This window comes from Castor canadensis, chromosome 1 (assembly GCF_047511655.1).
Source record: "Castor canadensis chromosome 1, mCasCan1.hap1v2, whole genome shotgun sequence".
Lineage (NCBI taxonomy): Eukaryota > Metazoa > Chordata > Mammalia > Rodentia > Castoridae > Castor > Castor canadensis.
The window spans coordinates 197,275,935-197,420,113 of NC_133386.1; the positions used below are offsets into that span (position 1 = coordinate 197,275,935).

Consider the following 144,179-nt stretch of genomic DNA (forward strand, 5'->3'; position numbering starts at 1 on the left):
TTACTATTAAAATAAAAGGATGAATAAAGCAAGATTAATGAGAGCATTAGAAACTTGCTGCTCAGTTTTATTCCAATTGAAATTGCATCCTTCATTAGCACTCCCTTGATAAGTTTGCTCTCTATCTTCACTTAACTGGCCTATTATCCAGACAACATTTATCCAACTACTTTTCAGAGAAAAATTTGTTTTGTCAAATTTATTTTTCAAAATTAGAATGTGCATATGGTCACTTCCTGATTTGCTAACTTAATAACACAGAAAATAGAGATGAGTTATACATTTCTTCCTTTTGCAACCCGCTTATTGGCTCCTTGTAACTTTTTGCCTTATTAATATGAAAAATCATAGCAAATTTTGTACTCTTTTTTATTTTATTTTATTGTGCTGGATAGGGGTACATTGTGGCATTTCCAAAGGTTACAATATGTCAAATATACCATTCTTGAATTCACCCCCTGCACCATTCTTCTTTAACTCCCCTCTCCCTATTTGAGAAATGGCTTCAACAGGTATCGTTTTTCGGTTTACATTTATGTGTACACAATACAAACAAGATATAAGCTCTTCAAATTATCATTTGCTTCACTATTTATAACCCACAGGGTATATTCAGCTAGTACATTTCCTCTACTTAAAATGTGTTCTAGATTTTCCCCTTTTGTCTGTTGTAGACTATCCAAATCCTGTGTTGCTTGATGAGTTCAAGTTTGGGGGCCATTTTGGTTTCAACTTCCTACTCCTCCCACTTCGACCCAGAATTTTTTACCACTCTGATGACTGGATACCCATTTGTAGGAGCCCTGTGTGTAAGTAGTACAGGATATCTAAGAGGGGACATGCTTTATAAATGCTAACAGGGTACTTAGTCATGGAGTGACCCAATCTCCTACAGGAAGGGAGACAGTAGAATGGCAAGACCTCAGTTTCCTCTGTTTTCATCTTATATCATGTCTCTCACTTTGAAGAAGACCAGCAGAGCAGTTGAATCTATCCTTCTGAGCAGGTATCCTGAGAGGTGACCATCTGGGAAAGGAGGCAAGAGAAGAATTCAATGTCTTACCTGGCCTTACAGCATCCTGCTGGAAAAGTAGAAGTTTTCATTTCCTTTCCTAGGGCTTCAAGAGGCCATTGTATTCCCTCAGTTTAAAGAATAATTCACTTGTCAGGTAGAGAATGACAAGGCCAATTTTAAATAATGAAAGGAGACTGATAGTGGATGTCATAGGTTCACAGTCAGTTACCTTAGCCAGGATAAGACTCATGGAAAACAGAGGCATTCTTGTTGTGTTTAGAGATAATCCTGAAAAATGTTGAAAGCTCTTTTTGCTGCCTGTCATCTAATAGCTCATGAACAAGGGCCCAAGGGATCTTTTATCGGAATAATTAGAGCATAACCAACTAGGATCTTTTCTGTTTATTATCCTGTACAAAGAAGAAAAAGGCACACATTGTAGGCAGGTGGATTACATTAAGGGAGCACTTCTGCATGAATGTAGTACCTCTGTGGGCACAAACTATGCAGTCATGCAAGAAGGCCCTGCTCTTGCTCCTAAAGCATAATTTGTCCTTGACTTCTCTACCTCACCAGTGGTCATAGCCTCCACATTTCCTTAGAGGAGCTTGAGCAGTCTGTGACTACTCAATATCCAAGACACAAACTTAACCAATGTTTTAGCTTTCTGAATGTCCTCCCTGTAGTAGCTAGATCCTTAACTCCATTGGGATTAAATACTGGATCCTGGGGTTTATAATGAAAATTTCACATCTGATCCTGTCCTCCAAATTCCCTCAACTCCAAGTCTTACTGAGGCTACCTATACTAACAGCTTTATGTCCATACTTACCTGAACCTTGCCACATCAGACGCTCCTTCCTAAGTGCTTCTGTTGGCTACTCGCATCTCTCCTTCAAGTCTCTGATCTGCCTCAATCTCTTCTCTTTCAATCTGTAGGTACATAATGTTTTCTGTTCTCCAGCCCTCTTCAGCTCCTAGTGCTTTCACTAAAATAAAGTTAACCCTTTTGAGCATCTACCTATTCTTTAAAATCAATGAAAGCACCCTGAAAAAGATATTGGGCCTTCCTATCGATATGGACCCACACTGTTACTGCAGCATTATCTCCCTAGAAGTTTTCCAATATTGTTTTCTTTATTGAGTGACTAGAAGTAACATAATGGTCACATATTTCAAGACAACTGAATTAATCATTTTTCTCTTTTCTGAGCAGTTTGCTGTTAGCGGATTACTGTCAATTATCTCTGGAAAAATATCAGCCAAGCCCTTTGTAAGTATGAAGGCCATCAAGTTACAGCTGGTTGGAACTGAATGAACCTCAGAATTAATTCTTCTAATTAATTCCATTTTGTCATTTTGGGAAATGAAACTCAGAACAAGTTAAGGAGCTCTGGTTGGCCCATTGGCAGAACCAAAAGTAGAGTCCAAGTTGTCCTTTGTGTATTTGAGGGAAGCCACTTCTGAGATCAGCTTGTTTGATTTCCACATTTTATAAATGAGAAAACTGAAGCCCAGATTAGGAAGAAACTTGTTCAAGCACAGACACGAATACTAACAGAGCTATGCAGGAGTTTACATTCCCCAATTCTAACTCCTGAACTTTGATTCCAACCCAATGCTGTGAACTCTTCAAAGTTCTACTCCTGGGTTTAGACTGCACATGACAGTCTCCTACACCACCCATATGTTTTCATCCATGGCTAACCAGACCCTGTGTCTTCTAGAGTCAGGGTGTGACTTTGTCTTAAGTTACCTTTGTGGTTGAGTGGCAATAGTAACAAAGGTTACTATTGGCAGAAGCAAAGGCTTTGGCTGCTTCCTCCTATGTCTCCAAGGTTTGTGAGGGAAATAGTTACTGACTGATCACTGTTTTGTTTGTGAATGGGTAGAGAGAGGACCACAGGGACTAAGCCCACAGACCTCTGCCTCTTTCGCTTAAACTGAGGGAAGTTTAAGGTGTGTGCTTATTATATTAAACAACCATTGCTTATTAACTAGAGGTAAACTGCATGTCATTTGAAAGTTTATGTTATATTAAATAGGCCCAAGCATACTCAAGTGTATGTAACTTTCTGGTTTGCTTCCACCTATTCTTTAAAGCTGTTCTTCTATGTAAGGCAATCTTACACACTGGGCTCTCCAGAGGGGACCAAAGGCAATATTCTAGGAGCTCTTGAAGCAATGTAATGATTCTAAGGCTGTTGGGGAAGTCAAGAGAGATATTGGCAGTGGCCTGAGCACTGTCTCTGTGTTCAGTGTTACAGAGAGTCAATAGAAAGAAGCCAGAACCCCTCTCCTCAAGGGGAATAACTCATATATTCTTTCATTTGACAAGCATTTACTAATTATATTATATGATAAATTACATAGTTGAGAGGAATACAAAGATGAATAAGATACAACTTATGTCCAATTGGAGTATACAAATTAGAGGAGAAAACAAATCCAAGAAAGTGCCATACCAGCACAACAGACAGAGGGAAAATAGTATAGTGTATTGATTCTGTGGTGGCAGACGAATGCGAAATTTCTCTTGCAGGCCATGAGCAGTCTTACTTCAAGTGCAGTGAGTTCTGCTGTTGCTGGAGCAGGCTTCTTCTTCCTTGCTTGCACTCTGGTAGCCCTGGGGACTACTCCTCGAAACTGTAGTTCAGAAAAGGAGGATCTATCTTCCTTGCCTTATTTGGAGTACTACTATTCAATATATGAAGACAAGGACTGTCTCCGGGCTGGTGTCAGTATAACAGTAAGTAGTTTCAGACTAAATATCCTGTCATGTGAAATCTCATTGTCTCCTGTTCACATAATTTCTGCTTTTTCAGCAGTCTCTTGTCCTATTGGTCTGATGTCTAAAGCAAATAGAAAAAAACATAATTGAAAGAGGCCTGTTAGCAGACTGTGTGATGTGGGGGATGAATTGTAAACAGCCAAAAAAGGGAAATCAAGAAAGGACAATGGAGTATCTGCCCCTTTGGTGGACTTCCTTAAGTAACAAGTACTCCAGCCTTAATAGTTTAACTCTCAAAGTGCCCCCTTTGTTGAGCAAGTAATATTTTTTTCAACATAGGCAGAAATAATTTTCTTTATTGGAATTACATTTGAATTTGAGATTATCTCTCTTAGGTCTCTTTTCTGGGTTTCAAGCACTTACCTCTTAAAGATACGTATCTTCTAATCATTGGTGAATTTAAGACTACAAGAAGTAGGCTAAGGATATAACTCAGTGATACAGCAGTTCGCTACCATGTATGGGTTTGATCACTAGTACCACGTTAAAAAAAAAAAGACTAAGAAAAGTCACACAGTGTTTATTTTCTTCATGTGTATGCCTCTGTATGATACGTTATTAGGAACAAAATTTGAACCTTAAACCCAAATACACAATCACTATATTTTAACCCAGCAGGACTGGCAAAGAGGGAGATGGGAGCCAGCTTACCAATATTATATAAACTTGTGGTCCCTTAAGGGTAGAGATTGCTTACCTTATAAATTCTAGTAAGAGCAAAGGGAGACCAAGCCAGTATCTTTATTCACTTGCATTCATCTGTCTCACAAAACTCAGAGAATTTTTGCACTCACAGCTTCCTGTGAGTCTTTCCATGCAACCAGCAAATGTTCAAAGCAATTACTTTGATTCAGGAGCTTGAGTAAACGAAAGAGCACAGAGACCCATCTGGTTAGAAATCAGCACAAGAAACTCAAGGAGCTAATATAAACATGATGCAGGATAGATAACAGGTGAAACAATGAGAGTGGGGAGGCATAATGTGGGATACTGGAAGGTTATTTTAATGAGAACTAATCTCATTATATCAAGACACTAAGACAACCACAGCCAAAAAGATCTTCCTGCAATAACAATGAAGTTGCAACATGGCAGACTGACCCCACCCCAAAGGGTCACTCCTTAACAAAGCAATAACATGGACAAATGTAACAAATTTTAAAACATTAATATGTATCCAAGATGGGAAGAAGAAAGGGAGGGTGGAAGAAAGGAAGAAATCAAGAAAGAAAGATGGGCCTGGCATGGTGGCCATGTCAGTAATCCCAGCACTAGGGAGGCCAAGGAAGGAGGATCACAAGTTTTAAGGTCATCTTGGTCAACACAGTGAGACTGTCTCAATAATAAAATAGGAAAAAATGTCCTAGGTTCCAGAACCCAAAAAGAATTTTAAAGCAAATACGTTAAATTAGAGCAGAAACTAGAAAACCAGTGAAGTCAGCACAAGAATATTGGTGTTAGAGGCCTAGTGACCAATTTCATAATTACACATGAAATAGGGGAACTTAAAACAAAGGAATTGTTTCAGTCAGACTTTTTGTCACTATGACAAATACCTGACACACACGACAAAAGAGAGGAAAGATTTATTTTGCCTCATGGTTTCAGAGGTTTTATTCCTTGGCATTTTGGCTCCATCACTTTGGACCTGGGGTGAAGCAGAACATCAAAGCAAAAGGATGTAGAGGAACTAGAGAAAAGGTTAGATCAAGAAGAATTAACCTAGAAGGTAACATCAAGCACAGGAAATCAATGAGAGCCAACTCCCTGTATAGCTATATTTATCTCAGATAGCAAAAACCCTTGTTCCTTCCTATTATTCCTTATACTCTCTCTTCAACAAAATTAGCGATAAGGGCAAAATAGTTTCTGCCGGGTATTGAGGGGGTGGGGGGGAGAGGGAGGGGGTGAGGGTGGTAAGGAGGGGGAAGGGGGAGAAATGACCCAAACATTGTATGCACATATGAATAAAAAAATAAAAATAAAAATAAAAAGGATGTGGAGGAGGCAGCAATTCATCTTATGGCAGCCAGGAAGCAAACAGATGGGAAATAGGATAGAGCAAGAGAGAAGACATATCTTTCTAGTGACCCACATATCCCAACCCAGCCCCACCTTTTATAGTTCCACCACCTCCCAACAGTCTGTTCAAAGTTTGAACACATCCAGCGGATTAACTCACAGATGAAGATTCAATCTCTTCCTACCTCTAAACACTGCTTGCATCAATCAGGTCTTCAGTGCATGAGATTTTTAGGGGAACACCTCATATCCAAATCACAATAGGAATTGAGTTGAAGACTGCTTCTGGATCTGAGAAACGCTGAAAGTCCTGGCAGAATCTAACCTAAAGCTTCCACCCAGGGAGATGTCAATGAACCCAGCCAATAAGACTCTTACCCATCACAGAATTCTACCTCCACCTCGATGTAACTACTTAAATTATCTAACAATAACAATATTATGAAAAATATATATGAAAATAGCAGCAGATGGAGCAAAGATGCAAGTCAGTACCCTAAGAACTGGAGAGAATGTAATAATTTGAATATGGTGATAATAAAATATGTTAAATGATTAAAATTATATTTAAATGATCATTTCAAATGGTTTTAAAATACATTGAAAAATTTTAAATGATACATTTTAAAGGACTTAAAATTTATTTTAAATAAAACACAACTAAAATTAAAATGAAAGAACAGAACAATAAGAAAAAAGGACACATGAATTTGGGAAAGAAGTAAATAGCATGATCACAAATGAACATTATGGTCTTTGAAGTTAATAACTGAGCAGATTAGTTTAGATTCCATATACATCTAACCAAGTTCTTGTAGGAGAGTATGGGAGAGATGGGGTATGCAAAATAGAAATAACAAGAATTTTTTAGAATTAAAGAAAGGCATGAGATTTCAGATATAAGGAATGCACTGAGACCATGGCAGGATAAACAAAATCAAATCCACACCTAGAAATATTGTATGAATAAAAAACATCAAAGACAAATAGAAAAAATGAAAGCAACCAGAAATAAATGGCAGATTACACTTATCTGTTGTTATGTGAAATACCAAGGTTCTGAGATGAAACAGTCCCTACTTATTTCCCTTCCCTGTTAAGAAACCTGAAAGAAGAAACAGGTAAGAGGATTAAACAATTTTCTCTCTCACTTGTCATTTCCACTGGGAAGACTTCATCCCCAAGTCTCCTCTCAGTCAGGTACAAGGGTTAGTACCAGGTACCAACCATTTATATCTCAATTTGCAGGGCATTCTAGTGGTGATGCTTGTCTTCACAGTGCTGGAGATTTTGCTAGCTGTATATTCTTTTATCTTTTGGTGGGAACAGGTCTACTCCAACAGCCCTAAGGTGAGTATGCTGACATCTCACATGACATCTGATGTGTCCTAAGTCTGAACTATGATGATCCAGGCCCAAAATGTAGAACAAAGAAGAGTCAATAATTGGTCTTGAGATACATGTTAACATGTGACTTTTTAGATTGAAAAATGAGTTCAATGAGTAGGCTTCTACACAAGGATCCTCTGGTCTGGGAGCAGCTGGTGCTTATGAGGCAGTAGATCAGTTAGAGAATTGCAAGATATGAAGCTAGTTGCTTTTAGAAGTCACCTGACCCTACTCCTCATGAAATAACTAAAGCTTGGATGAATGACATGGAGAATGAACAACACAGACTAATGAGCTGAGAATGAGAACTTGTAGACCCTTGTTCTTATGGTGAACACAGCCAACTGCCTCCTAGAGTCTCCATACCAAATTCCCTTGCTAATGTGATTTTATAAGGATTTCTCTGTTCTGTATATGCTTTCCTGTGCTTTTCCTTACTTGTTCTTAGCTTTCAAAATAATTTTAAAATGTTCTTACTTCTCTTAAAATCTACAGCAAAAAAAGAAAAACTGTATAGGGTTTGTATGAATTAGGATTTAGCTAGATCCCATTAGAAAATAAAAAAATGATTACCAGGCTGGAGAATGGCATTTGCTTAAACTCATATTGCTATAATTATATATTATGGTAAAGTTGGAAGAGCTACTACTACACAGTATTTGGGAGAATATATTACAATTATTTAGAAAAAATCTCCCCCAAACCAAAGTTTAAAAGCTACTTTGCTAGTCACTTTTTCTTTGGTGTGACAAAATTCCTGCAAAAAGTCAACTAAAAGGAGAAAAGATTTATTTGGCTCATGGTTTCAGAGGTTTCAGTCCACATCTGGCTCTCTCTATTGCTTTCAGTCCTGTGTCAAGGCAGAAATATTATGGTGAAGGGCACAGCAGAGGAAAACTTCTCATCTCATAACACCCAAGGAGGACAGAGAGACCAAGGGAACAGAGACAAAATACACCCTTCAAAGGCACAGCCCCAGTGACCTAGTTCCTCCAACAGCCTCCCCTCCTGTTAGCCCATTCAGCTTTTAACTCTATCAACCCATTGATGAGGTTAGGTCCTCATTGTCCAATCACCTCTCAATGGTGCCACCAGCTGGGGACCAAGCTTTTAACACCTGAGCCTTTTTTCGGGGGGACACTTCATATCCAAACCATGCTAGCTACTAACAAATTTTATCATTTCTAGAGTGCGTTTTTCTTGCACCAGTCACAAGATCATGCCCAACATGTCAAAAAGAGTTCTCCAAAGTCATGGATATGAGCTATTGTTGGCACCAGTGGAAAAAGAAGAAGCCCCAATTCTCATGGCAAAGTGTAATTAGACTTTCCTAAAATTTATGCCATTTTAGACACTGAAATAAAGTTTTGGAAAGTTTCATTTTGTATTTTCAGTATGAGTAATTTTACCTCCCTTGAAAATAATTTCTCCAAACCCCACATCAGTAAAAGTTTGTTAGCCAGGGTTCAAAGTGCCCATAAATTTCTCCATGAAACTGAGCAGAAAGTGTTTTATGTATCTCTGTATTAGAAGAGAAATAACACACTCTTATGCTAATTATGTGGTTATGCAGGACTTATTTCTGTATTGTATTATTTTCACACTTGCACTGCTTAAACATCAGCTATTAGGGATTGCATGGGCAATTTTAAATCCTTTGAAAATATGACTCATTTCTGACTTATTTGATGACTTTAGGCTTAAATGTTTAGATGTGAAGAACATAATTAATCATATATGCTCCCTCATCTGAGTTCTAGACCAAATAAGAAATTAGTCATATAGAAATATCAACTTTATTACTGTATTGGAGAAACTAGCATAAACTGCCAAATAAAAGAGTCCCTGATATTGCTCCCTGCCTCCAAATGCCTGTAAACATAATAGACAAAAGCTAGTATATTCAGACAATAGAGTATTATACAGAAACACAGAAGGGCAAAGCACAATTGCATGCAGCCATATAGATCAGTCTCAGGAACATAATTTTGAGAGAAACTCCATGGAGAAAGGAATAAATGCTGCATAATTCTACATATACAAAATTCAAATGCAGGTAAAACTAATGTATGGTGTCAGAATCAGGGCAGTGGTTAATTCTGGGGGTAACCATTGGAAGGGGAGTGCATGAGAGCCTCTGTGTTCCTGGAAATATTCTTTTTCTTGATCCAGGTGTTGTACATTTATGATTTGTATTTTCTTGTTTCTGTGTTACAATCGAATAAAAACATTTTGAAAAAATGCAACTTTTGACCTCTTGTTCACTCCTTCTTCATAGTCAAATCCCTTTTTTAAAAAGTCATCTCCTGGGGGATTCCAAGATGGTGGCTAGAGGGAGGAAGCAGAAAGCGAGCCTCCTATAGTGAAATCTTGGAGAGACGCTGAAGACACACTTTGCAGGCATAATCACTGAGAAGAGGCATAACTTTGACCCCTCCACACCTCCAGCCAGCACAGAGAATCTCCACTTCACATTAAACAGAGAAACAAGGGGGGCCCCCAGGCCGCCAGTCGCCTGCGGCCAGATGGCTTGGGAAGACATGGACCAGGTGAGCTTTGTGGTACTGCGGTACTCCCACAGACAAGCCTGGGCCAGAGCAGCATAGCCCCCTGAACGGACTGACCTCCACCTGGGGAAAAAAGAGAAACTGAGTAATAAGCAATAAGAACAAATAAGACACGCAGGAAAGAGGGTGGGGCGCCCTGAGCGTATTGTTTTAGTTTCTGCTTATCATGGAAGACTTTTATTGCTCCATCTATTTTGAATGATAGTTTTGTTGGGTAGGGTATCCTGGGGTTGAAGTTATTTTCATTCAGTGCCCATGCTCTTCTTGCTTTTAATATTTCTGTTGAGAAGTCTGCTGTGATTTTGATGGGTTTACCTTTGTATGTTACTTGTTTTTTCTCTCTTACATCCTTCAATATTCTTTCCTTAGTTTCTGAACTTGTTGTTTTAATGATGATATGTTGTGGGGTAGTTCTATTTTGATCTGGTCTGTTTGGTGTCCTGGAGGCCTCTTGCATCTGTATGGGAATATCTTTGTCTAGATTTGTGAAATTTTCTGTTATTATTTTGTTGAATAGATTATGCATTCCCTTTGCTTGCACCTCTTCTCCTTCTTCAATGCCCATGATTCTCAAGTTTGGTCTTTTGATGGAGTCGGTGATTTCTTGCAATTTCTTTTCACAGGGTTTGAGTTGTTTAATTAATAGTTCTTCGGTTTTTCCTTTAATTACCATTTCATCTTCAAGTTCTGAGATTCTGTCTTCTGTTTGTTCTATTCTGCTGGATTGGCCTTCCGTTTTGTTTTGCAGTTCTGTTTCGTTCTTTTTTCTGAGTTTTTCCATATCCTGAGTGGTTTCCTCTTTAATGTTGTCTATTTTTGTCCTGAGTTCATTTATCCATTTATTCATTGTGTTCTCTCTTTCACTTTGGTGTTTATACAGTGCTTCTATGGTTTCCTTTATTTCTTCTTTTGCTTTTTCAAATTCTCTATTTTTGTTGTCTTGGAATTTCTTGAGTGTCTCCTGTACATTTTGGTTGACCCTATCCAGTATCATCTCTATAAAATTCTCATTGAGTACCTGTAGTATGTCTTCTTTTAAATTATTCTTGTAGGCTTCATTGGGGGAAGGGAATCCTTCCCGGGACTGTAAATAAACAAGGTGGGCCGGAGAGGCTCTGGTGGGAGCGGGGGCGGGGGCACGTGCCCAGCAACCAGTAGTGGGAAAGCTTATGAGAGTGGTGGAGGGAGGAAAACTCCACAGGAGAGGAGGGAAGACCCACTTCCCACGTGAACTGTAAACAAACATGGCAGCTGGCAGGAGCAGCAGCACCGCCCAGTAATCAGGAGCAAGAAAGCTTGTGAAAGTGGCAGTGGGAGGAAAACTCCACAGGAGGGGGGGAAGACCCACCTCCCACATGAACTGTAAATAAACACGCAGGCCTGACAACACGGGTGCAGTGTCACCTTTCCCAGTGCTTGGAAAAGGGAAAGCTTATAGCAGAGGCTCCCGCACAGGAGAACTCTTAACAAACAAAGCCTGCAGGGCCAGATGAATGCTAAGCTCACCCCAGAGATCTGCATAAATAACGCCTCCAGCAACAGCAGGCTGACAGCAGTGGGCAGGCAAGCCACAGCTGTGGATACCATTCTCAGAACTGTCTCCAACTCTTTTTTTTCTTTTTCTCCCTACCTTTGATGAGAGAACAACTAAATTACACCTGCAAGTGGAAAAACTTACTGAAACTGTATTGCATTTGAACTTGGGACACTTGGTGAGGTTTTGTGTGTGTGTGTGTGTGTGTGTGTGTGTGTGTGTGTGTGTGTGTGTGGTTTTGTTCTACTTTATGCATCCCCTTTGATGAGACTACTACAGAACAACATCTGAGGCACCATCTCCAGGACTGGAGACTGAGACGGATACCCAAATTATTAAGACCGAAACTTCATTGCATTTGAACTTGGAGGTTTTTTGGTTTCTTGCTTTTTGGTAGTTTTTTTTTTATATTTTCTATTTTCCATTTTATTTTAATTCATTTTTATATATAGGTATTTCTTTCATTTACTTATTTTTATTTTTATTCTTATCTACTTTTTTATTTTTGATTTTCAATCCTCTCTCTATCTCTCTAATGTCTGTTGAGCTTACTGTCAATTAGTACACTAACACTCCCTGGTTATACCTTTGAAACTTTCTTGTCTGAAACCTTGTTCTGCTTTCTTCCTCTTGTCTGTGTATTTGTTTTCCCCTTTTCTTTAACTTCTTGCTTTCCATCTCAGCTCACCCTTCCATTCTAAATGTTACCATTGTTATTATTACAAGCTAGAAAATACTTAATTGCACACAGTACAGGGACAGTAACAACACCAAAGACAATGACGGGAAGACAGAAAAAACAGGGAAACCAGTTTCCCCACAGCAAAAAAATTAGTACAGGAACCAGAGGGGAATGAAGAAAACAGAAACTCAGATCCAGACTCCAATAAAATGAAGATAAACTATGCCAAAGGACCCAATGAAGCCTACAAGAATAATTTAAAAGAAGACATACTACAGGTACTCAATGAGAATTTTATAGAGATGATACTGGATAGGGTCAACCAAAATGTACAGGAGACACTCAAGAAATTCCAAGACAACAAAAATAGAGAATTTGAAAAAGCAAAAGAAGAAATAAAGGAAACCATAGAAGCACTGTATAAACACCAAAGTGAAAGAGAGAACACGATGAATAAATGGATAAATGAACTCAGGACAAAAACAGACAACGTTAAAGAGGAAACCACCCAGGATATGGAAAAACTCAGAAAAAAGAACGAAACAGAACTGCAAAACAAAACGGAAGGCCAATCCAGCAGAATAGAACAAACAGAAGACAGAATCTCAGAACTTGAAGATGAAATGGTAATTAAAGGAAAAACCGAAGAACTATTAATTAAACAACTCAAACCCTGTGAAAAGAAAATGCAAGAAATCACCGACTCCATCAAAAGACCAAACTTGAGAATCATGGGCATTGAAGAAGGAGAAGAGGTGCAAGCAAAGGGAATGCATAATCTATTCAACAAAATAATAACAGAAAATTTCACAAATCTAGACAAAGATATTCCCATACAGATGCAAGAGGCCTCCAGGACACCAAACAGACCAGATCAAAATAGAACTACCCCACAACATATCATCATTAAAACAACAAGTTCAGAAACTAAGGAAAGAATATTGAAGGATGTAAGAGAGAAAAAACAAGTAACATACAAAGGTAAACCCATCAAAATCACAGCAGACTTCTCAACAGAAATATTAAAAGCAAGAAGAGCATGGGCACTGAATGAAAATAACTTCAACCCCAGGATACCCTACCCAACAAAACTATCATTCAAAATAGATGGAGCAATAAAAGTCTTCCATGATAAGCAGAAACTAAAACAATACGTGACCACAAAGCCACCACTACAAAAGATTCTGCAAGGGATTCTGCACACAGAAAGTGAAACCCAACTTAACCATGAAAAGACAGGCAGCACCAAACCACAGGAAAAGAAAAAGCAAGACAGTAGAGAGTAACATCAAGTTAGGAACAAACAATCAAACCTTCAAACAACTAAGACAACTAAATGACAGGAATCACCACATACCTATCAGTACTAACGCTTAATGTTAACGGACTTAATTCACCCATCAAAAGGCACCGCTTGACGAAATGGATTAAAAAGGATGATCCAACAATTTGTTGCTTACAGGAGACCCATCTTACCAACAGAAATAAGCATAGGCTAAGGATGAAAGGCTGGAAGAAGATTTACCAAGCCAATGGCCAGGAAAACAGGCAGGAGTAGCAATACTTATCTCTGACAAAGTAGACTTCAAACCTACATTGATCAAATGAGATAAAGAAGGACATTCCATACTAATAAAAGGGGAAATAGACCAAAAGGAAATAATAATCATCAATCTGTATGCACCCAATGTCAACGTACCCAATTTCATCAAACATACCCTGAAAGACCTAAAAGCATATATAAACGCCAACACAGTGGTTGTGGGAGACTTTAACACCCCATTATCATCAATAGATAGGTCATCCAAACAAAAAAATCAATAAAGAAATCCAAGATCTAAAATATGCAATAGATCAAATGGACCTAGTTGATGTCTACAGAACATTTCATCCAACCTCTACACAATATACATTCTTCTCAGCAGCCCATGGAACCTTCTCCAAAATAGATGATATCTTAGGGCACAAAGCAAGTCTCAGCAAATATAAGAAAATAAAAATAATACCATGCATACTATCTGATCACAATGCAGTAAAAGTAGAACTCAACAACAAAAGTAAAGACAAAAGACATGCAAAAAGCTGGAAACTAAATAACTCATTACTTAATGAAGAATGGATCATCATTGCAATAAAAGAGGAAATTAAAAAGTTCCTGGAAGTCAATGAAAATGAAAACACAACCTACCGGAACCTATGGGACACAGCTAAGGCAGTCCTGAGAGGAAAGTTTATAGCCATGAGTGCATATATTAAAAAGTCTGAATGATCCCAAATCAATGACCTAATGATACATCTCAAACTCCTAGAAAAACAAGAACAAGCAAATCCCAAAACAAATAGAAGGACAGAAATAATAAAAATAAGAGCTGAAATCAATGAAATAGAAACCAAGAAAACCATACAAAGAATTAATGAAACAAAAAGTTGGTTCTTTGAAAAAATAAACAAGATCGATAGAACCCTGGCAAACCTGACTAAAATGAGGAGAGAAAAAACCCAAATTAGTAGAATCAGGAATGCAAAAGGGGAGATAACAACAAACACCATGGATGTCCAGGAAATCATCAGAGACTACTTTGAGAACCTACATTCAAATGAATTTGAAAATCTTAAAGAAATGGACAGATTTCTAGATACATATGATCATCCAAAACTGAACCAAGAGGAAATTAATCACCTGAATAGACCTATAACACAAAATGAAATTGAAGCAGCAATCAAGAGTCTCCCCAAAAAGAAAAGTCCAGGACCTGATGGATTCTCTACTGAATTCTATCAGACCTTTAAAGAAGAACTGATACCAACCCTCCTTAAACTGTTCCACGAAATAGAAAGGGAAGGAAAACTGCCTAATACATTTTATGAAGCCAGTATTACACTTATCCCATAACCAGGCAAAGATAACCTTCAAAAAGGAGAACTATAGGCCAATCTCCTTAATGAACACACATTGACGCAAAAATCCTCAACAAAGTAATGGCAAACTGAATTCAACAACACATCAAAAAGATTATTCACCACGACCAAGTAGGCTTCATCCCAGGAATGCAGGGGTGGTTCAACATACGAAAATCAATAAACATAATAAACCACATTAACAGAAGCAAAGACAAAAACCACTTGATCATCTCAATAGATGCAGAAAACGCCTTTGATAAGATCCAACATCATTTCATGATAAAAGCTCTAAGAAAACTAGGAAGAGAAGGAAAGTACCTCAACATTATAAAAGCTATATATGACAAACCCACAGCCAGCATTATACTCAATGGAGAAAAACTGAAACCATTCCCTCTAAAATCAGGAACCAGACAAGGATGCCCACTATCTCCACTCCTATTCAACATAGTACTGGAATTCCTAGTCAGAGCAATTAGGCAAGAAGAAGGAATAAAAGGAATACAAATAGGTAAAGAAACTGTCAAAATATCCCTATTTGCAGACGACATGATCCTATACCTTAAAGACCCAAAAAACTCTACTCAGAAGCTTCTAGACATCATCAATAGCTATAGCAAGGTAGCAGGATATAAAATCAACATAGAAAAATCATTAGCATTTCTATACACTAACAATGAGCAAACTGAAACAGAATGTATGAAAACAATTCCATTTACAATAGCCTCAAAAAAAATCAAATACCTAGGTGTAAACATAACAAAAGATATGAAAGACCTCTACAAGGAAAACTATACACTTCTGAAGAAAGAGATTGAGGAAGACTATAGAAAGTGGAGAGATCTCCCATGCTCATGGATTGGTAGAATCAACATAGTAAAAATGTCGATACTCCCAAAAGTAATCTACATGTTTAATGCAATTCCCATCAAAATTCCAATGACATACATTAAAGAGATTGAAAAATCTACTGTGAATTTTATATGGAAACACAAGAGGCCACGAATAGCCAAGGCAATACTCAGTCAAAAGAACAATGCAGGAGGTATCACAATACCTGACTTCAAACTATATTACAAAGCAATAACAATAAAAACAGCATGGTACTGGCACAAAAACAGACATGAAGACCAGTGGAACAGAATAGAGGACCCAGATATGAAGCCACACAACTATAACCAACTTCTCTTTGACAAAGGAGCTAAAAATATACGATGAAGAAATAACAGCCTCTTCAACAAAAACTGCTGGGAAAACTGGTTAGCAGTCTGCAAAAAACTGAAAGTAGATCCATGTATATCACCCTATACCAAGATTAACTCAAAATGGATCAAGGATCTTCATATCAGGCCACAAGCTCTAAAGTTGATACAGGAAAAATAGGAAATACTCTGGAGTTAGTAGGTATAGGTAAGAACTTTCTCAACGAAACCCCAGCAGCACAGCAACTAAGACATAGCATAGATAAATGGGACCTCATAAAGCTAAAAAGCTTCTGTTTATCAAAAGAAATGGTCTCTAAACTGAAGAGAACACCCACAGAGTGGGAGAAAATATTTGCCAACTGTACATCAGACAAAGGACTGATAACCAGAATATATAGCGAACTTAAAAAACTAAATTCTCCCAAAACTAATGAACCAATAAAGAAATGGGCAAGTGAACTAAACAGAACTTTCTCAAAAGAAGAAATTCAAATGGCTGAAAAACACATGAAAAAATACTCACCATCTCTAGCAATAAAGGAAATGCAAATTAAAACCATGCTAAGATTCCACCTCACCCCTGTTAGAATAGCCATCATTAGCAACACCACCAACAACAGGTGTTGGTGAGGATGCAGGGAAAAAGGAACCCTCTTATACCATTGGTGGGAATGTAGACTAGTACAACCACTCTGGAAAAAAATTTGGAGGCTACTTAAAAAGCTAGACATTGATCTACCATTTGATCCAGCAATACCACTCTTTGGGGATATACCCAAAAGACTGTGACACAGGTTACTCCAGAGGCACCGCACACTCATGTTATTGCGGCACTATTCACAATAGCCAAGTTATGGAAACAGCCAACATGTCCCACCTCCGACGAATGGATTAAGAAAATGTGGTATCTATACATAATGGAACTTTATGCAGCCATGAAGAAGAACGAAATGTTATCATTCACTGGTAAATGGATGGAATTGGAGAACATCATTCTGAGTGAGGTTAGCCTGGCCCAAAAGACCAAAAATCGTATGTTCTCCCTCATATGTGGACATTAGATCAAGGGCAAACACAATAATGGGATTGGACTTTGAGCACATGATAAAAGCGAGAGCACACAAGGGAGGTGTGAGGATAGGTAAGACACCTAAAAACTTAGCTAGCATTTGTTGCCCTTAATGCAGAGAAACTAAAGCAGATACCTTAAAAGCAACTGAGGCCAATAGGAAAAGGGGACCAGGAACTAGAGAAAAGGTGAGTTCAAAAAGAATTAACCTAGAAGGTAACACCCACACACAGGAAATCAATGTGAGTCAATGCCCTGTATAGCTATCCTTATCTCAACCAGCAAAAACCCTTGTTCCTTCCTATTATTGCTTATACTCTCTCTACAACAAAATTAGAAATAAGGGCAAAATAGTTTCTGCTGGTATTGAGAGGGTGGAGGGGGAGAGGGAGGGGTCGGAGTGGGTGGTAAGTGAGGGGGTGGGGGCAGGGGGGAGAAATGACCCAAGCCTTGTATGCACATATGAATAATAAAAGAAAAAAAAAGTCATCTCCCCAAAACCTTGGAGCCATCCTTGACTCTGTTTCTTTCCACATTATATCTAGCCTATGATTGCAAACTGCTAGTTCTAACTCTAAAGTAGATCTGGACTCTGATGTGTCCTGACCACTTCACCAATACTGTGGTCAAGCATTCCCAGGGTTATTAGTAAAGTGATCAGCCAGCTGGGCACCAACACTACTCACTCTATTTTCCACATGCCAGACAATAGGACTTCTTTTTAAAATATCTAATATCAGATCATATCTTTCTTCTGCTGTAGTCCATTCCATTTCATTCCAAATAAAAGCCAGTGTCCTCAAATGCCCATGAAAGACCTCATCCCCAACTTCCTCTCTGATCTCTCTATTTTCCTCTTTGCTTCTTCTGGTCTACTCACATTGGCTTTCTTCTAGAAGTTGGCATAGCCCTTATTCAGGAATTTTAGACCCTTCAGTCTGGAATGTTTTTCTTGCAAATATTTCTATTGCTTGCTTTCTTACTCCTTTCAGGTCTTTCTTCAAACCTCTCAGTAACAATGAAAATTCCCCCAACCCCACTAACTGCACAAAATTGCCAGTATCTTCTTCCTTTAGCTGTTTATTTTTCTTCATAGTACTTACCACCATCTGACACACTATGTATTTTACTTATTTGCTGTATGTCTGTTACTAGAACATAAGATATATTAGGGCACTCACTACTTCCTCTTGGGTTTTTCAGCTCTTATTTGTGTTTGCAAATACATAAGCATGTATATTTTAAACTAGGGGTGAAGAACCTTGGAAATTCCCTTTCTTCCCATAAGCTAAGAAACACAAATAAAACTACATTTTATTCATGGACTATTTTAATTTTTGTCTTGGTTTGGGTTTTTCTGTTAGCTGAAAAAGTATCTGGTCTACCAAACTGATGGAAGATGCAATAAGGCCACTCCATTTTTCATTTTTCAATACCTTCACCCCAGTCAGGTTGTCTTTCAAAATGGCATGACTGTCTTCCTGTTTCTATAGCCAGACATTTTGGAGACATTCTTGATTCCTTCCTCTGCCCTCACTACCTTATTCAGTTTGGAAAGCTGATTGGGCAAGAACCATTATCAAGAAAGTCTAATAGACTCACGAGAAGAAGAAAAGATAGTTTTAACCAAGTCCAAAAAGATATTTCTCATATTTAATATGCATACTAGAAGTGCATATACATATTCAGGTCTGCCACCAAAAATAACCCCAAAGCAGTGGCTGAACCACACATTCAAATCATTATCACAATCTCTGCAATCTTTTCTCTTACCTAACCAACCCAAGTAAAAGATTCTCATTGCTGGTCAGATGCAAGCAGCCATGTTGAAGAATAAAGAACTAAGAACATTCTCTAGATCTGACAACAGCTTCTGACCTCCAGCCTGCAAGACCCACTGCCGTTAGTCACCCAACAAAAGGAAATATATTGTGCTAACATTCTGGTAACAACCTGAATGTGACCAGAAGTGGGTTTTTCCCAAATTAAGCCTCCAGACAAAATACAGCCTAGACAATGCTTTTACTACAGCCATCTAAGACCCTGAGCAGAGGCACCATCTAAGTCATGCCTCAGTTCCTGACCCACAAAATTTACTAGATAAAATTGTGTGTTGCTTTAAGCCTTGGATACATGTGATTAGTTATATAGCAATAGAAAACTAAAACACATTGGGTTATTGCATAGAAAGTGAACATGAAAAGTTCAACTTTGAGCCATATTCAGATTTTAGCTCCATTCCTTTACCAGAAGTTTACAGTTTCTCTCCTTGTGTTTACATTGAGTATGGTAGCTGGATGTGGTGGCATAGGCCTGTAACCCTAGCTACTTGGGAAGCAGAGACTAGAAGGACCTGCCTCCCAAGACTGTTGGTGGCTGATGTAGTAATACATATAGAAGGATGTATTTAGTAAGGAAGTAAATAAATCACCTTAATAAGTGTTGGCATATAGTATGTGTTGGTTATTTGTCATAATCAAGAAGGGTGATCTACTGCAGTTTGAAAGCAAGAGAAAATACTATTTCTACTCACAGAATGCCAACCTATTTGTACTTGTTCCATGAAGAGACTGTGGCATTTCACCTTTCTCTGGAATACCTTAGCTTAGTTCCTGCCTTCTGGTCTGAGTCTTTGTATAGAAATATTAGATGATCCATCTTTGCAGAACTTGAAAGTGAGAAGAACAGGGAAAGGCACAGACTGACAACTATAACCTGGCTAAAAAGACAAAATTAGAAGAATTTTGAAATAGCCAACACAGATGGAATTATAAGTTTTCCCTGCGTAATAACAGTAATTAATTCTCAAAACTAATGTAGACTGAGTGACAACAGCTCTTTGCTATAATTTAAAAGACAATACACACACACACACACACACACACACATGCATGCTGTTTGTCAACATAAACTCCCACACAACTTACTGCAATGTAGGTAAAAAGCAGTAAAATATCCATATATGAGCAATAAATGAATGTATCGGGTTTTAAAATGTTGCAATTCCTTCATCACAGGTTGAAAAATGCTTCAAATATTATAACTTCTTGGTCACCAAATAATCAAAAGTTTGTCACAAATAAGTAATTTGTTTGCAGTGTATGGCTTCAGTACCACCATGATTCTAATGGATTATCAAGTCTGCTTAGACTTTTTTTGGAGGTGGGGATAGAGCTCAGGGCCTCACACATGCTACATAAGCACTCTACCACTAAGCCACCTCCATCGCTCAACTGCTTAGAACTTAAATACAAACGTGCCCTACTGGTGTTTTTTTTTTTAAATGTTGTCCTGCACTTTAAGGACACAATTAAAATTAACTCTAAAAAACACTGGAAGAAAAATGTGGTATTGAGAAATACCTTCTCAATGTTTGGGTGTGAAAAAATAAAGACATATTCCATCAGGAAAGAATTAATGGAGTAGATAGTCCAATTATTTTTATCCAATAGCTATTCTCAATCAGGAGTACTTTTGCCCCTGGGGGACATTTGGCAATGAAGAAAAATTTTGGTTGTTACAACTAGGGATGTTCTATTAGTGTCTAATGAATACAGGTCAGATATGTAAGTATTTTATAATACACACAACAACTCTCTACAACAGAGAATCATTGGGTCTAAATACCAGCAGTGCAAAGGTTAAGAAACCCTGGGAGTCATGGTTTCCACAAAGTAGGAAATATTTGAGTAATATTTGTATACATTGTTTTTGGTTATATGAAACCATTTACCTCCCTGATTCCATAGTTAAATTCATAATAGATTCAGTATTATAAAAGATTAGCATGAAAAGTAAAATTCTGAACAGCTTATTATGTTGCTTTAATGAGTATTTGGTACTGTGTAGGCACAGTACAGGTATACACAAATTATTAGTAGGTACAGGGGATCAGTTTTACGTAAACCACCCATTTTATTTTGTGTTCGCTGCATGTTATAAACAACCTGAGTAAGAAGAGAGTAAGTCTTCTGGATTACTGCTTCCTTCTCCAGGAAGAGAAAGAGCTGGGCATGCTCTAGAATTCTCAGAGTCTATGACTCAATGATTGAGATTCTGTGGTTCTAGTGTAGAGTAATTGCTAAGGGCTCATTGCTAAGGGCTCCATGTGACACTGGTGAAGAAGTAGACCATGATTTTGGCTTCCATATCCATTCACTCATTCTCCTAGTAAAATTCTGCCAATGAATCATGGAGTCACCATCCCAGGAGAAAAGAGGGACCAATGTCATCACTATAGAACCAAATGAAACTATATTGGCTGCATTTCCCTTTAGACCTCATATCTCTCTGCTGGATTTCCTGAAAGGGGAACCAAAAGTTTTGGGGGTAAGTTCTCTCCAATCATGAGTCATGCTAGAGGGGAAAACAAGTGGTGCCTCCATGTTTGTCTGCAGAGATATCATTGTGTGATGATTTTCAGGGAGGGAGTTGATCCCTCCCCCTTTACTTTCCTCCCCAGTCATTCATCTGTAATATGTCCTTCTTGCAAACATGACTTCTAAGTCATTTTCTTATGTACAAATAGTCTGATCACCAGCAGACAAGCCAATGAATAGCCAATAATACCATTTCCCTAGATTTTGATAAACAAGACAAAGTTCTGTTTAGAAATACAGACAACTTGTCTCAAGTCTAAGGAATGTTTCTGAAGGCTTAGTTAACTCTGTTAAATATAATATTTTATTTGAACTAATAACTCCCCTAACTCTTGAGAAAATCCAAGAACTATTTCCTGAGGAGTTAAGAAACTTCAAGTATCTTATTGAGGAAGTAGCTTCAAGGTGCGGTGGTGCCTTGGAGCTAAGAATCCCTTAAAGGAAAGGTTAAACTTCTCCTTTGTGCTACCATAGGTATCATGAATTCTTCAAAATTCATATCAAAAGTTCTAAAGTGAACCACAAGATATATATACAAACCAAAAAATTTCACCATAAATGTACCGAGGAGAGAGCTGTAGACACAATCCCCATCCTTGGTATAACAGTGAAATCACTTCTTATAGTATGGTGACACCAAGATGTGGCATACGGACAAAACCTAGAAGGCTGGAGGATAAGTTTGGTCCCAAGAAGACTTTCCCTGGAAAATTGCTGTGTTTTCCATCTCCCTACAGACTTCTGACAGGTTAAGAGGCCAACTGGTTGTTCTCATTTCTATTTAGCCCATTGGATAAAGAGATAAGATGCAACCAGCTTCTCAAATATATGTCAGAAAACTTCATGAACTTTTAGGAACTGACATGAGCCTAATCCCAAAAAGCATATACAATTGGCCTCCTGACCTATAGGTGTCACAAACACAGATTCAACAAACCAAGAGTCAAAAATATTCGAAAAATTGTGTCTGTACTGAACATGTACAGACTTTTCTTTCTTGTCTCTGTTCTCTAAACAATACAGTAAAACAACTATTCATATAGCATTTACATTTCCTTAGGTATTATAAGTAACCTGGAGGTGATTTAAAGACTATGGGAGAGCAGAGCATGCTGGGACTCTCCTGCAATCTCAGCTACTTAGGAGGATCACAAGTCCAAAGCCAGCCTGGGCAAATTTAGTAAGACCCTGTCTCAGAAGAAAAAAAAGCAATAGGTCTGGGGCTTCACTAAAATTGTAGTGTATTTCTCTAGCATGCCTAAGGCCCTAGGTTCAATCCCCATTACTGAAAAAGAAAAAAGAATATGAGGAGTGCAAAAACTATGCTGTTTTATGTAAGGGACTTGAGCATCACAGATTTTGGTATCTGCAGGGGGTCGTGGAAACAATCTACTCTACCCTACCCCCATGGATAAAAAGGGATGACTATATTTAATGTGAAAAAGGGAAGGCTGAGAGGATAATTGTAAGATGCTAGTGCTACAAAAGTGGAAAAATGTAAGAGGAATCATTTGTAGTCCCTGTCCTAAAGAGGTGTACAAGGGGACACTTGGCTTGAGGGTCCTGACAATCTGAGAGTGACAAGAGGGAAAGCGTTCATTAAACACAAAGACATGCTGAGTGGCTTGGGGCAGGAGCAGGACCAAGGCACTGATAACTTCATGTACCTCTTCTTCTCACAGGCTGTCCACATCCTGCTTTCTCTGGTCATTATAGGACTTGGAATTATATTTGCATTTAATTCCATCACTTTCTCCAAAACATTTCCCCTCGTTTTCCTCACAGGATATCCATTCTGGGGTGCACTTATTGTGAGTACTATATATTAAGCATTTTTTATAAATTGCTATAAAGACTGATACCAACTTCTTCATGTCCTGTGACAATTAATTCTACAAATATGCTCCCTTCAGAAGACCAAAAAGACAATCCCCTCCATGGAACAAAAGGAGTTGTTCCGTTGGTCACTATGCTGCTATCCTCACAGTTACTACACCTGGGTGTACAATGCTTAAAAGTTTCCAGAGCTCTTGTATATATAGCACATCCCCACACCACCAGTGAGAAACCAAACAGGCAAATATTCTACTTTCTCCTTTGCAAATAAGGAAACCTGGTTTGAGGACAGGTAATAATTTTAACATAACTAGCTAGAATTCATGGAACCAAAGACCCCCCTAGCTAAAAGAGAATTTTAGCTTAACTCCCTTCTTAGCCCAATAGGCAAGTTTATTAGTCACTTATATAGGTAATAATGGAGCCACAAATATTGTTCTCAGAGCAATGCAAGTTCCTCCCAATCCCTACAGCCTTACTTCTTAATCTTACGACATGTGTTTAAGGGTAGACTCATTAGAACTTCTCACATTAGAGGGTAAAAGTATTGACCGTTTTACTTACTGCTATATTCTCAGAAACTGCAATCATGCTTGAGGCACAGTATGCATGAATAAATAAAAGAATCAATCAGTCAATGAACAAATAAATAGGTCATAAATGACACTATTGTTTCTGACTATTAAAAACCTACACTCTTTTTAAACATAAATATCTCATGCCATTTCTACATTTGCATTTCAAAAACCACTAATAATGTTTTTACATATGATATTGATTATGATCTTCAAACTATACATTCTTTACTTTAGAAAATCAAATACACACGCTCCTCACTACCCATTTCATAGTGGAATTTTCCCAGTGTTATTCATTGTAATCTGCATGCATGAACTACAATGTTTCTTGCCAACTTCTTTTTAAAACTTCATTCTACATGGAAAAGATATTTACTAAGAACATAACTATGTCTTTGTGGTAGTGTCCTAGGTGCTGGGACTTCTGGTGAGCAAGGCCACCCCTCAAGAGAAGTGGAGGACATATTTTTACACCTGTGCCCTAAGATAAGAGTTCCAGGAGCCATATTGAGGGCTTAGTAGAGGACTCACCTGGTGGCCTGGCGGGGGGGCTGGGCTGTGGAAAGTGCTTTACATACCAGTGGAAGTGGTGAAAATGCATCCTCCAACATTGACAGAGCCTGAGCCAAGGCTTTGATGTAAAAAAGAGAAATCAAAAGAAAACCAACTAGTTCACGGTTATAACATAAAATGAGGCCATAAATAGAAGATGAAACCAGGTCGCACTGGCCCCTGTGGTCATGTTAAGAATGTTGAATTTCAATATGAGAGCAAAGAGAATCCACTGGCAGTATTTAAAGTGAGTAGTGACATTTGAAGACCTGTTCTCACTGAAATATCATTTTGCTTTTAGAGTAGGTAATAAATTCAAGGATGATAACAGCAAACCTGGGAGCATTAATTGGGAGGAGGTTGCAATAACTCAGAGTGGAACAACAGTGGAAATAAAGATGGATAGCTTTGAAAGCAACTTGGAGTTGGAACTGACAAGACTTGGTGATATGATGGTAGGATGAAGTAGAGGAAGGTCCAAAAAGTAACTTTCAGTCTCTGTATGTCAGCTCAAGGTCCTTGGACTCCGAGACCCAGATGTCCTAAGGGCCAATGTCAATTCCCATAGAAAAAGCTTTTACCCCAGATCATTAAAACAAGTAAGAGCCTCCATCTTGGATGATAGTTTTCCTTTTCTCTGGGTGGTACGAGACTCTTTGTGATCTTGAAAAAAAGTAACTAGATAATTAACATTATGTTTCAGACCCCATATCAACTTTTAGAGGAGTCTTCCCTGAGAAAGTCTCCCTCTCTCTGGTCAGAACAGACAAAGTCCTTCCTTCCTCCCCTCTTCCAGGCCCAGAGAACTTAGAGCTTTTTTGCAGCCCAGCTACATCAAACATCTGGGTAGTGTCTTCTGGACCTCAAAGAGGGGCCTGCCTCCTCCCTGTTGTCAGTAGCAGAGTCCATGTTTAGAGCTAATCAAGTCCCACACCTATTTATTCTTGTATCAGTGACTACCGCTTTCCTCCCTAATGCACTGATGGGAAGATAAGATGATCTGAGAGTTCACAGACAGAGAGTTTGTGTATCCAAAGACCAGAGTTTGTACAGTGGTCAAACACATCACCTGTTAACTTTTGTCTCTTATTTTTTGAATAGTTTTTTCTTACAGGATTCCTCACATTGAACAACAGGAAATCAAATAAAATTCTGGTAAGTGACTTTTGTGACTTCTTTGTCATTAAAAACTTTTATTTGCTTTATATCATATTTGTTTGTTAAACCTATTAGAACTGAAAATTTGTATACACCAAATTTGCAGCTCAGGTCATTCCTATTTACCAACACCTTCATGAGCTCTACATTCTCACGCTGGCTCCCATTTCCCTCACCATGCAAATGAAAGAGTCGTTTATTGGGAACCATTGTGTCTCCCTCTAACTAAATGGTTCTTACTTGGGAGTAGTTTTGCCTTTTTTCTTCCCACAAGGGGTATTTCACAATGTCTGATGACATATTTGATTATCATAACTGGGTGAGGGATGCTATTAGCCTCTAAAGGGTAGAAGTGAGGGATTTTTCTAAGCCTCCTAAAATGGACAGGGAAGTCTCTCAGTACAAAAGTATTATTTGACCAAAAATGTCTACAGTCCCCAGATTGAGAAACCCTGCTCCAACCAAAAAACCAATCCCAGGAACCTAGTAATTCTCACTCGCCAGCCCTCACCCTACAATACCAACAGAGGCTTTCATTTGAGGCCTACTCAAGGTTCAAATAAAAGGCTCTGAGCATTGATGCTACCTGATTCTAGGACTGAATCAAGGGGCTCACTCATTACTGTGTCAACTTGAAGGGAAAAGTAACTGTTTCTAAGGGCTATTTTGAAGACTGAATAAGATATAACTTATAAAAGGCATTATGATGCTTAAATGTTCATATTCGCTTCTAAGCATTCTGACCTTGACTAAAGTCCTAAAGATGTGGGCCTTCTCTCAAAGCCATTTATCTCTGTTTTTATGTTCTCTGTGAATTTCCTCTAGGAATAGTTACAAGCCAAAGAGAAGTTCTAGGGGGATGAGGGCCCTCATCCTCATGGAAATAAATGATGACAGTGCAGATGAAACAAAGTGCTGTTCTCTCTGTATTGACTTCTTCTAAGCTAAGAAATGTACTAAGGTTAAGACAAGCCTCTCTCTGACCCATGGTCATCTCCACAGATGGCGGTGATCAGGATAATAATGGGGGCAGAAATGCCAAACTGGACATGAGTTTCATCACAGCTCTTCTGCCAACTTTGGGATTGCTCATAGTCACTCAACTCCTGGATCCTATTCATCTATAAAATGGGGATAGCAAGTGTCTTGCCTTACATCCATCCCAAATCTATAATAAGGATCTGATGAGACTGAGGCTTGGTGTGTTCTCTGTAAAGCACAACCCACATGAGAGACTGCACATCTAGACACCTTAATCTTTAAAAAAAAATGTCCTGTGAGAGCCAAAACAGAGCCTGGGAAGAGCAAAGGACTAATGATTGAGAGAGATGGCATATCTGCATGCCCTCTTGCATTTTTTTGCCAAAATGCTTGTTTGCAATAAATATCTCAGTTTGAGATAAACATTAAGTCATAAGTATACTTCCGAGTCTTGTCAAACTAAGCCACAAACTGATCCAGGAAGAACGGACTGTGTACATGCATCACTGCCTTTCCTACCACAACAGACATAACACAATCAATAAAGGTGCAGTAAGTACACTCTGAGTTGAGACATAATGTTTTTTCTTTGTTTTTCCTTTAAAAGAGTAAGATCAGTGCTAGGAATGGATATGAAGAAAATAATAAGATGCCCCTCCTTCTTTTGAAGGAACTCAAGCATACATGTCTTCCTCCCAAATAAACACAATGGGAGTGAACAAAGGAATTGGATGGAGCAATATGAAACAACACCTTTAAACTCCAGTCCATCTGTTTTACCATCTCTAAATATGTTAGTGATTTTGTTGTTTATTGTTTGAATACGCTGGAGGAATGAATTTCATACATATGACATAGAATGTCACCTCTCATTTCTCATAACATCTCTGGAACCAAATGCAATGTCTAGTCCACTTGTTCAGTACACACTAAATTTTTATGAAATAAATGAATATTACCTTAAAGTTAGGTGACACCATTCTCATTTTTAAAAAGTGAAATTGAGATTCCAATTATTAAGTAATTAGTACAATGTTCTAATGGAGCTAGTACTCAAAATCAAGTCTGATTTCCAGGAGAGAGATTTTCTAACATGCCAACTGTTTCCAAGTTATGAAAGATAATTTAACTTAGATAAAAATGAACATTTCCTTTAGCATTAAACACAGAGTATTCCTGGCTCAATCTAAAACTTGGTTTGTCTTCTGACTTTGATGAATCAGAATTTAATTTACTGAGCTTTCCTACCATATTGACCGGATGGAACAATTCATCCCTGTGAGACATCTGGAAAGGGAACAGCACTAAAAATTTCTTTCAAGGTTTTTTGAGTTTGGTTTAGTTTTTCTTTACTATGTTTTAAAACTCTGTTCCAGGGACTACGTGTCACAACCATGAATGTCATCAGTGCTTTGGCTGCACTGGCTGGGATTATTTTCACTATCATCAGCTTCACGCAGCAACACAAGTTCTGTGAGATGCCTTCCCTGGAAGGATCCTGTGTTGTAGGTAGAACACTTCTTGTTGTAAGTGATCTTGTTTTATATGAAGATTCTGTACAAACCTATCCGAACCATGTCCTTGGCACAAGGATACATTCATTTCCAAAACTTGAAGCTGTGTCAACATTTGAACTGATACGGAGAAGCACATTGAGGAATGAAGCTTAAGAAGGCTTAGAGACCATGTTCTTTGGATTTTGATTCTGGTTTGATCTTGTGTGAGCTTGCGACTTTGGCCTAACATCGTATGTGCTCTATACTTCACTTTTCCTCTTGTGAAAAATGAAGATAACCTAACTCATTGAGCTTTTGTAAGGATTACTTCAACTAGTACCTGACACAGTGTAAACAGTGTCAGTATAATAATTTTATTGACATAAATTGGATTAAACTATCATTAATATAAATTGGATTGCATTTTGCCTTTTCATTGAAAAGGAACAAAATGATTGAAACATTTGATCAATTGACACATACACACAAAAATACTGTGTGATTAAGTGTTTAAGAAATGAGGCATTTTACTAATTTTAGGGCACAAACTTTTATGGAACTGCAGCAATTTTATTCAATAATGGAAATGAGATATATCTTTACCAGGAAAAAGAATCTTAGGTGTTCATGTCATAAGTAATAAATAGCATTTTTAAAATCATGTCAAAGATTCCTTCTACTTCCATAAGAAAGTCCTGAGGTTTCATTCTGTTTTCACCAGCTATACCTTGAAGGCTTGAGCATTAGAAATTTAAGGATATTTAACCCAGTTAAGATGGAAGTGAAGTAGAATTATGGGAAATTATCTCCCTGAATAAAGAAGGAATCAATAAAAATGTTATCAGTTACTAAATACAAAATCTTATTTAATCCTCACAATCACCCATGGAAGTGGCTAAAGGACCCTCTCATATATTTTGAGTTAAATTCCAAAATTAGAATCAAGTTACTAAGGAAAGCCAGAAAAGAACACAAGGGATAAGTTTCCTTCCTAATTGGACCAAGCATACAATATACTAGTTTAATTCATACCCTTTTATCCTAATGTTCGGGAATCCACTGCTATCTGTTGCAGTAGTAATAGATAGAAGGAGTAATATACTAAAATACTGTATGAAATTTTGCTATTTCCTGCCTTCCATGGAAAGTATTACAAGATTAATTACCTGAACACTGAACCATGGAGAATCTGTTCTTATGCCTCACTTGTATAATTTCATGTCTCCTTGCTTTAACCAAGCTTAAAAAATAGAGCAGTGAGGTATAGATGTCTATTGGACTGATGGCTGTCACAATGATGGTTGTATACTCAAGACATTATTTAAAATGCAAGTCTGGGCACATTGCTAAATGTCTTTCTATTAAACATAGGATTAAGACTGAAATATACCTAAATCTCAGCTCAAACACTACTTATGTAAGGAAGACTTTCCTTACCACACCTCTACTCTCAGACATGATGAGAATCCCCATTATATTAGTGCAAAGCTCATACTTTTTTGTAGCATGTATCATAATTTACTTAACTAAATAATTACCTAATTATTTGTTAGTATCTGCTTCCTTTACTATGATGTAAGTTCCAGAAAGACCAAGATCAGGTCTCTTTTGTTCAATAGCTAAAGCCAGTAAATTGCCTACTACGGGGGGGGGTCTAAATACATTTCAGTTTTATCAACAGATGGTGAACAGCTAAGATTTTGGAAATACTAAAAGGAAACCAAAATTTGGAGAGACTCGGTCACTAGCCTAAGGTTAAGTGTGACCTTGGACTCAGTTGTACCCAGATTTAACTATTCTCAGAGTTTCAGCTTTTTGGAAATCATGCTGTACCATACTGCCTTTCATTCTAAATATTACCTTAAAGCAGAGTATGCAATCTGTGATCTGTATCCATCTTGCAGATATGATTTATTTGGCTTACATAGGTGCATAAATAGCTGAAAATTTTCATTTCAAAAATGCACGTGTAGTTGACTAAGTGGCTCAAGTGGTAGAGCACCTACCTAGCAAGCCCCAGACCCTTAGTTCAAACATCAGTACCACCAAAAAAAAAAAGGATTAGCAAAAATATGTGTATAGCTGAGAATGGTGCCACATGCCTATAATACCAGCTTCTTGGGTGGTGGAGGTAGGAGGATCTCAAGTTTGAGGGCAGTCCCAGAAAAATTAGTGAGACTCTATCTTGGAAACAAAAAAACAAACAAAAGGTCTGGCTCAAGTGGTAGAGTCTGGCGTGTTCAAGGCTCTGGGTTAAGTCCCCAGTACTGCCAAAAATGGGGGAATATATCAAGATTCCTTAGGAAAGAAAAATAAAACAGGCTTTATGGTGCCACATGGCAACAATTCACTGACTGGACTTGAGTAATATATACCTCCTATGAATACCATTGCTTTGTACTGTCTCCCTCCCTTTTCCACTCAACATGACATCTTGGACTTCACAGGCACTAGAGTTTGTTACCCCTGCCTTATCAAAAAGACATGAAAATTGTGCAATGTTTAAAGTTACAGAAACACCTAAAATATGAGTTTTGCCAAACTTGATCATGGAGCATAAGGCATTTTTGGCCTCTATGCTTAAAATGATATTTCTTTCATTCCCAATCCCATTCATTTCCCTTCATTATTTACAGGGGATTTTGTCAGTCATTTTAATCATCAGCATAGCAGAGCTCAGCATCTCTGTGACTGTCGCATCCTTTCGAAGCAACTGCTGGACACATTCAGATAAGGTGCGTTCAGTGTTATATTGGGACACTCTAAGGTGATTTCTGGTCTATTAGTGGGCAGAGCATTATGCTCAGATACAGAACTGAAACTTCTAAATTTAGGAAGGTCAGAGACGGACTAGCTTTAGATCAAAGCTTACTCTACCCTTTAGGGAAATATACTTTCCCTTTTTGCCCTATCTACTGTTCTCAGTCATCTCTGCTCATACACAGTTCATCTCCCTGCCAAATATGTGAAATATCAGAATTTATGGAAACCCGTATTACTGTGACAAGGGGCAGTTACACATGGATCAGAAAGTATGTGAGACAATTCCCTCACCAAAAAGGGAGAAGAGAAAATACATTAACAGTGGTAGCAAATACTAGTTATAATAATCATTATAGTTTTTATGTGCCAAATGCTTACTATGTCAGTCATTGTTATGATCACTGCATAATGACTCAATAGTATTAAAACTATTATCTCATCCTTATTTAACATATGAAGGAATTAAGGCATAAAGAGGTTAAATAACATTCCCAATATCACAAGACATTAGGATTCTGACTCAGATGGCATAGTGCCGGAGTTTGCTCTCTAAGTTACAAATACCTCTCATTCAGTGGGAATTTTCCTGTTTTTATAAAAATCAACTTTATAGAAGTATAATTTACAAACAATAAAATACTCCAAGTTTAAGTGTACTGATCACTGAGCTTTGACAAATTGTATATACCTGTTTAGCTACTGTCACAATTGAGATGCAGTGCATTCCTATCAGCCACTTTTTGAATCTTCTCAGTTTATTTTTGAAATCTTTTGCAGTTAATGTTCTTATCACCTAGGTTGATTTTAGCTCTCGTTAATGCCATGGACATGAAATCATAAGAAATTGTTCTCTATGCCTCACCTCTTTCACACAGAAACATGTTTTTGAAATTTATCTATGCTGAGGTATCCATCATCCCTTTTATGTGTGGGCACCCCACAATCTGCTTATCCATTTACCTCTTCATGGATATTTGGATATTTTAAATTTTGTTTTTGTTTTTTGCAGCAGTAGTAGGGTTTGAACTCAGGGCATCATACTTGCTAGGCAGGTGCCCTGTCACTTGAGCCACTTCTCCAGCTCTGTTCTGTGCTGGGCATTTTCCATATGGCTTGGAACCTCCATCCTCCTGATCAATGCCTGAGTGGAGAAGTAGGATTACATGCCTAAGCCACCCTAAGTTTCTGAACAATTATCAATATGTTGCTACGAACATTTGAGTTCATATCTCCATTAATCAGATTTGCCTAAGCAAATCAACTTAAGGAAGGAAAAGCTTATTTTGTCTCATGATGTCAGAGGTATCAGTCCATGCTCACTTGGCCCAGTTGCTGTGGGCCTGAGGTAAGGCAAAACATCACAGTGGACAGGGCATGAAGGAGCAAGGCTATTTATTTCATGGCAGCTGAAAGTGGAGGGGAGGAGAGGGGAAAGGAGAAGAAAGGAGGGGAGGGAAGAGGGGACTGCAGAGGAGGAGAGGAGAATCCAAGACAAGATATAGCCACCAAGGACACATACCCCAGTGACTTACTGGGTCCAACCTCCCAATAATGTCATGTTATGAATCCATCAAGGGACTAATCTATTGATTAGGTAAGAGCCTTCAGGATCCAATCATTTCCCCAAAGTCCATAACACATGAACTTTTGGGGGACATTTCAAATTCAAAACATCACAATATCTATATGTTCATATTTAGGATTTGATTTCAAGATCATCAGATGTTTATAAGAATGTTTATAAGAAAATGTCTAACAGATATCCAAAGTGACTATACCATTTTTCATACTCATTAGCAATATATTAAAGGTATAGTTGCACCTTTAATCACTAATGCTTAAAATTAAATTTTGATGACCATGATGATGATGGGACCTGAGTGTTAAAAGGAGATGACTGGTAAAACCAGCAGGAGAAGAAGGAGGAAAGGGCTCAGGAGGTGAAGAAGATCAAAGCATGTATATATATATATATATATATATATATATATATATATATATATATATAACAAATACTGTTTAATACTGTTTGAAAAAGGGAGAGGAGAAAGGAAGGAAGAAGGGTTAAAGGAATATTACAGAGGAAGTGAACTTGTTCAAGGTACATTGTATGCATCCATGGAATTATCACATGTTTGTACTATTAATGTCTGCTAATAAAAGTAGTAAAAATAAATAATAATTTAGTAATTCCAGTGGGTGTGCAGTGACTGGTATCTCATTGTAGTTTAATTTGCATTTCTCTAATGTCTAATGAGACTCTTGCAATATGTTTATTACCCACTTGTAGGTCTTGTTTTGAGATGCTTCTTTCAAATCTTTTCCTGACTTTAATTGGACTATTTACCTACTATTTATTGACTTCTAAAGCTTAATTAATTCTTACTCCAGGTTCTTTTTCAGATATTTGTATTGCTAATACTTTTCTCAGCTTGTGGTTGGCCTTTTCATTAATTTCATAGTTTCTTTGAAATGACAAATTTGATTATTTTTGCAGTTAGTCTTTTTTGTGTTCTAATAAAACTTTTCCTGCCCAAAGATGATAAAAACTTAATTCTTTATTTTTTCAAAGAAGTTATATACCTTTGGCTTTTATGTTTAGGCCTCTGGTGCACATTATCAGGTAGGGTTAAAATTAAGTACCTGCACTTCATCATGGGAATATTCAGTTACCCAAATACCATCTGTTGAAAATGTAATTCTTTCCCCTTATTGTCTTAGTGCTTTTGTTGAAAATTGACCACTTACTTAAAGGTGACTTTTGTTCCACTGTTCAGTATGTCTATGCCTATACATACAAAAATTCTTTATTTTCATGAAGTCTGGTTAATATATTCTTTACTTTTTTTGTCTATTCTTTTGGTGTCATACCCATGAAATCTTTGCCAAATCCAATTGTAGTTAATCTTGATTGTCAACTTGAATGGATTGCAAAACACACAGGAGATTAGTAAAGCACATCTTTTGAGGGGGCAGTGAGGGCATTTCCAGAGCAGACTAACTAATGGAGGAAGATCCACCCATGTGTGCAGTACCATCTAAGGGACGATGAAATAAAAGAAGGAAAAAGAAAGAGTCCCACTAGTGCTGGCATTCTCTCTTTCTGCTTCCTAGATGCCATAACATGAGCTGCTCTACTCTGCAACTACAAGTCCCTGAATTCAAACCCCAGTACTGCCACAAAAAATATTCTTCATAAATTTTTCACAAAGTAAATTTACTCCATGTTTATTATGAATGGATATTGGCTTTCATATTTTTTTATTGAATGATTACATTTTTCATAGCATCTGCATATTATACAACTACAGAAGAGTACAAATCCATGTTGGAACAATATTAAAATAAATTACAGTAAATAATTATCCAATTGAATTCAGTGTGTAGAGAGTTTTATTCCTCTTCAGCATAGTAGTATCCAAAGTACAGCAGGGGATTCAAAGATAGTATAACATGGACTATGGTCTCAAGATTAAGAAAGGGAAAATTAACTCTTCATATTTCTGGAAAATTTTCCTTGTACCAACTACCATGCTTAAAAGCATTACTTCATGATCTTCATTCATAACCACCCTGTAGTAAGGAGTAGCTGAAGTGATAAATCTACAAAAACAAAGATTAGAGTAGAAAACCAGGACCTAGGATTCTATTACAATGTGTGAATCCTAGCTTCACAGTTTATAGCTCTATGACACTGGTCTGATTAATATCTCAGAAGTTCAGTTCCCTCTGCTGTAAAACAAGGATAATAACCTTATAGGGATGTTATAACAATTACTTGACATGACTTTGGAAATTTGCCTGGGACCTATTAATAACTCAGTCATCACTAAGGATAAGAAATTCTAAAATCATGGTACTTTAAGTGTGAATAAACAGGGAAATTATATATAACTTATGCCTCCAAAACTTACTTTGAATACATTCATAAGCTATAATTCCAGTATAACAAAAGCTTAGGGATCAGTAAAGATACAGAAAAACCCTTAAAATACCAAAATAACATAAATAGTCCTCTAATAGAGATAAAATATGGGCATGGAAAACAAATTAAGAGGGCTAGGAGAATGTGTAGATTCTCAGTGAGGCCAACTGGGTAGGCATAATTCATTTAAACACTGAGTTCCAAAACCTTCATAAAATAGATTAAAAATTATATTCTGATTCTATGAACAGCCTCAGAAAAGGCATAGGCTAATAAAAAAATCATCAGGCTTCATTGTAATGAGAAAAAAATGGGAAGCATTCACTAACATTTTATTAGATGCTATATAAAAATTTAGCTATATAAAAGTACAATAGACTTCAATTCAAAGGCAAATCCAAATTCCCTAGCCTACCATATCATTTAACAATTTCTAACTGCCTACAATTTGCTATCACACCATAAGGGCCACTTATGGTATATTTTATGCCCACTGTTTACACTGTTTCCACTCCCTGAATTCTGTCTCCTGTCTTACTTCACTTTGCCTCTTTTGCCTGTGAAAATCCTACTTAACCATCAAGACATAGATCAGATATCATCTCTTGCACAAAGCATTTTCTGGTTCTATTACAATTAGGTCATCTTCTGTATTTCCATGAAGCAGTCACTGCTTATTTTTATAATAAGTACTCTGTATTAGGCATTTCCTGAATGGTTTTATTATCTACTTATGTGTTTTTCTGCCTATAATGGTGAACATCTTAAGGGCAAAACTCACACCTAATTTTCTTTGATCACCAACATTTAGTTCATCTAGGTGATCAATAAATCATTGCAAATTAAACCTTCATAGATGAATATTAATTGAATGATTTAAATGTCTTAAAATTTTTATAATAGTAGGAATGGGAGGAAAATTTGAGGCAATCTTAATCAAATCCTCTGTTCGATATTTGAAATAATAAGGGGTAACTACTTTTCCAAAATAATGCCAATGAGTTGATGGTGAAGGGAAGAAAGGTATTTGTTTTCTTTCCTATATGTAATCATAAGTCAAAGATGAAAAATAATTTGAAGATACAAAAAGAAAATAACATCAAAAATGATTCTGTCTGTGAAATTAATGTTCCACTCTCCACTTGGTTTTATAGGTTCTGTTTTTCTTGCCTTCAGATATCACTCAAAGTAGTGAACAACAATCCCCAGAAGAAAATGCTCAATTACAATTTGCATTTCAAGAGAACCCTTACTTTGACAATACAACTTCAAACATACAAACCATTTTCTTTGGAGGCTATGCTTTCTTCAAGTTAAGAGTCTCAAGAGGTCCTTTGTCTCCCCAAAGCAAATCACAGCCAAGTGATAAAGCTCATGATAGTTACTACACACCTCTTATACCTATTCCAGATGAACACCAGGACAGTATCCCTCCACCTTTCAAGTTGTCACAGGAAGAAGAGATGAAATCTCCACCTTCCACATTAGAAGCAAGTTCCTCAAAAAATCCTATATTCACTCAAGGAAACAGTACAACAGAACAGCTGGATGATAAAGAATTAAAATCTGCTACTGCACAACCCTCTGAAATGCAAACCCAACTGCTTCAGGACCAAGCCTCGCCACTCCAAGCTGTACCAAACTCATATGAAAGAAAACTCTTAGCTTTGCTACCCAATGACGTTATATCCTATGCACCACTGATACGAACCCTGCTAACACAAGCCTTGCAATCTGAACCTCCATCATCCCATTTCGAACAGTTATATGACCTGACATCTGAAGACTTGCCCTCTCAAGACATACCTTCTCAAGACAAACTATCCCAAGACATTCCAATTGAAGACAGTCCATCCCAAGACATACCATCCCAAGAAATTCCAATTGAAAACATTTCATCCAAAGATATTTCATCCAAGAACATATCATCTCAAGACATGACATCCCAAGAAACTCCAACCAAAGACATTTTATCCCAAGACACACCATCCCAAAACACACTATTCCAAGACACACCATCCCACAACACACCATCCCAACACATTCCAATGCAAGACATTTCATCCTCAAATACAACACTCCAAGATACACTGTCCCAACACATTCCAATGCAAGATATTCCATCCCAAAACATACCACTCCAAGACACACCACCTCAAGACATTTCTACCCAAGACGTTTTATCCCCCAAAACACCATCTCAAGACATTCCAGCCCAAGACATTTCATCCCAAGACAAACCATCTCAAGACATTACAACCCAAGACATTCCATCCCAAGACACACCATCCCAAAACACACCATCTCAAGATGCATCATATCAGTATATGCCATTGCAAAACACATCATCCAAAGATGTGCCATGCCAAGATCTTCAATCACAAAGCCAAGAGTTTCCAGAAATAATATATCAAGACATTCAATCAGAAGTCATGGAACTGACCCAAGAATGGAAATCTGAGAAGAAACCCCATGGCTTAAAATCCCCAAGAAGACTATCTTTAGATCTGCAAAACAAAGATGGGAAATCTCCAAGAAGACATTCCTTAGACCTGCCAAGAAAACATAAGCAATCCCAAAAGCGATATTCCTTAGACCTACCAAGCAAATCTCCAAGACGAAATTCTCTAGACAAAAAACTCAAAGCCTGGCTATTCCCAAAGAAGCACTCCATAGATAAGCAAACACAATATAATCAAAGCTCAAAGCAACTCCCTGATCAGCAAGCTGAAGATCAAGAGGACAAAGGGGAACAATCCGAAAACGATCAATATGAAGACCAAGAGGCCATAGAAGAGCAATCCCCAAAGGCACAATCTGAAGGTGGAGAAGATAAAGATCAGCAGGCTAACAATGAGCAATCCCCAAAGAAACAAATCCATGATCAGCAAGCTGCAGACCAGCAGGCCGAAGAAGAGAAACCCTCAAAGGGACAATTCCCCAAATTGGCAAGTCAAACAACAACAAACTCAAGTGCAGAAAGCTCCAAAGCAGCTCTCTGACAGACAGGAATACCAAAACTACCAATCCCCAGAAAAGCTCCACTGGACAACCTCAAGCAGGCAACCTTTTTGTCACCAATTCCAAGACTGGAGAAGTCAAGGCTGGAGAAACAGAGACTGGAAAGCACAAGAATGGCAATTTGAAACACAGCATTCCCTAAACTGGGAATCCCAAGATCTATTAGAGAAAGAAGCCCTAAAGCAGAAAGATTTGTACCAACAAGCCCAAATCCAGAGCACCACAGCCCAACAAAACCTAGGCTGGTCATCACAAAACATTTTATTTCAAGTCAGTGAATATCAAGATAAAGTCCAACACAACACTGAATCCAGAGTTGTAAGAGAAGAAGATGCATATATAGAAACAGGAGACAGAAAAGGAGATGACATGAAATATAGAGATCAGAAAACAACAGAAGATATGAGGCCAAACTGTCATCCTTCTTCTAGCCAAAACTTAGTTCAGGACATGTATTTAACCTGTTTGACCAACACAGATTCAGAACAAGAGATACAGCAAAACCCCTCAGGTTTTGAAATTCTGGATGGAAATTCTTCCTCATGTCCTGCAAAAGGTCAACATCAATCTGAAGACTCTGACTAACATTCAAAATGTACCCAAATACCACACTGCCCCCAGTAATGGAACCAAATGAGGGGAAAACAATATAGGTCTTTCCTAACCCATGATCTCAACCATGATTGCTACCTAACTCATTCAGCAGAAGATGAACAGCATGCAAAACCCTCAAAGAATTCAATCTTAATTAAAATAAAATGACAACAAACCAAATGTTAACACTATATCAGAACTTTCTAGGGGTGAAGAAATAAAGCCCATGTAAACATTTTGTCATCAAGTTTAGTGTTTCACTTTAGGATCAATTAATTTTATAACTTAATATTTAAAGGACCTACTTTTTCAAGGTGCTAATATTTTGCCTCCTCCTTTGTATAGTATAAAGGTTCAGAAAGTCAACTAGGAAGTTTATTCAGGCTATGTAAGGATGTGAGAACCAAAAAAGAGTCAGCAAGAAACAAAACTTACTCCACATTTCCCCTGTTTTGCTGTTTCCAATCCTCTCATTTACTACTCCTATCCAAATTTGTGATAAGGATATGCTCTAGAATTGGTCAATATTGATGAGGTAGAAAGTGGCATAAATACAGAATAAGGTAAGATTGAGGAAAAAGAAAACATACAGATGGGAAAATAGAAGTCAGAGAAGGGCAGCAGTGCAGATGCTATGTTAAAAAATACAACAAACTCTAATATACTGAGTGAAGCTGTAGCTCTCTCTCATGTGCCTCCACTCATTGTATCTAATTTCCCAGCCCTTAGTACATAGTTTCATCATCTGTGTCAAAGAAAATAGTGTTATCAAAGCCATCAGCTGCCCTCCAGCGTCTAAGCATAATCACAGTTTTCAATCTTCTTTTTCTTTTATCTCTTAAATATAATTATCTCTTTTTCTGCAATTTCTAAAAGTTTAGCAATTTTACTCATCTGCAGTGTTTTCTTTTCCCTGGAATTATGTCTTGTTTGGCTTTTCTTTTTGCTTGCTTGCTTACTTGCTTACTTTTCAAGACCAAACCCTCATCAATTTTCAAAATTTTCTCTGAACACAGTTTGATACTATGAATCACATCATTTTCACCTTACTAACGGGGTCCTCTCATTTTTTATAGCAAACCTATTCACTCTGCATTACTGGTACACAGCAGTGTGCTATTCTCAGGACCACCTTTCATGAACCTGGGAGGTTTTTCATGCCTTTATCTTTCTGTCCTTCCTTGTTATTAAAAAATTCTCCAGGAGCTTCTTTCCCCCATTTTATTCATCTATGTTTACAGCACATTTATTAATTTTAATAACCCTAGGAACAATTTTTGGGTGATTTTCTAATATAGAACTTAAAATGAGTTCACATGTACATGATATTTTTCATATTTCTATATATATTTATTTTAAGTTCTGTGAAGTTTTTTTTTCATCTTGAAATAATTATAAAGTCACTTGAAATTCTTTGAGGATACAAAACTGTGTCCAGTGTACCCCTCAGTCAGCCTCCCCCAATAGTGACATCTTAAATAGCTATGGTATAATATAAAAACCAGAAAAATAACATTGGTACATTACAGTCAATTAGGTTACAGACTTTGATTTTTATCATTTGTCATCCTTCATGTGAATATGTGTGTTTGTGCGTGTTTACTCCATGCTGAGCCCATGCAATTCTATCTTACATATATAGTTCGGTATTTATCATCACAATCAAGATCTATAACTCTTTTGTCACCACAAAAAACTCCTTTATGACACTTCCTTGTGTTAATATTCTGTCCAAATCCCATCTCTGTTCCCAGCAACCTTGACTAATCTTTTTTCTATCCACTGTTATACAATTTCAAGAGTATAATATAAAAGGAATCTACAGTAATCTATTGAGATTGGCTTTTTTTTTCATTAAGCATAATTCCTTTGAGACCTGTTGTATCTATAGTTCATTCTTTTGAACTGTGAGTAATAGTCCATTGTTTGGCTATACCGTGTAGTAGTCCATTGTTTGGTTTCATTAGTCTGTTGAAGGATATTTGGGTTGTTCCCTGATTTTTCTATTATGAATAAGCTATTAGAAACATTCATGTACAGCTTTCTGTGTGAACATTAAGATTTAATTCCTTTGGAATAAATGCCCAAGAGTGTAACTGCTAAGTTGTTTGGTAGCTGCATACACTGTTTTATAGGAGGCGGTGAAACTACATTCTAGAGCGGATCTACCATTTTTATATTCTCACCGGCAATGTTTGCAAAAACCAATTTCTGTACATCCTCATCAGCATTTGGTATCATCACTATTTTACTTTAGAAAAAATAAGTTCTACTAAGTTTGCAGCAATATCCGTTATAGTTTTTAATATATATTTCCAAGTGGTTAATGAAGATGAACAGTCTTTCATGTTTCTAGTTGTCTCAAGAAAAATATGAGAATAAAATTTGAATATTGTGCATTTCTGAAAGGGTTTTACTTTATATCTTCTCACTTGTTTTATAGTTTTTGCTATAGAATCCTGATAACAGTCAGATTTCTTCTGATTGTTTATGATTTCACTGCCTTCTTACTTCTAGTATTATTATTGTAACCATTCAAAGCCATTTTGATTCCTGGTCCTTTAATGTGACTTGATATTATTTTCTCTTGGAACCTTAAGGGGTGTTTACTTAATATTAACTTCTCTGGATATCCACATGTAACTTCTTAACAGTTTTAACTTGCAGTTCAATGGAATCATTGCCTCCTGGAAGAAGCATTTCTCCTTTTGGAACAAAAACTTCTAGGCCAGTCGAGCTTATGATCACAGAAACACAAAGCAAAAACTTTTGTAATGAGTCACTTGGGCAATAATGCACCACTCTCATTTCTACTACTTGACTCCTGGACCTGTAAATCTTGGCTATCTGAAGAGCCACACCACACAGTGAATGCTGATTCACACCACTCCAGAGAACCCTTCCCCAGCCCCTCAAGGTGTTGTCACCTAGTTGGCACTGTAACTATCTTTGAAAGACCATTCTACCATTTTATTAGATCAGTTGTTCAGAACATGAATAGGGTAAGTCCACTGGCTTCCATGAGCACGGACTTATTGTTACACTTCCTTTGCTATGAAGTGAGTTCCTTGGTCAGAAGTACTTCTGTGTGGAAGTAATCCAGGCTCAAAAAGTCAAAGGTTGCATGTTTTCCCTCATATGTGCAAGCTAGACCTAAAAGTTAAATATGTATAGCTATATGATCATATATACATGTATGTGTGTGCATATACATACATATATATATATATAGTGAGAGAACAAAATTGTATTGGTGAGTCTGAGGGAACTATGGGAGGTGGTAGAGGTATATAAAATGTTAAAATGAATAACATTGAAATAGCCCATCTATATATGAATATAATGTACTGGCCTATAAAAAGATGTTGAATATTAGGGAAGCATGGTGATAGAGAAAGAGTAATGGAGGAGGGTAGTTTTATTAAAACATGATATATACAGGCCTGAACCAAAAGCCTGAACCAAGGGGGCTTGGACCATCAATATACACTTTTAAAAAATAAAAGGCAGTGGTAGTGAGGGGTTGGGGGGTAAGGGAGGGAGTGGGGGGATAAGGGAGAGGGCAGGGAGAAGGAGGAAGAAATGACCCAAACATTGTATGTACATATGAATTAAAAAAAGATACAATAAGATAAAATGCCAATAAAAAATAAAAGGCAGGAGGCTAACTAGGCCTTTTCCAGGGGAAAGGCGGTACCAGTGGGATGCTAGGTGGGCATTAGGAAAAGGTGAATGAGTGCTAATATGATGTACATACTTTGTATTAATGTATGAAAATAGAAGAATAAAACCTGCTGAAATTGTTCTTAAGAAGGGGAGATGAAAAGGGACAACTATGGAGGGGGTAAATCTAATTAGGATATATTGCAAGCACATATGTAAGTATCACAGTGCATCTCCCTATACAACTATTTTATGCTAATAAACATTTTTAAGTAGTTCCGTGTGGAATACTATTGAGTTGGTAAATTCACAGATGCTCATTTTGACAAAAGTGCTGCATGCAGGAAAGGTAAATCCATATCCGGAATAATATCTATTCCAGTAAGAAAAAAAACCCTGCACATTACATGATTGAAGTAATTCAAAGTAATTTACCATCAGGTTGCTGGCTGATCACACTGTGTACTGGTGCCAACAGGAATTTGTACTGCTAGCATACTGGACACTCAGTGGTAGACATAAACAGATTGGTCTCCATAAGTGGAAGTACATGTTGGTAAGCCCATGAATAACCTCATCCTTGTCATCATAACCAATATGTTCATGAACCCACTGGGCAATGTCAGGGGTGTTTGGGGAAAGAGATCATAGTTTCCTTAGGACCAATAAATATCCTTTGCTGAGACTACCCTTTGGTGAGCATTTGGATGGGATACAAATACTATCATGATTTTTGCCCATTCAGAGAGATCTATTCACATCTGATTCTCAAATTTCCTCATCACTGACTAACATATGCTTCTGCTGGACCCTGATAATCCATGTAAACCATAAGCCACAGCTCAGGAAACTGTACAAAAGTGCATATCTGATCATTTCTCCTAAGAAAAGGTAACACACAGGATTTCTCTTTACCAGTCCTGCAGGGATATCTCAGCAAGAGGCTGCAGAGGGTCAGTTGTCCACCACAGGTGGTGCCTGTATATCATGCAAAGACATCTGCAAACCAAGCCCAAGTTTTCTCTTACTCTGTCAACTTATTATAGGTCAACTTACATTTGATAATGGACTGACTGCTGCTGTGCACATTCAACTTTATGTCTAGGCTAATAAAAGCAACAAGTAGTTTATGATGAGCAGCTCAGATTACATGGTAACTTGGTGACCCTGGTCAATCATTCAATTTTTACTAAAGCCCAATAGCAAGGCAAGAACTATTTCTCACAAGAAGCAAAGTTATTTGAAGAGGATGGCAGAGCATCGCTCCAGAATCATGCAATAAACTGGGAGCAAACCAGAAGCTCCAATCAATATCCTTAATTGCCACTGGCATGTCAAGCACCATTGGTCTGCTAGATCATGTGGCCCAAGTGAGATAGCTTACTCAGCAGCCTGGAGCTGTTGCAGAGCCTTCTCTTCTTATAGGTCCACTCAAAATGACCAGATTTGCAAGTCATTTGGTAAATGTGCTAGAATAGTATGTTCACCTGAGGAATAAGCTGCCCCTCAAATCTAAAGAAATACATTATCTTTTTCGGTTTTAGGAGGGAGCAAATACAACAATTTATCTTTCTTCACCTTACAAAGGATGTTTTGACATGCCCCAACATTAGACCCCTAGAAATTCAACTGAGGTAGAAAAGCTCTGACTTTTTGTTCTATTTATTTCCCATACTCTAGTATACAAATGTCTTACCAATAAGTATGGAGTAGTTACTATTCTTGCTTACTAGGTCTAATCATATAATATCATTAGTGAAATAGAGCAAGATGATACCTTGTGAAAAGGAAAAGTGATCAAGATCCTTGTGAGCTAAATTATGACTTAGTTCTATGGAACTGATAAACCCCTAAGCTATGACAGTAAAGGTAATTGCCCGCCAAATGTAAACTACTTCTAGTCATTTTTGCTAAGAGTTATTGAGAAAAAGTCTTTGCCAAATCAATAGCTGTGTGTCAGGAATTAGATAATGTGTTAAGTTGCTCAAGTAATGGATCTATGTTTGGCATAGCAGCTGCAATTGGATTCATAACCTGGCTATGTAACAATCCCTATCATTCTCCAAGATCCAGCTGTCTTCTGCATAGGCCAAACAGGAAAATTGATGGGCTGTAGTGGGAACCATCTCTCCTGCATCTATCAAGCTACAGATGATGTCACGAATGTCTGCAATTCCTCCAAAAATGTAGTATTGCTTTTGGTTTACTATTGCTCCACACAGAGACAATTCTACTGGCTTCCACTTGGCCTTTTCTGCTTTAACAATCTTCCTTCTACAGATCAGGGACAAAATATGGTTATTCTACTAGCTTCTGCATACCTATTCCAATAAGTCATTCTGGAACTTGGGAAATAACCACAGATGGGTTGGGGGGTCTCACCAGGCCCTTGTGAGATAAACCTGAACTAAATCTTCATTGATCGACAGGCCTCCATAGGCCCCATTCCTACAAGTGGGCCACAGTGATGTTTTCCATCCTTTAACATTAATATCAGTTCAAAGCCAGTCCCATAGTTCCAAAAAGGATTGAGTATTTCTTGGGAGTTGATCTTGCTTTTATGATTCAGGTAAGACTTTTGTTCACCCGACCTAGAAATTTTCTATTTATACAGATCAAGTAAGAATATGGAAGGATTTCTATCTACTTAACTTCAAAGAACAATATGACCATCTAACCAACTCCCTAGGTCTCTGTGTGTCACACTAATCTGATTATTGACTGTGCTGTCTGCTCTGATACCTTTCCAGTTTGCCTGTGACTACTGAGTGCTGCCACTTGGCCCTAGTCACCCCCTTGTCACTTTGAGAATTTAATTAATCCTGCTGCATTTAGTTTTCCAAATTCGGTGACTATAGGTCAGGTCTGGGCTACGTATAAGAACATTGCAAAGTTCTTCAAAGATATGAGGTACCAGGATTCCCTTCACAAATTTGCCACCATAATGATAAAAAGGTATATCTTTAGCACCTCTCCAAGATTAGTGAATAGATCTCAACAAATCTAGTCTAACATTCCTAAACTTTTGAATCCCTTCTTCAACATTAAATCAAGGCAGGTGTAGCATTTCCAATTCACTTGCACAGGCCACATTTTCATATAGATTTTATCCTTTCTAACTCCCCAAGCTATAGCACGAAATGCAGAATTTCTGCTTAATTAACCCTTATTAATAATTTCTCCCTGATCCAACATTATGCCACTTTCACAATTATCCCTCACTCTTAATATCAATTTCCACGATGTTTCCAGATTTCTGCCTACATTAGAAAACTCAGGTGGTAACATCAGCATTAGGGGTCTGCAGGGAATTGATTCTAGTTAGAGGTCCAGAAGCAAATAGGGAAGATACACATGGGTCCAGAGGAGAATCAGCATTGTCTATTCGCAGCTCACTCAGAGGAGGCCATCATAGTCTCTTTACCCACTCCCCCACCACTGGGGGTGAGAAGGCTGCTCCCACTAGACATAGAGATTCTTCTTCCCCTGAAAAAGAAAACTCATCAGAATTTAAAGGTTCAGTGTTCCCATATTTATCAAAGCCCATCCCTATTCCAACTTTCAGGATCCCATTTCTCCCTATCAATATCCGTACTTTAACAGAAAACACTCTGAAAATCAGAAAATTCAACTTGCATTCTAATTTTAAGAATGAGTTAGAGATTTTGGGTGAGATTCTGCATTTAATTTTTAGCATTCTCAGGCCTGTAGCTGCAGGATGCAAGAAGCTCCTTCAGGACACACACACAGAAGCAGGCCATTTATAACCTGAAAATTCAACTCCTTGAACTCATCCTTTTCTCTCCCACTTTGTTCAACAGTAACACAGCAGCCATTTTCATTATAACCGTTAGCTTTCCAAAATATGCTTTAAAGTATCATATTCACTGTCACCCACTGATTTGCTTATTGTAAGTGGTAGATAAGGAGTATCCAGTGGAGATATTTTGTCAATCTCTACTGTCAGATCATGCCATGGCCTATTGGTGTTCTCCTTACAACTGAAAGTAACATTATAGCATCTACAAATTTGATTAAATTAGACAGCCAATTTAGAAAGCCAAGAATCAATTTATAAAATTCACCCTTAAAATTCCATCCTCTAGAATCTCTCTTAGACTAAAGTCTTTCAGGAATTTCCAGAGGAAGAGATGAATATTACATGGGTGTGCAGATAAACAGGTGGAGGGATAGATGAACAGACAAAGGGAAGTTGTTCATGCTATTGCTCAAATTATCTCCCTGTTATGGACTGAACTATGCACCCCCCCATAACATACGCTTTTCTTTGCTTAAATGGTGGCAAAGAAAATGAGGGCATAAAAAGCCCATGTGACTACATGAAGTAAAATATTGTCTTCTTTGAGAGAAAAGTCCCTGAGAAGTTACAAAAGTAAAGCAAAGTAATTAAAGACCTTATGTTGGAAGGTACAGCCAGTGGGAATTCCCCAGTCCTGCCTTTGTAGGGCCCATGAAGCATTTGTTACTGCTGTTTTTTAAAACATTCCATATATGCAATATTTTATTACTACTACTTCAGCACAGTGAGGAATCAAGAAATGATGATGACCAGAAAATGCAGTGAGGAAAAGAGTTTTCATACATAAAAGCCCAGACACACAGAGAAAACTAAGAAATAGGAAATCAGAGCCTGACACCTCTAGAGAAAAATAGAAACCCCTGTTGCCCTCCTTCCCTCATATTCAACTGTCTCTTCCAAGAATTATCTGGAGACATGGTGGGGAATACCAAGTTTTTTCATCTTTATTGATGGGACAAGATCTAGAATCATTATTATTTGCAATTTTTTTTAGTGGGACTGGGGTTTGAACCAGGGCTTTGTGCTTGCAAAGAACATGCTATACTTCTTGAACCAAACTGACAATCATTTTACTCTAGTTAGTTTGGAGATGGGGTCTCATGAACTATTTGCCTAGGCTAGCCTCGAAACTTGATCCTTCTGATCTCAGCCTCCTAAGTAGCTAGGATTAAAAGCACAAACCACTGGTGTCCAGCACTATTATTTGCGATTTACAGACCAAACATGTCAGGTGCCAGTGGCTCATATCTGCAATCCTGGCTACTCAGGAGTCAGAGATCAGGAGGACCATGGTTCAAAGTCAACCCAGGCAAATACTTTCTGAGACCCTATCTTGAAAATACCCAGCATGGGAGGTTAGCCAGGCTCAGAAGATCAGAAATCGTATGTTCTCCCTCATATGCAGACTTTAGATCTAAGGCAAATACAGCACTGTTGTTGGACTTGGGTCACATGACAAGGGGAGAGCACATACAGGAGATATAGGAATAGGTAGAAAACCCAAAACATGAAAGCATTTGATGTCCCCACTCCAGAGGAACTAATGCAGAAACCTTAAAGTGACAGAGGTTAACATGAGAAAGGGATCAGGAACTAGTGAAAAGGTCAGTTAGAGATGAATCAACTTGGGTTGTAACACATTTGTACATGGAAGCAATGCTAGGAATCTCTCTGTATAGCTACCCTTAACTCAACTAGCAAAAATGCTTTGTCTTTCTTATTATGCTTATGTCTTCTCTTCAAAAAAATTAGAGATAAGGGTAGAACAGGTTCTGCCTGGAAGCGAGTGGGGGGGGGGAGGGCGACAGGGGAAGAAATGACCCAAACAATGTATGCACATGTGAATAAATGAATTTAAAAAATAAAAATTTTAAAAAAACACAAAGAAAATACCCAACACAGAAAAGCACTGACAGGGTGGCTCAAGTGGTAGAGCACCTGGTTAACAAGTTTGAAGTCCTGAGTTCAAACTCCAGTACAACCAAAAAAAAAAAAGAGCAAACAAAAACTAGAGTGGAGATTCCCATGCATATGACACCTGCCATTGCTATACTCTCTAAAAGATTTATATAGATCTTTTAAAAGAATGAAGGGAGCTTTTGCAATAGCAAGAAACATTAGAAAGAAAAAAACAAGAAAAGCTTCATCTGTAGTAAGGTAAGAATGAGAGAAAGAACACAAAGAGCCTTTCCTGTAGCCACCTAGTAACAGAATCTGAACAGAGGCCTAAATTTATTGACTACATATCAGAGACCATGGTCTGACCACCTGAATCTTCCTAGCTTCCCTGGAATAACCAGAAAATAAGAAGCTTTAAAAACAAACTTTATTTGGGAACATTAGGTAATATAAAGGTGTCATGTATTAATCCACAAGCAGCCTTAAGATTGGACTAATTCCCACAAAAGAGTAGCTGTTTACAGATTATAAAATAAGAAGAAATTGAAGGATATGGGAATAAAGAAAAGTAGTGGACAGAAGCACATCATTCATGTGTGAATTAGCTTAGATTTATTAGAGAAATTGGGTAAAATCATTTCTGGACCAACTCAACGTAACACATTCAATTTTCTTATAGGTAAGCTAATAGATATAAGTATAGCATTTAAAGAACCATTCAATATGAACTTTGGAAATAATGCAAACATAAAGCAAGACAAAGTATTTGGCCACTATGACTAGAATGGTAAGAAGAGAAATAATATGTATTGCTATTATTTTTATTATTGCTACAGTTTATTTAGCATGTACTATAGGCCACGTACTTTATAATTCACTCAAAATAATCCTATAACATAATTATTATTCCAGATAAGAAATGCAATGCTTTAATAAATAGGTAAGTGAACGTGAATATGTGAGTTAATAGATAACTCAGCCCAGATCCTGTAACTAGCAAATAAAAGGGCTTACACTTAATTAAGGGTTTTTGTACTCATAAGATTGAGTTTTATGCTGCATCCTGAGTTACCTTAGATGAATTAAAGCATAATAAATAATTTATCTTTATCCATTTGTCAGATAACCATGAGAATGTTATTGTAATCATCATCCCTAAGATGGAAACAAACAGAAACTAGAAAAAGTCCAGAGCAAAGCTAAAGCATGATTGATGAGCGTGAAACAGTACATTAAACATCGGAGGGACCAGGTGAAGGGGCACATGTCTGCAATCCCAGCTACATGGAAAGTAGATATAGGAAGGTCATCGTGATCTGATGCAAGAAAACAAGACCCTATCTGAAAAACAAACTAAAGCAAAAAGGGCTGAGGGCTTGGGTCAAGTGGTAGAATGTTTGTCCAACAAGCAAAAGGCCCTGAGTTCAAACCCTAGTGTACTGTCAAAAAAGTATATATTGGAATAGAGTTTGCTAAATTCAGGAAACACTAACCCAACATCAGATGATTTTCCTGAAAGAGGATCACCATTAGGATTTTATGTTCATAGAAAACTGAATGGGAACTTAAATGCAGGAAAAATAAATTTTAAGGGATGAGTGGATGGGCGGTCTTTTAAAATGTTCTAGCTGGCAGCTGGAGACAGGCTGGTCACAATAGGAAGTTCAATTAAAGAAGACCTGATCTCAATAGAAAAGACTATAGAATGGCAAGGTAGAGTACAAGAAAATTTTAAAATAAGCACAAATTCTCCTTCCTTCATCTATGTCTTGACAATTTGACAGAACAGACCCTCCCAAGAAGACATGGAATCTGCTTCCTTATCCTCTGAATCTTGAGTCTGCCAACTGAAAAATACATAACTTGGGCCATCCTAACTCATCTAACTCTGGACACTCTATGTAATTTCCAATGCATAAGAAAATCTGGTAGAGATGAGCAGAGCAGGAGGAGACCAGAAGAACCAACTCTATGACACACAGAAGTATCAACCAAATAAAGTGTGGTTGTTTGAAGCCATTGTGTTTGGAGGTGGTCTGTTACACAGGTAAAGCTATTAAAATCAAGTGGCAAAAAAACAAAACAACAGGCAGCATGGATTCTATGTGCACTTTAAAAATTGGCTAATTAGCCAGACACTGGTGGCTCACACCTGTGATCCTCAAAAATGCCCAACACAAAAAAGGGTTGGAGGAGTGGCTCAAATGGTAGAACACCTGCTTACCAAGCATGAGGCCCTGAGTTTAACCCCAGTACTGCAAAAAAAAAAAAGGCTAATTATTTCTGTGGCATATATATCTATATCTATATCTCTACAGAGATATAGATATCTATAGATATCTACAGAGATATAGATACAAAGATAGAGATAGAGATCTATCTATCTATCTATCTATCTATCTATCTATCTATCTATCTATCTATATATCTCAAAGTTGTATGTAACTGAGGGATATGTGTCTTGACCAAAATTCCCTTGAATCTGCTTCTCTGATCCAATCCACAAACCTCAGACCCAGGCAGTTTACTTACTAACCTTCTTGAGATCTTGACCAGTACTGAAATTCTATGACTTTGTGACTCTAAGGTTCTATAATTCCAATTTAAAGCCCAACAATGCCAGTGCTGCAGACAGCTTTGGTACAGGGAAAGAACATGGTCTAAATTGAAAAACCAACTAAATAATTTTCTTTCATTTCAGAATACCAACTGCACCACCATGGATTCAAATGCTGCGCACAGTCCCGTGTTTCTGTTATTTCCTTCAGATATCAACAGTCCAGAATATCAGTCATCAGAACTCACAGCCACAACCTACAAGTCCCAAAACCTCATTCAGAAATTTTTTGTTACCAAAATGAAGATCTTAGGGGTAAGTACTAAGACTTGCCACAATATACATTCTACTGAGAGGTGGGTGGGAGAAAGATAAAGCTATTTGGTGGCATACGTTTTAGAAGTAGGAGCCAACTACAACTTTTAGCTTCACTCAGTTCAGGAGAGAGAGAGATCACATTGCTATACCAATTATCTACAGTATTCTGTGAACAGGAAAATACAAGATGAGTAAGTCAAGATCCATGGGATCTTGAAGGTCACAGTATCCAAATTGAGTATTTAAGAGCTTCCTAGTCAATTTTAAAGAGGAAAAAGAAAACAGAGGTTAACAGACTAGATTCTATACTTTGGATTATTGCAAAGGATGGTTTTATATTTTCCCAACCAAAAAAAGATTTCACAGTTTAACATGATAAATATATTTTATATGAATATTTTATAGAATACCCTCTTAATACTATAAATACTTACTTCTCCATTCATCTATCCATTCCATAAATATTATTTTCTTTGATTTACCAACCTGTCATTCAGATGACATAAGAATATGTTTCAGATTGTAATGTTGAGCATATATTTGAAACATTTATTCTTTCAATTAAACTTATTTAGGAAAAAAATCCCAAGGAAATAGAGAAAGAGGTCCCAGTGATAGGACCATCTGTCCAACCTGCTTTAGCATCTATTCAAATACAATGGAATCCAAAGTCATATTAAAGAGTTCAAAATACTTTAACAAATGCATTGAACATGGTGAAAAGAATTATGTTAGATGCTATGGAGGGTTACAGAAGTTAACACAACCTAGCTCACTAAGGATAATAAATACATAGTTCAGAAGTAATAAAATGAATATATTAAAAACTACATTACAATGGATCATATAATAAAAGTCATAAGTTGTAATACTGATTGTAGGGAACTCAGAGGTGAAATAGTTACTTCTAGCTAAAAGGGATGAGACAATTTCACAGCAAATATGGCACTTAGTCTGGACTCTAAAGAAGTGATGGCATTTCCACAAGTGGAAATCAGGGGAGGGGAGGACATGATAGTCTACATTGAGAAATGATTATAAATAAATATGCAAGGTATCATAGGTCAGGAATTAAAAAGGGGAGTTGCGAGAGGTCAATCTAGGCTTAAAAGATTTAAGAGGATCAAAAAACAAGCAATATGAAACAATCAGTATGGATAAATAAATCATGGTATATTATTCAGTGGTAACAGAAATGAGTTATCAAGCTAAGTTATCATTCATGGAGAAAGCTTACATGCATATTGATAATTGAGAGAAGCCAGTTAGTAAAGGCTATATGTTATGATTTCAATTACACGGTGTTCTGGAAAAAGAAAACTGGGGAGACAACAAAAAGATCAGTGGTTGCCAGAGAACCAAGGGGAGACACAGAACAATGAACAGGTGGAGCTCAGAGGATTTTAAGGACAGGAAAACTAGTCTATATGATATGATACTTCAATGGTAGACACATGTCATACACTTGCCAAAACTCATAGAATGCACAGCACAGAATGAAACTTAATATAAACCATGGATGTGGGATGATGATGTGGCAACATTGATTTCTAAATTATAACAAAGGTACTGCACTAAAGTGACATGTTGATAATTGGGAGGCTGAGGTGAGCAAGGGTATGGCACGTAGAACCTGTATTTGAGTATTTCCTACTCAATTTTATTGGAACCTAAAAATTCTCTAAAAATGAAGTCTACTAATTCTAATAAAATGGTAAGTATTATACCTGCCATATATAATTTACAATACAAAATACTAAAAATATTTAGAAACTAAGATAGAAAGTAAAAAAAGAAACAATTGGGAAGGTCATTTGGAGACCTATTTTCCAAGAATCTTATTTCCCTTCTTAATTAGATTTGTAATGTACACAATTAGTTTCCAAACTATAAAATTGTTGATGCTACCAAAGAAGCTTCATAATATACACACCAAGTCCCTAAAACTCATCCCAGAATTACTGAACAATTTTAAACAAGTGGGAGGCTAGGAATATATGATTTTAAAAATTATTCTCTGTGTGGGTTTACTGACCATAAGATTTAGGAGCTATTTTTCAAACAATAGTGAGAGGAATAATTGGAGTATTTTTCTTGAAATCTTACTTTAGCATTTATTCAACATTGGAATAGAGAAAAAGAAGATGGTATAGACCAGCTAGAAGAGAATTTTAATAATTGAGATAAGTGAGTAACACCTATTGAGATGAACAAACTCTCCAGACTCCCTTTGCAAGAGTAATACTCACTTCTAATATTTAGGGCATTGAGAAGCTGAGGACAATGTGTCCCCAGTGTGAGCTCACTACCAAGAAGGGAAGGTTGTTTTTTCTTTCTTTTTTTTTGAAACTCACCAACTGTATGTGAAGAATTATGTAAATGGAGGAGTTATCTCTAAATATAGATTGATATGTGGGAGAAACTTAAAGGGTTTGAAATAAGTGCCCCAACATTGGCCACAACAGCAAAATTGGGGGGGTAGGTTTAATATTTGTGATTTTGCAAGTCGTGATAATAGGAATGTTGGCTAGTTTTTGATTGTTAGGATCAAGGAATATTAGAAAAACAGAGAATGACCTTAAGACTTCAGCCTAACAAGATGATAGTATCAACAACAGAAGCAGAAAAAATAGAAAGAGGATCAGGTTTAAAGGGGGAAAAGTGAACTTGGTCTTGAACACACTGAATATAAAGTGTTTGTGGGGCATTCAAGTGAGGATGTTTATCTGGATTTAATGAAAATGACACCACTTGGGACTCAACTACTAGAAGGTAACTGTTGCTATGGCAGCAAGTGAGATTACCCAGTAAAAAAGAGGATTGAAAATAAAAGAGGACAGAGGTCACAGACTCCTATGTTGTATGCCTTCCATACTTTCATCATTCTCATTAATCTTTCATAGCACTTGTCAAGCCACTGCTTGGTGTTGCAGAACATCTCAGGTGTGCAATACAAGTGTAGCATGGAGAGACAAAAAGAGAAAGAAAAGCAGATGAGGAGTGGTCTGAGCCTGGGAGTGTGGCAATACCTCAGCAGGCTCAGGGCACTGACCATCTGCAGAAGGGTTTTCTAAGCATTTGCTTCTTCCAGAGCTCAGTATGGTGAAGTAATTTATAATTCAGTGCTCCTCATTAACATTTATATGCTAAAGGGCTGAAAACCTTATTTAGACATGGGTTTGTCAGCATCTGGAGATTCTAATAAGTATGGACAGAGACTTACAGTTTGCATTTCTAGCTCCCAGTTGAACCTTATGTTGCCAGTTCATAGACCATATTTTCAGGAGCACTGATTTAGAATATTTCCCCTATTGCCAAATATCAGATAGAACAATATGATTAAGAAGGAACTTCTACCATCCTTCCCTGATTTAGAAAAGAAGGGAACTGCCAAATCCTTTTAACTAAACAAAGATCTAAACAGGAAGAAACCCATCCATCATTTTGCATTTCCTTCACCATGACTTTTTTTGTCCATTTACAGGCTATTCAGATCCTGTTTGGAATTATGAACTTTTCTTTTGGAATTATTTTCCTTTTCACCTTGGTAAAACCATACCCAAGATTTCCCTTCATATTTATTTCAGGATATCCATTCTGGGGTTCTGTTTTGGTGAGTATAGTCAATTACATCCAATCTGAAGCCAAATTAACCTGTCAGGATGTTGGTGAATTCTTAATTAAGAAATAAGCAAGGGCCAGGTACATGACGTGCTTTGAAAAGTACAACAAAGATTAATCTTGTTGAAATTGTTTCCACATTAAGTCACCATATTTACTAATTTCTCTCACCTTGGGGTTTTGAAACTTTCTTTGGGAATATTTCTTTGGGTCTTATACATACTTACTTTTCCATTAATTCATTCAAAATTAGTTCCTGTATATTGTAGGCCAGATACATAGAGCAATGCAATGAGGATGCAAAGGTTAGTAAGTGAGGATCCTTCAGAGCACTTTCAGTCTAGCAAGAAAGAAAACATGTAAACAGATATTTTGAGGCAGTATAATAAACATTATTGTAGAGGTGTTGGAAGTAAGTAGAGACAAAGGTGCAATTTCCTCTTTAGAGACGTGGAGCATAGAGGCTCCAGAGATGTGCTTTCTGAACTACTCAGAGACATTTACTTATCACATTTAATCACATTCATCAAACATTAATTTAGCACCTAACTTGGTCTCAGAGAATGGGCATATTGTGGGGATCAGATAAATAGCTGGACAGGTCTCAGTTGAGAGTAGAGTCAGACAACTACCATAAGATACAATGAGTACTGACAGAGACACAGGAGATGCCTCCATAGGTACCTGAGTATAAGGGATGTTTTCTAAAGCCATTTCGATCTTGACTACATTTTAAAGGATGAGTGATTGCTTAGTCAGGGGAAGACATGTACAGAGGATCAGAACAGGGATGTCTAGGTGTAAAAATGGGGATGCTTTATTGCAGAACAAAGGAGAAACATGATCAAAAGTCTGAGAAGTCTGGGAGAGTATTTCATATTATGTGAACTGAAGGAATTTATCAAAGGCAGAATGGGTGGAGAGATGAGGATGAAGAAATACCAATAAGGAGTTGAGAAATTTAAACTTGGGTGGACTGTCATCAGATTTGTACTTCCTGCTAGACAGTGATGCTACATTTAGCTCACCTCCATGAAAATTCCTGAATCATTTTTTTTCTTTCCAGAATTATCAGCATATTACAATCATTTTCAAGCCCTTCATTTTACAATCCCATCCAAAAGAACACATTGGACTCTAATAAAATGGAACCTTCTCTTAGTAGTTACAAACTTGACACTATTGTGTCATATCATAGATGAGTCCACAATAGTTACAAAAGGAAAATGGATCAGAAAACTAAAGCCCTGTGAGATTAAAAATTTTCTCATGTTCAAATAAGCAGCTAAAGCTAAAGTAGATTTCCATTCCAGTGTTTTGTCTACCGTGTATTTAGGGACAGTTATTCAAGGCCTCCCACCCTTCTCACTTCCCTGAGGACGTACGGACTCAGAGGAATGGGTGGAAAAGAAACCGGCAGAAGCCCACTCTGTGAGAAATCTTTAACATGAGCTAAACATGTCCTTCATTAAGATATCTATTCTTTCCAACTTTCCAACAGTTCATTATTTCTGGAGCCTTCCTAATAGCATTGAAAAGAAAAAGCACAGAAACTCTGGTGAGTTGTATTTCTACTTTGTTTTAAGATTTTTAACTTTAAAATAATTCATTCTGGCCAGGCCACCATAATTCCATAAACTGTCAAGTACTGATACCAATCAATGGTGTTTGCTTCCTATTTTCATAGAATTCTAGCCACTAGTGCCCGAAGAGTGTGTTCTAGGTCATCTACTTTAATTCTTATTTGCATATGAAGACACTGAGGCAGAGAATTGACTTATCCAAGTTCTCCGGTCAATTAATAGTAGAATGGGTCTCAGTATTCCAGTCACTCCCTCATTCATTCTTTCTGTAAGTATTTTTGACACCTACTGCATCATACTAGGCACTTTGACAGGCATAAGTTTGGCTTATAGGAAAGGCACACTGTAGACACCCTAATTAAATCATGAGAAATAAAGAATACATTGTTAATGAATATAAAATTGTAACTTAAAGATTAATTTTGGAGGGTGAATATGGTTGATTTACTTTTTATATGTAATTTCTATGTATGAATATGGAACATTAAAATCTGTTGAAGTTATTTTAAGAAAGGAAATAGGGTAGGAGGGAGAATAATGGAAGGAATGAACCAAACCAGGGAATAATATATGTATATATGGAAATGACACAATGAAATCCCCTATATAACTATCATATACTAATATAAATGTTTAAAAAACAAGTAGAATATTTCTATTTTACATAAAGAATCAAAGACATTAGAGATCAATTAATAACCAAGTAAGTAATTTGTAGCCAAGAATATCTCCTATAAGATTGCTGTTCCAGGAATTGGATGGGGAGGGAATAAAGGGGAATGGTAGAGGGGCAAATTCAAGTATGATAGATTTGATATATTGTAGAACCTGTGTAAATGCCACATCGTACCCCCACCCAGCACAACAATAAAGGAAAAAATGACAGAGAGATATAATGTTTAGTTAAACACAAGTCTTAAAACAAAATATATAAATAGGCAATGACTTTTATTAGAGTGTAAAATGCAACACAACATGGCAACCCCTATATACCCCTATATACCACCATCTACACTCCATCCCCATGTGAATGGAAGTTCTTGGGCATAGAATATTGCAGGCAGAAAAGTTGCTAGAAGTTTACTGGATCCCCTCATTCTGTGGATGAGGATCTGATACCTGGAGGAAGGAAGTGATCTGTATATGATCATACAGCTGGTTTATGGTTTATTTTATTGTGATGAAAATAAAATAAAGCCGCACATATTGTTTGTCCATAGCACAAGAGCCTGAGTCATTGTGTTATATTCTGATTCTATTTCAGATGAACGTAAGCCAAATAGTGAATTTTTCTAGTGCCCTGGGAGCAACAGCTGGAATCATTCTCCTCATATTTGGTTTCCTTCTAGATAGAAACTACATTTGTGGCTATTCTCAAGAAAGTACTCCATGTAATGCTATTACCATTTTATTCATTGTAAGTATGCTGCATTTTTTAGAGCGATAAGCAAAGACTTTAATTAAAAAGATTAACACAAATGTCCTTTTTTGAAAAATGAAGGGCAAGGAGGTTAAACCCTTCCAAAGGTGGGTACCAGTGGGAGAGGAGAGGGCATGAGAAAGGGTGAAGGAGGATGAATATAGTGGAAATCCTGTATTCATGTATGAAAATAGAACAACAAAACCTATTTAAATTGTTCTTAGAAGGGGAGAAAGAGGATAAAAGAGAAAGAAGGAGGGGATGCATTTAATTAATATATATTTTAAGCACTTGCATAAATGTCACAATGTCTCACCCTGTACAATAATATGCTAATAAAAATACATCACAAAAAAGATTCATTAGCACTCAATCAGCACCATCCAGACAATGTTGTTGATACATGTGTATTTTCTTTTCCTCACAAATAGCTAGGGAATTCGTAATATTGATAGACATTATACCAGGCATATGGAATAGAACAATAAACACATAATAACTCTCACATACAGGAATTAACAGATTATAACAGATAAAATGTGCACAAATAAATATAATATAAATATAAAGTGATATAATGAACGAAAAATGAGTACTTTCACAATTCATAACAGATATACATTATAATGAGTGCTTTGTGGTTTTCATTTGGTTTTTATATTTGGATTAGTTTGATAAAGTATGGGTTATTAAAAACACATTTATTTCAGCTCTTTACAAAATACCGCTAAAATTACTGCAAAAAAAAAAAAAGAAACAGGTATGAATCCACAAAGTAAGGAAAAGATAGTCAATAAGACACACCAAAAAATTGATGAAGGGAGCTGGGGACATAGCTTGGTGGTTCTGAGAAAGCTCACGCTTAGCATCCACAAGGTATTAGGTTCAATCCCCAGCATCCAAAAAATTGCTGAAGAAACTGAAAGTGACCTAAGGAAAAGGAGTTCCTAATAGAAGAAAGATATTTCATATGGTATATTCTAAGAAATACTGAGCAGTTAAGATGCACAAGGACCATAGAAATCAGGGGAAGAGAGCAGAAAATAGGGAGATTGGTGGTAATAGTGAATGGGGCTATTTGGATCACCCTTTTCTGAATACAAAAACAACCTTAAAGGCATTAAAAAGCTGAAAAGTCTCATTCTTGAATATTATCAATGCATATTATATGCATGTATGGAAATGAATTTCAATGTTAACTGTACAATTAGCATGCACTAAAATGTGGCAGAAAAAAAAGCTGAAAAATAGCTGGAACTAAGGAACCCCAAAGCCATTTGTAAATGCTGGCCATTTAAAATCTGATTTGGAGAGCAAGTGGAATGAAAGAGAACAAAGTCAAGGCACAGAGTCCACTAAGGTAGGAGGACTTACAAGAGACCGTCTCCACATTGAACCAGGATCTTGATTGGGTGTCTATATTCTTTAGGTGAGGACAAAAAGGCATACAAAGTACTCTGCCCCATAATAGCAGAAAGGACTTGTTGAATGAAGCAAAAGCAGAAAAGGTACTTGAAAAATTGTGGCCATGGACGAAAGTCCTGACAACTTCCTCCTACCCCCACCCAGCTAGATATATTAAGCATGAGTAGGCATCAACTGGGCAAGCAAAGAATGCTCGAAATTATTTGGGGTCTTGGTATTTGGTGCTCCTAGCACCTGACAAAAGCAAAACCAAAGGCAATCTGGGGGAAAAATATCCAATTGCCTCAAGAAACTCCCCAAAATTTTTCTTATGAAAATTGCTGACAAGCACTTGAAAAAAAGCATAGAAAGATATAACTACATGAATGACAACTAATAGAATATATCAAAGTCAAAACCACACAAAGACTTCTGATGCTGGAAATCTTAAAAGAAAATTGAAAACTACAGTGCTTACTGTGTTTTAGAAATGGATGATAAAGACGATAGCTGTATTAATTTTCCTGAGTTGATAATTGCCATATATATATACATATATATACATACATATATATATATACATGACAGTGTACCTCATAAATATGTACAAATTCTATGTGTCAATCAAAAATAAATGAAATAGCTAAATTTTAACATATCTGTAAAAGTGTGAATATAGACCGCACATCTTAAATCTAAAATTTGTTATGTGAATTTGGTGTCATATTTGATATATGACACACTCTATATATCCAAATGAATCAGATTTCACAGAGAAAGGAAATACAGAAGAAAGGTCAACAGGAAATGTGCAGTGAAAAGATGTAACACAAACTAGATTAGAATTAGAAAGAGGAGAGAATTAGAAAGAGGAAACAATGGTGAGATTTTTAGAACCAGTGAAAGAACTATTATCCCACATTTTCAAAAGACCCAGTGAATCTCAGATGGCTGGACACATTTTAGTGAAAGTGTAGAAAGCGAAGACAAATACAGTTTAATCAGCTTTTTTAAAAAGGCAGGTTATCTCAAAAATATAAGCAGTTACTTTGGGAGGAGAAAATAACTGAAAGGAAATATAAGACAGGGGGGACCCAAGATCAGTGTTTTACCTTTACAAGTGAAACAACCTATGTTGTTGGCATTTGCTAATTCAGAGCCATGTAATTCTTCCCAGACTCATGTTCTTCGGATAAAAGACTGATGTGTTAGATTATAAAACTGACTAATTCATGACATTACTCTTTGACTAATTTATCCCTTGAGACCTTATGAATCCACTTCTCCAAATTAACCGTTTTGAGACACTATATTCAGTTTGTATGAACAGTTCTTTGTGTGAGGGCTTCTACAAGAAAAGACATATATAACCTTAAAGTGTTCAACATATTTTTTTAGTATTTAAAAAATGAAAAGTGCCTTGGTGGTTTGATGGCTGATCTGTAACCTCCCACTCCAACAGTGAGAAGCCTGACTCCTAGCATCCATTTATTGAATTTCTCAGCTGCATAATGTGCATGTATAATGCTATCAGAATGTCAGAATTGCTAACAAACACTCACCTGGGAAACAATCTTCTTAATTGGAAATAGTGCTAATAAGCACTTCCTTTTACACACATTCTTACACACTCCTTTAGCTTCCAACACAATTCTGGTAATACCTTTCTTCCAAACTTTCAGTGAACTTATTTCATCTATTTTTTGTTATATAATTAGATTATTTCATCAGAGTCTACATTCTGGGATCCCCCGATGACCTAAAGGAGTTTTTAAATTTTGTAGAAATTAAGATTCACTCTTTTCAAATAAAAGTTATTAATTTTGATAAAAACCAATTTGAATTTATTTTCTTCTCTTGCTTCTGCTTTTGGTTTTAAGTCCTAAAAAATGTATTGCCTCACCCAAGATCTTCAAGATGTATTCTTATGCCTTCTTCTAAGACTTCTGGTTTTTTAACTCTTCAATTTACCTATTTGATCAATTTTGCATTAATTTCTTGTGTATGATGTAAGGAAAGGGTCCAATTTCATTCTTTTGCACATTATCTAAGCACTATATGATGAAAAGATTTGTTTAACTATTTTATTTCAAGGCACACTTGATAAAAGCACAAGTAAGAGTTTATTTTTTATAACCTGTTAATAAGATGCTAAATTCTTATATATGCAATCCCTATCAAAATTCCAATGACATACTGCACAGAATAGAAAAATCAATCTTAAAATAGATATGGAAACACAAAAGACCTCAAATAGCCAAAGAAAATCAGAGCAAAAAGTCCAATAGTGGAAGCATCACAATACCCAACTTCAAACTTTTGTTATGGTTCTTTATACTACAGAACCATAACAATGAAAACAACATCATATTGGTTCAAAAACAGGCAGGAATACCAATGGCTCAGAATAGAAGACACGGACATAAACTCATGTACCTACCACCAACTGATCTTCAACAAAGGAGCCCAAAACACACAATGGAGAAAAAACAGCCTGTTCAACAAATGTTGCTGGGAAAACTGAATATCCACATGTACATCACTGAAATTAGATCCCTGTCTTTCACCCTGCACCAAAATCAACTCAAAGTGGATCAAAGAGCTTACTATAAGGCCTGAGACATTGAAACAACTCCAGGAAGCAGTAGGAAATACAATGGAACATAAAGGTATAGGAATTGACTTTCTAAATAGAACTCCAATGGCTCAGCATCTGAAAGAGTGAAGAAATGGGACTGCATCAAATTGAAGAGCTTCTGCACAGCAAAAGAAACAGTCACCAGACTCGAGTCAGCCCACAGAATGTGAGAACGTCTTTGCCAGCTACTTATCCGATAAGGGATTAATATCCATAATCTACAGGGAAGTAGAAAAACTCAACCCCCAAAGAACCAACATACCAATGAAGAAATGGGTACATAAATTAAACAGGTAATTCTCAAAGGAAGAGGTGCAAATGGCCAGTAAGTACATGAAGAAGTGTTCAATTTCCCTGGTTATAAAAGAGACGCAAATCAAAACAACACTTAGATTTCATCTCACCCCATGTTCAAAGGCAATAACAGCAACAAATGCTGATGAGGATGTGGCAAAACAGGAACCCTTATACACTGTTGGTGGGAATACAAATTAGTATGACCACTATGGCAAGCAGTATGGGGATTCCTCAATAAGCTAAAGATAGAACTCCCATATATCCAGTGATACTGCTCCTGGGCATTTACCCAAAGGAACACAAATCAGGATTCAATAGAGATATCTATACACCATTGTTCATCTTAGCACTATTAATACTAGCCAAGCTATGGAAACAACCCAGATGCCCTACAACTGATGAATGGATCAAGAAAATGTGGTATATATACACAATTGAGTTTTACTCAGTCATAAGGAATAATGACATGTGGTTTGAAGGTAAATGGATACAATTGGAGGGGATCATGTTAAGTGAAGTAAGTCAGGCTCAGACAAAGTCTGCATGTTTTCTCTCATACATGGAAGATGGATCCAAAAGAGAAGCATATAAACAAAAACAAGCATGATCATATACAAACTCATATGTAGAACATGTTTGTAATACTGGAACTACTCTATGGAACTTGGGGAAAGAGGATAAAGGAAAAGATAACAATAGATCATAAGTAATATAGCAAACTGTAAGATCAGTGAAGGTAGAGGATACAAGGATGTGTATTGAAAGCTGTTGAAAAAAATGGAGGGTGGGAGGTAATGGGGTAAAGAGGAGTAATGGAAGGAATTAAATGGGCCAAAGTAAAATATACCCACAGTGGGCAAACACTGAGAAACTCCTTTGAACATCAACTTAAACATTAACAACAAAAAAACAGGACCATAAAATAGGTACAGTATGTGTGGAGTACTAGTTGGAGGGCAAAGAGCAAATGGAGGAGATTAAGGTGAGGGTATATGGTTGATGAACCTCATACACAATGAAATAGTACAAAGAAACCTCTTGCAATTGCTTTAAGTGGGGTGGGGAGGGTGTTGAGGGGGAGAAATGATGGGGGCAATATAACAAATGTACAATGTAAGTCTAATAGGAATTGTCACTATGAAATCCCCCCCATGTAATGAATATATCCTAATAAAAATTATATATATATTTTTTAAAAGCCCAATGATATGCTGCCTACAAGAAACTCACTCAACCAGTAAAGACACATACCGCTGAAAGTGAACGGATTATTTAAAAAATTCCACTCAAACAGAAACCAAAAGCAGAGTGGCTCAAGTGCTACAGCACCTGACTAGCAAGCATGAGGTCCTGAGTTCAAACCCCAGTACCACAAAAAAATGATTAGAAAAATAGGCTTTACCATAATAACCATAGAAAGAGACAAAAAAAGATCACTATATAATAAACACGAGATCAATTTAACAAAAAGGTGTGATTGCTAATGCATATGTACCTAATGACATCACACTCAATTTTATGAAAAAAACATTATTACGTCTAAAGGGAAATATAGGTTCCAGGACAATAGTGGGGTACTTTAAAACTTCATTTTTATCAATATTAAGATTATCTAGACAAAAAATAAACTAAGAAACATCACATAGAGTGTTTTCTGAACACAGTGTAATTGTATTAAATGTCAATAAAGATAACTAAGCATAAAATCCAAACACAGTTTAGACATTCTAAATTATGTGAGATTCAAAGAATAATAAGCAGCAGAAATTAAACATATATACATATATATAATGATAACAAATATATCCATACCAAATTTTATTAGATGCAACTAAAGTATGCTTAGAGGAAACTGCATAGCCTAAAAAGTAAATATTTTTAAAAGAAAGACTGAAAAATAACCTATCTAAATATCTATTAAGAAATTAAAGGAAAAAAAAGGATAAAGATAACAATGGTTATAAATCTAATAAGATCTAAAACAAGATCAATAAAACAAGAAATCAATGTTAGAAAAAACAAGGAGTGAATTTGATCAAAATACATTACATAAATGTATGGTAAATCACAATGGATGCTCTTTGTACAAATAATATACTTTAATGAAAAAAGGGAGGAAAGAAATAACTATTAAAATTGATAAATCCCAGCAACTGTTCAAGAAAAAGTGAAAATGCAAACTACCAATATCAGAAAATAACTAAGGTGCATCACTGCAAGCATACTGGCCATTGTCATTTAAGAGGATGTTATGAACAACACTATATAATGATAACCAGACACTTTTGATGGTGCTTTGGATCAGTGATTCCTTGCAAAATACACCTATCAAACTGTCCAATTCTTCTGACATGACTACTTCAGGAGGACTAAATTGTCTGATTCATCTTATATCTAATTTAAAAATCACCCATAATTTAAAACTTTCTCAAATAAAGAAAAGCAACCCAGAAGCAGGTCATTCTTCTAAACATTTAGAAAAGAAGTAACCACAAACTTAATACTTTCACAAAATAGAAGAGTGCTTCCCAGCTCACAAGTATTGGTATGAGGCCATCACAACTTTGACACTAAAATATGACAAAGATGTTTTTTAAACAGGAAAATTACAGACAATTCTCTCTTGTAAACCATGTGTAGAAATCAGAAATAAAATATTAGGAAAATGTGGTACTTATACAAAATGGAGTTTTATTCAACCATGAAGAATGAAATCTTATTATTTTCAAGTAAATGGATGGAAGGGGAGAACATCATTCTGAGTGAGGTTAGACCAAGAATTGTATGTTCTCCCTCATATACAGACTTTAGATCTAGGGCAAATACAGTAATGTTGTTGGACTTTGGTCACATGATAAGAGGAGAGCACATACAGGAGGTATGGGGATAGGTAAGAAACCCCAAATATGAAAAAGTTTGATGTCCCCACTGCAAAGGAACTAATACAGAAACCTTAAAGTGACAGAGGTCTCTATGGGAAGGTGACCAGGAACTAGTGAAAAGGTCAGTTGGAGATGAATCAACTTGAGTTGTAACACGTTTGTACATGGAAGCAATGCTAGGAATCTCTCTGTATAGCTGTCCTTATCTCAACTAGCAAAAACCTTTTGTCTTTCTTATTATTGCTTATGTCTTCTCTTCAACAAAATAAGGGCAGAACAAGTTCTGCCTGGAAGCGAAGGGGGGTGGAGGGGAGAGGGAGGGGGTGGGGTGCAGGGGGAGAAATGGCCCAAACAATGTATGCACATGTGAATAAATGAATAAAAAATTAAAAATATATATTAGGAAATCAAATTCAGAAATATATATATGAAAAGGGCTGGCAGAATGGCTCAAGTGGCAGAGTGCCTGCCTAGCCAGCATGAGGATCTGAGTTCAAGTCCCAATACTGGAAAAAATAAAGGAAAAAAATATATATATGAGAATTTGTCATGGTCAAGTCAGTTGATACTCAAAGTACACAATTGAAGTCACATTTAAAAATCAATCAATGACAGACCTAAATCCCCTGGGTGGCAGCTGTGGTGGGGGAGGGGCAAAACTAAGAATATATTTAGGACCATGGGTGTAGGCAAAGCTGTCTTAGAATACAAAGGGGATAACCATCAAATAAAAAGATAATAAAATGGACTATTTAAAACTTTTTTAATGAAAAGAAACAAGCAAAGTAAAACCTCATCAAAAACACCACTAAGAAAGACAAAAAGCAAGGCATAAAGGAGGAAGTTTTTCCCATTACATCTATCTGAAGAAGGACTCATACCCAGAGTCTATTAAATGTTAAGTCAATAAGCAGGCAAAAAATTTAAAGGAGTAAGTCTCGGGCAAACACTCCACAAAGAAAGAGACAAATGGCTAGTGAACTTATAAAAATGTGCCCAACATTAGCAGTCATCACAGAGATGCAAGTTAGATACATATAAGGTATGACTGCATGCACATCAGAATGATTTTAATTGAAAGCCCTGACAATTGCAGGTATTAGAATAAAGCAGCTGAGACTGTTGTATACTTTTGGTGGCAGTGTAAAAAGTTCAACTACCTTAGAAACTACTTAAAATGCTTGGCAGGTGTTTTGCTTTGTTTTGTTTTACTTTGTTTGGTTTGAGGTATAGTCTCACTATGTACCTCAGGCTGTGTTCAAACTCTGCCTTTACCTTCCAAGTGCTGGAATTGTAGAACGCACTGCCAAGCTTGGCTCTATTTGGCATTTTTTAACAGTTAATCATACACCAATTTTATCCCTATGTAAGAATGTTCATCACAGCTCTATTTATCGTAGAGAAAAACTGGAATAAATTTCAGATATCTAACAGCAGAGTGTCTTAATAAATGGCTATTATTCAAATAATGACATAATTTTCAACAATAAAAAGAACCACCTATTGATACATGGATCATCAAGGATGAATTTAAGCCATTAAGCTAAGCAAACAAATTCAGATACAGAAATGAACAGGCAAATTTAATAAAGCCGGAAGAGTGGCTGTCTCTTGGAGGGTGGGGGTGAACAGGCTGGGAAAAGACAAAAAGAACATACTGGGGTAGTAGAAATGTGCTATATCCTGATCTGGAAAATAAGTAATAATAAGATTAAATACTTCTTTATGTGTAAACTTTGGTATGATGTAAAAAAATGGAAAAAATTTTAAGCACATAACAAAACATTATATACAGAGTGTATGTGACTCAAGGAAAAGTCAAGAAGAAAACATGAGGAAGGAATTTATAAAAAAGAACTCAGATTCAGTAGTAGTCAGGAAAATGACAAATTAATAATGGACTACATTTATATTCATAACCTTTGAATTGGCAATAGAAAGGTTAAGTGTTTCTACCACTTGAGAAACCAAGGAGACAAAACTTAGTTATGTGGGGTACATATCTTTCAACCCAAGTGTCTATCTCCACAGCAATGAGACCACCTCCATACAGAGCATATGTACAAGAATGCTATTGCAGTATTTTACAGAGAGGTGAAACAAATGAACAACAACCACCAAGAAGAAAAACACAAAGTAGGAGAAGGAAATAAATCTGTTTTGTCACAAAAGAGTAAATATTGAAATATTTTATACAACATAACATATTATGTGGTCATTAAAAATTGTATGGCTCTGAAGTAATTTTTCAACCTGTGGTTAAAATATGGTAGACAAATATGACTGTAGGAAAAATATCAATCATATTAAGCTTCTCCATTTCAATATGAGGTTTGGCTCTCAGAAGACAGCAAGCCTTAACTGGCACAGGGAAGGCCGGTGCTTTCCCTCTGCGTTACTGACAAGGTGTGTGCCACCATGTGCGCCCGTAGCTGCCAAACACAAAACATTTTAAAGATCTTTTGCAGTGACTGAAAAGAACACAAGGTGGTACATTTAATTGGTGCTTCTTCTTACATGTCTTTTTCTATGTTCCTCTTTTTCTGGGCTAGTAGTTTTCCTTTTCCCCTCTTTTTCTTTCCTTTTCTATTTTTGTTTCTATCATTTTCCTATTTCTTAATCTTATTCTGTCTCCTTCAACAGATGACTTTTTATATGTGTTTCTTTGTATTTGATATATTTATGACATTATTTCCTATATATACCTATATATATAATTTAGAAAATGTGTTATTTTATCTGACTTTCTCAAAGAGAATATATGCTATCCTATGCTAGGCTGTGCTGATGTGTTTTTATATCCATGATTCTCCACTGAAGAAATGAAGGGAATTTATATTACCTGGGCATTGCTACCTTGTTGTAATTAGAAAAGCTATTACTGTGCTGATACCATGACTCTTCATTATTTCCTCTACTCTTGCAGGGACTTTTGATAATGTTGATGATCTTCAGCATCATTGAATTATTCATTTCCTTGCCTTTCGCAATTTGGGGATGCCACTCAGCCAATTGTCATTATAAGGAATGTTGTTGAACATGTTATAAGATTACCTAGAACTGAACACTGCTTGTGAGGAAAAGCTGAAAGGAACACAGAAGTTTGAGGCTGGCAAGTCTTAGAAGCAAAGGAGAGTGACTCAAAAGGGGTGAAGGGGGACCTATGGACACTTTGACTGTCTCTTGGCAATGCCATCTCCCCCCCCTCTCCAAATATAATGATCACCTTGATGTCATCACCTCTGTGACTCATACATTCTTGCAACTGAAGGACAGCAGTGTGGTGTTGCATCTCTACAAACAAAACTATGATCCAAAGCCCAGGGTCAGGGATGACCAAGTCATCTAACTTCCTTGATTCATGACAGTCTTCTGTTTATTTTTCTGAGAGACTCCACAGAATGGCTCTTGCTCCATTGTATGGGAAGTTGAGTTGAAGAAAGAATGGTTTGACACAGAAATTTTACATTAATGCTGTAAGATCATCAAGGTTATGAGTCAATCAACTAGAACAGTAACAAGAATGAAAATAATAAAGGAGCCACAACTATGTTCCAGCTACCATGCTAAGTGTTATACCTGTTACTCATTTAATCCCACAACAATTCTATGAGGTGAATTTTATTATTATACCCTAACAAGAAAGCTGAAGCACAGAAAGGATCAGTAATGTGCTCAAGGTCACAAAGCCTACAGTGGCAGAGCCATAAATAATATCAACAAGCAGGCTGGCTCCAGACTCCAAGGTCTTAGTCCTTATAACATTTCTGTCTGTCAAACTTTTTAGTATCAGAATCTCTTCATATCCTTAAAAATTATTGAGGAGCCATTACACATTAATACAAATAATATTTTTGCTAAAATGACTACATTTTCCAAAATAAAATAGTGTGGAGAATGGCACTGATTCACATTTTCACAAGTATATTTTAATGCAATAGCTGCCAGACTTTGTTGCACATTCAGATTGTCTGAGGAACTTCCATAGACCCCAATACACCATAGACAAACACATACCAATTAAATAGGAATATGGTGAAAGCAAGGTATTTGTAGTTTTGAAATATTTACAGGGGATTCCAATGAATAGGGAAGCTTGGAAGCTACTGCTTTACTGTAGCATAATTGGAGGCAACTGGATTATCTTAACAGCTTTTGCTTTCAGTCTTGTAGCTCATATTCTACAACCCGTGGATTACACCAATGTAATCTTATGAAAGTGAAAATGTTATGAAAATACTTTTAAACTCATGAACCCCCAAAAGGGTCTTGAAGTCCCCAGGAGATTCCCAGTCCACATGTTGAGAACCATTGCCTTATACTGTATGCCTTCCATGGGCTGAAAATCTACTAAGTACCAGAGATCTTATCTATTCCATCTCACTAATTGTTATAACAGCCCTCTGATGAACTATGCCTTTTGTCACAAACAAGAAACTGAAAATCAAGGTGGCTACCTTTTCTGAGACCACAAAGGGAGTATGATTTAGAACCAGACTTCAAATCAAGATCTCTAACTTCAAACCCCATTATCTTATGCTTCCTCTGACATAGCAAAAAGAAACAAGCTTACCCTACTCGAAGAAATAAGCTAACAGGCTTTCATTTCTTCTAATAGTTACAAGGATCTAATGTCTACAGGTACATGAGTGAAAGTCAACAGAGAGAGGAACGGTGGGAGAAAACGTTTTATTGCTCATTTCCCATATAGTGAGGTTCTGGTGGAAAACATTTGGCAACTGTGTGATGTTCAAGTATGTGAGGTCTGGGAAATACTTAAGGGTGAGAATCCCTGATGCATAATGATTTTTAAGTATCACTTTGCCATGTAAAGCTGTGAGACTTGAACAGACAATTTAAACTGTGGATTAAAAACTCCTAAACTAAATTGCAATATGTGTTCACTGTGATCCTTAAATGAAATATGTAAAGTAATTTCATCAGCACTTGGAACTGAAAAATCACTTAGTAAATGGTAGTTTTTATTAAATTTATAATTAAGGTTTTCTGGCTTTTTAAATATCACCTGTTTTATTACTTACTAGCTGTGTGATTTAGGGGTAGTTTCTCCATCTATAACTATTTTCTGCAATTATAAAACAGAAAAAATCCATAAGAAATATGTGTTAAGACTTTTTACATGAACAATTCTTGTCATGTAAGTAGGCATTCAATTAAAGTTACTTTCCTAAGTGTTAAAAAAGATATAAAGTAGTCCTTCAAAACAGAAAGAAATATAAAATACTTAAATACTTTAATTTACATTGTCCTTACTAAGTACAGTGTTGAGATTTTCTAGCCTGTAACCAAATTCTATCTTCAAGTAGACTATCTGTTAAGTGTATACAATGGCAGAACCACGGAGACCTTGTGTCAATGCTCTGAAGGCAAAGCCCTCCAACAGCAGGTAATTCTGGGTAGTAGGTCCATGCTGAGCAGTTTGTAGCATGTTGTAATGTTACTTCCTAATTCTAGACATCCCGGGTGATCATCAGCTGGATGGGGGAAAGAGCCAAAGCAGAACCATTCTTTCTCATGGTACTGCAGAAGACACAGCAATCAGAAAAACCAGCCCTGCTTTCAGGAGACATGGAGACTAAGAGCTAAATAAGGAAAAGACCTATCTGATTATGATATAAAAGGTAGCCTTCAAAAGATAGGCAAAATGCTGTGAGGATTTTTTAAAGTTACAGGGCTAGAAGATGGAGGAAATAAAAGAAAAATTCATATCAGGCAAACACTAAATAAAAGTTGGTATACTTTTCTTGGATTTTGTTTTGTTTTTTGCAGTACTAGGGTTTGGACTCAGAGCCTCATGCTTGCTAGGCAGTCACTCTACCACGTGAGTCACTCTGTCAGCCCAAAGTTGGTGTACTTTTATGCAGACTATAAGAATGACCATCTTTTGAAACCTGATAATGACAATAAGCTGATTCAAAGAAAAATGTGTAATAAACTCAATAACCCCTCAAACGTTAAACTGGGTAAAAGTGATAGATCAAAAATGTTATTAACAAATCTTGCTTGCAGGGGAAATTTCAACACACTCAGTTATTGAATGAACAATCAATCCAAGTTAGCAAAGACAAAGTAAAAGTTATTGATATAAATTGAATTCGAGTTCATTTAGACAGAATCACACATAGGGCCAAAGTCATCTCATTGACCACAAAAACAACCCAAGAAAAACTACCCAAGACTAGGGAAAAATAGTATGTACACACACAAAGAGATCAGGTTGTGCAACTCCAACTCAGGCATCTCTGAGGCTACATATTTGCATGACCTGACCCTTTTCTCTCACACACTGGAGTGAAGGCACACACCTCTAACCTACCTAACTTCCTGGATGCAAACCATAGTCCTCATAATCATCTGTAACCCAAACCCTGTGTACTCTCGTTTAATGTGTTCCCCAGAGGTCATATGTTAGACATGTAATCCCAAACGCAACAGTGTTGAGAGATGGGACCTTAAAGAGCAGATAAGGTCATGAGAGCACTGCCTTCATGAATGAATTAAAGGTGTTATCATCGAACTGGATTTGTTATTGCAGGGGTGAGTTCCTGAGAGAAAGATAGGTTCGGCCTCCTCCTGCTCATTCCTCTCTTGCCCTTCTGCCTTCCTCCATGAAATGTCATAGTACAGAGTTCTTGTCAGATGTGGGACCTTAGATTTCCCAGCCTCCTGAACCATCATAAATAAATCTCTGTTCTTTATCAATCACCCAGTCTCAGGCATTTTTTTCCAATAGTACTAGGGGATTTGAAATCATGGCCTCATGCTTCCTAGGCAGGCACTCCATTGCTTGAGTCACTCTACCATCCCTCAAGTATTCTGTTATAGCAGCACAAAATAGATTAATACCATATGTAATTACCATACCTGTCACCAACCATTCAACTATTTCAGCAGATAGTCATACACCTGTAACTAGAATCTTAAATGGAAAGTGGGGCCTTCTAATTCTACTCCCCTCCTCGCTATAGTATTTCTAAGTGGTGACCAAATGACTTTTACTTGAGTATTCTCAATGACAGTAAGATCTCTATTCAAATAATAGTTTGTTCCACTAATGAATTGATTCAATGATGAGAGATGACATTTTTTCTTATGTTGCACCAAAATTAGCCTCCCCAGAACTATTCACTGGTTCTAACTGCATGGCTCCAAACAATCTTAAAGAAAAAAGAATCAGAGGGAGAAAGAAAAGAGAGAACAGAGTACATGAATTAACCTCAAATTAGCCAATAGAAATGTCATTTCAACCCTTAGATTAAATGAACAAATACCTAACTATACCTGTGTGTCTTTAATGAAAGAAAGCAATAGACAAGGAAACTAAGAAGCAATTGAAATCCAACATATGAACATAAAGTTTGTATATGAAGGTGGAGGTGATCTTTCATTGATTCACCTCCCAAATATTTAGACTCCTGATGCCACCAATTTCCCCTGTTCCCACACTTGATTTAGCACTGGGTTTAATCATGCAATTCCATCCTATACTGAAAAGAGAGGGAACATGGGGAATTGAACAAATGGAAGAAAAAGGTAGATTCATGGTTAAAAGTGCTATTTCAATTTATATTCCCCAATGTGGAAGATAACTCTTGTCTCAAGCTTCTGGATACATGTTCTATGGCACCAAATGATATTTTGGGCATTTCAGCTAAATCTGAGCAAGACATGCATGGTCCACTAGAACCCTAAATGTGAACAAATGCAAATGCTATGTAGAATCCTATAAGAACAACACTCCCAAGTGTACATGCTCAATGATTCTCGAGTCTCTGCATGGATGCCTCCTACCAGCCTATTCATGCCTAAAAGTGAAGCAAGAAATTAAAGTAAGTTCTAAAAGCCCATCTACGGAGAATTTCTAGAGCTCTTCTAGCCCTCAGGGACCCACCTCCACACCTGCTTAGAGGGTGGGGTCTGCAGAAGTTCTTCTAATTAAGGTAGCATGAAGTGCGCCAGGCAGTCCCATGGGGTGTTTTTCAAGAAGTGAAACCTCCTGGTAAGGCAGAAACTTTTTTGTATCTCCTTTGGCTCTGGTAAGTTTATATCAAACCAAAGTAATTGGACCAAAGCTCAAAGTAGCAGCGGATGCTGATTTCCGGTCACCTGGTGTCTATTAGAGATACCACCCCCAGGCCTGGTCTATCTCACCTCAAGTACTTGAGATCCCAGAAGCAGTGAACTGAATTTGGCAGCAAGCATCCACATCAGCCCTTGAGCCTTGGAGATTCAGGTAAGGAATGAGTTTGCTTTGTTTATTGACTAGAAGGAGATACTGGGTAAGAAACAGGATGGTTTTAGAGGCCAGAGATTCTGTTTCAATTTCAGGCCTTCCATTGTCAGACTTTCTAATAACATCGAGGGGTTACTTTAAGGCTTGATGTCCACCCACTCCCTTAATCACTCTCCCTCTCAAGAACTACCCTGGGCAAGTCAACTGTGAGTCATTTTGCAAAAGTAGTAGACTGCACCATGGACATTAAAGCATGGTTTCTAACCTGTTGGGTTCAAGCCGGAGCTTAAAGAATGGTTTCTAACCTGTTAGGTTCAAGCTGGAACTCTACCATGTACAAGCCATTTAACCATGGGTGAGTCACTAAACCTCTACATGCCCCTGCTTCCTTATCCACAAAATGGGAACAATAGCATTATCCACTGCATCATAAAGATTGAACCAGATAACATACACAAGAATTTTAAGACTGACTGACAACAAATAAGAAAACAATCAGTCCTGCCTATGTACAAACAACTCCATTCTTCTTCCTTTAACTGCTTTTGTCCATGCCAGTGGCTCTCACGGAAATGCCAGCTTTAGAAGTCATGTAGAACAGAAGCTACAAAGGCCTGGAGAGGCCAAATGGAGGATTCTACCAGTCAGCAACAAAGTTCAATCAAGCCGAGGAAGATAATGTCTTAAGCAGTGATTTAGAGAATTGGATCTAGCATCCTTGTGGAGGGGATATATTAGAAAAGAAAGTTATTGAAGACAAAAAAGTGCTAAACCAGGGAAGGAAATGAGAATCAGATTCACAGAGTAATCTTACATATAGGAAAAAGGTCCACACGCAAGATGCATTGGAGAAGTAAAAATGGCATGATTTGATCGGTGGTTGAACATGGGAGATAAAGAGCTGGAGTGAAATTTAACTCTAACTTAAGCCTTGGAAATAGAAGAAGGAGTTAAAGCAATCTGAGGCACATTGCCTGGAATAGGCCATTGACTCTGCAGCACAGTCTTTGAGCAAAACAGTTTCAGTTGAATGATTGAAAGGAACTAGTTGCCAAGTGTTGAGGAGTGAGTGGGTGGTGAGGAAGTTGGGGGAGAGAGTAGAATGCAAAGCCTTGAAGAAACTGGGGTAAAGAAAAGGGAAATGGGTGAGTATCTGGGGACATTGCTAAGATTTAAGAACTGTGGCTTTGGAAGTGGGGGACACCATGGCATATTTTAATCAGGAGCCGGGTCTGGTAGTAACAATTATTCCTTGAGTATTTAGTATTTCAATTGAAATATATTGCATGTTTTCAAAACAATAGTTGGAAATGAAAAGGAAGCTATAGAGGGGATCATAAACATAGCAAGTGGAACAAGTCCTGCCTGGGGAGGGTTGATACCCATGGGAGGGGAGAGGAGGTGGTGAAAGGGTGTAGGAGGGTGAATACAGTTCAAATAGTATGTACACAAGTATGTAAATGGGAAAACAATATCTGTTGAAACTATTCCAGGAATGGCAGGAGGGGGGCTAGAGGAGAATGGTGGAGGAGGTGAATCCAAGTATGATATATTTGATAGAACTTTTGTAAATGCCACAATATAACCCCATCCAGCACAATTAAAAAAAAAAGAGTGACACTAATTTTTAAAAGTTTGTGTATGGAGGCTTCTTAAAAATACTACAAATAGATCTTCCCTATAATACAGCAATACCACTGTGACTCAGGTTACTACAAAAGCACCTATACACCCATGTTTATTATATCACTATTCACAATAGCCAAGATGCCCCACTACTGATGAATGGATTGAGAAAATGTGGTATTTATACACAATGGAATTTTACTCAGCCACAAATAAGAATGAAATTTTGTCATTTGCAGGTAAATGGATGGAACTGGAGAACATCATCTTAAGCAAAGTTAGCCAGGTTCAGAAGGCCAAAAATCATATGTTCTCCCTCATATGAGGATTATAGACTTAAAACAAATGCAAAAATATTACTGGACATGGGTCACACACTAAGGGGAGACCACACATGGGATGGATAGAGAAATGGAAGGCAACCAAAAACTTGATTGTGGTTGATGCGCTCACTGTGTCGAATGAATATAGTAATCTTAAACTGGCAGAGGCCACTGTGTGAAGGGGAACAGGAAGTAGTGAAGAGGTCTGGCGGACATGAACTAATTTGGGTTGTAATACACATATGCATGGAAACAACACAAGGATTCTCCATGTATAGCTATCTTTATCTCAAACTAGCAAAAATGCCATGTTTTTCTTTTTATCTTTTATGTTTTTCTTTCTACAAAATAGGAGAACAAGAAGGCAGAACAGGTTCTTCCCAGAGGTGGGGGGGAGGGTAGAAATTTAAAAATATTTTAAAAAGTTTGTGGAGAATCTCTCATACATGGGAGAGTAATTTGACAATATCTATCAAGTACAAAAATTCATTGCTCTTTAACAACACAATCTCATTTCAAGGCATTTATCTTTCAAGAACTCCTCACATATATAGGAAATGAGGCATATAATATTAATTGTGGTAATTACACTGTGGTAACAACCATGTGTCCTCTACTGAATAGTCACTCATAGACTATCTTGTATATCTAAAAGGGAATAAAGATTCTTTCTAGAGAGTGAGCAGGAAAAGACTACAGGATATGTTGCAACGTGAAAATGGCAAGGTATAATATAGTCAATATAGTGCATTAAATTCTGTGTAAAAAGCAGAAGATATAAAGATAAAACTACATAAAGGTAGTTAGAGAGACAAACTAAGAGAATATATAAGAAACAAATAAGAATGTTGCCTATTTGACCCAAGTTACCAATAAGGTAGGCAGGGACAAAGTAAAATCAAAACCTACCAAAGCATGTTGTTTTGATCTTATTTTTTGTACTTTAATCATATAATGTATTACTGCTTAGAAATAAAATGAAAATTTATTTTTTTAAATGTAGCAAGGAACAGAGTTGGAAATAACTCTTTCTGCTCCATGATGCCACAAATAGAACAAGACTACATATGCACAGAAAAACCAATGTACTGAGTGAGCAAAGATCTTGGTGGAAGGAAGAGGAATGGAATACAAAGGAATAGGAAGAAGATTTACCTTCAGAGATAAGTGCACAGGAGGCCAAATGGATAAAAATGCAAAGTTATTTTGAGTGGCAAAGCAGGGAGCTGAGATAACAAAAATTAAGCAGCTTTGAACTTCTCAGTACATGTTGGAGTTATTGGACCTAAAAGTCATTATTCAAACCAAAACCCTTAGAGATTGTGAAAGCTTCTTCAGGGATGGACATGGAAATGGTGGTGCCTTCAAAAATAAAAAAGAAAATGCAGAAGTTGCTGTGAGTGATGAAATGATGTATAATCAACTGAGTCTTGATTTTAGTATCAGTAATGATTTTAATATCAGTGATGATTTGAATATCAGTGAAGATAAAATCCTATCACATTTTGACTAATGTCGTCAATTACCCTGACCTACCAATTAGTCTTTGAACACAGCTGTGAGTTGAATACTATTTAAATCATTGTATATACTTTTTAAAAATAATATTGCAAAGCTGTGTGAGTATACTATATCCTTAGGAGTATGTGGTCTAGTTTTCATTTTATGTATTTCCATGGAATGAAACTTTTCACTGCAGTCAGCTACAATGCCTTGGTGTGTGTGTGTGTGTGTGTGTGTGTGTGTGTGTGTGTAATATTGTGTGTGTGCAATATTGTTACCATAAAAATGAAGTGTTTATAAAATACTATTTTATATTCGTATTTGTTGAAAACTTTATACAATTATAATTGCCATAGCAAGATACTACTTTAATAGAAAAATAAAATACCCACCCTGTCCATCATCATTGGCCACAGACATAGTTGCCGAGGAATTTGCCTACGCAAAAGGTTTTCTCACCAATAATAACAGCCTTCATCAGCAACTGGCAAAGAAAAGTGATTAAAACAATTGTAGTCCAATCAGCTACTTCAGTACAAACAATTAATGAACTTTGCATTTTAAATTATCTTCACTAAAATTATTTCCCTGTAGAACAGTGTAGTGACTTCCAGCTCATTCTGTACTTACCAAGGGGCCTTGAGCAAATTATTTCTCTGAACCTCCATTTCCACATCCTCAAAAAGGAGATACAATGCCTACTTAGGAAGGTATGAGGAAAGTTGGAAGTGAAATACCCAATATCCCTGGTACACAGTAAGTGCTCAGGTAAACAACTGTAATCATCCAATCTACCCTGTGGTACACAGAAAACACTGACAACACAGCCACAATGAATGCCTTTAACTTTGGCACTAGTACTGAGTATGTGGTTTTTACTGAGGCATGTCACAACCTCTGGCTACAGTTTCCTATTTATGAAATGAACAGATTGGTTATTTGAGGTTTAGCTCACTCTAGAAATTCTACCTGTTGACCAAGATTCATTTACAAACTCCTTAATGGACTACAGGATATATATATCCCTTTTGGTTGGTGATCTTGTGGGATGGTGTGTGGTACAAAGCAGATGCTCAGGACCACATGACATCTGGTATAGGACAAGAGATAAATATCCATCCAAAGCTTCTTTGTTTCCTTCCAGCCCATGTCCCACACAAATAATCTGTTTTCAATTGCTTTATAGTCATCCAAATGACACATATATTTGAAGGAGAAGCGTGAGGTTCATAAGGAAAGTCTCCTTTTCCCTACAGGAGACAAAGTAGCCTGGTACCACGGACACCTCATTTGATTGAGGCCTCATTTCTAATCTTTAATGATTATGTAACTTTACTATGCCCATGTTCCCATTCTATAAAATAGAAGAAATGATCCATCCCTTGTCTACTTTATGAGACTGAAAAGAGATTCTTAAGTAAAATTTCTTTGTAACTCTAAAATAGGTACAAATGTGAACTATCCAAAAGCCTATCTTGTAGCAGACTTGCAGCTACCCAGCACAGTGTTTCTTTAGTTAAATAAGCAGTCTTGATTTCCTAGGCCTTTCACATGAGATAAAATCAATAAAGACAAAACCAAGGTGTGACCCCAAATTGGAATTTCCAGGGCCCAGGAAAAACCTAATAGAATCCATTTAAGTGGTAGACATAAACAATGAAAAGCAAAAGAAAGCACCAAATAAAGAAGGCGCATAGTCTTAAAATATTGAACAGGGAGGACATTGTTAATTGTGTTCTCTTTTCAAAAATGAACAACTCATGTGTAATAACAAATAGCATTCAGTGCACTCTTCCTATGGACTGGGCACATTCACATATGGCAACTCGTTTGTTTCTTACAATATCCCTGTGAATAGGGCATTGTTCTTTTCATTTTACAGATGGATAACATAGAAACTAATGCTCAAAAAGGTAAGAAAATGAACAAGAATAGTAACAAAAACAGTAATATTTTTTGAGACATGGGAACTTTATGTCATTTATTATATCTTCAATATTATTTATTAAACTACAAATTCCAAACATTATTTTAAACAAGTAATTAAATAAGGTAATTTTCCACAGTAATAAGTGCTCTGACCCAAAATAGGTTGTAGTAAGGAAGACAGAGAAAAGGAGGGTGTGTGTTATAGATTAAGAATTCAGGGAAATCTTCTCTGAAGAACTTCAGAGCTACACCTGAAAGAAAAGACATCAGCCCACTTATGTCTTACAGCAACCTGTAAGATGAGAATTTTTACAGCTACATGAATTTAAAGAACTTGTCCAATGTCTCAGAATTACTGTTTAACCCCAGATGAACTGACTCAAGATCATGATCTTAAATGCAGCATTAGAGAGACTTCTTAATGCGACTTGTTCAAGGTTTAAAGTTAGAGCTGAGAGAGGCCTAGAATCAGCCCCTCCTGATTATAAGAACAGTACTTATCATATTCTGATATAATGCTCGGACCCATCACAATACTCAGTGACAGAAAGGCAAAATAAGAAGTCAATAGAAAAAAAAAAAAACCACTTCCCAGTATTAAAGCTTAAGTACAGCACCCAAGGATGAGAACTAAGACATAAATGAGTGGTAGAGCACTTGCCTAGCATGAGCAAGGTTCTGGTTTCAATCCTCAACACTGAAAAAAGGGAGAAGAGGAGGAACAGAAAGAGGAAGAGAAATAATAATGCACATGCATGGTAATTTCTCAAAAGGTAAAGTATGTCACAAACAAAGTTGGCAGAAATACTGCCAGAGACTCCTAGGTTCGTATGTCATTGCCTAAGGCAGCCCCTCCAAGTCCTTTTTTAGAAATTGGCAAAAGGCTTTGTCTCAAATCTAAGGTCACTAGGAAGAATCCATGTCTACCCTCAGTGACACCCACAAAGGGAATGCAAGAGAAGCTTTCTAATGCATGACAGAAAATGAGATTGCCAAAAAACTTTGTTAATGCTCTCCTCATTTTATCATTTATTTTTAGGAGTTTTGAAAACAAAATGACAACGCCCAGAAATTCAGTGAGTGGAATTTTCCCAGTAGAACCCACAAAAGGCCCTATTGGCATGCAACCTGCTCAAAAAGTAAACCTCGGGAGGATGTCTTCAGTGGTGAGCCCCATGCCAAGTTTCTTCATGAGGGAATTGAAGGCTTTGGGGGTAAGTTGGTCACCCTCAGTTCCACATCCTAGAGATTCTCTGGCCTGCAGTAGCTACTGCTATAGGTCATCAATTCAGTCCAACTTGAAGGGGAGTGATCCAAGTATGCTCTTTATGTCTGACAAGTGACCAAAATCAGTGTGGTACCAAAAAGAAGACCTGGATCACTGCAGGGAGATCTTATGTCACCTTTGGTTTAAAAGCTTAAGAATCTTCCATCCCAGTCCATTGCTAGAATTCCAGACAAAGCCACTCCTTGGAATGCCCCCATGTGGTGCACTTCCTGAATAAGAAAAAGACAAAATCCTTGCCCTTGGTCTACCACTTCCTTTAGGCATTTTACATGACCTCAAGCCAACTCCCAGGCTACCAGCCTTACCTTTTGCTTTCTAGTGATATGATTTCAGTTCACATTCAGCTCCCCTCTTCTCTCCCCAGGCTGTCCAGATCATGAATGGGCTCTTCCACATTGCTCTGGGGGGAGTGTTGATGATTCCCATGGGGGTCTATGCACCCATCTGTGTGACTGTGTGGTACCCCCTCTGGGGAGGCATTATGGTGAGTAAAAATAAATAATAACTATTTGTGAAATGGTGAAGGAGAAAATGCTACAAATACCCAGGATATAGAAGAAAGAATATGGGCAGGAAATGGGTTAAAATAATTAAGTGGAAAGAGGGTTTCACTAAACTGCATTGAGTTCTATGGCTGAGCCACAAGGGTGATGCTTCATGTGAATTCAGAGAAAGATGCTCTATGTGGATCTATACAGGGAATGGAGAGTGTTCAAAGCAAGGCCTCTCCACAGTCAATTCTGATAGAGAAGGAAGCACTAGATACTTGATATTTTGGCAAGGAAGAGAAAACAGGAATACCCCATGTCCTCCCATCTGCTCCTTCCACCCTACAATTCTGCTTATTTACTCTGCACCTGGTGAAATTAGTCCCAACCCAAACATATCTCCTTGTGTTTATGAGCACAGCAACACTCCTCTGGGCTGTTTCATGTACATGTTTTCCAAACTAGTAGACCTGTCTGGATGTGGCATGGGGCAGTGATGTTTGTTTCCCCCAATTACATTTCTTGTGGCTGCCACTGTAAGGGAGATGAGAGATAATCACCCTTACTACCTGTACTGACCAAAATTTTAATGAAGTTTCCACCGCAGTCGGGCTAAAGATTTACTTCTACAATGATTTACTTTTCATTGGCATAAAATCCATTTAAACCGCTGTGAACCCCAAGAAACATTTTCACTAGTTAAAAAGAAAAAAACTGAAAACTTCTGAATTCACTCTGATATTTTCTTACCTATGCTATAGGAGACATTAGCCCTAACGGTATTTTGAAAGATGTTGCTAGGACTGATCACAACTCAGTGATCTAAATTGGAAATAGGGACCCTTAAAGTGCTTTGGAATCAGAGAATCTCAATTTTATAAAAGAAAGTATACTCCACGCTGCTGGTTGTAATTTTATTCATGAAAACTTGAGCATGAGAGCTGCCAGAGTCTGTCCATGGAACCAGAACTAAAGGCAAAGTTATGAAGACTACTTATGGTCTTGTAAACATAAAGTGCTGTGTGAAAACAATAGGCCTTTTGACACTTTTTAATAGAATGATACAACTCAGTGTCAATTAGGAGTAAACAAGGTTATTGTTGGTGCTTCTTTTTGTTTCTTTTACATGGCACAGACTCAGAAGGTTCTGTTTGGTGTTTTAATTGACAAGGAAGGGTGAGTTCTGTCTCTGTGTTTATAATATTCCTCATTACAGGTCCCAAGATAGTTGAATAATATGGATTGAGTATAGATGAGCCTGAGTAAATAAGGAATATAACTACTAAAAAAAGAGTGAACCTGAGAAAATCTGGCACAGTTTAGTGAAAGTAACTGAAAATGTAGATGGCTTCCTCATGACCAGTTCTCAATGATAAAAAGTGATCTCATTCTCTTACTCTCTCTTCCACTTCTCCCACCTCCTCCCCGCTTCACTTCTCTTTTTACAGTATATTGTTTCTGGATCACTCTCGGTAGCCATGGAGAAAAGCTCCAGGAAGAGTCTGGCAAGTAACCGTATGTCCTATCTCACATGTCAGAGAAATGTCTATTATCTAAATTGGAAATAGGGACCCTTAAAGTGCTTTGGAATCAGAGAATCTCAATTTTATAAAAGAAAATATACTCCACACTGCTGGTTGTGATTTTATTCATGAAAACTTGAGCATGAGATCTGTCAGAGTCTGTCCATGGAAACAGAACTAAAGGCAAAGCTATGAAGACTACTTATGGTCTTGTAAACATAAAGCGCTATGTGAAAACAATAGGCCCTTTGACACTTTTTAATAGAATGTCATTTCTCCCAGACCACCATTTAGGAACTTCATATGATTGTTCATTGAACAATATAACTGATTCAAATTCTAGTCAAGTTAGAAACTTAAGTAGCAACCTTGCATAAATCAGCTTATCTCTATTTACCTCTGAGTTTTCACCTATAAAAGTACTAGTCCTGAGTACCATAGGAAATCTGCATGAGGATGAAATGGAGCGATACCTGTGATGGAATTTCAGAAGCTGTAAGCAGCTACAATGTGGTCTTGTTCATATAACATCTAGAGACTCATTCATACAAAGAAAAGAAGCTGTCTTGCAGTACTAGCAATTCTGGGTGGGTGAAGATGAGCTTACCAGCAAGTTTCTATCAATAAAGTCTTCTCCCTGCACTTTCTTTCACTTACTAAGCTGAGTCACTTTCATTCAGTGAGAGAATGAGTAGATGGAGATGGTTCTTCCTTAGAAATGGTGTGACAAACTCTGAAACTGTTTATGAAGATCAAATTATTCTGTTCTGCAAATACAGCCTTGCCATCTGTAGGTCACACAGATAGGTATTAATCCTGTTTCATAAAATAATCAGTAACGTTATACCATTATGGTATCTGTCACAGACATTTTCCTATTTCAACCTTTTAACATCCTTGCAAGGTAGAACTTTCATAGCCACATCCTCTCACCTATTCTACCCTGAAATATCAGCCCTGATAGTATTTTGAAAAATGGGTGACTGTGGCTGATTGTAACTTTCATCAATAAGGAGAAGGTAGTAATATTATCAATGCTGCTGCATTTTGTTTCTATTTGGTGGAACAGAATTTCCCAGTTTGTACCCACAATACCATTCCACTTAAGTGTGATGTAAAAGTTTCCTTTTGTCACTCCCCTCTGCCCTCTTGGGCAGAGACATAATAATCTGGATGCTGCTAATCTTCACTCAACAAACATTTGCTGAATGCATACTAGGTAGCAGGGGAGGAAATGCAAGGATAGGAGACATAAGAATTTAAGGATTGCTCCTAGAATTTTGCTTTGGTAAACTGAATGGATGACAAAATTATGTAATTAGATAGGGAAGAAAGACTGAAAAAGGAGCAAGTTAGAGAGAGCTGAAGATTCTATTTTATAGTGACAAAGAGACTAAAAGTCTCAGAAAGAACTTTAGTCTGATTTGGGTATGGTTCTTTGTGAGACAGGGGAATGGCATTCCTAGATTATATTCCCTAAATGGAAATCAAACCTAACTAATAAATCTCTTTGCCTCTGCTTCAGGTCCAAGTGAAAATAGTAATGAACTCACTGAGCCTCTTTGCTGCCATCTCTGGAATAATTCTTTTGATCATGGACATACTTAATATTAAAATCTCTCACTTTTTAAAAATGGAGAGTCTGAATCTTATTAAAACTCCCATGCCATATATTAACATATACAACTGTGAACCTGCTAATCCCTCTGAGAAAAACTCCCCATCTACACAGTACTGTTACAACATACAAACTGTGTTCTTGGTAAGTGTGAAACTGAATTTCTCTCCAGGAAAGAAATGTGGCATTTTTATTAGTAGTATCTACTCTGGATCCAGACTGTCTCAATCTGCTACTTATTGCCTATGTGTCTTTGGGCAAAAACTTCATCAATAATTTGCCTCAACTTCTTCAACTGTAAAATGGTGATAGTAACACTACTTAAGATTGTTTTGAGGAATAAATTACCTAAAATATGCAAAGTACTTAGAACAGCGTCCAGTATATAGGAAGTACCACCTATATGTTTGTTCTAACATTAATTATTACCAATATCATTAGTGGTATTAATCTTTATTAGTATTATTAAGATAAACATGGAAGAAATTCCTAAGGTGTTATGAACATCTTTTCTCTTAAAGAGTTATTACTGTAGAATTTGAAGGGAAAAAACCTTATCCCCTGAAGTGTGGAGAGGTTTCCTTGATTTCATCCATGCCATCTAAAGCTGGACACAATTTAATTTGGGCTCAGTACTTATTCTTCACTACGTAGATTAATTATTCAGCTGATTATTCCTGCCTTACTTTCTCATGCCTGAAGTTGAGTCAAGCATTTGGCTTATAAAGACATTATCCCTAGCTAGTCATTTCTTACCTGAAGAATTGATCTTTTAATCATTTAATTTTAGTCAACAGCCATTTACTGAGCACCAACTGTGTTCTCTTTTCCTTTATTATATTCTCATCTCCATTCTTATGTTGTATTTCAGGGCATTTTGTCAGTGATGCTGATCTTTGCCTTCTTCCAGAAACTTGTGACAGCTGGCATTGTTGAGAATGAATGGAAGAGAACGTGCTCCAGACCCAAGGCTGTAAGTTGGAGCTACTCTATCCGTAACATCCCTCTAAAAAATTCATATCCTATCCTTTTCACCCAATTCCTTTTCCAAAACAGCAGGTTTTCAAAGAGTCCCCAAAAACAACAGCTACAGAACCACAGACTGTTAGATTTAAAATAGAGTTTAGAAATCAGCACATAAACCACTAATTCCTTTATTTTGTGAATGAGGAAAATAGGATTAAAGAAAGAGAGAAAATTATTTTTCCATGGCTATAGTCACTAAACGAAAATCAGAACTGAACTCTAAACTCTTCTGTTTTTGATGCACCCTCTTCCCATGTCGTGTGACCATTCCAGGCAGAGTGGCAAATGCTTGCAGCCCTTGAGAGTAGGCTCAGACTTGAGTTTTGATAGAAAGTAAGTGCTCTGATACGAATTTGACCACTTGAGGAATTCTGGTATCTGGAGGTGAATAAACATAAATGGCATTAAAAACTAGGAGTTATTTGATAAATATTTGTAGAGATGATAGAGAAAGGTAAAGATCAAGAAAATTTGTTTGTGTTCTAGAATGTGGTTCTCCTGTCAGCTGAAGAAAAAAAAGAACAGACAATTGAAATGAAAGAAGAAATGTTTGAGCTAACTGAAGTGTCTTCCCAACAAAAGAATGAAGAGGACATTGAAATTATTCCAGTCCAAGAAGAAGAAGAAGAGACAGAAATGAACTTTCCAGAACCTCCCCATGATGAGGAATCCTCACCAATAGAAAATGACACTTCTCCTTAAACTCCTTCTTCTCCTTTGTTTCCTTTTGTAAGCGTCAGTGTTTAGAGTTTCCTTTGGGCATAGCTATCCCATTTCTTGAGGTACTTCATACCTAGTCTCCATATTTTCACCTGTTCTTTGCATGAAACAACCTCAACCTCCTTTCTCATTCAATAATAAAGGAGATAAAACATGTCTCTGTCTTTGTAAAGCTCTTAAAATTAGCTCTAAATGAATAAAACGTTGCGTTCTTGTCTGCAACAGATTATTCCAACGTGGATGTTCTTCTTGACTTTTGTAATGTCTAACTACGAGAGGTTCCTCTAGCCTTGAGTTCATAGCCCAATCTAGGTTTGAGCAGTGAACTATCAAGTCATGAATATTCATGTTAGGATATTCTTACGCTAATTCCAAGGAAAAATTTCACAGACCATTAATAATGCATTGCTTACTCTTAGCAATCCACAATATGACTCTCAGCATCCAATACAAACAGGTGCGCCTACTTTGATCACAGAAGAAAAAGCAAGACAATGGCAGGTTCATGGAAAAACCACTAAAATCAAAAGACTTTGAAAATATAAGATTTAATTTCTAAAATTCTCCACTTCTGAAATATGTTTGAAAATCTCTCTCAAAACTTATAGTTTCCTTAGGAATTTCATTTTATTCCTTTTTATGGTCTCGAGTAATTAGATTTTACCAAATTCACGTAATTCCTTATGAGATGTCTTTAATACAAAAGAATGAAATTCTTGTTATGACCTTCACAATGATTCCTTTATCAATGTAGAATCGAATAACTGGCCAATAACAAACATTCTTAGCCCTGAAGTAAAAGATATATTCTCTGGCTTCAAATTAGTTTTTACCTCTCAATTTTTATTTTTGGAAAAATAATTTTCTAGCCATAAAGGAAGCAAACTTTTAAAAATCGATTGCACCCACTGACCAGGAGAGCTGTTTAACCTCTTAAAGTGTTACATTTTTTAAAATCCTTCTTTTTTGTGTTTTGGGTATTTTCTTTTTTTTTATTATTGTTGTGCTGGGAGTACACTGTGACATTTCCAAATTTCTTATATCATATTTGAATTCACCCCTTCATCATTCTCCTTTATCCTCCCTCACCCCAATTCCTGGAATAGTTTCAACAGGTCTATTTTCCACTTACATACATGTGTAACAGTATTTGTACACAAATATTGCCTATCCCCACATCCTCCCCACTTCCACTGATACCAACCCCCAAACAGGACCTGTTCTTCCGATTTTGTTTAATAAAAAAGAGACATTTTTGTGTAAGATAGATATACATTGGTTTCCTTATGACATTTCCATGTATATACATATTATAACCCAAAGTAGTTCCATCTCCTCTATTTTTCTCCTTTCTACCTTAATCCCCTTCTTAGGGTGATTTCAACAGGTTTAAAAATTCTATGTACATTCTTGTAGAGGATAATCCTTCTTCACAGTAGCACAATCCACCATCCCAATTTGGATGAAAATTTCCAGATCTGAAGGATTTCCTCCAGTGAAGGATTTTTGATGTTAAAATCAAGATAAGATACTGATCTTACCTTGGTAGTTCATAGCTCCATATAACCTCAGCAAGTTTCAGTCACTGAATAATATAATCTATTTTTATATGCAATAATATATCATAGGTTTTTCTTTATTAATATATCATCTTCACAAGCATCATATTGCAATAGAATTTCATGAACCAATATGGATCAAGTCACCATTCTACCACAATTAAGCAATACAAAGGTCGATAAATTGAGCATCATAACTTAAAATTTTTGTGCTTCAAAGGACACTTTTTAAAAGAGTAAATACAAACCACACAAAGGGAAAAGCATTTGCCACTCATATATCTAACAAAGGACTACTTTCCGAATTGCACAGAGAAAACTTACAACTCAACAATAAAGACAAATAACCTAATTAAACATTGGCAAAGTATTTGAATATAGATTTCTTCAAAAACATACAAATGACAAATATGCACTTGAAAAGATATTTAAAGTCATTAGACACTAAGAAAATAAAAATCAAAACCACATTCATGATGATGCCTATCATCAAAACAAAAATGAACAAGTGTTAGTATTTGGAGAAATTAAAATTTTCTTATAGTGCTGGTGGGATGGGGAAATGGTACAATTGCTTTGAAAAAGTATTTGAAAATTCCTAAAAGTTCTAAATGAAAAGTTAGCATAAGACCCAGCAAGTTTATTACTGGTGGATAGATGCCCAAGAGAACTAAAGATGTGTGATTACACAAAAATTTGTATACAAATGTCCATAGCCATAATAACCAAAAGGTGAAAACAGCTCTAAATCCTACCAACTAAAGAAAATATGATACAGGGTTACAGGAATGGAGAAGCGATCCCAGAGGACAGTGACGGTGTGAGGAATGCTCATATTTACCTGCCAGAGAAAATGCAACTAGTGAAGATGAAACTGAGGACATCTAAGGAAGTCATAGATAAACCAAGACACTGTCCTGTACTGGAAACTAAGGAAGGGCAAGTGTCTAAAAGGGCAAGGAAGAAGCCTGACAGTGTTGTTCAGAAATTCTGAAGAATGAGAATGGAGGCCACTGGTTCAGCAGTTAGGAGGTCATTGCCAGAAATAGCAGAGACAGTTTTTAAAAAGTACTAATGAGAAGAGACTGTAATTCATTAGAAAATGAATGTGATGTGAAAGCATTCAAACTGTGAGAACAGACTCTGCTTTTAAGATGTCTGATCATAAAAGAAATGAGACAGATAATTCAGTACTTTGCATGGAACTTGGGGCAAGATATTCCTCAGAATACAGAGAGTCCAAAGCCTGAAGGCACAGATAGGTATAAGGCTACATTCATTTAGCCAATTGAACAAATACTTATCAAGCACTACCATGTGACTCCATTCCACAGGAAGGGGATATAGCAGAGTGAATAACAGACAATATTCCTATCTTTGTAGAGTTTATAGAGTTCAGATGTGTAGTCTGCTTCTCACTAGTGAGTGCTCAACAGGATGATGTTGTTTTGGGTACCTACATAGGCTCGGTCATTTCACTTTCAACTTATTAATATTTGGATAACCTAGTAATAATAGCATGTGGCTTTTACAATGTTCTTGATCTTCAACACCATATTTGCTTGGCTTTGGTAGAAATAACTTCTGTGGCCAATATAGTAAAAATAAATTTGTGAACCACCACAATGATGACAAATGCACTACTACTCCATGGACCAGCTGATGCATCCAGGGTCCTAACGTGTCAAAGAGCTCTCATCCTGTGATTACTCTGGCACCAGTTTTTTTTTTTTTGGGGGGGTGGGGGTTGGTTTTTTTTTTTAGCTCCTATAGTCAAAGAGCTACCCAGTGACCTATCCACAAGTCTCTGTTCTTTTCTCTTTGGAGGAAATGAAACTTGTTAAAATTATACTTTTACATTTTACAGGAAACAGCTGCAACAAATCTAAGTTTATGACAGGAACAATGGGCATCAGAAGAGGGTAAAGACTATTAAAACTTCTTAAATGAGATAGGCACAAAATTTTTCTTTTAAATAATCTCAAATTTGCTGCTTGTCAAAACAGCAAGCTAAGGTATATATTGGATGGATTATTTGCAGACATTTTGACTGTCAATGTAGAACTGCAAGAGACTTTTAAAAGGCTTCTCTTTCCTAAATCTTCTTGAAAATTTTGTAAGTAGGAAAACTGAAAAAGACGAACTTGAATAAGACAATCATTACACAGTGGGGGAAGAAGAGAGTAGATATAAGCTGAATTGTGCTCTGTATTTTAATTTACCAAGACAAGCAAGTAGGAGAAGCAGGAAGTTCATTAGGACATAGAGAAGCCGCAAGCCACAGAGCACAGGGAGTGTTGCTGCTCCTCCAGTATGAGGGTTGGACAGGTTTACTGTATAAAGCAAAGTGAAAACAAAGCAAAAGTGCCCCCTCAACAGGAAGGGGAGCAGGCTCAAGAAGGAGGGACGTGCTGGAAGTCCCAAAACCTCAGACTTTTATTATCTGTAAAATGGAGGTGGTCAGTCCTGGAAAACTGTTTTATGTATCATTAACTCTCAGAGACTGAGCTATGTGTCATCCCACATGTCAGGTGGGAGGAGTTTGAACTTGGAGGGTCAGACTGGGGCTGTAATTTTTTGTGGGCTCCAGAGGTTCTCAACTCAGCAAGACCCCATTTTATGTCACAAGCTTTTTTGTTAAATTCAATACTCCAGGATGTGATTTCTTATCAACATCTAAGCCATGGTTCTAAGCCATATTTCCTAAATTCCCTGCTTAGTCCTCATCATTTTTAAATCAGTGATTTTTCTCTTTTTTCCTCTCATTTTTGCTACATATTAATTGTACAAAGAGGGTTCACTGTGACATTCCCATACAAGAATATAACATACTTTGATCAAATTCACCTCCTCTATTACTCTATACCCCGTCTCCCTTTTTAAAACAATTTAACAGTTTTCATCATTCTATTTTCATACATGTATATGAAGTACATTGATAATTTTCACCCCATACACACCTTATTCATCTTTTTCTCTCCTTTCACCTTCCTCTCTTGCTGGTTTCCACCCCTAAATAGTCTCCCCATTTTATACTTTTGTGATTTTTAGGTTTAGGTTCTACATGTGAAAGAAAATTTGTGATATTTCTTTATCAATCTGGCTTATTTCACTTAACATGATGATGTGTAGTTCTGTCCATTTTCCCACAAATGACATAATTTCATTCTTTTTTGTGGTTGACCAGTACTCCATTGAGTATATATACCACATTTTCTTTATCCATTCATCAGTTCAGGGACACCTACACTGATTCCATAGTTTGGCTGTTGTATGATATAAACATGGGTGTGCAGCTATTTCTGTTGCATGCTGGCTGTACCCCTTTAGATATATCCCCCAGAGTGGTATATCAGGTACAGCATATGGTAGCTCTACTTTTCATTTTTCGCGGAATCTCCTTACTGATTTCCATAGTGGATGCACTAATTTGCATCTCCACCAAAAGTGTCTAAGGGTTCTTTCTCCCCCACATCCTCACTAACATTTGCTGTTGCTTGTTTTCTTGATGACTGCCACTCTGAATAGGGTGAGATGGAATCTGAGTGTCATTTTGATTTGCTTTTCCTTTATAGCTAAGGATGTTGAACATTTTTTCACATAATTATTGCTCATTTGTACTTCCTGTGAGAACTGTCTGTTCATTTGCCCACTTTTTAACTGGATTGTTTGTTCTTCTGGTGTTTGATTTCTAAAGCTCTTTGTGTATTCTGGATATTAATCTTTTATCAGATGAATAGCTGGCAAAGATTTTCTTCCATTCTGTAGATTGTCTTTTGATTATGGTAATTATTTCTTTTGATGTGTATAATCTTTTAATTTGATACAATCCCATTTGTCAATTTCCAAAATAATTGTTATTCTACTCAGAAATGTTTTACCTATGCCTATAGGAAAAGAATCTTCCCTACAATACTTTCAAAGTTCCAGACCTTACATTTAGATCATTGATCCATTTTGAATTAATTTTTGTGCAGAGTGAGAGCTTCAGTCTTCTACATATTGATATCCAATTTTCCCAATAGTATTTTCTGAAAAGGCTCAAATAAATGTAGATATGCATGCTTATTTCTGGATCTTCTACTCTATTCCATTGCTCTACACATGTGTATTTGTGACACTATCATGCTGTATTTGTTACTAAGTATAGGATCATATCATCTCTAAATAGGGATAATTTTACTTCTTCCTTTCCTATTTGTATCCCTTTTATCTCTTTCTTTTTCCTTATTGCTCTGGGTAATAACATAAATACTATATTGAATATGAGTGGAGAGAGTGGACACCCTTGTCTCATTCCTGACTTTTGAAAAAATGGTTCAGATTATCCCATTTAGTATTGTGTCAGCTACAGGTTACAGTATGTAGCCTTTATTATGTTGAGGTATGTTCCTTCTATCCCTAGTTACTTAGCATTTTTATCATGAAGGGATGTTGAATTTAGTCAAAGGCTTTTTTTGCAACTATTGAGATGATCGATGCACGTACTTTGTTGAGTACAAGCATTCCATTCTTCATTTTTTCAGTATGCATAATCTTTTTGGCATGTTGTTCAATTCAGTTTGCAAGAGTTTTATTGAGAATTTTTGCATCTCTGTTCATCAAGGTAGTGGGTTTGGTTCAATTTGGTAGGTCACATGCATCTAGAAACTTATCTATTTCCTCTAGATTTTCCAGTTTATTAGAATGAAATTTTTTGAAGCACTCCCTAATTATCCACTGAATTTCATTGTTATTTCTTGTAATATCCCCTTTATCATGTCTATATTTATTAGTTTGGGACTTCTCTCCTTTGGTTAATTCAGCTGAGAGTTTGTCAACTTGTTTATCTTTTCAAAGAACCAACTTTTTATTTCAGTGATTCTTTGTATATTTCTTTTAGTCTCTGTTTCATTAATTTCTATGTGGATGTTTATTATTTATTTCTGTGTGCTCCTTTTGGATTTGACTTGTTCTTGTTTTTCTAAAAGCACACAGCAGATTATTCTCCTCCTAATCAGCAACCTCTCTTCTGTCTCCATACGATGACCCAGTCACCTCTCCCCTAGCATCCCACACTTGCCTTTGTTCCCCCAAATCTAATTTAATCCATGTCTTGATAGTTCTTTTAGTCTTTAAAATAAAGAAAGATTTTAGAGTTCTCCTTAGGTAGCAACACAATACTAAGTGTTTTTTTATTTATCATCCTCACAACAAATCTTTAGCAGAAATGCTACTACTTCCTGATTTCAAAGACAAAAGCCTAGAGATGTTAACTAATTTGCTTAGATTGAAACTAGGGAGGGAGAATAGAAATCTGAACCCAAATTCTACCATGTGCTTAACCTCCATGGGTTCAGGCTTCCCTTTCTGTTTTCAAACCCCATCCTTAATTCTTACATGGGCAACTTTACATCTTACTTTAGCTTTGTTGTCACTTTGTTTTTACTTTTTTGTAAATACTTTTAGATTCATGTAGAAGTTGCTAAAATAGTACAAAGACCTCTTGGGTACCATTCTGTCATCTTCCCCCATGTTCATATCTTATGTAACCATAGTACAACTGCCACAAATGGGAGAGTGACATTTTTACAAACACTGTTAAGTAAATCTAAGAACATATTTGGATTTTGCCAGTTTTAAATATACTCACCATGTTGTGTGTGTGTGTGAGAGAGACATTTATCACATGTAGAGATTCATGTAAATACCACCAACAATAAAAATTCATAACATCCCACCATCCCAAAACACTTCCTAGAGAAGACAGATCTCTTCCATTACTATGAACTGCCTGTGTTACCCTTTTGTAGTCACAAACCTCTCCCTGGCAACTGTAAGTCTTTTCATCAACATCTATTTAAGAATATTCTACAGACAGAATCATATAATATGCAGCCTTTTTAGAGTGGCTGTTTTCACAACTGATGAGATCCATTAGTTGTTGGATATATCAAGAGTTTATTATTTTTTGCTTTTCAATAAATATTCCATTACATTGGTGTAGAGTTAGCAAACTTAAATTTTTGGGTTTTTCCTAGCCTCCTATGGTTCTTCTACCAGACTAATCCAATGATTTTCAAAACGTAACAAGAAATTTTCCTTCAACTAACCATGAATTCTGCATGAATCCACGCAGAATTATGGATCTCATTTCATATCCAGTCAATCTGAATATCTGTAGGTGTGGATGTGTATAACATCTTCAGTTCATGTACTTGAATGTATAATGTAATATTGCTTTTTAGTTGCATTAAGCTAGAGACCTATATAGCTATCAATTAAATTAAGAATGGTAGCAGTTAACCGGCATTCTAACAACAAAACCTATTCTCCAGAGGCAATTCATGGTGATGAAGAACATAAGACCCCTTTCTAATCAGGAGAATAAATGTCAGATTTTTTAAATCAATGTCTTATTACATAGCATATTAATAATGCATTCTTACTGATATAATTGAAGATATTAATATATTAGAGATATGTACCATACTACAATCAATAGGACATAAGTCCCTAACTATGTCTGTAACCTTTATCCTATTAGTCAAACTCATACTGGGTTTTGCTCATCTGTGAACTTGGAGAACTCTGATAATAGAATCCTATTTTAGGAAACTTGGTTTGCCAGTCAAATTGAACCTTTCAGGTAGAATAGTATGAAGAGAAGAACTAGACGATACAGAACCTAGGAATGTGATAAGAAGTTTTGGTCATTTTTACTTACCAAAGTCTAAAACAGTCCCTGGCACAGAGTTGGCCCTCAGTAAATATTTAGTGAATTTTAAAATCTGTTCTGTTCTTTGATAGCTTTCCTGTGCTACCCAGTAGCGCAGAACCAATTAATCTCAACTCATGGAATTTAAGATCTTAGTAAACAAATATTTTCTTTAAGTTCCAAATATTTAATTCAAATAGATAAGCATCATTGTAAAGTTCCCAAAAATCTGTAACTCTGTGGTCACATAGTGTTAGGTGAAGCAAAAGGACACAATTTCTTGCCTCAAGGTTTCAATATAACTTCCTGATACCTCAAAAAAAAAAAAAAGAATAAAAGTGTAATTTTCCAGTCAGGTACTGGTGGTTCATGCCTGTAATCATAGTTACTTCTGAAACAGATTGGGAAAATCATGGTTAGAGGCCAATTCAGGCAAATATTTCATGAGACCCCCATTTCAAGAGGAAAATGGACTGGAGGTGTGGCTAAAGCAGTAGAGCACCTGCTTTGGAAGCATGAAACCCTCAGTTCAAACCCCAGTCTCACCAAAATAAATAAATAAATAAATAAATAATGTGTAATCATCTAAAACAAGCAAGAAATTAAAAAGAAAAAAAGCAAGAAAAGATTAAGCATGAAGGACACCTGGTGGTGGAATTGGTCACATTATGTCACAATTACTCCTCTGTACCACATAACGGAAGCCTCATGCATTCATTCATGCTTGCATTCCTCCTCTGCTTCACTTACTGTATTTACCTACAGACTCAGCCAGACCCAAGCCCTGCTGGTGTCCTGCTTTAGTAGAAAGAGCACAGAATTTCTATTCAAACCCAACTGGATATAGACCTAACTCTCTGACCCTGATCAAGTTGCTCACCATGCTAAGATACAGTTTCCCTGTGTATAAAATGGAAAATAAATCAATTACAGGGTTGTTGTAAGAATTAAATAAAGGATATTTATGCTAAATAATAGCCAATAAATGGCACCTGGTATTATTTCTAAACCAAATCCTAACTTGGTATTGCATATAACATTCTTTGCCCACAGTGGCTGAGGTCTAGAATTTGTTGTATTTCCAGACACTTTCTAGGCAGGAGCCCTATGCATGCTGCCTCTTCTTGTTTATTCTGACCAAGTTTATATGACTGCTTTGGTTTCTTTACTGAGCCCTTAGACCTTATGACCTAGCCCTTGCCATTCCCCTTGCCAGAAAACTACACCTGACACCCTGCATCTCTACCTGCTGGATGGAGCCTGTCTGGCAAACATGAAGCCATTATGTATGGTGTAGGATGTTGTTATGGGCTGCTACTGGGCCACAAACAATTCTGGAACCCTTCCTTATTTTCTTTCTTTCTTTTTTCTTTCCTTCTCTTCCTTCCATCCCTCTCTCCTCCCCCACCTTCTTCCTTACCTCCTTCCCTCCTTTCTTATCCATGAAAACATAAGTACAGAAAGTAAAGTAGTCAGTGACTTTCATCTCATTTTGTCTGTTGTCAACTCAACTTTGTATAACAAATTACCATGTGCTTTAAACTTCATACTGATCATGTTCTACAGGACATTAAAATATGTTCTATGTTATATTCATATAATTATATACATATATATATATAATTTAGGATAATGTAAGCTTTCTTTATATTATTGAATGGGAAAAGTTCTGTTAACAATATTGGAAATATGAAGTGAACAATTTGTATTTCTTCATGATAAGAAGCCAATCTGGTAAACTTTCAATGCTTTGACTATCACCAGACTTGCCTGTTTTTATGATCTCTTCAATAGTTTAATGATATAATAATTTCTCACAAAGAAGCACTGGATCATGTTTTATAATGGCAAATAACACTGAATGTCAAAGATGAGTGTTAGGAGCTTAGAAAAAGAGTGTTTACAGATAGTGGTGGTATACAGCTTAATAACTAGCAAGGAAATGGTGAAGATTTTGATATCACACATCTGCAAAAGTCATTACCAATATCTTGTAAATTTTCTATACCACCAAAACACTCAAAAATTGAAAGTTAGTCTTTCTAGAATCATTTTTATCTAAAGGAAAAAAAGTTATTCTATAACTTTGCATGATAAATTGTTGGACCAATGAATTGAAAGTGTATTTTGAAAATACATTATATTTTATTTCAGATAAAACTTTAAAACAAGTATCCTATGTTCTTCTGTTCCTATCAACAAACATCTGTGAGACTGATTTCTCTATTGTGGATATTATCAAAAAAATATGAAGATAGTTTAAAAATACATTATCATCTGCCACCAATCCAATTTAGATTCAACAAATTAATAAGGACTGAAAAATGGAACTTTAAATAGTGACATAAAATGTTTATTCCAAGAGTGAATATAGACTTTTTAATTGAAACAACAGACATGTATTATCTTACAGTTTCCATGAGTCAGTCTTGGAAGACAATTCTCCATGGTATTTCTGCACATCTTATATCAGCTTCATTCTAGACTATTGTTTTCTTTTTTCAGTGCTGGGTATGGAACTCAGGGCTTCATGCATACTAGACAAATAACTATAGACTTTTAATGTGGGAAGTCATTACTTCCTTTGTAACTTTTTGTTTAGTTACAATTGTGGAAAGGCAAAAGGCTGTATGTAACAGTGATTATATTAGCTACTTACAACTTTTTCAGACTTGTAATTTTTCTGCTTTCCCAATTTATGTTTGTTTAGATTATGATTATTATAATTTTATGCCTACTTAGGACTCTTGTGAAAACATTAGGCTTGAATTATTGTCTTTATTTTATTTTCTTAGTAAGTCATTTTTATCATATTTTACAAAAGTGAACTAAATTTTTTAATGTAAAATAGTCTTTCGCCACAGACGGTTTGCAATACTTGGAGCTGGAAGGCTGTCTTGTGGCCACTGCTGTTGTTACTCAACTCTACCTGCAGAATTAAGTGGGGAGACTCACACCTACAGAAATCAAGCCCTGTAGTTGCAGAAGTACAATTCTCTCTATCTTGCCTGCATTTTAGACTGTCAACCCATTCTTTAGAAATCCATCTTCAATTCTGGTCAACTTTCCCAAAATTGAAGCTTTCTAAAATAATATCTTTCTGAAATATTAATCAGAAAAGTTAAGTAGAGAAGTATTTTATTGTATTAATTTATTACCATACTTGATGGTATTAATAAACATACAGACAATAAAATCTCACTGCCTAAAAGAACAAATCATTTGTTCCCATAGGCTATTCATATAACTTCACTCATTTATGTGTAAATCCTAGAAGATTAAGATGTAAACACTTTAAAGAATTCACCAGCAATTTATTTGTTAGTACATAACAAGTTGTCACTATACAGGAAGAAACAGGAAACAACCAAACAGTTGCAGTAAAAAGTCATCTTTGCAGATAGACTGCCTTGCTCAGATGCAATACCAGAAAGACGGCACTCTATAAATTTTGCTGACATTCTCTCAAAGAGCATGCCACTCTTCTAATTGTTCCAGCTTTGGGGAAATCAAGTAGGCATGGGTCAATGTACTTCTAAAATAATAGTCCAGCAAGAGAGACTGGCTGTTTACTTTCAAAAGTAATTCAGCAACCAAAATTGGACGTGACATTATCCACCTGTGAGAGAAATGGGATGGAAAAATACTTGGAGTTGACCAAAAAATTAATGTCGTTGATAGTAATTATAAGAGAATACTTGAAATCTTGCTGGAAATTCATAGGAAAACAGGAAGCATATTTTCTGTTAATAAAAGGAAAGCAACTTTCAAAACACAGATATAGCTTAGCAATCCATGCATCAGATCCTTCCTTCCCTTCTATGAAACAAAAGTATGTGATAAAAAGCAATAAAAGAAATTTGGATCATGGCATAGTCACACTAATAGTAAGATATGGAACCTATTGAGAGATTTCCATCTAAAAACATGAAAGGAAAATAATTTACATGCTTAAAGAATTACTTTTTTTCCATTTTCAATTTTATTTTAAAGTTTTCAAATTACAAAGACAGCAAATTTTTCCCAGCACAAATAACACTTGTTTAAAAAGGGGGGAGGGATTTGCACAAATGCACAATCTTCCTATTTTATTAAAAAATAAGAGAAAGACAAATGTACAGGTTTTTTCTTTCAGCTCCCAGCAAGGCATAAGGACTAGACCTAGATATGCATATATACAAATACATCCACACGCGTCAGACTTAGCTCTCTGCGCTTCTTAGCAAACCCAGAGCAACTGCAGCACATCTTACTGCACTTCCCTCCACCCTCATCCCCTGCTAGAAAAGAGGAGGGAGGCTTGTAAGAGGCTGGTATGAGATTGAAACCACACCAGACCAAACCAAGCAAAGCTCTTTAAAACAATAGGTACCAAAAAACCAAGGAGAATGAACAGGTCCTCCTGGACACAATCCATCAATTGTGTGGAAGAACAAATTTCACACGGCACACACTGAGGCACTTCGCTGGCTGACTCCCCATCTTTCCCCCAAAATTTTCATTCCCATTTAACAAGAGACTTTTCCCAAGCCACAGAGATGCCCCCATCCCCAATAGCTAGTTCCCAGCTGACTGGGAGAAGCTATAGCTTCTCCCACCCAGCTGGCACTAGGACCCCTCCCTTCCTAAGACAATAGGAGGCCACAAGAGCAGACCACAGAGTGAGAAGGGCAGCCTGGACCCCCACTGCTCACCTACCAAGAAAGGCTCTGAAACTCCACAGGTGCCCAACTTACAGAAAGCCCTGAAGAGCCTCTCAACCTTAGTTAGCTCCTGGGCCCCTCTCAGTATTCAGCAGAACGAACGGCCTTGTTCACTCTTCTTCCCATCTACCTTCACAGGAAACAAGCCACCCAACAAAACAGAGCCCACCTAGAAAACAAAGTCCATGAATATCCCCATCGTGCAGATGAGCTCTTGTGGCCGCTGTCCTTAACACAACTGGTTAGGGAAAAAGGAATTATTCCATGATTTCTGAAGAATCCATATCTGTCTCTTACAAAGTCAGAATAGGATGGGCAAAGGGCTGCAGATGAGAATCAAGAGAGAAGAAAGGAGAAAAGTATGTACAGGAAATGGGTGAGGGGAAAGAGTGTTCACAAGCAAAGTCTTCACTGGTACTTTTTCTTGCCCACCTGTTGGCACTGAACTTGGCTTTGGGCTTCACTGGTTTGGCCTTCTTGGGCTTGGATGCCTTTACAGGCTTGGCTTTGACAATCTTGGGGGGAGGGGTTTGGCTTTCTTTGGCTGGGGTGGCTTTGGGTTTCCTGCTTGGGGCTTTGGAGGCAGCCTTCTCTGGCATGGCCACCTTCTTTACTTATTTCTTGGTCTTCATGAAGACTACTGGCCTCTTAGAATCATCACTTGAGAACACCAGTGGTAACCAGGCACTTGATGGACAACTTGATCTGGGAGTCTGTGTTCTTACCCATCTTGTAGTAGATTTTAATATACGTCTGGATCGACTGGCATGAGGAGCCCACATGGTTCTTCTCCACCTGGATGGCTGCCATGATCATTTCTGAATACTTGGGTGGTCTATGGACCTCTTGAAGGCCTTGGCCCGCTTGGGCTTGGCCACAGGAATGAACTGGAGTTCTCCTCATGTTTGCTTGCCTGCTCCTATTGTTGAAGGCCCCTTCCAAAGGGCCAGCCCTCAGAGGAGGCTGAACAAAGGCAGCCTGGCATCTGCTCTCAGGCTCCTGACTACCAAGCCAGGCTGGGGAGCAGCTGAGGAGCCACTGGTTTTTGGTCCCCACCCAGGTAGCAGGAGGGCTCACGCCACCACCAGTCCACCACTTGTTCTTGGTGCCTGACTTCAACTCTGGCTCTGCCTCACCTCCTCTGCCTCCTTTTCACTTTTGCTTATACAAAAATTACTATACTTAGAACAGTCCAATTTCCCAATAAATGTTAGTCAGGTGTTATACCATATGTAAGAATGGTACTTGTAGGGCCTTAACTTTCAGTACCTCTAACTACAGGATCCTGGGACAGTTACTTAACCTCTTTGTGACTCACTTTTAGAGAGTTGTTAAGTCCTTAATAATAATAATAATACAATTATAGTAAAAGTAGCAACAATTATTAATGATCCCTTGTTTATCTGGAAATTCATAACCTGCTGGCATCATTTTCATGCTTGTCTCTGAAGATTTTTTTCAGTCATACCACTGCAGCTCCACAGGATGCTACAAACAATATACCTTTTGCCCAGATGGTTGGTGATATCACTAAAGGTAGGAAAACTTTTTCTGGAACACACAGACCCTACTAGCCCATATTTCAGAATTCTGAACAAATAACTGTATAATGGCTTAGGAGAGAAATTTTCTCTTTAATAGAAGGAAGTAAACATTTTATTTTAAAAAATAATAGTAACATTAGTCACCTTTTATTAATGTTTATCTCAGTTTTATAAACACTTTCATACACTAGTGATACAAAAGAGATTATGAAATGATACCATATCTCTTGGCCTTTTGGAAGCTTGATGATCTGAGAAATAAGGGTCACAGTAATACATGAAAGAACCACATCATTAATGGCACCACCCACACAGTGATGAGACCAGGAAGGAGACAGAATAGCATAGAGTCTTATAAAGAAAGATTTATTGCAAGGAGGTAAATCTGGAAGGCTACCAGAAGAATAGAAGGAATTTGGGGCTTAAAGAACATCATTTATTTTCAACTTCCAACTTTCTTTTCTTGTGACTAACATGAACCAAGTTGATTATGAGACCGTAGCCATAATTTTTTGTTCCTTCTAAAACAATGCTGACCTTTTGTTCCTTCAATTATGCTCAGCCTTTGAGCAAGACTGCTACCTAAAACTGTCACCTTCAGCACATAGCATAGCACTAATAAATCTTTAGCATCTTTTTGTCAGTTTAGAAAAATACATAAAATGCAATACTACAAAAGCAAGAAAGCCTTCAAAAATACACAAGAAAAAGAAAAAAACATAGACAATCTGCATTCATGTTACTCACTCAGCATAGATTAAGGGATACATGAGACTGGAAGTGAGCATAGACATCAGCCCCTAACCACAAAGATCTCTGATTTCAGGGCACTCAGGTGCACTTGTGAGATAGGAGTGAAAATAAATAATGGAAATTGAATAATACAGTTCTATATAATAGCATGCCAGTATTAAGAATTATAATAAATACACCTAATGACATGTAAAAGTGTTTATAAGACATTAAGCTAAAAAGCAGGTTATGATCCTAATTTGACAATTTTACAAAATAATGTCTATATATTAACATGCAAAACTTTACAAATAAAAATGAAATATCATCAATTATGTCTGGATGTTAGTTTATGTGTGCTTTCCCTCCTCTGTTCTTTTTAAATTACCTGCATTTCCAGATTTGTTTATCTAATTTTAAAGGCATGAAAATGTAGTAAGATATTGATTTGATGAATATCAGAAAGCACAGAGAGGCGAAAGAGGTATGGCTCAAGTGGTAGAGCACCTGCCTAGCAAGTGGGAAACCCCTGAGTTCAAAATCCAGTACACCAAAGAAGAAGGAAGGAAGGGAGGAAGAAGGAAGGGAGGAAAGGAGAAAAGGAGGACCTGGAGAAATGAACACTAAAGTGTTTGTAAGTGTCAGAATAGACTTCCAAATACAAATCAGAATGCAGCACAAAAACACAGCATATTCCAAAATTCACAAATGAACCTGTCTGTGTATCCTCTTAGGTTGAAAGAGAGTGAGCAATAAAAGGACTTTGGAATTACATAAAGATGGGAGGTTGGTTGCTTTGAAGCAAGGAAGTAAAAGGTGCTTATACTATCCAAGTAGATATCTGAGACTGGAACAGACCTTGGAGGAGAGAAAGAGAAAACCTGAGGAAACAGAGTAAGTACACTGAAACTGTTCTGCCTATCACTGCACTCACATCAATGGGCATAAGATGGGGATGGTCTATCTGGATGGTTCTCTGCTGCACTCTGTTCTCTAAGCTGCCAAGGTGAAGACAATTCTTTACTCTATGCTGAGACCAGAAGATTAATGAGGGGAAAAGAACCCTTGAGAGGAATGAAACGAGAAAGAAATGAAACAGAAAAGGAATGAAAAAGTAAGTTGAGTACTACTAAACAAAGAAAAGGTATGTCAAGGGGAAAATATCAAAAGCTAACGTGAAAATAAAGTCATTTCAAATGTATACAGCTCTATGAATATAAACCATTAAGAAGCATTCGATGATAATGTGGTTACCACAGGAGCACACAGAACAGTAGAAATACTGTAGCACTTGATGTTTTAATTGAGGTACTACTTTCTGGGAAAATAAATCCCACATGGGGAGAAAATCACTTTTTTTTCACTAAATCAGCATTTTCACTTGCTGGGGGTTATAAACCTGCTTATCAGATGTACTGATCGATTCTGTGGAAATGATCAAGGATGTTTCATAATGTGCTATCATATATTCTAAAAGACAGTAGTCATCTTCACTCTGTTAAAAGTAAAGTTAATGTGGAAACACAGTAGAAACTAGAACCAGAACCAAGGGTATTTTTTCCAGTTTTTCTTTGAAATTATCTATTCAAAGAGCACACCAGCAAGTTTTTCTCTTATTGCTATGATTTTACACTTTAGATCTCATCAGACTTTCTACGTTTTTATGTGTTCCTTGTGCTTAAAAATGGCTACAATTCTTAGAAAAAAAGATAACTGATGTTAAATACCTTACTCAATTGTCAAGCGAAAAACTGTGCTAAGTCAATAGATGGAATCCGTGAAGAGTCTATTCACTCGTTTCCCTTTTCTTATATCACTTACAGAATCTTCCTCATTTCAAATGAACAATCAATTATTCCCCTCGATCATTTTAACAATGTACACATGAGGCCATTTTTTAAAAAGCTAAATGGATTGAAAGTAGTTCAGTTATTTAATCTTTTTTCCAAAACCAGTACTTGACCTGTAAAAATGCATTGTGAGACTAGTCATGATATTTATAGAGTTGGCTATCAATATCTGGATTCTATATGAAACTTACAAGTCTTAGTCCAGAAATTAAATACTAGGTAGGAAACAAGAAACTATTGAAAAAGTCTTGAGCTTTATTTTATCAAATTTCTCAGAGTCATAAAATGCAGTGATCAACAACAGAGAAGATAGTAATATGACACAGACAGAAACATGGAGCAATCATTTAATTGTATGCTTCTAAAAGCTCAAGAAAATTCTCGTTCCAATTAATTATTCTACTCCTAGGCCCCCATCTTCTGTCTACTTGCTCTTAGAATCATCTTATGAAGTTCAACCCCTCATGTAAGACTTTCATATGGACACACCCTCCTCTTGAAACAAGATAGAAGACTGAGTTCTAGTAACAAAATATTAGCTACCTTTCATCAAGCTCTCACACCATGCTGGGCAGCTCTATGTAAATTCTCCAACAGCTTAGCGTAAATTATGATCATTTGGTTTTATTATACCATCATCTGTTGTTTTTTTAGCTGAGATGCAAGAACGAGCAGGGATTTAGGTCAAAAAATTGTTTGAGGCCCCAGAGTTGGTGAAGTGGCAGGTTGGGAGTAGAAAAGAAAGCTGGAAGCAATACTTGACCTCAGAAGTCAAGTACATACTCCAGGACCTCCACTTTTATTTGAGAGTTATAAGAAACAACTCCAAGAGTGACATCTATGAAACTTGTTTGTTTGTTTTGTTTTTTATAGAGAAAGTGACAGTAAATTTTATCAGGGAAGAAACACATTTTCAACAAACCGAAGCAGGATATCTCTAGAGTGGGAATGAGAACAACCAGAACTGGGGTTTTTTTCCTTGTTAAGTACAACTTTTTGTGGATTAAAATTTGTTTTTATTTTGAAAATGTAATCCCTTTATAATCAGATATTTCAGAAATGTATTTTCTCCTTTCCACTGAGTTTTCAACATTTTTCAATTATATTTAGAATGGGAGCAGCTTATAGTAAAGATTATGAGTATGGGGTTGGGATTCAGTTCTCTATGATGTGGGAGTAATTTCAATACCTAACTTATGGGGTTTTGTAAATAGTAAGAAAGAGACTATATTACATACACACAGCATTACCATAACAATATAGTTGTAACAGGCACCAATCTAAGAATTTTACATATAATATTCTTAATACTCAAAGTGGCCCAATAAGAGAGGTATTCTTACTATTATCCCCCTACAGACAAAAATCAAAGGCAAAGAAAGATTAACAAACTTGCTAAAGATACACAGCTGGTGACAGAACTGGGATTCTAACCCCAAGTTTATGTCCCTAGTTAAACATGACATTAAGAAGCCCCTGTGGGACCAGGAACTAGAGAAAAGGTTAGATCAAGAAGAATTAAATTAGAAGGTAACACACATGCACAGGAAATCAATGTGAGTCAACTCCCTGTATAGCTATCCTTATCTCAACTAGCAAAAACCCTTGTTCTTTCCTATCATTGCTTATACTCTCTTCAGCAAAATTAGAGATAAGGGCAAAATAGTTTCTGCCGGGTAGCGAGGGGGTGGGGAGGAGAGAGAGGGGCGGGGGGAGGGGGTAAGGGAGGGCATAGGGGGAGGGGAGAGAAATGACCCAAACATTGTATGCATATATGAATAAAAAAAATTAAAAAAAAAGAGAAGCCCCTGTTGCTGCCCACAGTTAGTATTAAATAAATGTTGGATATCTGAATAGTTCACCCGAAGCTTGCTGAGGAGAGGCCTTGCCGACTTAGTTGCTAAATCACGAGGAGATCAACCTGGGTTATAAAGTCCTCTCATGGCATCAAAAGACAAGCTTGTGTTGGGTAATTTAGTTGTAGAAACAGAGCCAATACCCTGTCATGAGGACTGGCCTAGAGGACAGCTCTGCACTGCCCAGAGTAAAGCTGAATGGTTGGCATGGGGATCTCTAAACCAACAGGCAAGAGTTTACTTTTGAGTCCTATCTCTGACACACAGTTTCTGTGTAGCTCTGATCAAGTTGTTCAACCCATCTTTGCTTCAATTTCTCCTCTGTAGACCAAGAGAGTGTGACAGAGTAGTTGAGAAAGTTCTTTTTAATCCTGAAATGTCAGGATTCTATGAGTCCATGGCCTCATAGAATCATAGAGATGCGCTAAGCTTCCTGAAAAACAGAAATAAATAAGGAATCTCAAGAGCAGTTTTCTTAAAGGAAAGGAATCAACTTAGGTGGCCATATGTGAATTATCTACTTTTCTCATTACTGCCAAATAATTTTAAGCTTAGACTGTCTTCCTTGCTATCCAGTTGTACTATTTTTATTTGTTGGTCTAACAAATTGACACAAATACACTGGCTTTAAACAGTGTAACTTTTTATCTGACAGCTCAGTAGGTGAGTCAATGGACTAGGATCAAAGAGTTGTCAGAGCTGCATTCCTTTCTGAAGCTCTACGGAATGATCTGTTTTCTTGTTTTAACGAGCTTTTAAAAGCTACCTTTGTTTTATGATCCTTCCTGTACCTTCAAAATCGCCAGCACAGCATCTCCCTGACTACTTACATCACCACATCTCACTCTCTGATTCTGTTCTTCTTCCTCCCTCTTCTATTTGTGATAGGGCCATGGTGATTACATAGGGCCCACACTATAATCCAAAACAATCTCTACTGGAAGGTTAATTCCATCTGACACCTTAGTTCCTACTTGCCAAGTAGCCTAACATATTTATAGGTTCCTGGGTTCAAATACAGACATTTTTTAGGAGAATCATTATTTTGCCTAGTACAGTCCCTTCCTGCCATCTGTTGTCCTTCAGAAGCAGTGAAATCAGGAACACACTTTACAAAACTAAATGAGAGTCAGGTGGAGTTGCCCACAGAAACAATTCCAGCTACTCAGGAGGTGGAGGTTGACAAGTTTGAGGCCAGTCTGGTCAAAAAACACAGCAAAACCCTATCTCAAGAAAACAAGCCAGATGTGTTGGCCTATGCTTGCGAACCTAGCTACTTGAGAGGCCTTTAGGATGATCATAATTCAACATTGGCCCTGGGTAAAACTGCAAGGCCCTATCTGAAAAATAAACTAAAACAAAAAGGCCTGGAGATGTGGCTCAAGTGGTAGAGTGCCTGCCTAGCAAGCCTGAGGCCCTGAGTTCAAATCCCAGTACCACCAAAAATAAAAAATCTAAATAGGAAGAATTGAAAAATAAATGTATTCCTATCCTCTTCTACTTCACTATTCAAACCACAAGATATACAGGATTCCAAAGTCAAATGAGAATTCTGTTTTATTTTTTTTGAGAATCATGTTTATATTAGTTGTCATTATCCATTATCTGCTCTTCCAGTTGCACAACTGACTTTTGACAGGATGTCCTTTAATTTCTTTTCTTAACAAATGCATCTCTTGTGTATGGTTTGTAATACTTAGGACATAATGAAGTCATCCAGACCAACCTACCCTGGAGTGAATGAAACCACACCAAACCCTTACCCACCAAGCAGCTTCATGGCTCCTCAGTCTCATCAACCTCTGGGTTTTATAAACCTAGGAAACCGACCTCAGATTGGGCAACTTCCCTTCATCATATCTCCAGAAACCTTTGCTAGCAGTCAGCTGGGTCAAGGAAATGAACAAATGCTAAATCCAACAATAGGAAAAGCAGCAACAAACTTTAAAGAAGAAGCAAAGGCACTAGGGGTGCGTATTTCCTACAAGAATTTTAATTTTGCATTTGTGAGGTTTTTTCCTTATACCTGTTGGTTATAGGTACAGAGAATACTATCTGAGTATTTAAAAACTTTGAATGTGACTCTGGAAACTGTGTGTTTCTTTTAGGTAGAAATGATTAGTCTGCATATAGACTTTACCCTGAGTTCATTTTCTTTTGGATTCAAGCAAAAATCTAATGGGTGACAGAAGACCCTCCCTATAGGAAGATTAAGTAATACTGACATGAGGGGAGCACCACTACTTCTAGTTCGATCTCACTTACATGAAATTTTTGAGACAATCTCATTTCTGTCTCTGGATTGGTTGCAAACCTAGTATTTACATACAGATGACTCCACATTAAAATGAACATTGATGACTGCCTTAAAAGGGACAGACCTACTATTAGGTAATCAGGGTAAGGCTGAGTGTGAAAGAATCAGAAGCAATTCATCTGCTGAGTCTCCCTCATCCATATCCTTGTAAACACTGTGGTTTATCTGCCATCTTATTTCTACAAAGGGTACTTTGAATGAAACACCCACAATCTTGTTTCTGTAGACACTGTAAAGCATGGCAAACTGGCAGGTGACAATTCCACCAGCTGAGGCAGAATTGTTAGACCCTTTGCTAAGTTTTCCAGGTAACTCTTTCAATACCACTAACACTATTTCACCAAATTTTATCAAGTCTCTCCTTGTGTGCAGCTACAATTTCTCTGCTATAGCAGTTAGTAAATATATATTGAGTGTCCATTATGTGGACTCTACTTAATAGAGACTTAATGTTTTAGAAAAATAAAAATGAGCATTAGTCTTCCTCCAACAGCCAATCTAAGGTGGGAAGGTGGCTCCTAAGATCCTCCTCACACCAAGTTGAGGAAATTCCCTGGTCCCATTGAACAGATGGGACAAACTAGCACCTCACACAACTGTCCTCACACAAGTGTAGCAATATTATAGAACACAAAGCAGGCACAATCTCTGCCCTCATGGAGCTTACAACCTTGTAAGGGAGATCAGGTTATACACACAGTAAGAAGTAAAATGCAGAGTGTGCTGAAAGGCAATAAATGTTATATAGAGAAGACAGTATAAGAAGGAAAAGAAGTACCAGGCAGGGAAAGGATAGCAATTCCAAACTGGTCAGAGTGGAATGTGATATTTAAGCAAAGACATGAAGTCAGGAGTGAGTCATGCAGAGATTAGGACAAAAGGAAACAAACCAGAGTAAGGGTCTTTAGATGAGAGAGTATGAAATATATTTGATGAACAGGGAAGAGGCCAACAAAGTTAGAGCAGAAAGAACAAGGGTGGGGATAGCTGGAAGGAAGACAGAAAGGTGTTATGGGTAAAACCTGATTAAGCCTGTGGAACAGAAGGTTTAGGCTTTTAGAGAGTAGAATGAAGAACCATTGGAGCATTGTACCTGGTACCAAAAAGATATGCAATAAAAATACTTTAAAAGGAAAAGAGAAGTTTTGTTTTTAAAAGCTTCAGTTCCTCTTCATGAAGAATATATTTATGGCATTCCATCCCCAAGTCACAACAGCAGTGGGGGGCAATGGGAGTTGGGAGTAGAGCATCTGTATCAATCCGCTCTGAATTGTAAGTGGTTCTGTGGGGAAAAAAATGCAGAACTGAATACCCAAATGGTTAAATCTGTAGGCAAATTTGATCAATATCTGTAGGCAAATTTGATCAATAAATGCTAGCCAGGGCTGTATGAGGAGAAAAAAAGGCTTTTAGGAATCAAAGATCTAACTGCTCTTCAGTAAGAGGACAGGAAGGACAAGGATGGGGTGTTTGCAGCCAGCTGACTGAACTGATGCGCTTCAAGAAGAGCTTGTGGAAACCAAATATTAAGTCTTATACAGAGTTCTTCAACTGAGATGTATTATGAGATTAAAAAAAAAGCTCATTACTTAAAGCTCTATGCAAAGGTATGATGTGCATAGATAAATGTGAAAGAATTTTTTCATGGGAAAGACTCATGGCTTTTGTGAACCTCAAAGAATTTCTTTATTCAAAAAATTTATCAACATCTTAGCATATTTTTGAACTTGTGTTTTTCTAATTTTAATTCAATTTAATTTTACTCAGAAGCTATTTTTAAAGAAATAAAACAGCTTCTGTACTTGTAGGCTTCCTGGATAGATAATACATAAATGAACTACAACTCTACAGTTAACTTTTGGAACAATAAAGCAACAGTTATTTCTCAGAAATCTATGTTTACCTGGGACAAAAGAATAAGAGTTATAAAGTAGTAAAAGAATTACCCCTTGTCTTTGGGTATATATCTCTTACCTGACAAAAAATTTATTTCATACCAGCAAGTTTAGAAAATGAACAAGGTAGGGCTGGCAGAGCAGCTCAGTGGTAGAGGGCTTGCCTAGCAAGCCTGAGAACCTAAGTTCAACACCCAATACTGAAAAAAAAATAAAATAACTAAAAGCAAAAAGGGCTGGAGGCATGGGTCAAATGATAGTGTGCCTTTCTAGAAAGCTGGAGGCCCCAGGTTCAAACCCCAGTACCACCAAAACAAAATTAAGAAGATAAATGAGAATAAAAACAAGTAGTAATGTGTGTTTTGTGCTTTATATCTTAAGCTGCAACCACAATTTGGGGGGAAATGACATGTCAATTTGACTGATGTAATCAGTCACAGAGCGGGTGGACTTGAGCTGCACCTGATGGGACGCAGTACCAAAGAGTTAAAAAGAGGGCCCCTGCGTCCACTTGCTGTAGGAATTTCCATATCTGCCTCTTAATAACTGTGTGACCTTGGGCGCCTCATTTCTCACGTCTCTGGGTCTCCATTCAGTTCTTGGGAGGTTACATGGCACAGTAAGTATATAGTGTGTAGAACATCACCAAGCGTATAATCAAGGCCCAACAAATGACTTTGGCCTCACCAATACTCATAACTGATATTACCAAGCGGAGAATTATTCTAGTTGAAAACGACAGCCGCTGAAGTCTCAGACAAAGCAATTTTTTCTAAGTCTTTTAGAGGCTCTCAGGAGATGCTAATGGGTGCTTAAACACTTTCTAGATAAATAAACCTCCTCAAAGCCTTTTACTGAGGACTTTGCTCCCCGAGTGTACTCAAAATGTCACCCTACCTGCTGTTTTGGTGATTGCCTAAATGATGCCCATGATCCTGGCAAAGTGGACAATAGAACAAAAACAGCAATTATTATAATGTTCCACAGGCTGAAAATAAAGAAGCATTTTTAAATATGGTTTTCTTTATTTCAGGCGATCCAGATCATAATTGGACTGATGCACTTTGGTTTCGGAATTGCTTTGGGTTTACTAAGCGTCTCTCACGGTCATTATTGGGGGTTTGCCTCCACTGCTTTTGTTGGTGGATACCCACTCTGGGGTGGACTCAGTGTGAGTAGATTGTTAAGAAACCTCTCTTTTTAAATCACAGATACTTCCAGTCTGCTCACAGCTCAGTTCTTCATAAGCCCTATGACAGAGGGCTGGAGAATTTAGAGAAATGGCAATTTCGTTGTGCATAAAAAAAAAAAAAGAAACTTTTTTCCCCCATTTTTAATTTGCAGCTTAAACCTATCACCTAATGTTTGCTCTAACCAAGATGACGTTTTACCTCCCTGTGTTATTTTAGCCAGAAATGTATATGATGGATGGAGAATTGCAAAGGGAGGTGATCAAAAACATATTTAAAAATATGCAATTGACAGTGAGATGAAACAAGATGGAGCAGGAAGCTAAGGTGTCATCAGAATCAGGAGAGGTGAACAGGAGAATGAATTCTTTATATGCATGAAAGTAAGGAAAGAAAAAAAGGAATTCAAAAACATATTCCTAGAGCTACTCTAGAAAACTGAGATAAAGGAAATTTTGAGAGGTAAACTAGATGAATACAGGTAGACTACCTTCCCTATTAAGAGAAACACCCAGGCACAAACAGAAAACCCACCATTTCACAAATAAATTTGTTTATTTCTACAGTTCATTATTTCTGGATCTCTTTCTGTATCAGCATCCAAGGAATTTAACCCTTGTCTGGTAAGTTAGAAGCTTTCTATTTTTTTTAACTCCTTTAAAGATTAGTATAATTTATTGGGAAAGAAAAATGAAAAAGTATATTCATGAAATATGGATGGCAGCACTTTTCTCAAAATATCTGTCAGTTGTCCCCATGGCAGAGTGCTGGGGTAGGGAGGTGTCAACACAATTTGCCACTCAGAAATGGCAGGGTTCCACATCCTGACTCATGAACTCACAAGGGTGGGAAGAGTAAAGATAAGGGTTGTTTAAGCTTCAACCCACCAACTTCCTGGTTCAATAGTGTCACACTGTATTAGGGAAGTCCAAAGAAGAATATAGGAACCGGAAAACACCTACTTGCCTTATCAGTAACAAAGTCTTTGATGTTCATTTGTCATTTCTCAGCTCTTTTATTTCCACTTTTTATTTGTACTTATCTCCTATTCTTATTTTATTGGTTTTTGCTATGTGCCTCTTCAAATAACCATTAAAACCATCCAGCTGAGAACATAAGAAGAGCTTATAAATATGATAATGGAGACAGGGTTCTCCCAGTCACAAAACCCCATTCTTGCAATTTCCTGGTTTAATTAAAAACCAAGAGAAAGAAAATGATTTGTCAAAAACTAGAGCAGAGATGCTCTCAAGAGTGCATGAAATTAGGCCAAGAGGAAAAAATGGGGAAAAGGAAACATGGAGTCATGTTGCTCATGTTCTTCCAGACAAAACAAAAAATGAGTTAAACTTCAACCCACCTCATTCTGATTAACCACCCCAATTGTAACAGGAAAGCAAAGTAAAGTATCCTCTGCACCCTTTATAGGTCCTTCTCTCTGAGATTGCCCAGGAATAGATAACTGTCTTCCTTTGACAGAAGTCAACCACTGAAACTTACCTAAGACAAGTTTTCTAAGAGACTTTTAAAGTCCTTCAGGAGACACAGAGACTGAAGCAGAACTCTAAGGACGCTAATGTGCACCTCTAGCAAGTCAGCTGAGGTCTTAGTGTCATAATTATTCTAACATATCTCTTAGTCTTACTGCAAAAACTGGAGAGAGTTTTGAATTCTGCTCATACACCTCTCTACCTACAAATGCCTAGTTTCTCTTTCTATAGTTGAAGTTTTCATCTAGTCCACAAAGAGACTTCTGAGCTTTCATTAATTCTTAAATGTACCAACAAAAATTTTGTCCCTTATGCTTTCTTTTGTTTCTGGTACATTCTATTTTCTTTTAAATATGGAACACTTCACGAATTTGCATGTCATCCTTGCACAGGGGCCATGCTAATCTTCTCTGTGTCATTCCAATTTTAGTCTATGTGCTGCTGAAGCAAGTGCTCCTATATAATTTCCAAGCTATGAAATCAGATGCCATATTACCACCTCATTCAATGGCATTAACAGTTTAATGTAACACTGTACCCACCACAGAATAATGCCCACTAAAAGTTTACTTATTCTTTTCTTAGTTTTGAAAAGGACATAGAGTAGTTATTATGCTTGAGGCTTTTATTTGAATATAATAGATGAACTTCTGCTTTATATTATTTATATTTTTAGAAGAACCTGATATCAAAGCTACAAACAGTAATTTTCATGGTAACTACCCAGGACTGAAAAAAAAAAAAGAAATTATTTCAACTTCAAAAATTGTTTTAAAAGATGTCAAAGATTAAGAACCATTAACTCTGATTGTTTAATCTCACTTATCCACTTTATAATTTTTTTGTGTTTTCCTCATTAGATAAAAGGCAGCCTAGGAATGAACATTGTTAGCGCTATCTTTGCTCTCACTGGAGTGTGTCTGCTTCTGAGGGACATGATCGTCAATGACCACATTAATAAAGACTATTGGTTACTGGTAAGTATTCTATAATCTACCACACAGAGTAAGCTTATTTTTATTTCATATTATTTTACAATTTCAGTGAGGAAATCTCTATTTGTATTCCAGCCTTACTCCTAGAAATGTGATTGTTAGAATAAAAGTGAGTTACTTTTATAGATGTTTATCGATGTTACTGTTAATCACATGAATAGGGGAGAATTTGGTTAGGCCTCCTAGACCCCTAAGACTACTCCATTTTTTTTCCAATAATTTTAAATTCTATACAAATAAGATAGTCAAGTTGCTGAGTGGCTTTTTTTTTTTAATTTTAAAATTAAAGTGAGAGGAAAACAGCAGTGACAAGGACATCCAATTTTTACTAAAAAATCTGAAAGAATGAAGCAATCACAAAATGTGCCTGTGAATGTGCTCAAAACAGAATCATCTGTTCGTTATCATTATATAGAGGCTGGCCCCAGGAAGAAACTGGTTGTCAGGGGGTAGTAATACTCATTATCCATAAAGAATGGAATAACACAGTGTAAAATGAAGCTGGTCTGGAAGGTGTCATCTTGTCTCAATGGCCACATTAAGGATTTTGGCCTACAGTATGAAAATAAGGGGAAGCCGCCAAAGAAGGTTTTTGGGATTTTTTGTTGTTTTGGTTTTTTTGCTTTTTCTTTACAAAAAAATCAGAGTTTATCTAATTCATGTAGACTACATTTATCTTACAAAAAAAATAATTACTCCCTTATATATCTAGAAAATGGAGTCTTAAGACAAGATCACAATATTTTAAACAGCCATGATAACATTTCCTCTCAGTTCATTCAGTATTTTGTAAATCTATGCCCTGGGATCTTAGAATGGCAGTCTTAAGAAGTCATTTGCTTCTCAACTAAAAGTTTCTGGATCCTAACTCCAACCACTAGTGTGCTCTGAAAGTTGTCTTAAAAATTGCCATCAGGATCCTGACCCCAGGAGTCTCTTCTTGGAAGTGTCAGTAGTTTGAAGTAGCTCACACTCCTTTTCCACTAAGAAGCTCCAAGGTGATCCTTCCTTGTTAAAGACACAGAACAGCTTTACACAGAGAACTAGAATGCTCACATTGGTGTTTTGAAAGGTCTACTCTTTTTTGCAGTATAGAAAAAGCATATTAAGAAAAGGAATTGATGAAAGAATGTCTTAGTCCACTTTCTGTTGTTGTAACTGGAAAAATGACATTGGGTACTTTGTAAAGAAAAGAGATTTGTTCCTTGTTCATAGTTAGGAGGTTCAAAAACATGGTGTCAGTACTGGCATCTGGTGAGGATCTCACAGAAGAGAGCAACACATTGTGAAGTGCATGTTGGAAGTGCATGTCCTCTAGGAAGACCTTCTAACTAGGCCTCCTACTCTTACCACTTCCTAATAAAGTCATCAAATTATGAGTCCATCAAAAGATTAACCCACTGATTAGGTCAGAACCCTCAAGAGCCAATCACCTCCTCAAATCCCATCCTGGCAACCAAGCCCCAATACATGAGCTTATGAGGGACATTTCATATTCGAACCATAATGAGTACCAAATAAAAAGAACACAATTTACTCCAAAAACAGCTTCCAAATGGGCATCCAAGCAGAGAAACAAACAATTCTGAGGTGACACAAGGTGGTAGAAGAAAGCACAGTTCCTGGCCTTGTCTCTTACTCCCAAGAGACCAAAAGGGGGGGGGTGGGGGAAGGAATCCAAAAAAAATGCTGAAAGGTTTTACTAATGCTCTTCAGTCTGGTTCTTAGAAGACTAAAGTAGAGAACAGTCAATTTTGAGAAATAATAAACCAAGTACTGTGTGGGTTATGCTCTCGAATAGTACTCTAAGGCCTCAAGAAAAGCAAAAAAGTCACCAGAGTGAACACTTTTTAGGGCAGTTTGCTAAGGTGGAGGAATGGGCAGAAATTCTCAGTAGATAACCCCTCCGACCATGGAGTGGGCTTTGGTGCCAGGCATTCAGGGGACTCTCAGAAGATAAGAAGCAAAGTCCACGTTCACTGGTAAGAATTATTGTCAGCACCATCTAAACTACTTCTCTCCTCGCAACAGCCCCATCATTAGTATTCAGAGGAAAAGATATAAAACAATTTATAGCCCTCAAATCATCACTGGAAACAAGGAAAACCAACCGGACTCAGTTATTTGAAAGGTGAATCTAGGAAAATTCACTCATACTATGCTGCAGCCCCAGAGAGAAGAGGGATGCTTTGCACATTAAAAAGACTCCTTGGAGTCAAGTTGAAATTTGGAAGCAAGGGTGAAAGCTAGGGTTCTGAGAAAGGATTCAGACCCAAAGTGCTCGACTCCCTCAGTATTTATTGAGTTGCTGTATATAGCTATTGATCATGAAGCATATGTGGCTTAATAGTTAACTTCTGGGCAAAACAGGATATATATTTAAACTTCTGTGCTCTGTAAAACAGCATGTAACACTATTAAATGTAGGAACAATCATTCATACAAAGAATTCACGGTTCTTAGAGCAATGCTGAGAGGATTCTGTCTTCAGTATCACATCCCATAACCAAAAACTTGGTCTTCCTAGCAATCTGACTGTAAGTTCATGAACTTCTGATATTCATTGCACCACATGGTCTCCAACAATACTACAATTGGAGGCATTTTTGAACAAATTGAACAGATTTGTTCACCTTAATGATAAATTTTAAAAAATGGTAGGAAAACCAATTTAATATGTTAGAGTGATTAAAAGAGAAAGGAAGAAAAAAAAGGAAGGAGGGAAAAAAATTTAAGATTCCAGTCAGTGAGTGGGTCAGCAGAAACACTCAGGAACAGATTAATTTAGTTTGTGTAAAGGCACAATCCAACTAATTAGAACTCAAGACACATAAGATAATAAAATGAATATAAATCTGTGTTTCCTCCTTCTTCCTCATAAGACCTACCCTGGTTTGATGAAGATATGGGTCACATAAACCAGAAAAGCACTGAGTTTCCTCATTCTCATTGTTTAAACTGTTTCAACTGTAGGGAACCATATCCTCAGATTCTAGCCCAAATTCCTATACCAAGGAACAATGAATTGCTAAGTGATTACCACAAGACCCAGACCCAGCATCTTGATTTCTAATCACTGGTATTAGATTCTTCAAATAAATATAGAGACCTCAAATCAACAAAGAGGAATTTCCAAGTAGCAAGTCATGTGATATCCTACAACAGCATGCCAGTGGAACAGATTAAAAATCCAAAACGGAAGAAAATCTTACCCAATTATCAATAGAAGATTCTAAGTAAGCATTTTGTTCTACTGAAAATCTTAATAAAAAATAAAATCAGAGAATGACATAAAAGTTACATTGTAAAGCTATGGAAACCAACTGAGTGCCCAAAACTCAATTATACATCTAGTATTATACATCTAATAGTGGCCTCAAACAAAAATGGTTCAGAGAAAAACCGAAATGATAGTCCTATTGAAGAAAAGGCAAATATGTTAAAGTGATTAGAGATGATAAATATGAAAAATAGACAAGCGTGATCCAACCTAGTAATAATTGAACTTTTTTAGTTAGAGAATCCAACATATGACACAGAAAAAAAATGTATTCATAAAATACTGAAAAAAATCACTGAAATAAAAGAGTAATTTGAACACTGAAAGAATAACCTATAATAGGAAAAAGAGGTGCAAAATAAGTAAGGTATAAATAAATAGATAGCCCCTTGATAAGATATAAGGCATAAATAAATAATTAATGCTTAAAACAGAAAAATCAAACAACCTATAAAGTAGAAAAAAATTAACTTGGCTCATTCCCCACAACAGCAATGTTCAATGAGGGAACAAAGTGGAGCAATGTTTGCAAAGTTTGTGTGTGTGTGTGTGTGTGTGTGTGTGTGTGTGTGTGCTGAGTGTACATTGTGGCATTTACAAAAGTTCTTACACTGTATCAAATGTATCAGACTTGAATTCACCCCATCTACTATTCTCTTTCATTCCTCCCTCTCCCAATTCCTGGAACAGTTTCAATAGATCTCATTTTTCCATTTACATACATGTGTACACAGTTTTTGCACCATATTCACTCTCCTATACCATTTTCCCACATCCTCCCCACTCCCACTGGTACCACCCCCCCCCAGACAGGACTTGTTCTGCTATCCTGTTTCCTGATTTTGTAAAAAATAAATAAATAAAAAGAAAGAAAATGACATATTTGTTTAAGATAGCTATACAAGGAGTTTCCTAGTGACATTTCTATGTACATCTGTATCACAACTCGAATTGGTTCAACTCCTCTATTTTTCTCCTTTCTACCTTAGTCCCCTTCTTATGGTGATTTCAATACGTTTAAAAATTTTATATTCATTCTTGCATAGAAAGTATATCAACCATATTCACCTTTTTAATTTCCTTCTTTTACCCTCCCTCTCCTGAATGTCTGATCTGTTTTTCATAACATTGCTGTATTTGTATTAGGTCTATATTCCACATATGAGAGAAAATGTGTGGCCTTTGGCCTTCTGAACCTAGCTAACTTCAGTTAAGATGATGTTCTCAAGTTCCATCCATTTAAAAAATTGTGACTCAAGAATATCACATCCAGTTTAATTTTTGTGCAAGTATGAAAAGAACAAGAGAGTCTCAGTAAAACAACTTGTGTCAAAAACTGCAATATTCAGCCATAAGTGAGTTAACATAAATCAAGGGTTCAGAAAGGCAAGGAGGAGCTCTGTAGAGAGATCAGGGGGCAGCACTAACCTATCTCAGCAGCCAGCTAGCACTGAGCCACTGTAAGAGGTGACAGTTACAGAACTGAATATAAGTGCTTCAATGTTTCACTCCCAAAAATATAAAAATGATATAATCACCAAACACTAGGAATTGAAAAGATGAAAAAGACACAAATAAAAGTGCAAATCCTCTTATTTTTTTTCACAATAAATAATCATTTATATGAGTTTCAACAAAATTGAAACTTGCCAGTTTAAGATGACTTCAGCATCTGCATGGATTTCATAGACATGTTTTATAAACTAGCAGACATAATTTGACTTACATTCTTTTTCTTATTTTAAAATCAAGTAACCTTAATACTTTCATTTCAAAATAGGAAAAATAATGGTTCCATTGTTAGAGAAGCTTTTTCTCTTGTTCTCTTTCATTCTCTTTCTCTTTCTCACTGTTTTTCCTTTCTGTCTCTCTGTGCATCCATCCTTATATTTGCCTTGTGATTATACATAGAGATTTACAATAATAACCATCAATGTTTATTTTGGTCATTTCTGAGAAGTGACATTTGAGATGACTGGTTGGCTTCTATATTGCTTGCTTTGTTTTTAATAAGTAGGCAACATTTTTATAAAAATGAGAGAATATTGCATAGAAAAATCTACCCTTTTCTAATATTTCTAAATAAAATGTTTACTTGTCAAAAGGCAAGTTTTAAACAAAACTCAAAATAAATTCATATTCCCCAGAAATAAGCATTAATGGTAATGGACAAATAAGCATGCAGTGAGTTGAACTGAGCAGTAGCACATTTGATGAATCAGTAGCATTTTGAAGCCTGTGTCAGGCCTTCCTGATTAGCAAAAAAAAATCTAAATAGCATTTATTTTTTATTCCAGGTTTCTGGAAAAGGTATTTCAGGCATTCTGATGATCTTCTCGCTCTTGGAATTCAGCATAAATTGTACCACAGCCCATTTTGCCAACCAATCAATCACCAAAACCAACAGGGTGAGTTAGGCCTCTTTATAACATAATCTGAATATGTGCTGAAGAAATACAGACTTTCAGGACTTAGCATACAGGATTGTATGCCAAATCCTGCTGTGAGCTTATTAGAGTGCTGTTTTTCCTTGACTCTGCAGGGACAGGAGAGATTGAATGGATTGTACTAACGATGTTGTTCGTTTGTGTTCATTCCTCCAGTCTGTCATGGTTTTTCCAAATACCTATGCAACCAACCCCTTGACAGAAGAGCCATGCCCACCTGCTCCCAGATATGATGACCACATAGCACACACCCATAGATGCTAAAAGAAAAAAGGAGACATCAGCTCAATATCATGAAGTAAAACTTCTCCATGAAAATTTCTTAGGATCTGACTTCTACTGTCTATGTTGACTGCAAATCCTTAAAGACTGTGTTTAAGATTTGTTCTTAGGCTAATCACTAGCTAATCACTAATGATAACTGCATCTCTCAGTCACTGTCTCTTTCTACTTAGCATGCTCTCACTGGCACCCTTTTCATCATGAAGGATGAAAAGATTGAAAACTGACTGTGCAACTCAAAGTTAGAAATTTTCCTGTTAATGTCACTTTTTCCTCAATAAAAATGTCATTAGGATCATAAGCCCTTGGGGTATTGTTTATTGGTGTATATTAATTGTACATAGTAAGAAGTTTAATTAGGATAGTTCTATACATGCATATACACACATTCCAGCAGTCATGTATCCTGAAACAGGAGTTGTGGTTTGAGATGCAGTGTTCCTTGCAGGTGGAATGTAGTTTCCTTAAGGTGTCTTTGGAGTATTCAAAGTAGCCATTCAAAGAAAGGCTGCTCAGTTGACAGCTCGGTTGAATTTTTGTTAAGTGAAATAAACAAGTCCCACAAAACAAGTATTGGATGTTTTCTCTCATTTGTAGACACTGGGCGGGGGGACCTCCAAGGTCATGAAAATAAAGGGCAGACTACATTGAAAGTGGAAAGGAAAAGAAAAAGGGTGAGGGGGAATAGGGATAAGAGGGAGTGATGGAGACATGGAGAGATGAATATGATCAAAGTACACAGTATGCATGTATGGAAATATCCTGATTAAACCCCTTACTATGTACAATTAATAAACACCAAGCCAGTCCAGCACAAGGGAAGAATCTGACAAGTGTTAATTAAAGATTTCCCAACAATTTAGCTTATTTAAAGGAAAAGTACACTTTAAAAGGTGCTTACAACAAAGACCTATCATTATCATTAATAGTATTTGAGATTGCTTATCTCTAAGACAAATATGCTTAAAGAGCAGTGGGTCACTCTGTTTCAACATCATGAAATATTTTGCCTCATAGATATCTACAAATCTTTGTTATTTAATGAATATCTTTGTGTACAATAAAATCATGTGCAATGGAACAATAGCAGAACAAGGATGGTACCTTGAGGACTCACGTCATCTTTGTCAAACTAGAAGCATGGTCATGCCCAAGGTGAAAGGCATGGCTAGAATCAGAATATTACGCAGCACAGGCAATGTTAAAAGTCATGCAAGTGAAGAATAAACTGGTAAGAAAAACAGGAGAATTGCCAGGGTATACTGAGGACATGTTTGAGGGGATGGTCACAAAATTACAGTAAGTTGCTCCATCAGGACTTGGCTGCTGAAACCAGAGAAAATACCCATTTGATTTTATCTAGTATTAAGGTTTTTCTAGAGACAATGATAAAATAACAGAGGGACAAAAAAGCTTAGAACATTGTCAAAAATATTATTCAAATAAATGACCTGTGTAATCTATACTGGGTAAAACGAAAAGTGAAAAAATAAAAGATGAATTATTCCAAAATTGAAATATCTTCCTTTCTCCAGTAGAATTGTTGTGAAAAGCAAATGAGATGTTATTTTTTTTTAAGTTGGAAAATAGCCAAGTACAGGCCATTTGTGAAGTTTTAAAATTAAAGAACTCAGTGCCCAGTATGGTTACATATGTCTGGAATTCCATCACTTCGGCACTTAAAAGTCTGAGGCAGAAGGATCACAAGTTCAAAGCCAACCTGAATACATTGAGTTCCAGGCCAGCTTGGGCTACATAGTAAGACCCTTTCTAAGAGAGAGAGAGAGGGAGAGAGAGAGAGAGACAAAGAGAGTGAAGAAAAAGTTTTATGGGGAAATATGTAAGGAAAAATTATGGAAGAGGCAGATAAGAAGATAAATTTTGCCTCTGGGAAAGCAGATGCAAATGAGAGATGATGTGAAAATCACTTCATTTCAAGGTTTTCAGCCTACTTGGATCCCAACAATTTAGCAACTTGGCTGATCAGGAATGCTATGTCCTTCTCCATGATTCAGCAGCTCAGCAAAAGTGAAGGCATGTTCTGTAGTCTGGGGGTTTAGGAATGAAACGGTGCACCCAAAATGTCTGGAGGAGTGGTAACTGTATACAGAAATACAAAATTAACAACTATAAAGATTACATTTCCTTTAGAGAACAGAAATACTTCCAACAAAGTTGATCTTCAAAATAAATTTCTAACAAACATATTCTAATTTTCAATTTGCTTTTATAACAGGAATAATGAGAATAGCAAATGTTTAGCTCTTTATATGTGCCAGTCCCATTCCAGTTACCTACATTACATGTACTACAGCATATACCTGTGGTAGTAGTGTCCACAGGTAGGCACTTTTATTAGCATCATTTTCAGATGAGAAAACATTGGAGAGAGGTGGAAAAACTTGCTGTGAAACATGTAGATAATAAAGGGTGAAGATACCATTTGAACCCAGGCCATCTGGCAGCCAAGCCCAGGCAGTTTTCCTGACCACTATTGTCACTGTCTCTGATACAACCAGAGATTTATAGCTCCAAAATAAACAATCAAAATAAAATTATCTCTAGTAAATGTAAATTTGCAAGGAACTGGCATACCCCCTGGGGAGGGGAATAAGGATTCAGTAATGCCATAGCACTCCCTTTCACACATGCTTTCCGAAAGTAACCTTTTCCTTTGAAGCACACCTGGGAATCCCTTAACTAAACACCTAGAGTGTCAAGTGCTCCTCTTCCTATTCCCAACTTCGCAACTTGCCTTTGTTCTGGACAGTCAAAAGATGCTAACAGAGTTGGGTCTCAACCATTGTAAGGTTAAATTTAAGGTTCTTAAAATTGAAAACTAAGACTACATGTTTTAGCAAATTAAAATGTGCTACAAGAATAAAATTCTTAGGTAGTGGCCTCAAGTAAAACAAAGCAATCATGCTTTTTCCCCAATATGAACAAAGTCATTCAACAAATATTTATTGACTACCTACCCTGCTTTTAGTTGCCTGTTTTCTTCCCTTGATTTAATTTTTGTGTTATGGCTGTCTTGGTTATCATCTAGGTTGGAGTGCTATTTCTGTCTCTGGCCTGGAGATATAATTTAGCAATAACTAATTGACAGGTTAAATACCAGACCAGTTGTTTATATATTATATAGAAGACCCCTTGGTCGTATTATCTATAAGCAGTGGGATTTGAAGGGGTTAACATTTGTTAGGCTAGCTATATAAATTTGGGAAATTCATTAGGGTGGCACCAGAAGGGGAAGCGGGAAGTAGGGTGGGTGAGGGAGGAAGCGATGTGGGGGCTGCTGGGTTTTATGGCCCTTGTGTGTGTTTGGGTGTATTTCTGTTGTTGCAGTGTAGAGTGCTTATGTGAGGGATTGCAGGAGGTTGGGGTTGTGTAAAGTTGGTACAGTAGGCTGTCAACAGGTGGTGCATGTGTAGGAGGGAGGAGTGGTCTGGTGACAGGTTGGGGGAGAATGGGAGGGGAAGGTGAAGGCAGGGGAGAGAACAGATGAGAAGGGGCAGAAAGAGTAGTTGGGAAGGAGACCAGTGGATTTTAGCACAGAAGAAGGAGGGAGATTGGAGGGGAAGAGAGTAGGGATGAGAAGATAGTGATAGTGAAGTTGACAGTACATAAAGAAAACAAGAAAATAGGAATAAAGATTAAAAACCCACAATAATATAAAAAACAAACAAAACAGAAAAAAAAAACACCAGGTTCAGTAGCAATAGAATTTCAGTCTTAGTTTAAGTTCTGGAGTTATTCCACCAGCATCCAGTCCTGGTATTGGCATATAAGCAGAAACTCTGACGTGGTCTCTCTGGGTGATTGGTTGTGAGTAGTGTTGTGTTCTCCTGTCTACCAGCTTAATTGAAATTGTGGGGTGAAGTAGGTTGGTCAGATCATGCAGGGTGGTCGGACCTATCGTCTTCCCCAGCTGACAGCTGTGTTATCCTTCAGCTTCAGCTGTTTGGTCAGTTCCTCCCCCAGTGAGGTAGTGCAGTTCAGTTTTGAATGCTACCCTCTAATTCAGGAGATCAGCTCTGCAATTCACTACCTGCCCTGCTTTGGGAGGTGGCTTATCGCTGTGTTTGTTTGCTGAGAGTTTAGTTCTTTGCCCCACCCCCTTTCTCTGGGGCAGGTTCAATGTACCACCCACAACCTCTGCTGTATGTGTTTGATTACACTTCAACGTTTTTCAGTTTTGTGGGGCAGTTTGATTTTGGATGCTCATCTTTGGTTCAGGACATCAGCTCTGTGATATACTACCTGCTCTGCTTTGGGTGGTGGCTTGTTGCCTTCCTGCTCTCAGCCTTCACTGCCTTTCCTGTGTTTATTTACTGAGAGTTCATCACTGAAAGTTTAGTTCTTTTCCCTGGCCCCTTTCTCTGGGGCACGTTCAGTGTTCCACCCACCCTTTCCACTGTCCATGTTTGATTACTGTTCACTGTTTGTTTTTCAGTTTTCTTGCAGGGGAATCAGACTTCCCTGGAGCTGCACTGGTTTATTTTCCCAGGGGTAGATAGGAGTCCCACATGATGTGTGGTGCTCACCTGTTCATTCTGCCAATTGATGCACAGGCAGGTTTGGAGCAGGTGGTGGTGGCAGGGAGCAATGGCTCCAACTTTTCTCAGTGCCCTTTGCATGGGGAGGTTTTCCACAGACTAGAGGTTCAGGATATTGCAGAGTTTGATTCTGGTTGATGCTCTATTTCCACTTGATGGAGGAAGGAGAGAAGAAGGAAAAAAAAAAAAGAAGAGAGAAATCGCCATGGGGGAGGAGGGTTCCTCAGGGGCTGGACCCACCTTGCTGACCGTGCTGCGGGTCACACCTTAAAGATGGATTTGAATTTTTTCCTGCACATAATGTGATGGCAGTTATTATTTTGGCTAGAAGGAGTCAGAATTACCCAAGTGTGGCTCTAATGTCTCAGGGAGGTTTTTGGAGTCATGGAGCTTAGGCTTTCTTCTTCTGTACCCTACTCACCATCTCAGACCTCCAACTTGACTACCTGTTCTGTACATGGCAGTATGCTGTGTGCTCGGAAAATACAGAGTCTGCTCCTTAGCAGCTTAGTTATTGGTTAAACTTCCTATAAAAAATAAGATCAAATAGGTTTGAATTTAAAGTTTAAACAATCAAAACTTTCTAAAAATGTAGTATGATATCTGAGAGACTGACTGAAATAGAAAGATTATATCCCAACATAGAGGTTATGTGGCTACTACTATTTTCATTCTGGAATTTCTAAAATGAGTATTCATTTATTCATCCATTTGCTTCAAAAATGGATTGCACTACTACTTTGTGACTAACACTGTGCAAGACTGCTACATAAAATTTAGGCTTTACATTTTTTTCACTTTAAGTATTATTAAATGGAATGGAGCTGGATGCAGTGGTATATATCTGTAATACCAGCTAGGTGGGAAGCATAAGTAAATGGATCTTTATCTGAGCAAAAATATAAGATTCTATCCATAAACAACTGAAGCCAAAAGGGTTGAAAGTGTAGCTCAAGTAATAGAGTGCCTGCCTAGCAAGCTTAAGGACTGATTTCAAACCCCAGAACCACCAAAAAAAATGCGTGACCTTCATGCAAAGGCATGTGTGTCAGTGCACACATGTATTTTTCATGCACAAGCAGCTAATGTTGGATTTGAATACAAAGACTTAGGTCACCTTGGAATAAAACATTTCAAGCACTGAAAGAAAACAATTTCAAACCTAGAATACTCTACCCAGCAAAGCTTTCATTCATAATTGAAGAAGATAACCACAAACTAAAATAATATACAACCACTAAATCAGCACTCAAGAAGATATTTAAAGGAATCTTACACCCTGAAGATGAAGATAAACATACCCAGGAAAGGATGGGAATAACTAAATCTCAGGAAATGAGAAGATAAGCAATCATAAGAGTAGCAAAGAAATAACTTTACACACACACACACACACACACACACACACACACACACCCAAAACATAAAAATGCCAAGAAATTACCACATAATTCTCAGTATTAACATTAAATGTTATTGGCCTCAACTCCCCCATCAAAAGGCATAAATTGGCAAACTGGATTAAAAAGAAAGACCCTAAGATTTATTTACAAGAAATCCATCTCACCAACAGAAACAAACATTGGCTTAGGGTGAAAGGGTGGAAAAAGACTTTCTAAGCAAATGGGCCCCCAAAACAGGCAGAAGTAGCTACACTTATGTGTGATAAAGTAAAATTCAAACCTAAATTAGTCAGAAGAGACAAAAAAATTGTCACTTCATACACATAAAAGTAACAAACATCAAGACTTAACAGATATCTACACAGTGTTTCATCCAGCAGCAGCACAATACACATTCTTCTCAGAAGCCCATGGAACTTCCTCCAAAATAGATATTTTTGACACAAGTCAAGTCTTAACAAATATAAAAAAGTGAAATGACCCCCTGCACATTGTCTGACCACAATGGAATAAAACTAGAACTCAACAACAGAAACAACTGAAAATATTCAAATTGAATATGTTGCTACATGATGAGGGTCATCAAAGAAATAAGGGAGGAAATCAAAAAGTTCCTGGCATCTAATGAAAACGAAAACACAACCTACCAGAACCTATGGAATACAGTAAAGAAAGTGCTAAGGGGAAAGTTTGTGAGTGCCTATGTTAAAAACACAGAAAGATGTCAAATAAATAACCTAATGATGCATCTCAAAATTCTGGAAAAATAAGAACAAGCAAAACTCAAAACCAGCAAGAGAGAGATCATAAAAATAAGGGCTGAAATCAATGAAATAGAACACCCCCCAAAAAAATCTATACAAAGAATCCATAAAACAAAATTTGGATCTTTGAAAAGATAAACCCTTAGTGAATCTGACTAAAAGGAGGAGGGAAAAATGAATTAATAATTTAATAAATAAATTATATTATAATTATTAATTATATTATTATAATTAATTAATTAATTTTATAAATTAAAAGGAGGCTATCACAACAAATATCAATGAAATCCAGTGGATCATGAGGGAACACTTTGAAAACCTGTACAGAAATAAATTGGAAAATCTGGAAGAAAACTAAAAATTTCTAGATGCATATGACCAACCAAAATTGAACCAAGAAAATATAAACCACCTGAATATATCTATAACAAGCAATGAAAATGAAACAGCAATAAAGAGTCTCCCAAAAAGGAAAACCTCAGGGGCTGATGGATTTATTGCTGAACACTAACAGACCTTCAAAGAAGACCAAAATTCCAACACTCCTCAAAGTGTTCCATGAAATAGAAAGAGAAGCAACACTACCACACTCATTCTATGAAACCAGTATTACATCTATCCCAAAACACAAGGACACAACAAAACGAAAGAGAAATAGGCCATGTCTTTAAGCAATATAGATGCAGAGAGGATCCTGTTAGGTCGACGCTAATGGGAAGGCCAAATTGGAGCCAAATAATAAAGCAAGCAGGCTTTAAGCAGGCTTTATTGAGAGTGCGCTCTCTGGCGAGGTTCACCGTCCCCAAAGAGCAGGGCCGGAGAAGTTGCGCGGGAGAAATGGCAGCCCAGTTTTTATATCCTGGGTGAAGTCAAGAGCTTAAGGTATTATGGAGCATAGAGATAGGTCGAGGTTTGGTGGGGAGGAGCTCGGGGTAATATGGGTCAGGACCCATTGCCGGCCAGCAGGAGTTGCCATGGTAATCATGAAGGGAAGGAGGGGATGGAGTGGAAAGTGAGCAGAGAGTCCCTGATCACCATGAGGTGGCTGCCCACCGGCCAAACAGATCCAAGATGGTGACTAGGGTACAGAAGCAGAAAACCTAAGCTCCATGACCCCAAAAACCTCCCTGAGACATTAAAGCCACACTTGGGTAATTCTGACTCCTTCTAGCCAAAATAGTAACTGCTACATCTGCTTTACCCATATTGTCATTCTGTTTGAACTACTTTCTACATAAAATAAAAAACTAATACCATGTAGATGACCTGAAAGGTTAAAGGAAATCTCAGGTGGGTCAAAAAGTCATTCTGAGGCTGGGGTGTGGCTCGAGTGTTAAAGTGCTAACCTGGCAAGCATAAGGCCCTGAGTTCAAAACTCCAAGTACAACCCAAAAAAAAAAAGTCATTCTGGTTATTTGCTAAAATACTCATTTCTTTATTACTTATAGGGTGGAGGGTACCAATTAACTCAGATACTTGCCTTTTCAATCCTTTGAACCTTCTCGAATGTATTTGTGGTCAAAAATTTTCCTTGAAGACAGAACAGGTGAAGGCCCTAGTCTTTTTGCAGCAGGCATGTGTATAAGAAGCACACCTAAAGCGTTCAGTCTTACAAATGCAGGTTTAGCAAGGCCATTTCTTCTGACTCCAAATGGGAGTTGGCAAGTTGCGCCACTGACCACGTGGCCTGTGGGACTGGTGAGTCTGCGCATGCGCATGCCTGCCCCGTCCTCCCTCCCTCCCCCTCCCCCCCAGGCCAGCGCGCAGGCGCACTAGGCCCGCGCTGCTGCCGTTGGAGACCTGCTGCCTGAGGAGCCTGAGGGCCAGCACGGGCTGGGTTTGGGGTCTCCTCTGGGATGGCTACGCACCAGGGTCTGCAGACCTGGCAGTAAAGGCGGCAGCCTCTTCAGACTGGATTGGGTGCTGCACGAACACCCCGCGCCAGGGTAACCACAGGCCACCCGGGGAGCCCCAATCTGAGCCTAGACCTGAGAGGGCAAAACTCGATCTGTGGGACTTTGAAGTAAAATGCGAGGTAATAGTGTCAGTTTGGTTTTCTTCGGCGTCACAATCCACAAAGGATCATGAAGACTGGTCACTGTCCCCTGACCCCATTCCCTTCCTCCAGGGAGTGGTTCTTACCACCCGTTTGTTGTTTTGGGTTTGTCCTGTTTTGTTCTTTTGAGACCAGAGGGCATTCAGTGTTGCTGCAGGGCTGTGGCCATCCTTCTGTCTCAGACTAGCCAGTAGTTGGACCTACAGTGGCACCACGGTGCCCAGCTCACCCCTCTTGCTGTCATCAAATGTGGCGTCGATGCACGTGGATGAAAGTATAACAGTGGAAGCACCAAGAGGTGACTTGAGAAGTGAAATATTTCTCCTTCTCAGGCCCCACCAAAGAAACCCCTAATGCAGTAGTCATAGCAACACTCATTGGGTGGCCAGTGCAGCATGACCGGCCCTGCCTTGAACTTAGGGAAATGAACTCTGTGAGCTCACTGTGACCTTAGAGCCAGTGTGTACCAGAGCAAGCTTTCCAGGGTTACTGCTGGAGCTAGCAGGATGAAACCTAGCACTGGCCAGGATGAGGTGGAGGTGGACCAGGAAACAGTTCTTGAAGGGGGTTACGTGCCTTGCTGAAGAATTTGGAGTTACTTTTTTTTTGTGTGTCATTTAAGTATTTTCTGTTTATCTGGAGACAATCAGGAGTTGGCAATCTCTGCTTCAAGATGCTAAAGATGAATGATAGGCATGAGTTTTCTGTAACTGTTCCAGGATTTGTATGTAAAGCTTAGGGAGTGACAACAGTGTTAGGATTAAGGACTAAGGAATTTGTGGTAAGATCACCAGAAAATAGAAACAAATGGTTATTTATTTTTACAAATGGTTAATTGGGTTGCAGAGTGGCAAATGTAGACTATGTTATTGAGCCAGTTGTGGTGGGAACATCTATAATCCCAGCACACAGGAGACTGAGGCAAGATGGAGAGTTCAAGGTCAGCCTGGACTACATAGCAAAATCCTCTCAGTAAAAAAAAGAAAAATAATGTTTTTAGAAAGAATTCCAACCAGTTACTCAATGAACATATTCTAGTATTTCTTTCTTCCAACAGTTGAGTATTTTAAACTATGCACACACTGGTGGTTTTTTTATTAGTATTTTTAGAACTACTTCACTTGGAGTGACTTTAGTGACTATCAGGTGGGCCTGACAGAAATTATAGTGATGCTAAATCACTATAATTTTTACTTCCTAAATCACTATAATTTTTACTTCCTAAATCACTTCATGTTGCTTCTACTGTTAAGCTATGGAGGTGAAAAGAATTTATCCATACACACAAAATGACTTATTTTTATTGTTCTATTTCTGGAAAGTAACAAATAATAGGAACATAATTATGGCTTTTCATTGTTACCCTACATGAATTCTATAATTCTATGGATTTTTATTCAGTCATGACAGATTAAACTTGGTTACCTATGAGTCTACATGCCTTCTTGGTTACCACTCAAAGATGGCCTTTGAGTGAATAAGGCTTACTCTAGCTACTAAATACTGTTATCTCTGTTTTGTTATCGTCATTAGCTCTTGTAGCATTAACAGACTTTGAGAAAATAAATTTTAGAAACCAAAGAGTCATTAAAATAATCAAGCTATTGGATTTTAAGTGTGCAATGTAATTTTGTCAAAATTCCTTCCTTTCCGTAAAGATCAAAACTAAAAATTGAGATAAGGGCAAAACAGTTTCTGCCTGGAAGCCAGGGGGTAATGGGGAGGAGAAGAAGGGGGCAAGAGGAAGGGAGGGAGTGGGAGGAAGGGGGGAGAAATGACCCAAACATTGTATGCACATATGAATAAAAGAAATTTTTTTAAAAAGCTAAAAATTTAAAATCATTAGTCAGGAAACATGACTCGTTATTAACATATGCATGACATACTAGCACATACAGAATTTCAGGTCTACAAAGGGATACAGTCTCGCAGGGAATATAATTATCAGTCAGGGTTTTATCTTAATATAAATATGAAGATGATCTAGGAAGAAATATGGGAATACTGAAGGAAAAAATAGAAGGCACCTTTTAAGATTGCAGAAGCAACTTTGACAAGTTGTCTAATGCTCTTTTCATATAGAAGAATGAGGTAGTAGGTATGTATCAAGAGAAAAACCCACAAGCCCATATTTTTGGAAAGTTTAATACAAAAATTTTATTTTGAAAATGCAAGCAAGGCACTATGAGTTGAGTTAAATTGATTATGAATTGCAAATGAATTGTTGAAAGCATTACTGAAAATTTGATACAATTCTTCTCAAGGTGTCCTTTATAAGTTATCATCTGCAGAACAGACACTGTTAACTACTCCAAGGTAATATCTTTAATATGCCATATTTTTTAGTCATACAAAGGACCATTTAGTTATGGAGGCTGTTCCTCAGAACAGGTAGTGGCAAGTTAATGCCTCTTAAGAATTAAAGCTTAAAATAGAGAAAACTGTTGCTTCTGAGTTTGGGGAATTTGTTAATAAAATATAATCAAATTTATATATTTTCTCCAAGAAAATCACACTTACGTGTTCTGTATTGTTTTGCAGAAGTTTGCTAATAAAGATATCACCAAAGGTTAGAAACAAAATCAACTGGAGGAAATGCTGGTAGTATGGGATGTGGAAGTTCAAAAATCTCTACAGGAGATGTTCTTGCTTTAGGGGTAAGTAAGATTCCACTTTGACTAAATTCAAGATCATAAACTCTTTCAGTTTTTAAAAGGTATTTTTGGATCTAAAAAGGGGCAGATTTGTTTGCAGCAAAAAGCAAAAAAGAATTTAGCATGCTGTCTTCTACAAATTTGACTGATCTCATGTCTTCACAAATGAATATATGCTTAGATACACATGTACTGATTAAATCAGCACATACAGGGTAATGGAGAAATACAAATTAGAAATAAAATTTTAAAGTAAGTGTGTACATATGCGTGTGTGTGTGTGTGAGTGATAGAGAGAGAGAGAGAGAGACCTATCATTGATCACTTTTGCTTACTGTGCTGATGCCTATGCAGTAGGATGGTTATAAACTTCCATTAAGTTATAAATCCGTGAGGTTACCATTTATCCAGCTGGTTTCATAAGCATCAAAGAGTTATGATGTTCATCGTTAATGTACTTTCACAGCTAAAGGGGGAAAAACTTTTCCACTGACTTCAACTTCTCCTCTGAATTTGGATACTAGGTTTCTTTCTGACTGCTCAGCGGGGTTCTTAACATTGTGGTCACAAACCACTGGGGGCATAGAATGAAAGCTCTGGGGAGAATCTTCTTTTCAGAATTCTGTACACATGGCGCTTTCTCTTGTGGAATGCAAGGGAGTTTCATCTCCTGGAACCCATTGCCTGGCTCTGGATTAAGAAACAGTTTTAATAAGAAAATTCACCTTGTCCTTCACATACTGGCAGGGTTATTTACAAGCTTTGGCTACTTGTATATTTGGTAGTTTTGTGTATAACAACATCCAGTTATATACAATGGCATTGTTTTTCAATTCTACTCCTTTTAACTATTGGGAAAGTCATATAGAATCAATATTCTTGATGCCAGTATTCTTATAGAGGAGTTACTCACTGGGTGTGTGCTCTATGCTGGGCACCATATTACTGATGATAGCAGCAATGAGAAAACCCAAGTCCAGGTCCTCTCAAGGGTTTTGCAGTCTAATAGGGAATGTTCTCCCAATCAAATAAAAAGAACCTCCCCAAATAGCACCATCCTTGGAAATTTAATGTAGTGGGAAACTTAAATACTAAATCTAGAAAAATACATAAGATTTTGACCAACAAAATAGTTTCTCTTTTTAAAAAAATTTCTAAAAAGTGTATCTAAATTTAGCCAATTACAGTAATGTGATCCATAGACTACTTGCTTTACAAAGAGCTAAAACTCTTAAAACATTAGCTTCCTATTAAAGTTTATATCAAAATGAAAATAATGTATGCTGTTTTTTTTTTTTTTTCATGGTACTGGGGTTTGAACTCTGGGTCTCATGCTTGCTGGGCAGGCACTCTACCATTTGAGCCATTCCACCATCTCCTGCTGTTTCATTTTTAAAGAGTTATCAACCAGCAAAAACCCTTGTTCCTTCCTATTATTGTTTATACTCTCTCTACAACAAAATTAGAAATAAGGGCAAAATAGTTTCTGCTGGGTATTGAGGGGGGGGGAGAGGGAGGGGGCGGAGTGGGTGGTAAGGGAGGGGTTGGGGGCAGGAGGGAGAAATGAACCAAGCCTTGTATGCACATATGAATAATAAAAGAAAAATGAAAAAATAAATAAAAAATTTAAAAATTTAAAAATTTAAAAAAATAAAAAAATAAAGAGTTATTTAAAACATGATTCAGTGTATGAAGTATCATTTCACATATAAATTCAGAAATAAGTTTGCTAAGATGTATTTACTGGAATAATAATTACATTCATATGAATTAAGGTTGAATAATAGTCATCCCTTACTGTAACTTTTGCCTTGTTCAGTGGGAAAACCTAGTGCAAGCCACTCCAGCTTGGATATCCTTTATGCTGCAGTGTTCTTCACTCTCACATCCTTGTGTAAAAAATCTGTATACCAAATATTCCTGGAAGGGAAAGATAAACATTTATAAGATTTAAAAAGTGATTCATTCTTAGTAAATTACTAAGGTACAAGAAAAATGTTGACTATATTCCTTCCTGCATCCAAGGAGATTAGAAGCAACATTTTTTTCTCAAGAATACTCAGTTTTTCCCCCTCACACCATTATTTGATAGGTAGGGAGGGTAGCCAATGGTATAATCAAACTGCTGTAGGAAGACTGATCTGGCAACTATTATTGAACAATCTCTTACTCCTACTGTGGCTGATTCTTATTTGGAAAACATTAGTCATTATTGGTTAAGGCTTTGTTTCTGGGCTAACAAATTCAGGAGATGCATGGTATTAACTGCATTATTTTACTTTTTATCTCATAACAATGTTAAGTGGTTGTTACAGTTAATATTTATTAGAGTTGTGTTTTAAATTACATTGTTTCAGTACTAATAGCTTTCTCTTCCCACAGGCTATCCAGATTATGATTGGCACCTTTCATGTTTTCTTGTGGTATTTCATATTGATTTTATATATGGGACAAATTAAAGGAGTCTTTGGAACATATGAACCTATAACTTATAAAACAGGAAGTGCTTTATGGGGAATTTTTGTGAGTAGATTATATATATTGTTTTAATCATTCAGTATTTAATATTCATGCCAGCAGTGGAAGGCAAAGACAGTTTCCAAACAAGGTTTTCAGGAGAATTGTGGTAGTTTATTCAAATTCTCTTTTCAACAAATATGTATGAGCATCTTTAGCTTAAAATAGTTATTCCAAGAAATGTGGATAAAGGAGTAAGTACACAATAACAACCATAAAATAAACTGTCCTTAGATATATGTCAAAGACAATATAAGCCATAATATCCATTTCTATGAATGATTTTCATATTTATAGTCTTCACCTTAGTCTTTCTTGCACAATTAGTCTATAATTATTTCCTAAATTTGTCATTATGAGCACTCTTATGTAGTTTCTAGACAGCCATTAAGCACAGAGAAAACCTATAGAGATGGCATCCTGGAAGTCAAGTGGAGAAGAAAGAAGATAATATGAGACCATCACTTAGGGAAAGTGAGATAGTGCATGGATTACAGAAAAGAAGTTTGACTTTTCATACAAACTCACTAGAAATACAAACCATTGAGGAAAGAGATTGAAGATGACTACAGAAGATGTAAAGATCTCCCATGCTCATGGATTGGCAGAATCAACATAGTAAAAATGGCTATACTACCAAAAGTGATCTATATGTTTGACACAATTCCATAAAAATCCCAACGACATTCATCAGAGATTTAAAAAAATCTACCCTAAAGTTAATTTGGAAGCACAAAAGACCATGAATAACCAAGGCAATACTGAGCAAAAAGAGCAATCCTGAAGGTATCACAGTACCTGACTTCAAACTATGCTTTAGAGCCATAGCAATAAAAACAGCATGGTATTGGCACAAAAACAGATATGAAGACCAGTGGAACAGAAAAGAGGACCCAGATGTGAATCCACGTAGCTACGCCCACCTTATTTTTGACAAAGGTGCTAAAAACATACAATGGAGAAAAGACAGTCTCTTCAATAAACGTTGCTGGGAAAAGTGATTATCTGCCTGCAGAAAACTGAAACTGAACCCATGCATATTACCCTATACAAGTATCAACTGAAAGTGGATTGAGGACCTTAATATCAGACCTGAAACCTTGAAGCTAGTACAGGAAAGAGCAGCGAATACTCTGGAAGCAATAGGTATAGGCAAGGACTTACGCAGTAGAACCCCAGCAGCTCAGCAACTAAGAGAAAGGATCAACAATGGGACTACATGAAATTAAATAGCTTCTGCACAACAAAAGAAATGGTATCTAAATTGAAGAGGCCACCCACAGAGTGGGAGAAAATCTTTGCTAACTATACATCAGACAAGGGACCAATAACCGGAATAAACAGGGAGCTCAAAAAAACAACTCCCCCAAAAATTAATGACCCGATAAAGAAATGGGCAACTGAAACAGTCAGAACTTTTCAAAGGAATAAATCTAAATGGCCAAAAAGCACTTGAAAAAATGCTAAACATCCCTGTCCCTAAAGGAAATGCAAATCAAAACCACACTAAGATTCCACCTCACTCCTGTTAGAAAAGCTACTACCATCAAGAACACCAACAACAAATGTTGGCGAGAATGCAGGGAAAATGGAACCCTCATACACTGCCAGTGGGAATATAAACTAGTACAACCACTATGGAAAATAATATGGAGGCTTCTTAAGAAACTAAACATAGATCTTCTATATGATCCAGCAATACCATTCCTAGGATTATACCCAAAGGAATGCGACTCAGGTTATTACAAAGGCACCTGCATATCCATGTTTATTGCAGCATTGTTCACAATAGCCAAGCTATGGAAATAGCCAAGATGCCCCATTAATGACAAGTAGATTAAGAAAATGTGGTATTTATACACAATGGAATTTTATTCAGCCACAAAGAAGAATGAAATTTTGCCATTCACAAGTAAATGGATAGGACTGGAGAACATCATCTTCAGCAAAGTTAGCCAGGCTCAGAAGGCCAAAATTCATATGTTCTCCCTCATATGCAGATTATAGACCTAAAACAAATGCAGTATTATTATTGAACCTGGGTAACACACTAAGGGGAGAACGTGCACAGGAGGAATAGGGAAAGGGAAAGAAACTTAAATTTTAAATGTGGTTGATGTGCTCACTGTAGAGGAGTGACTATAGTAATCTTAAACTGGCAGAGGCCACTATGGGAAGGGGACCAGGAAGTAGTGAAGAGGTCTGGTACAGATTACCCAATACGGGTTGTAATGCACATGTGCATGGAAGCAACACTAGGAATCTCTCTGTGTAGCTATCTTTTATCTGAAACTAGCAAAACCGCCATGTTTTTCTTATTATCTCTCATGTTTTGTCTTTGACAAAATCAGAGAACAAGAGGGCAGAACAGGTTCTGCCCAGAAGCAGGAGGTGGTGGTGGGGGAGTGGAGGTGGCCAAAATAATTTATACACATGTAAGTAAATGTAAAAATGATAACGTTTTTAAAAAGAGCTAACCAAAGCTTTAGGAACATGATTATTTGTGAGATGGGCTGTGTCTCTTTTTTGGGCCATGTTCAGCTACATAGTTGCAGGCATGCAGTAGGAGGAAAATTGCATTAATTAGGATTTGGGTTAAACCATGCAACTCTGATAAAACAAGAAAGGTGAGAAGGAGTTGAGAATGGATACAAGGGAGTGTTTACAATGGCTGACAATGGAATTTCAACTAGTGGAGAGAAGAATTTAACAGGGAATTGAGGATGTCAGAACAGATATAAGTAGTAAAAGGATTGTTACAGTTTCAAGACTAAAGGGCATTAACTAGAAAGATAGCAGGTGGTGGTTGAATACAAGAAGTTGAGATTTTAAAGTTATATAAATGGGTATAGGAGTGAGTGACTAAGAAAAGCATTGGAGAAGAGAAATTCAGAGAACCTCAGCAAGGATTAGATGGTGTGGGAAAGAGAATCTGAGAGGCAAGAATTAAAATCCTCCAAAAAGAGATGAATTAGAAAGGAATTAATAGATGACTTCAACTACAGGTTGATGGTGAGTGATAAAATCTGATAACTTTTGAGTCAAACCTAGAGAGAAAATAATGGCTGCAAATAGCCAAAGGAGCAAAGAAACCACTTTGCCCACACTTGGGACAGAGATGGTCTAAGGGCTGAAGAAAAGCACTTAACAGAGCAAGTGATCGCTTGCCTTTATCCACACACTAGCTCAGAAGTGTCAAATGATTGCCTTAGAGAAAATATTTAGTTTTCAGACAAAATTTAGATAAACAAATCATGATTGATAAGTGATGCACCAATTCATAAACATTAAAGTTTTACCTTTGAAAAATAGTGAATTTTAAGAAAAAATTTAAATTAGTTGTTTGTCCCTTTGTGTTTAATTATGTATGTTATAAAATAGCATATTTAGGTCCTAAAATAAATTTCTAAAATTTTCAAACGTAATCTGGTGAAAAACTTGTCATTTAGGTTATAAACTTTGAAAGGTATTTTATAAAGCAAATGACTTGGTAATGTAGTTAGCTCTCTAGTTCAAAATTCACAATATATTTTCACTTTACAGCCTGAGCTAATTCTGCCTTCATTGTCTACTCTCTTAGAAATCTCAGCTTTTGTTACAAAATTAAGTGCAGAATATGTAGGTTTTAAGTTATCATTGTAGAGTTTGTATGCTTCAAAGTTTACCTTTCCTAAATAAAATGCATAGCATGAACGCTGTTTTTCCATAAGTCAGCCTTTGCCAAAGCCACTAAAACATATAAGACAGAATATTTCAAGGGAATTGTACAGCTCACTTCCAAACAATATGCAGTGCTTTACACTTCCTGATGTAAAATAATGGAACTTCTTTTTTTTGAAAAACAAAGGTGAAACATGAATACCAGCCACTACCTTAATTATGACTGTAGTTTCTCAGTTCAGAGGCATATTTTGTATAATCACAATATGGAACACTTTTTAATGGATGGCATCATCATTACAAATAATTTCATTAGAAGTAATAACTGAATGAGCTATACCTGAGGTATTGGACTTGTAACCAAATGTGGTCAGAACTGCTTAAACTGTCTTTGGCATATACCATAACCTGAATCCTGCCCACTGTCCCTTATATATTTCTGTTGTGAGTGACCCCGCTGTTATTTTCACTAACTGTTATCTTTTATAAATAATTACTTCATGATGGGAACTTGCCTGACTCCTATAGCTGCTTTATTTTGGTTCTGTTAGAATTATAAAAACACTGACTTAGAAGATGGAGTTTTTTGAGAGTTACATTTTAGGTTTGTAAGCATTATCAATAAGTATTTATAAATATATATTTATACATATATGTTTTTATATCCAGTTTATCCTTGCAGGAGCCTTGACAATAAGATCGGTACGGCATCCATCTCGAACTGTGGTAAGTTGAAATGTTTGGGCTATCTCCACAAATCATTTGTCACAAATGTAAACAAGTAGGTTTTAATGAAATTATTGTGTCTACACAATGAAGGGATTTACGTTCTCTGTAAAATAAATGAAAGATTTAGGTGAAATTTTAGGATCATATAAGCTAATGTAGTTAATTAAAATCATGATTGCCTTAGTAAATGCTTCTAAATTTAAATATAGTTTTTTTGTTTCACTTTGATATTCTTACCTTTAATATTATAGGAATGCTATGATAAAAAACAATGTTAATTGAATCTAATGCCTTTACATATAAAGATTATGGTGCTGTTCAACTTCATTTTCTGAACTATCCAGCTTGGGAACAAGATTGTATCTTTTAACAAAGTAGAGGATTTGTCCAAAAAAAATCTATCTATCTATGATATAGGTGGAAATATTCGGAAGAAAAAAAAATCTTAGAATTTTATAGCTGAAAGATCTTAGAAATTAGTCCAATTTATAATTTTATAGATTGAAAACCTCATGTCAGTGCAAAGATATTGACTAATTTCAGATAATGAAAACCAAATATTAAAACTTATTAACTCCATTTTTATTTCTTTCTATAAGCAGTCATCATTTTCCATTATTTTTTCTTTTGTAATCTTTCATTGGAACCCTTTAAGCTGTCTTATAGCTGACCCATAAGATTGTAAAATAACAATATTTTTAAGCCCCAGTGGAATTCAAAGTTTAATGTTTAGTATGTTGATGATATTTTAATGTTTCATCTACATTAACTGGGTTTCATGCAAACCAGAAAAGTATTTTACATGAATGGCAAGCATACAGGCACTTGGAAAAGCCTCACAAAGTAGGTTGGAGTTTTAAGTAGATGACTTATTTCAGTAAAACAAAGTTTATTCTGAGTGTGAACTCTCTCCTTTTCCAGTTTATATGCACTTTAGCTATGAACATCCTCTGCATGATTCTTGCAATTGCTGCAGCAATTCTGACGGTGGTTGAGTTGTGTACTTTTAAATCAGTGTCATATAGGAATTATGGACAAGCAGTAAGTGACCAATCCTGTAGAAGCATCTTAATTTCAAAATCATTCTTTTCAGGCATTTTGAAGACTTTAGAAGGTAAAGTGAATTTTTTATTGTTCCTCAGAAAATTATTTGATTTAGTGGTAAGCTCATGATTAAAAGTTTTGGTTAAAAACTAATTCTGTTATATTTTAGTGAATATTAATAATCCATTTGAATTCTTGACTTGTGACTGCTAAGTGAAAATCAGGGATGGAAGCCACAGACAATGAATTGAGAAGAATGAAAGCATGAAGTGAAGCAGAAATAAAAATGCCTGGAGAAATCATATAGTGAAAGAGGGCTATCTATTCTTATTTTCCTTCTTTTCCTTGACTTTTGTACTAGAATCTCCTTACATAAATATATTTCACTTGCTAAAAATAATGCAAGATATCTCTCTATTTCCTGGTTACAGAAACTGGGGAGGGAAGTTTCACGTATCTTATTGGTCTCCTACCCCTTGGAATTTGCTATTGCACTTACATACTCAATCTGCATTTGTTCATCTTTGGTAAGTGTTTCCTTTCTCAAATCAAGAGATGTTAATTTCTGGTAAGCACACTCTATGAACAGATGAAATACACTATACATTATGTTCAGAACTAATAAAAATAGAATATGTGGTATTTCCTTTACTGCTTTTACTTTATTTTATAAGTAGAAAACAAATTTGCAAAATAATAATGACACTGTAAAGTAAAAAGTAAAAAAAAAAAATCAGTGATGGTCCCTTAATGTAGTCCTTGTGATGTCGACACAGCCAAACCTATAAAGAAAAGAAAACACAATGCAGTTTTCTTTTTTGCTGATTTTGAAAAATAAGAAATGACTAGGACTTCCAGAATAGCTAACTGAGGACATGACATATATCCCTGAAAAGCACTATTAAAGCTGAACAAAGTTGTCAATAAAAGATTCTGGAAGTCAACAATGCATATAACAGAGTGAGGAGTATTTATGAAAAATATACTGATTTTTTAAATGAAAATATATGTCTGTGCCTTGTTAGTTTGGTGCTGTCTCTCATCCTCCAACCTCCTAAGACCAGTTTTGCATAAGTTTTACCTTGGTGAATCATACTATGAGGACCAGCACCTGGCTACCTGAGAGCTACTTTTATTTGAAACAGAATACAGAATGTTTCATCATCAGGGTATTATTAAAATGATAGAGAATTCAATGGCAAACAAATAGATAAGACCAATGACACCCTTAGCCCCACTGAGATCACCATACTGTTGGGGCAAGAAATTGACTGATAAAGAACCAGAAACCTAACAGAGAGATTCAGATAATAGGACAGCTACAATGGGCCTTGATAATATTCTATTTATCCCTTTTGCTCTGGTAGAATGTATGCATTTGCAAAGCTATTCATACATGAAGGAAATTAGTGACAGTCCTAAAACACTGCTTAACCCTAGGTGAAAAAAGAAGCCTTTCAAAAAATAAAAGTTGGGCTAGACTTAAAAATGGGCTAACCTTTGAAAATATTCCTCAAGTTACACTGATCTCTGGGAAAGAATAGAAGTCATACATAATACTTTGCTAGTGCTTCCATAATAAAATACCATACACTTTATGACTTAAACATGAGAAATTTATATTCTCACAGCTTTAAGGGCTAGAAGTTCAAGATCAAAGTTTGGCAAGATTAGTTTCTCTTAAAAGTCTCTTTCCCTAGGTTTCAGATAACTGTCTTCTCCCTGAGTCTTTACATGTTATTCCCTCTATGTGTGTCTATGTGTAAATCTCTTATCTTAGTCATCTTGAGTGAGGTCTCAACTGAACAACGTCATATCTTTAAAGACCTTATTTCCAAGCATCGTCACATTCTAAGACACAGGAGTACAGTTAAGGCCATAACAAGGTGTTTAAATTGGTTGAGCATTTATGCTAACCAAGTGGAAAAGCCTAAGAAACCAGTCTTTAAAGTGAAAAAAAATAGTAATAATGGAAAATAGTTAATAGATAGATAAGAGACCAAACAGCAAGGGAAACAGACACTGCACAATTTGTACAGACAGGTCACTAAAAAGACATGGCCACCCCATGTGAAGATAAATAATCTTATTATCTAAAATGTCCAGTTTTAAACAACAGCAAAATAACAAAGAAGAAAAAATAGTGACATATACCCTTGAAAAGAGCACTTGAGACATAGACTTTTGGTAGAAGGAGAGGACAAATATTAGACTTAACAAAAAAAGACTTCAGAAAACCTAAATAAAGCAAATACACTTAAAGGATAACAACAATGACTCATAAAATAAGGCTATCATTGAAAGAGAAAGAAATTGTTTTTAAAATTAAGTGGAAATCCTGGAATTTAAGAATAGAGTACCTGAAATGAAAAACTCATTAAAGGGGCTCAAGAGCAGATCTGAGCTAATTAAAAAACAAAAATCAACAAACATGAAGATAGCACAAAAGAGATAATCTAATCTAAAGAAGAGGGAGAAAAAAGAAATGAACAAACCATTGGGACACTGGCAAAGATGCAGGGAAATTAAAACCCTTATACACTGTACAACCACTATGGAAATCAGTATGGAGGTTCCTCAAAAAAAATAAAAGTGAGCTACCATATGATTCTTCTATACTCTTGGGTACATCCCCCTCAAAGAAATCAAAGTCAGCTTACTATGCAGACAACCTGCATAGTAAATCTGCATAAACATGGGTATGTTTATTGTGGCACTACTCCTAATTGCCAGGTCATAGAATCAGCTGAGGTACCCAGCAACAGATGAATAGATTTTAAAAATGTGGTAGAGATGCACAACATAGTAGTATTCAGCCATGAAAATAGAGAAATTATGTCATTTGCAAGAAAATGAATAGAACTGGATATTATGTTAAGTGAAGTAAGACAATTCAGAAAGACAAAAAATGCATTTTCTCTCAAAGAATTTAGATTTTTTTTTAAATCATGAAAGCAAAAAGGGAACAATTGGGAGTAAAAGGGAGGAGGGGAAGGAGAATGAGGAGGTGGATATAATCAAAGTAGTGTGCAAGTATGAAAATGCCAAAATGAAACCCATTATTTTGTATAATTATTTAAAAATTTTTTTAAAAAACCATTAGGACACATTAAATGTATAGTGGAAGTCCCACACGAGTGAGAGAAAGAGAAAAATTAAAGAATGAAGCCCAAATATTTGACTAATTTAATGGAAAACATTCTTCTATAATCCTTGAATTCAACAATCTCTAATTTCAGTAAACACAGAGTCACCTCAAACTGATAAAAAAGAGAAAATCTTGAAAATAGCAAGAAAACAGATTTATAAACGAGAAAATCACAGTTTAACTGACTGCTGACTTCTCATCAGAAACAATGGAGGCCACAAGGTAGTGCTTATTAAAGTACCACAAAGCAGGAATTCTGTATTCTTTGCAAATATCCTTCAAAAATGAAGATAAAGACAGATGAACATAGGCAGAATTTATTACTAGCAGAGCTGCTTTACCAGAAACACTGAAGGAAGTACTTTACATTGAAAAGAAATTATATTAGATGAAATTCAAATGCACATGAATAAAAAGCATCAGTAAAAGAAACTGTAGGTGATTATAAAAATCAGTATTAGTATGTCTTCTTTAACTGATGTAAAAGTTGGACATGGTAGTGCATATCTGTAATTCCAGAATTTAGAAGACGGAAACAGGAGAATCTTGAGTTCTAGGCCAGCCTGGGCTACACAGTGAGATCCTTCTCAAAAAAAAAGATTTAAAAGACAATTGCATAAATTCCACTGGGCTCACTCAAATAATTCAGGATAATCTCCTTAGTCTAAGTTCATGTCAATAGCAACATTAATTTTATGTGCCACAACTACTCTATCTTCTAACATGAAAGTATCCCTAGATAATACATAAATGAATTGGTATTTTTTTCAATAAAATTTTATTATAAAAACAGGCAGCAGACCAGATTTGGCTCATATGTCAGTAGTTTGCCAACCAGTGCTTAATGAGTGTATATTTTCTCTTAAACTTTAACAGATAACATAAAATCAGTAATTACAACACAGTATTGTTGGGTACAGAACATACAGATATAATATGCAACAATAATAACAAAGAAGGAGGGAGGGAAGAGAACTATGAGGGAGCAAAACTGCTGTATTTGAGTGAAATTAGCATGTAACTGAAATTGATGGTGATAAATTAGATTCATATTTAAAGACTAAGAAATCTCAAAATTGTGGTTTAAAATTAAAGAACCTAAGTAACATACATAAAGTATTTAATATAAAAACACAGGTAAAGGAGGGAAACAAAATAGGAGAATAGAGGAAAATGCTAAAATGTCACACAAATCCTATCATTTTAAAATAACATCAAAATTAATTAAAGCTAAATGAAATATTTTAATAAGAGCCTAATGGAATTGCTAAATTTCAAACTATTGGCAACTCCAAGTGATGACAAAGTCTACAGGTAAAAGAAACATCTCTCATATTCCTAGTTATAATATAAAATACTACAACAACTTTGAAAATCTTTTGGGTATTACTTCCTAAAAGCTAAGATGTACAGAACCCTATGACCAGTAATTTAAATCCTTAGTATGTACCCAAGGTTTGCGCAAATGTATCAGATACATTTCCAAGAATGTATAACTGTATTTATATCAGTTCCAAAGGGGAAACAACATAAATGTGAGTGGTGAATAAATCAGGGTAAGTAACTCTATTAAAATTCTACATAATGATTAAAATTAAATACACCAGCATATAAAGTTTGAAACCAAGCAAAACTCAAATTGAATTGTACTGTTTAGGGATGCAAATTTAGCTGGTAAAACTACAATGAAAAGAAAGAATTGATTACCTAAAAGACAAAATGACATTTATTTGGAAGGGAAGGAATGGGTCATTATTGAGAAATAATCGTGAAAGGTCAGGGTGAATTTTGAAGTACTGGCATCTGTTTATGTTTAAGACAACTATGAATATTTTGATTGTAAATATTGTTAAGTATACCAAAAGTTACAAGTGATCCACTAGAAATTAATAAAGTAAATTGAGGCAGGAATGAGACAGAAATAGAGCAAATGTGTTATTAAATTTTTCTATACTATGATTTTAAGAAACATGATATGATGTAAAAGTGGTTAATTTTTCCCCCAGGATCAAAGACGAGAAGACAATCCTACACAAACAGAGGAAGTGGAGAGCACTTATTGAAAACCTGAGAAACATGAGGGTTTTACTGATAATGATACCAATATTACTACAAAGCCCACAGATTTTGTGCAAAAAGAAATCCAAACTATGTTGGGTGTTTCTCCTCAGTATTCAAGAAATTTCTGCACACATATTTTTCTAGGCTCCAAAAGAAAATCTCTTCCCTACATGAATATGAGATTATTACAACAAGAATTCGATGTCTTGACCATCTTGTCAACTCTTCATTGGAGAGCTTTTGTAAAAGACCATAAAAAAATTGTAATTTGTGTGCAGTGCAGCCTATATATAAACACTAAAGTATGATGTTATACAACTTACAGGAAAACCTTAAATAATTTTCATCCCTACAAGTAAAAAGCATATTTCACATTGTGAGTTCTACCTAAACTAGCTTTTACCTTAACAAAGTATGAATAAAAAGGCCACCAATTCAAACTCTCGTCATTGTTCTGTGACTTTTGTCCTCATTAAAGGTCCTTTCTGTCCTGAAAGTCTCTGGTGTCTTTTATTTCATTTCCTCCTTATCACTGTTTGTATCATCTGTTCAATTGCTTTTAAAAATGCAATTGAAAATGTCCACATTAAGAAGAATTTCCCAGGAATCTCTTCTGAATTTAACTTACCCTTCCTTATAATGTGGAACATTACTTCAGAAAGCTTTGCTCGGTGATACACGTGAGTACATGCAGCTTTCTTTCAAATGTGCTGTTGCTTTTGTTTTTTGCTCTATCAAGATGTTGCACCAATTTTTATCTACTACTGTCAATTAAGATTTCTTGATTCTACAAATTTCAGTACTTAGCATATTTTTTCAGTGTCTGCAATGTGCCAATGAATATATTACACTCTTTGAGTGTCAAAGGTTAGTATGTATCTGATGATAAGGAATTTTTATTTTATCAGAATATAAATAAGTAACAAATGAAGACTGTGATTCATGAATTAACAGGAGTATGAAAAGATAAAAATAGGACAATAAATAATGCTCCTGTTGTGAAAGGTAGTAAAATTTTATTAAAAAGTTTGAGCAGGAGCTGGCAGAGTGGCTCAAGTGGTAGAGTGCCTGCCTAGCAAGCATGAGGCCCTGAGTTCAAACCCCAGGCCCAATCAAAAAAAAAAAAAGTTTGAGCAGGATATTAGTAGTTTGACAAGCAAGCTGAAAAGTGGGAGGATATTTAAAATAAAATTAGTTCATCAGAAATATAGGAAAGGGAGGGCAGAACAAAATGGAAGAGTCAGACTCTCCATTGACCATCTCCCCACATGAACATCAACTTAAATATCCACACATGAAAATGCATTTGCAAAAAAATAAACAGCACCTAGTACTAGCATAATAAGAGTTGCATTGAAGGGAAAAGGAAGGACAGTTTTACATTTCTTGTGTCACCTGTCCTCCAACTTTGGGCAGTACAATGTGGACAGAGATAGTCAACTTGGGAGAAAGAAAAAAAGGAAGTTAAGTAAGTTAAGTATAGGTATTTACCTTGAATTCCAACACCAGGCTTGCCACCAGTATAAACATAACGCCCATGATCTCCAGACAAACGTCAGTGTCAAGCAGGCTTCAGCAGCCACAGGTTAGCATGCCAAACCTGTACCAGCTTCAACTGCCAAGAGATTCTCACCTGCAACTGCACTAGCTACAGTGGTCTCAGACTTTGGATGTTCCTCAGGGCCACAGTGGCCACAGTGGACCCAGGTGTAGGGACCACACCAGATAATCTTCCCAGAATCTCTGAACTGACTATAATTCAAAAATATTCCTAGACAAAACCAGTCTACAAAGACTGGAATAATTTTTTAAGTGTGCAGATATTGACCTATAGCCAAAAGGATAAAGAAACAATCAGGGAAACATGACATCACCAGAAAGACATAAAA

General features: G+C 36.8%; 6 protein-coding genes and 1 non-coding gene across 10 annotated transcripts in view; 6 read left to right on the top strand and 1 right to left on the bottom strand.

Annotated features, from left to right (window-relative positions):
* The window catches only part of Ms4a7 (membrane spanning 4-domains A7), a 16,127-nt gene extending 6,698 nt beyond the window's left edge, over positions 1-9,429 (top strand). The window contains exons 3-7 of one of the 2 annotated variants that reach the window (XM_020154757.2): positions 675-809; positions 2,232-2,288; positions 3,558-3,764; positions 7,077-7,178; positions 8,406-9,429. In XM_020154757.2, the coding sequence (XP_020010346.1) occupies positions 675-809; positions 2,232-2,288; positions 3,558-3,764; positions 7,077-7,178; positions 8,406-8,480 (576 nt within the window). In that variant the 3' untranslated portion in view covers positions 8,481-9,429. The remainder of the gene's footprint in view (positions 1-674; positions 810-2,231; positions 2,289-3,557; positions 3,765-7,076; positions 7,179-8,405) is intronic. The other variant, XM_074046458.1, reaches the window with a different exon arrangement.
* Positions 9,430-21,366: 11,937 nt separating this feature from the next.
* Positions 21,367-38,449, top strand: Ms4a14 (membrane spanning 4-domains A14). Its single transcript, XM_074063721.1, is given in 7 exon segments — positions 21,367-21,504; positions 23,237-23,365; positions 25,622-25,675; positions 28,036-28,185; positions 30,792-30,890; positions 35,998-37,764; positions 37,766-38,449. Coding segments are annotated over 7 exon segments (3,021 nt in total).
* A 12,110-nt stretch (positions 38,450-50,559) lies between these two features.
* On the top strand, positions 50,560-67,597 carry Ms4a5 (membrane spanning 4-domains A5). Its single transcript, XM_020155063.2, has 5 exons — positions 50,560-50,712; positions 54,200-54,328; positions 55,838-55,894; positions 57,184-57,336; positions 67,487-67,597. Exons 1-5 carry the CDS (start codon positions 50,560-50,562, stop codon positions 67,595-67,597), a joined length of 603 nt encoding a protein of 200 aa, XP_020010652.2.
* Positions 67,598-72,629: 5,032 nt separating this feature from the next.
* On the top strand, positions 72,630-85,093 carry Ms4a1 (membrane spanning 4-domains A1). Of its 3 annotated transcripts, XM_074046468.1 has the most exons (8): positions 72,632-72,814; positions 75,767-76,159; positions 79,235-79,409; positions 79,848-79,967; positions 81,420-81,476; positions 83,020-83,256; positions 83,984-84,085; positions 84,625-85,093. In XM_074046468.1, the coding sequence occupies exons 2-8, from the start codon at positions 76,104-76,106 to the stop codon at positions 84,838-84,840; spliced, it is 963 nt and encodes a 320-aa protein (XP_073902569.1). In that variant the 5' UTR covers positions 72,632-72,814; positions 75,767-76,103; the 3' UTR covers positions 84,841-85,093. The 3 variants fall into 3 exon arrangements, with proteins under 3 accessions (XP_073902575.1, XP_073902569.1, XP_020041483.1); XM_074046474.1 differs by lacking the exon at positions 81,420-81,476 and having other exon boundaries at positions 72,630-72,814; XM_020185894.2 differs by lacking the exon at positions 75,767-76,159 and having other exon boundaries at positions 72,634-72,814.
* A 20,412-nt stretch (positions 85,094-105,505) lies between these two features.
* Ms4a12 (membrane spanning 4-domains A12) lies at positions 105,506-117,677 on the top strand. Its single transcript, XM_020185891.1, has 6 exons — positions 105,506-105,769; positions 109,045-109,182; positions 109,768-109,824; positions 111,552-111,668; positions 117,264-117,374; positions 117,570-117,677. Exons 1-6 carry the CDS (start codon positions 105,506-105,508, stop codon positions 117,675-117,677), a joined length of 795 nt encoding a protein of 264 aa, XP_020041480.1.
* Positions 111,039-111,141, bottom strand: LOC141416073 (U6 spliceosomal RNA). Its single transcript, XR_012440989.1, has one exon. It is a non-coding gene; the product is annotated as a U6 spliceosomal RNA (small nuclear RNA).
* Positions 117,678-129,083: 11,406 nt separating the features above from the next.
* On the top strand, positions 129,084-142,292 carry Ms4a13 (membrane spanning 4-domains A13). The gene is made up of 6 exons (XM_074063919.1): positions 129,084-129,134; positions 131,514-131,654; positions 135,978-136,034; positions 136,959-137,078; positions 137,513-137,608; positions 142,236-142,292. The coding sequence occupies exons 1-6, from the start codon at positions 129,084-129,086 to the stop codon at positions 142,290-142,292; spliced, it is 522 nt and encodes a 173-aa protein (XP_073920020.1).
* Positions 142,293-144,179: the final 1,887 nt, after the last annotated feature.

Excerpts from the sequence above, each read along its gene's own strand:
- Ms4a1 (XM_074046468.1), top strand. The coding sequence starts at position 76,104 with ATGGACATGGAAATGGTGGTGCCTTCAAAAATAAAAAAGAAAATGCAG. Across the intron at positions 76,160-79,234 it reads AAGAAAATGCAGAAGTTGCT|GAGTTTTGAAAACAAAATGA; the intron begins GTGAGTGATGAA and ends ATTTATTTTTAG. Across the intron at positions 79,410-79,847 it reads GGGAATTGAAGGCTTTGGGG|GCTGTCCAGATCATGAATGG; the intron begins GTAAGTTGGTCA and ends TTCTCTCCCCAG.
- Ms4a5 (XM_020155063.2), top strand. The coding sequence starts at position 50,560 with ATGGATTCAAATGCTGCGCACAGTCCCGTGTTTCTGTTATTTCCTTCA. Across the intron at positions 55,895-57,183 it reads GAAAAAGCACAGAAACTCTG|ATGAACGTAAGCCAAATAGT; the intron begins GTGAGTTGTATT and ends ATTCTATTTCAG. Across the intron at positions 57,337-67,486 it reads CTATTACCATTTTATTCATT|GGACTTTTGATAATGTTGAT; the intron begins GTAAGTATGCTG and ends CTACTCTTGCAG.
- Ms4a12 (XM_020185891.1), top strand. The coding sequence starts at position 105,506 with ATGAAGTCATCCAGACCAACCTACCCTGGAGTGAATGAAACCACACCA. Across the intron at positions 109,825-111,551 it reads AGGAATTTAACCCTTGTCTG|ATAAAAGGCAGCCTAGGAAT; the intron begins GTAAGTTAGAAG and ends TTTCCTCATTAG. Across the intron at positions 111,669-117,263 it reads ATAAAGACTATTGGTTACTG|GTTTCTGGAAAAGGTATTTC; the intron begins GTAAGTATTCTA and ends TTTTTATTCCAG.
- Ms4a13 (XM_074063919.1), top strand. The coding sequence starts at position 129,084 with ATGGGATGTGGAAGTTCAAAAATCTCTACAGGAGATGTTCTTGCTTTA. Across the intron at positions 131,655-135,977 it reads GTGCTTTATGGGGAATTTTT|TTTATCCTTGCAGGAGCCTT; the intron begins GTGAGTAGATTA and ends TTTTATATCCAG. Across the intron at positions 136,035-136,958 it reads GGCATCCATCTCGAACTGTG|TTTATATGCACTTTAGCTAT; the intron begins GTAAGTTGAAAT and ends CTCCTTTTCCAG.